A 121,896-nucleotide genomic window follows, 5' to 3' on the forward strand; every position below is an offset into this window, starting at 1 on the left:
TTTGCCTTTACATATAAAAACCAGCAGTACACTTATACACGTCTTGTGCAAGGCTACATGGACAGCCCATCAATTTTTAACAGAGTTCTAGCCAATGATTTGCAACATCTAAACGTCACTAGCACAGTGCTACAGTATGTAGATGATCTGCTGGTTTGTAGTCTAACAAAAGAGCAATGTGCACAGGACTCACTCTCAGTTCTACAGGCTCTAGCAAGAGGGGGACATAAGGTAAGCAAAGACAAATTGCAGTTTTGCCAAACACAGGTAGAGTATTTAGGAAGACAGTTATGTGGCAATAAACGAGCAATCGCTCCCTCACAAATCGAGGCAGTATCAAAAGCTCCAAAACCTCAGACAGTGGGCCACATGGTGTCATTCCTGGGAATGACTGGATTTAGTCGACCATGGATCTGTGATTATGCTATAAAAACAGCCCCACTACGTGGCCTAATCCGTGCTGCAGGACAAACAAATGGCTCAGCTGAGTTGCAATGGACTGCTGAAGCTGAGGGCGCATTTTTGGCTTTAAAACATGACCTGCAACAAGCACCAGTGTTAGGTAATCCTAACTATGCTAATGTTTTTCATTTATATGTTGCAGAAAAAGCAGGCTATGCATGTGCGGTACTAATGCAGGATACGCCAACAGGTAAGCAACCATTAGCATACTATAGTACCAAATTGGACAACATTGAAACAGGTCTGCCACCCTGCTATCAGGGGCTAGCAGCAGCTGCCTTTGCCTTTCAGAAGGCATCAGCAATCACAATGGGCCATCCAACCATTTTGTACACATCTCATCAGCTGCACGCTTTGATCACGAGCCCCAGATTTGTGTTAACACAAGCAAGACGAACAGGCTATGAAGTAATCCTCTCAGCCCCTGAACTCACAGTTCAACGATGCACTATAGTTAACCCAGCCACACGCATGATGCTGCCTATAGAAGGCACACCACATGATTGCGTCCGGTCTACAGATGTGTTCCTACGTCCTCGTCAGGACCTACATAACCAGCCTATAATTGCAGAACTTACACTTTTTGTAGACGGTTCTTGTTTCAGGGATGCTACAGGAAACCACGCTGGATATGCTATAATACAGTTGCATCCCGATGATACCTTTACGGAAGTACAAACATTGAAATTGCCTCAGCCTTGTTCAGCACAATTGGCAGAAATTAAGGCTTTGACTGCGGCATGTCATTTGGCTGCAGACAAAACGCTGAATGTTTATACAGACTCACAGTATGCATACGCAGTATGCCATGTTCATGGAGTTATTTGGAAACAAAGAGGTTTTTTGAGAGCAGATGGCTCCCCAGTAACCCATGGGGAGGCTATATCAGCTCCATTGGAAGCTATACATCTACCTAAGGCACTAGCCATCATCAAATGTGCAGCACACCAAAAAACAAACTCATTGATTGCCAAGGGTAACAACTTGGCAGACGAGGCTGCAAAACGTATAGCTACATCCACATGTATGGGACCACAGCTAGTGGCAGAAGATTGTGAACCCTTAACAAACTTAGCATCCCTTATTGCAGCACAACAGCAGTCAGGTCCATATGCACACTCTGCATGGCTTCAAAGGGGGGCGGTTAAAATAACAGAAGAGGGTCCCTCACAGGGGCTATGGCGCAGTGCACAAGGCCACTTTGTTCTCCCCACATCACTGATACAAATCGCAATTCGTGATGCTCACGGCCGGGACCATTGTGCAAGGGGAGAGGTATTGAGAAGGCTTCAGAAGGTATGGTGGTCGCCATATTTAGCGGCTATGGTGGATAGAACATTGCATGAATGTGAGGTGTGTGCACAGCATAATGTAAGGAAAGCATTTTCAGCACCAATAGCACACATCCCACCACCAGAAGGACCGTTTCGCCACTTAATGTTAGATTTCATAGATATGACAGAACGAGTAAAAGGGTTCAGATACATCCTGGTGGTAATCGACAGATTCAGCAGATGGATAGAAGCGATCCCAACGAAAGGTCCAGACTGTAGATCTGTAGCTAAGTTCTTGTGCAAAGAGGTTTTTCCGAGATTTGGAATACCAGACACTATCAGTTCTGATAATGGGCCGTCATTTGTAGCAGAGACACTCAAAATAGCCTTAAAGATGTTAGGGATCAAACAAAAGTTTGGGTGTGTGTACCATCCACAGTCTCAGGGGGCTGTGGAAAGGGCAAATGGTACCTTAAAGACGAAGCTTAGGAAAATTATGGCAGATAGCCAGTACAAGGTTAACTGGGTGGATGCTTTGCCATTGGCATTAATGTCTATGCGAATACAAGCTAACAGACTAACGCATCTAACACCGCATGAAGCGCTTACAGGGAGACCGATGCCGGTTCCCTATCGTAGGGGGCCATATGAAGGGCCACCCCTTGAACAATGTGAAAGAGAACTAACATGTTATCTGCAACATCTAACCCAAATACACAAGGTTGTGTTTCAACAGATAAAAACTGTGGCTGAGAGCAAGGACGTGGAAATCCCAGAACAACTGAAGACAGTCGAGCCTGGTGATTGGGTCTACGTAAAAGTACTCAAACGAAAGTGGGATCAGCCAAGGCGAGAAGGACCTTTTAAGGTGATCCTAGCCACCCCAACTGCACTAAAAGTAGAGGGTAAGGGATTTTGGTTTCATCTCAACCATTGCTGCAGAGCACGAAGCCGACAAGAACCAGAACGGGACGGCAACGCCTCCCGACAAGAGGAGAGACAGCAGTGCGGGCCTCAAGGAGAAAGAAGATCACAAAGATTAGCTGCTAGACGTAGAGAGTCAGTAAGCAGTGGGAGGAGAGACAGTTAGAGGGTCAACGAGTGGTGAGCCACAGAGTAGTAGCTCAACCCCAGTCAGACAGAGTCATGAGTATCCAACAGAAGTCAGGGAAACTTCAGGTGTCTCATCAGGAGAGAAAGTATCAGCCGGAGCCATTCCCATTCAATGTAACCTACAGAGTTACTATAATCGGAAGACAAAAGCATGAGAGAAGTCCAGGGAGTGACAGACGGAAAGCGTTGCTACTAGTAATTTTGGGGATGGGTTTAATACTCACTAGGTATAGTAGCACAGAAAGACAGAGCAAAGTCAGAAGAAGAGCAGTTGGAAGAATGCGCCCTAGCCACAGGCCTAGTAGCAGCAATTAGAGGGAAAGATATGGAAGGAAGAAGTAATTGCACTCACATACATAAGATCAGCCCAGTACAATCAAACCCTAACATTAGGACCTGGAGACGTGAAAATAGACACATATGCAGTCCACAAACAATGCCTGGCAGAGGGGATAGTACAAATACGGGTGCAATGCTATTACAATCAGTGTACGAACATAAGGTCCAAACGCATAATGAATGCCGAAGAAGCGATCAAATTGACTCGGGTGTATGTGAACGATAGTAAAGTTAGAAGCCTGCAGGAAACAGTGCACCAAAGTGATGAAGAGGAGGTATTAGGATGGGAGAGCAATGTGTTTTATCAATTGGTAAAATATTCTGCTAGACAGGTCAGCCAACGCGCTTGTATTACATGCTATAACTCAAAAAGACTGCCAGAAATAAAACCAATTCCAGGGATAAAAGAAGAAACATGTTCAAATAAATCCACTTGCTTTGCTTACTGTGCAACGGTAATGGCAAGTTGGGAGAGTATAACAAATATGGATTGGACAAAAAATACATCTATATGCCCTCAACGAGTAGATAATGAACTAAACACCTGGACACCATCCTTAACTAAAATAACTAAAAAGATAAAACATCCCTTCTGTATAACAATTGGACAAGAAATGAAAAAGAAAATGGTAGCGCTCAATGGTAAGCTGCAGCAACAAACTGAAAAGGTAGCATTGAAACAAAAGGGGACAACGATGAATAATGTTAGCAACTTGGGAATAGTGCTAAGTGTAGAATCAGAAGATGGTCTACGGCTAGATTATAGGTGGCTGCGTATGCCAGAACAGGGGAGAGTTAAACACCTACCAAGCAGCATGCCTTACTTTGTATATAGTACTACAAACACTGCAGCAATACAATGTGAACAAGTTATAATAGATCAAGGGCTACCACTGATTGTTATGAACAATAATAGGTACTACAGTCAGTTCATCTTACCATCCTTAGACAACGGCACAAGACCACTAGCAGACATATTTTGGCTGTGTGACGACAACCAACAAGTAAAAGTAACGTTAATGGAATGTAATGGAAGTGGACAGGGATATGCGCACCAGTTATGGTAACGGGACAAGGTACTGTAATTAGTGAGCAGGTAGTAAAAAATAGAACAACCAAAAGAATTAGGCGAACGGCTCAGACTCCATGGAAATTGGAGGATAACATATACATAGCATGGAACCAGGAGCCCATTGGAGTACCAAAAAGACCATCAGGTGGTAGGGGAGGACTGTGCTAAAATCTCATTAACATATGAATACGATTTAGTAACAGCAGGATATAATCAGGCAACAGCAAGATATTACGGCTATCCTGATTTTCCCTACTTTCCCCTTACCACTAAATATACAGTCAACATGATCAGGACTAGAACGACTATCAACTAGATACGAGCAGAAGTATAAAAGAATGCTTGAGTTATGGCAGCTTGGCAGGGAGATGGATGCTGAAGCAGAGGAGGAAAAGGAGTAATAACTGGCAGAAGTCTGTGTCAATCCTCATTATGTGATGTTCCACCCTAGGTAGACATGGCTGAACAGTGGCTGTACTATTACGGCATGGATGGGCAATCCAATGCAGATTACCAGAATGGCCTACACATGCCAGCAGGACCAACACCAGGGGGAAATGCAGCTCCAGGTTGGGCCGGTGTGTATACCTGGACATTCCAGCCATCATCAGCAGAACCCACCTGGACCGAGGGCCGGCCACCTCAACCCACCACATCATACGAGCCACCTTCGACAGGACCCACCTGGACTGAGAGCAGACCACCACCACCCCACAAGCCACCATCAACTCCATGGCTCTTGAGGAGCAGGACCCGCCAGGAACAGCAACCACAACCGCCGTAACCCATGCAGTACTTATACACTGAATCAGAAGGCATCAAAGGGGGGAAGGGCGCCAGCTCCACTACTAAACGAAAATTGACGACAACTCAGTGGAGACTGACCTGCTGCCCGCTCCACCCTCATTATGGGAAGGACCGAAATCTAGTCCTACAATCAGCTAACTACTGTATTGTCCAATGATTGTTTTTAATTTGTTTTCTTGCTACCTAAGACTACTACTAATACTTATGATACTGAAACAAAATGAATGTGCCTGAACCCCTATGACTTAGATGTATTTGTCACCCATTCCCCATATTGCAGGATCCCTGTTATTAAGAGATGACATGGTTTGTGAACCTAAATACAGTGTACATAAATATCGATTGGCAATGGGACCTGATCATCACCAAGCATTATCGATGGGACTTTTAGTCCCAAAGGGGGGAAATGTGGTGTAGTTTCATTAAAAGTCATTGGTGTGCTTAAAGACAATATTAAGCTATGCAGATTGATTTTACAAGTTTATAAGCAATAAGGGCTAGTGGGATACAATTTGTATTGGTGTAGTTATAATCTCACGAACCATATTTAATCACACTGTACATATAGAGGCACAGTAGAAGAATCATAATCATACACTGGAGAAATTTGAGTGTGTTTGTATTACATGTCATGTTGCTTGGGTCTGCATTAAAGTCTTCACCTTTTAGAAAAAATACCCTCTGGAAGAGATCAAGAAATAAGGGTGTAAAATGACTAAGAATAACTAGAATAAAATAAGAGGCCAGAAGACAACTGGGCAATAATGGTATAAAGTGATTCCCAATACTTATATATAAAAAATTGGACACAATCAGGAAGAATTATGTGGGCCGAGATATGCCCACAAACAGCTCAAAACATGGTCTGAAGAGTTTTTGCCAGCAACGAGTGACGAGGAAAAAAGTAACATAATAATTGGTCAAAAATTAGGGAGGCTGGATGATAAGGTGTGGCCTAAGCTGACCCAAGGACATAAAAACAATGCCCCAGAGAAAAACCTTTGGAGCGATTTGATACTTTGTAAAAGGTGCTACTCGTTCCCCTTTTTTGCCGGCATTAAAGAACACTTTGCTACTTGGACCTCTGACTCCCTTTTTATTAAGAGAGAGGTTTTTTTGCTCTGATACATTTTTCTGCAACAATTCGACACAACAGAATGAGTAAAGAAACGAGAGAAAGGCCAGAAAGATAAAGGAGGAATAATGAAGGATAGGAAGGGTTGAGGGGAGAAGGAGGAAGATGAAAGACAGGAACATAAAGAATGAATTAAAGAGATGGTGTGTTTGAGAAATAGAGATAGACGGAGAAAAGAGGTGGATGGGAGAGGGAAGAAGAAGGAGGAGAGGAAAAGTTGATGAGACAGGGAGATGAAGAAATGAAGGAAAAAAGGACAAGAAGGTGGAGATGTAAATAATGAGATAAAAAATAGGAAGGGTAGATGGTTAAATAGAAGATAAGAAGATGAAGGATAGAAAGGTGGAGAGGCAGAGGAAGGAAGTGGAAGGAACATTTAAGAGAAAGAAAGAAAAAAGACAGGAAGAGTCGAGGTGTAAAGGAGAGAGAGAGAGAGAGAGAAACTAAGTTAAAAGATAAAACGGTGGAAGATGATAGAATATGAAGGAAAGGAAAAGTGGATGGGTGAAACAGAGGGATTAAGGAGAGAAAGAATAGAGAGGAAGGTAAAGGAGCAGGATAGGTAGAGGGTGAAAAGGTATCGGAAACAAGATTAAGGATAAGAAGCATGGAGATGTAAAGGATAGGAAATAAAAGAAAGGGTGAAGAGGGAAAAGAAATAATGAGGATGGAAGGAGTATGAGGGAAAGTGGAGAGGAAGAGTGGAGATGTTAAGGGTGGAGGATGAAGGAGAGAAAGGGTGGACCGGAGAAGGAGATGAAAGATGGAAAGGGTTGAAAATCATAGAATAAGAGATGAAGGATAGAAAAAGTGGAGAGGAAAATGAAGGAAGATGGGATGGGAGAGGTAGGAAGAAGACAGACAGGAACATGAAGGATTTAAAGTGTCAGGCTCGGGGAAGCAGGAGTGGACCCAAACGCAGAGGCCGGAATGCAGATATGATGAAAAACTCTTTTAATTGTGGATGGTCACGGACAGGTAAACAGGGCTGAACAGAACTAGCAGAAGGAACACAGAACGATCCAACAAAGACTGAACAGAAATCCCGAACTTAAAGAAACTGAACTAACAAGGAGATGAGGTGCAGGTGGGGAGATGGGTGGAGAACTGGAGAGGGGAATGAACATACAGGGAGCTGATTGGCTGAGGACACACAGGGAGCGGGGCAGGGCTGACGAGGCTAACACAGGGCAGGTGTGGGGAAGACAGCAGGGCAGGGCTAACGAGTCCAAATGCAGGGCAGGTGTGGAGGAGCACATGAACACAAGGGAAACAGAAGAAAAACCCAGAAAACAAACTCAATGCCATCTATACTAACCCATCCAAAACCAAGCACAAACACAAACCCAAGCACACAACCCAACAAACTAATGATTCAATCCTCTAAAACCCACCACCCAAATCATACAAGAAAACCCTATGAACTGAGGGACTAAACAGACGTGCAAAACCAGGAGAGCCCACAGAACACAACATAAGACCAAAAAAACACCCAAAGTCCAGGCAAGATGTGACAGAACCCCCCCCTTAAGGGACAGATCCCAGACGTCCCACAAACACCACCAAGGGACACAGGATGGACGGCCGATGCAAGACGGGGGGAGGAGGAGGCCAAAAGTGACAGTCCATAGGCCATGAAAGAGCAGGTAGCTAGGGAAGTGGCGCAGGGGTAGGTAGCCAGCATGCAGGGAGCAAAGGAGGTGGTGCTCAGGAAGGGCCAGGACATGGGGAACCAGGAAGATGGTGCACAGGCAGATGGCCAGGACACTGGGAGCCAGGGAGATGGCACTCAGGTGGAAAGTCTGAGGCCAGACAGGGGCAGAGCATAAGAGTCCAGGTGGACGGCCAGGGGGCTGGACAGAGGCAGAGCCATAAAGTTGAGGGGGACGGCCTGGAGGCAAGACAGGCAGACTCTGGCGGCGACGCCACAGGGGATGCTGCACACTCGGGCGGCGACGCCACAGGGGATGCTGCACACTCGGGCGGCGACGCCACAGGGGATGCTGCAGACTCTGGAACGGGGGGCTGGCGCAGCTCCGGAACAAGGGATAGCTGCGCTGGCCCAGCAGGGACGGAGGGTTGCTGCACGCCAGCAGGGACGGAGGGTTGCTGCACGCCAGCAGGGACGGAGGGTTGCTGCACGCCAGCAGGGACGGAGGGTTGCTGCACGCCAGCAGGGACGCTGGGGAGCAGAGACTCTGAGGCACTGGAGAGGACAGGCCAGGTGGCAAGGTGACCCAAGGAACGGTGTGGTCCTCTGCGTTGACGACCGGACCTCTGGTTGGCGCTCTGAGGGCCTCCCAGAGCCAACCGGGTGCCCAGGTAGGGGTTTTGGGTTGGTGCTGGCTTAGGAGTGGCAGGCTGCTGGCTAGCTGGCTCCTTGCTAGCAGTCTTAGATAACTGATAATAAAAGTACTTCAGCAAAGTCATCTGAGCTGGAATGTCCGGGGTGGAAGCCGAATGGCAGTGCTGGTGGTTGGCAAGCTTGGAGGCCCGTCTGGCTGATCGAGGTCCCCCCAGTGCCAGACGGGTTCCTTGAAAACAGTTTGTCTCTGCTGGGTCCATTACTGGTTGGATCGTTCTGTCAGGCTCGGGGAAGCAGGAGTGGACCCAAACGCAGAGGCCGGAATGCAGATATGATGAAAAACTCTTTTAATTGTGGATGGTCACGGACAGGTAAACAGGGCTGAACAGAACTAGCAGAAGGAACAACACAAAACGATCCAACAAAGACTGAACAGAAATCCCGAACTTAAAGAAACTGAACTAACAAGGAGATGAGGTGCAGGTGGGGAGATGGGTGGAGAACTGGAGAGGGGAATGAACATACAGGGAGCTGATTGGCTGAGGACACACAGGGAGCGGGGCAGGGCTGACGAGGCTAACACAGGGCAGGTGTGGGGAAGACAGCAGGGCAGGGCTAACGAGTCCAAATGCAGGGCAGGTGTGGAGGAGCACATGAACACACAAGGGAAACAGAAGAAAAACCCAGAAAACAAACTCAATGCCATCTATACTAACCCATCCAAAACCAAGCACAAACACAAACCCAAGCACACAACCCAACAAACTAATGATTCAATCCTCTAAAACCCACCACCCAAATCATACAAGAAAACCCTATGAACTGAGGGACTAAACAGACGTGCATAACCAGGAGACCCCACAGAACACAACATAAGACCAAAAAAACACCCAAAGTCCAGGCAAGATGTGACATTAAAGGGTAGAGAGGAAAGAAGATGAAGCTTGGATGGGAGAGGGAGGAAGATTTAAGTAAAAAAAAAAAAGTTGACAGGAGAAAGAGAGATGAGAGGAAGGGTGGAAATGAAGGCGAATTAGAGACAGAAAGGAGGGATGGTTAAAGGAAGATAGAAATGCTCTTATCCATGAATGATAGTAAGGTTAGAGAGTGACAAGAAAAAACAATGGATGGATAGCAGAAGAAGGAAGAAGAAAGAAAGAAAAATCAAGTGAAGAAGGATGGGAGAGAACCCTACTTCCCATCCATGAAGGATAGAAAGGATGGAGAGAAGTTGAAAGAAACAAAAGTTGGATAGGAGAGAGAAAAACTAAGTTTAAAGATACAACAGTGGAGGATGATAGAACAAACAGAGGGATTAAGGAGAGAAAGGATAGAGGGGAAGATGGAGGAGGCGGATAGGTAGAGGGTGGAATGGTATAGGAAACAAGATTAAAGATAAGAAGCATGGAGATGTAAAGGATAGAAAATAAAAGAAAGGGTGAAGAGAAAAAGGAAGGAATGTGGAGGATGAAAGGAGTATGAAAGGGAAAGTAAGAAGAATGAAGGACAGGAAGAAAGGAGATGTTAAGGGTGGAGGATGAAGGAGAGAAAGATGGAAAGGCTTGAGAATCTAAGAATAAGAGATGAAGGATAGAAAAAGTGGAGGAAAATGAAGGAAGATGAAGAGAAAGGGTGGATGGTTCAAGAATCACAAAAAGAATAGTGTAAAGGTAGGAGATGAAGGACAGGAGGAATGGAAAACAAAGAATGAGTTGAAGGAGATGGAGGGTGGAGAGGTGAAAGAGAAAACATTAATGAGAGGAAGAGTAGATGAATTAAGGAGCGAGATGGAGAGTGAATAGGTAAAGAAATGAGAGAAAGGCCAGAGAGATACAGGAAGAACGATGAAGAACAGGAAGGGTTGAGGGGAGAAGAAGGAAGATGAAAGACAGGAACATAAAGAATGAATTAAAGAGATGATGTTGAGAAATAGAGAAAGGAATATGAAGAAGCAAAAGAAAGGGAAATGAATAAGAGGACAGGGGGAAATGTAAAGGATAGAAGATGACAGAAGAGAGGTGGATGAGAGAGAGAGGAAGATGTAGGAGAGGAAAAGTTGAGACAGGGAGATGAAGAAATGAAGGAAAAAAGTACAGGAAGGTGGAGATGTAAATAATGATAAAAGAAGGGTGGATGGTTAAATGAAAGAAGATTATAAAAAATCCCTTCCATCCATGAAGAACTGAAAGGATGAGAGAAAATTAAGGAAGATTAAAGATACAAACAGTAGAAGATAGAATATGAAGGAAAGGAAAAATAGATGGGTGAAACAGGGGGATTAAGGAGAGAAAGAATAGAGAGGAAAATGAAGGAGCAGGATAGGTAGAGGGTGGAATGGTATAGGAAATAAGATATAAGATAGGACGGATGGAGATGTAAAGGATAGAAAATAAAAGAAATGCTGAAGAGGAAAAAGGAAAGAATGTGGAGGATGGAAGGTGGAGAGGTGAAAGAAAACATGAAAGAGAGGAAGAGTAGATGAGATGGAGAGAGTGACTGAATAAAGAAATGAGAGAAAAGGATGATGTCTAAAGGAAAAGTAGAAGAGTGAGAAAGATGTGGGAGACGAACAGTTGAGGGGAGTGAGAGGGAGAAGGACCTGAAAGGTGGAGAGGTAAAGGAAAGGGAGGAAAATTACAGATACAGTTGAAAGAAGGTAAAGGAGAGAAAGGATGGAGAGGAAGAAAAGATGAAGGAGCTGGATGATAGAAGGTAGAGCGATATAGGAAACAAGATTAAAGTTAGGAAGTGTGGAGATGTAAAAGAGGAAAAAGGATAGAAAGGGTAGAGAGATAAATGAAGGAAATTGGAAAGACACAGGAGAGGTTGGGTGGAAGAAAGGAAGATGAAGGAGTAGGATAGGTAAGAGAAAAGAGTGAAAGGTTCAAGAGGAAAAGGAAACAATGTGGAGGATGAAAGGAGTATGAAAGGGAAAATAAGAAGAATGAAGGACAGGAAGAGAGGAGATGTTAAGGGTGGAGGATGAAGGAGAGAAAGATGGAAAGGCTTGAGAATCTAAGGATAAGAAATGAAGGATAGAAAAAGTGCAGAGGAAAATGAAGAGAAAGGGTGAATGGTTAAAGAAAAGTGTGAAGGTAAAAGTAGGAGATGAAGGAGGGGAAGGGTGGATGACTAAAACCAGAAAGATGAAGGACAGGAGGAATGGAAAACAAAGAAAATGAGTTGGAAGAGATGGAGGGTAGAGAGGTGAAAGAGAAAACATGAATGAAAGGAAGAGTAGATGAATTAGGGAGCGAGATGGAGAGTGTGAATGAGTAAAGAAATGAGAGAAAGGCCAGAAAGATACAGGAAGAACGATGAAGGATAGGAAGAGTTGAGGGGAGAAGAAGGAAGATGAAAGACAGGAACATAAAGAATGAATTAAAGAGATGATGTTGAGAAATAGAGAAAGGAATATGAAGAAGAAAGAAAAGGGAGGGAAATGAATAAGAGGACAAGGATAGAAGGTGACGGAAGAGAGGTGCATAGGAGAGGGAGGAAATTTAGGAGAGGAAAAGTTGACAGCAGAAAAGGAGATGAGAGGAAGGGCTGAAAGGAAGGAAAGACAATTAGGGACAGAAAGGAAGGATGGTTAAACAAAGGAAGATAAAAATTCCTCCCATCCATGAAGGATAGAAGGGATGGAGAGAAGTTGAAAGACAGAAGTTGGATAGGAGAGAGAGGGAGACGGAGGGGAAAGAAGTAAGATCAAGCAGAAGAGTGGAGGGGAAAGGAAGGAAGGTGAAAGAAAGGGAGAACATCCAAGAAGATCTTCCTCCAATCAATGAAGGATAGAAAGGCTCAGAGAAAAACTAAGTTTAAAGATACAACAGTGGAAGATGACAGAATAAAAATGAAAGGAAAAGTGGATGGATGAAACAGGGGGATTAAGGAGAGAAAGAATAGAGAGAAAGAAAGGAAGATGGAGGAGCAGGATAGGTAGAGGATGGAATGGTATAGGAAACAAGAATAAGGATAGGAAGCATGGAGATGTAAAGGATAGAAAATAAAAGAAAGGGTGAAGAGGAAAAGGGAAGAATGTGGATAGAAGGAGTATGAAAGGGAAAGTAAGAAGAATGAAGGAGAGAAAGATGGAAAGGGTTGAAAATCAAAGAATGAGAGATGAAGGATAGAAAAAGTGGAGGAAAATGAAGGAAGATGATGAAGAGACAGGGTGGATGTTAAAGAGATGAAGGACAGGAGGAATGGAAAACAAAGAATAAGAGTTGGAGGAGATGGAGGGTGGAGAGGTGAAAGAGAAAACATGAATGTGAAGAAGAGTAGATGAATTACAGAGCGAGATGGAGAGAGTGAATGAGTAAAGAAATGAGAGAAAGGCCAGAGAGATACAGGAAGAATAATGAAGGATAGGAAGGGTTGAGGGGAGAAGGAGGAAGATGAAAGACAGGAACATAAAGAATGAATTAAAGAAATGGTGTGTTGGAGAAATAAAGAAAGGAATATGAAGGACGGGGAAATGTAAAGGATAGAAGATGACAGAAGAGAGGTGGATGGGAGAGGGAGGAAGAAGCAGGACAGGAAAAGTTGACAGGAGAAAGGGAGATGAAGAAATGAAGGAAAAAAGTACAGGAAGGTGGAGATGTAAATAATGATGAAAAGAAGGGTGGATGGTTAAATGAAAGAAGATAAAAAAAATCCATTCCATCCATGAAGAACTGAAAGGATGAAGAGATAAATGAAAAAAGATGTAAGGAAAGGAAGGAAAATGGACAGGAAGGATGGTAGAGCAAGAAAGAGAAAAAATAGAAAGGGTGAAGAGGTAAAAGAAAAGGGAAGGAAAAGATAGGAGAGGATGGGTGGATGGATAGAGGAAGGAAGAAGAAAGGAAAATCAAGTGAAGAAGGACGGGAGAGATCCCTACCTCCCATCCATGAAGGACAGAAAGGCTGGGAGAAAATTAAGGAAGATTAAAAGATACAAACAGAAGATGATAGAATATAAAGGAAAGGAAAAGTGGATGAGTGAAACAGGGGGATTAAGGAGAGAAAGAATAGAGAGGAAAATGAAGGAGCAGGATAGGTAGAGGGTGGAAAGGTATAGGAAATAAGATATAAGATAGGAAGCATGGAGATGTAAAGGATAGAAAATAAAAGAAAGGGTGAAGAGGAAAAGGAAGGAATGTGGAGGATGGAAGGAGTATGAAAGGAAAAGTAAGAAGAATGAAGGAGAGAAAGAGTGGAGGTGTTAAGGGTGGAGGATGAAGGATAGAAAAAGTGGAGGAAAATGAAGGAAGACAGGGTGGATGGTTCAAGAATCAAGAAAAAAAATAGTGTAAAGGTAGGAGATAAAGGACAGGAGGAATGGAAAATAAAGAATGAGTTGGAGGAGATGGAGGGTGGAGAGGTGAAAGAGAAAACATGAATGAGAGGAAGAGTAGATGAATTAAGGAGCGAGATGGAGAGTGAATAGGTAAAGAAATGAGAGAAAGGCCAGAGAGATACAGGAAGAACGATGAAGGATAGGAAGAGTTGAAGGGAGAAGAAGGAAGATGAAAGACAGGAAAATAAAGAATGAATTAAAGAGATGATGAGAAATAGAGAAAGGAATATGAAGAAGGAAAAGGAAGGAAATGTATAAGAGGACAGGGGGAAATGTAAAGGATAGAAGATGATGGAAATGAGAGGTGGATGGGAGAGGGAGGTGTTCAAAGAGATGAAATGTACATGGATAAATGAAGGAAGATAAAGATTTTGCAGTAGAAGGATAGAAGATGAAGGTAAATAAAAGATAGAAAAGAGAAGAGGGAAGGGTGGAGAGGTATTTCAACAAAAATGCAAAAACATGACATCAAGCCTTTACATTCAGATACATATACAGAGACCCTCCTCCCCCTCACTACAAACAGCCCCGTCTATACACCAACAATATCATTTAGCAGACTGTAATAAACATATTCAGCCCCAAGATAGAAAGGATAGAAAGATGAAGGAAGCTGAAAGAGAAAACTTGGATGGAGTAAGATGTAGGAGAGGAACAGTTGAGGGGTAAAGGAAAGGGAGGAAAATTACAGATACAGTTGAAAGAAGGTAAAGGAGAGAAAGGATGGAGAAGAATAAGAGAAGAGGAAGGAGCTGGGTGATAGCAGGTGGAGTGATATTGGAAACAAGATTAAAGTTAGTAAGCGTGGAGATATAAAGGATAGAAAATAAAAGAAAGGGTGAAGAGGAAAAGGGAAGAATGTGGAGGATGGAAGGAGTATGAAAGGGAAAATAAGAATGGAGGAGAGAAAGAGAGGAGGTGTTAAGGGTGGAGGATGAAGGAGAGAAAGATGGAAAGGCTTGAGAATCTAAGGATAAGAGATGAAGGATAGAAAAAGTGCAGAGGAAAATGAAGGAAGATGATGAAGAGAAAGGGTGGATGGTTAAAGAATCAAGAAAAAGAATAGTGTAAAAGTAGGAGATAAAGGACAGGAAGGATGGATAGGTAAAATGAGAAAGATGAGGGACAAGAGGAATGGAAAATAAAGGGTGGAGAGGTGAAAGAGAAGACAAGTTACAGAGTGAGATCGAGATGGAGAGAGTGAGTTGGTGAAGAAATGAGAGAAAGACCAGAGAGATGGATAGGAAGGGTTGAGAAGAAAAGAAGAAAGATGAAAGACAGGAACATAAAGAATGAATTAAAGAAATGGTTTTAAGAAAGAGATAGGAATATGAAGAAGAGGGAGGAAGAAGCAGGACAGGAAAAGTTGATGAGAGACAGGGAGATGAAGAAGTGAAGGAAAAAAGGACAAGAAGGTGGAGATGTAAATAATGATAAAAAAGAAGGGTGGATGGTTAAATGAAAGAAGATTACAAAATCCCTTCCATCCATGAAGAATTGAAAGGATGAAGAGATAAATGAAAAAAAGATGTAAGGAAAGGAAGGAAAATGGACAGGAAGGATGGTAGGGCAAGTATGAGAAAAAAATAGAAAGGGTGAAGAGGTAAAAAAGGGAAGGAAAAGAAAGGAGAGGATGGGTAGATGGATAGCAGAGGAAGGAAGAAGAAAGGAAAATCAAGTGAAGAAGGATGGGAGAGAGCCCTACCTCCCATCCATGAAGGAAAAATGATGGAGATGAAGATGGAGAGGAAAAGTAGTGGAAGAAGAGATGAGGGATAGAAAGGTACAGAGTTAGACAAAAGGAGGATGGAAGGATCATTTAAAGGGAAAGAAAGAGGGTGGGTAGGAGAGGAAGGATAAATATGATGAAAGATAAAGCAGGTGGAACAGTAAAGGAAGAAGATGAGGGATAGAAAGGTGGAGAGGCAGAGGAAGGAAGTGGAAGGAACATTTAGGAAAGAGAAGGACAGGAAGAGTAGAGGTGTAAAGGAGAGAGGGTGAGAGAAAAAGTAAGTTTAAAGATACAACAGTGGAAGATGATAGAATATAAAGGAAAGGAAAAGTGGATGGGTGAAACAGAGGGATTAAGGAGAGAAAGAATAGAGAGGAAGATGAAGGAGCAGGATAGGTAGAGGGTGGAAAGGTATAGGAAACAAGATTAAAGACAGGAAGCATGGAGATGTAGATAGGAAATAAAAGAAAGGGTGAAGAGTGAAAGGAAATATGTGGAGGGTGGAAGGAGTATGAAAAGGAAAGTAAGAAGAATGAAGGAGAGAAAGAGTGGAGATGTTAAGGGTGGAGGATGAAGGAGAGAAAGATGGAAAGGCTTGAGAATCTAAGGATAAGAGATGAAGGATAGAAAAGTGGAGAGGAAAATGAAGGAAGATGATGAAGAGGAAAGGGTGGATGGTTAAAGAATAGTGTGAAGGTAAAAGTAGGAGATGAAGGAGGGGAAGGGTGGATGAGTAAAACCAGAGAGATGAAGGACAGAAGGAATGGAAAACAAAGAATATGAGTTGGAGGAGATGGAGGGTGGAGAGGTGAAAGAGTAGATGAGTTAGGGAGTGAGATGAGATGGAGAGAGTGAGTGGGTGAAGAAATGAGAGAAAGACCGGAGGGATGGATAGGAAGGGTTGAGGAGAAAAGAAGAAAGACAGGAACATAAAGAAAGAATTATAGAAATGAAGTAGTTGAGAAACAGAGGAAAGAATATGAAGAATGAAATGAATAAGAGGACAGGGGGAAATGTAAAGATAGACGGAGAAGAGAGGTGGATGGGAGAGGGAGGAAGAAGTGGGAGAGGAAAAGTTGATGAGAGACAGGGAGATGAAGAAATGAAGGAAAATTAAAGACATGAAGGTGGAGATGTAAATAATTAGATAAAGAGGAAGGGTGACTGGTTAAATGAAGATTTTTTAAAAAAATATCCCTTCCATCCATGAAGGATGGAAAGGAAAGAGGTAAAGGAAAAAAGATGTAAGGAAAGGAAGGAAAATGGACAGGAAATAAGAAGGAAAGGAAAAGTAGATGGGTGAAACAGGGGGATTAAAGAGAGAAAGAATAGAGAGGAAGATGAAGGAGCAGGATAGGTAGAGGGTGGAAAGGTATAGGATTTAAGATTACATGGAGATGTAAAGGATAGAAAATAAAAGAAAGGGTGAAGAGGAAAAGGGAAGAATGTGGAGGATGGAAGGAGTATGAAAGGGAAAGTAAGAAGAAAGAAGGAGAGAAAGAGAGGAGATGTTAAGGGTGGAGGATGGATAGAAATTGGAGAAGGAGATGAAAGATGGAAAGGGTTGAAAATTGAAGAATGAGAGATGAAGGATAGAAGAAGTGGAGGAAAATGAAGGAAGATGAAGAAAAAGGGTGAATATTAATGAATAGCATAAAAGTAAAGTTAGGAGTGTATACGGAGTATTTATACGAATCAATCTATACATATATACATTAATATAGACACAAATATATACATTGTGTATATATTAAATATATACATTAATATATACGGATCAATCTATACATATATACATTAATATATACATTAATATACACATTATGCATATACCGAATGTATACATTAATATATACATAAATATATACATTAATATATAATTATGTATATATTAAATATATACATTAATATATACATAAATATATACACACACATATATATATACATATATATATATGTATATATGTATACATTAATATATACATATATACATATTAATATATACACAATGTATATACATAATGTATATATCAAATATATACATTAATATATATGGATTAATCTGTACATATATACATTAATATATACATAAATATATACGTTATGCATATATTAAATATATACATTAATATATACGGATCAATCTACACATATATACATTATTTTATACATCAATATATACATTATGCACATATCGAATATATACATTAATATATACATAAATATATACATTGTGTGTATATTAAATATATACATCAATATATACGGATCAATCTATACATATATACATTAATATATACATTATGCATATATTGAATATATACATTAATATATACATTAATATATATACATTATGCATATATTGAATATATACATAAATATATACATTATGTATATATTAAATATATACATTAATATATATATTGAATATATACACATACATATACACATATACATAAATATATACATAAATATACACATATATACACATTAATATATACATAAACATACATATAAACACATATATATATACATATACATATACATATATACATATACATATATATATACACATACATATACATAAATATATACATATATACATTAATATATACATTATGCATATATTAAATATATACATAAATATATACATTGATATATACATTATGTATATATTAAATATATACATTGATATATATATACGGATTAATCTATACATATATACATAAATATATACATTTATATATACATAAATATACACATTATGCATATATTAAATATATACATTGATATATACATAAATATATACATTAATATATATGCATTATGTATACATTAAATATATACATTAACATATATGCATTATGTATACATTAAATATATACATTAATATATATACATATATACACAAATATATACATCAATATATACATTATGCATATATTTAATATATACATTAATATATACATTATGTATACATTAAATATATACATTAATATATACATTAATATATACATATATACATAAATATACACATTGATACATATACACATAAATATATACATTATGCATATATTAAATATATACATTAATATATACATTAATATACACATATATACATAAATATACACATTGATACATATACACATAAATATATACATTATGCATATATTAAATATATACATTAATATATACATTAATATATACATATATACATAAATAAATATATACATTGATATATACATAAATATATACATTGTGCATATATTAAATATATATTAATATATACATTATGTATACATTAAATATATACATTAATATATATATACATTAATATATACATAAATAAATATATACATTGATATACATATACATAAATATATACATTGTGCATATATTAAATATATACATTAATATACGGATCAATCTATACATATATACATTAATGCATATACATAAATATATACATAAATATATACATATATACATTAATATATACATTATGTATATATATTAAATATGTACATTAATATATACGAATCAACATATACATATACACATTAATATATACATTGTGTATATATTAAATATATACATTAATATATACATAAATATAGATACATTATGTATATATTTATGTATATACATAAATATATACACACATATACATACATTAATATACACATATATACACATTAATGAATGAGAAGAAGAGTAGATGAATTAAGGAGCGAGATGGAGATGGAGAGAGTGAATGAGTAAAGAAATGAGAGAAAGGCCAGAAAGATACAGGAAGAATGATGAAGGACAGGAAGAGTTGAGGGGAGAAGGAGGAAGATGAAAGACAGGAACATAAAGAATGAATTATAGAAATGGTGTGTTTGAGAAACAGAGAAAGGAATATGAAGAAGTAAAAGGAAGGAAACGAATAAGAGGACAGAGGGAAATGTAAAGGTTAGAAGATGATGGAGAAGAGAGGTGGATGGGAGAGGGAGGAAGAAGGAAGAGAGAAAAAGTTGATGAGATACAGGGAGATGAAGAAATGAAGGAAAAAAGTACAGGAAGGTGGAGATGTAAATAATGATAATAAAAAAAGGGTGGATGGTTAAATTAAAGAAGATTATAAAAAACCCCTTCCATTCATGAAGAACTGAAAGGATGAAGAGGTAAAGGAAAAAAAGATGTAAAGAAAGGAAGGAAAATGGACAGGAAGGATGGTAGAGCAAGGAAGAGAAAAATAGAAAGGGTGAAGAGGTAAAAGAAAAGGGAAGGAAAAGAAAGGAGAGGATGGGTGGATGGATAGCAGACGAAGGAAGAAGAAAAGAAAATAAAGTGAAGGAGGACAGGAGAGAGCCCTACCTCCCATCCATGAAGGATAGAAAAGTCAATGATAGTGGAGGAGAAAGAGGAAAGATCATTAGGTAAAGGAAGCAAGGTGGAAGAAAAGGAAAGAAAGTGATGATGAGAGGGTGGATGGTAGAAGTAGGAAGGTGAAGGATAGAAATTTTGGAGATGTGAAGGGAGGAAGATGGAAGATGAAGGATGACTAAGAAGGATGCAATACAAAGGAAAAGGAAGGAAAGGGAAGGTGGAGAGGCAAAGGAAGGAGAGGAGAGACAGTAAGATCAAAAGGATGAGAGAGGAAGAACGAATGAGGAAGATGGACAGAAAACAAAGTAGAGGGAGGGTGGGTAGGAGAGGGAGGATAAATAAGAAAGATAAATGAAAGATAAAGCAGGTGGAGCAGTAAAGGACAAAGATGAGGGATAGACAAGTGGAGAGGTAGAGGAAGGAAGTTGGAAAGAGCATTTAAGGGAAAGAAAGAAAAGGACAGGAAGAGTGGAGGTGTAAAGGAGAGAGGGTGAAGGAGAGAAAGGGTGGACTGGAGATGAAGATGAATGATGAAAGATGGAAAGGGTTGAGAAGGAAAGGATAGGAGATAAGGAAAGAAACATGAAAGAGGACGAAGAAAAGGAAGGGTGGATGTTAAAGAAAGTAGATCAAGAAACAGAATAGCATAAAGGTAAAGAAAGAAGATGGATGGATGGGTAAAACAAGAAAGATGAAGGAGAGGAGGAATGTAGAATGGAGAGGTGAAAGAAAACATGAAAGCGAGGAAGAGTAGACAAGTTAGGGAGTGAGATGAGATGGAGAGAGTGGGAGTAAAGATACAAGAGAAAAGGATGATGGCTAAAGGAAGAGAGGAAGAGTGAGAAAGATGCAGGAGAGGAACAGTTGAGGGGAGTGAGAGAGAGAAAGAAGTGAAAGGTGGAGAGGTAAAGGAAAGGGAGGAAAATTACAGATACAGTTGAAAGAAGGTAAAGGAAAGAGAGGATGGAGAGGAAGAAAAGATGAAGGAGCTGGATGATAGAAGGTAGAGTGGTATAGGAAACAAGATTAAAGTTAGGAAGTGTGGAGATGTAAAAGAGGAAAAAGGATAGAAAGGGTGGAGAGATAAATGAAGGAATGTAGGAGGAGGCTGAGAGGAGCATGGAAGGGAAAAAAATGAAGGAGGGGAAGAGTGGAGGGGAGATGAAGGGATGGATGGATAAGAGAGGAAAGAAGACGACAGACAGGAACATGAAGGATTTAAAGGGTAGAGAGGAAAGAAGAAAGATGAAGCTTGGATGGGAGGGAGGAAGATTGAGGAAATAAAAGGTTGACAGGAGAAAGGGAGATGAGAAGTGCGGAAAGGAAGGAAGAATTAGGGACAGAAAGGAGGGATGGTTAAAGGAAGATAAAAATTGCTCTTATCCATGAAGGATAGAAAGGTTCAGAGAAAAACTAAGTTTAAAGATACAGCGGAAGATGATAGAATATAACTGAAAGGAAAAGTGGATGGATGAAGCAGGGGGATTAAGGAAAGAAAGAATAGAGAAGAAGAAAGGAAGATGGAGAGGCAGGATAGGTAGAGGGTGGAAAGGTATAGGAAACAAGATTAAGGATAGGAAGCATGGAGATGTAAAGGACAAGAAATAAAAGAAATGCTGAAGAGGAAAAAGGAAAGAATGTGGAGGATGAAAGGAGTATGAAAGGGAAAATAAGAATGAAGGACAGGAAGAGTGGAGATGTTAAGGGTGGAGGATGAAGGAGAGAAAGGGTGGATTGGAGAAGGAGATGAAAGATGGAAAGGGCTGAAAAATCGAAGAATGAGAGATGAAGGATAGAAAAAGTGGAGAGGAAAATGAAGGAAGATGAAGAGAAAGGGTGGATGGTTAAAGAATCAAGAAAACGAATAGTGTAAAAGTAGGAGATAAAGGACAGGAAGGATGGATAGGTAAAATGAGAAAGATGAGGAACAAGAGGAATGAAAAATAAAGAATATGAGTTGAAGGAGGTGAAGAGTGGAAAGATGAAAGAGAAAATATGAAAGTGAGGAAGAGTAGACAAGTTAGGGAGTGAGATCGAGATGGAGAGAGTGAGTTGGTGAAGAAATGAGAGAAAGACCGGAGAGATGGATAGGAAGGGTTGAGCAGAAAAGAAGAAGATGAAAGACAGGAACATAAAGAATGAATTAAAGAGATGGTGTTAAGAAATAGAGAAAGGAATATGACGAAGGGAAAGGGAGGAAATGAATAAGAGGACGAGATGTAAAGAATAGATAGAAGGAGAAGAGAGGTGGATGGGAGAGGGAGGAAGAAGCAGGACAGGAAGAGTTGATGAGAGACAGGGAGATGAAGAAATGAAGGAAAATGAAGGACAGGAAAGTAGATCAATAAACAGAAAAACAGTAAAGACAGAAGATTAAGGAGGGGAAGGATGGACGGGTAAAACAAGAAAGATGAAGGAGAGGAGGAATGTAGAATAAAGGTTAGGAGTTAAAGGAGATGGAAGGTGGAGAGGTGAAAGAAAACATGAAAGAGAGGAAGAGTAGATGAGTTAGGGAGTGAGATGAGATGGAGAGAGTGAGTGAATAAAGAAATGAGAGAAAAGGATGATGTCTAAAGGAAAAAAGAAGAGTGAGAAAGATGTAGGAGAGGAACAGTTGAGGGGAGTGAGAGGGAGAAGGAAGTGAAGGGTGGAGAGGTAAAGGAAAAAGAAAATTACAGATACAGTTGAAAGAAGGTAAAAGAGAGAAAGGATGGAGAGGAAGAAAAGATGAAGGAGCTGGATGATAGAAGGTGGAGTGATATAGGAAACAAGATTAAAGTTAGGAAGTGTGGAGATGTAAAAGGAAAAAGGATAGAAAGGCTGGAGAGGTAAATGTAGGATTGAAGGAGGAGGATGAGAGGAACATGGAAGAGGAAAAACATGAAGGAGAGAAAAGTGGAAGAGAGATGAAGGGATGGATGGATGGGAGAGGAAGGAAGAAGGACCAGAACATGAAGGATTTAAAGGATAGAGTGGAAAGAAGAAAGATGAAGCTTGGATGAGAGGGAGAGGAAGATTGAGGAAAGATGGTTGACAGGAGAAAGGAAGACGAGAGGAAGTGTGGAAAGGAAGGAAGGAAGAATTAGGGACAGAAAGGAGGGATGGTTAAATAAAGGAAGATAAAAATTCCTCCCATCCATGAAGGATAGAAAGGCTCAGAGAAAAACTGAGTTTAAAGATACAACAGTGGAAGATGATAGAATATAAATGAAAGGAAAAGTGGATGGGTGAAACAGGGGGATTAAGGAGAGAAAGGATAGAGAGGAAGATGAAGGAGCAAGATAGGTAGAGGGTGGAATGCTAGAGTTGGAGGAGATGGAGGGTGGAGAGGTGAAAGAGAAAACATGAATGAGAGGAAGAGTAGATGAATTAGGGAGCGAGATGAGATGGAGAGAGTGAATGAGTAAAGAAATGAGAGAAAGGCCGGAGAGATACAGGAAGAATGATGAAGGATAGGAAGAGTTGAGGGGAGAAGAAGGAAGATGAAAGACAGGAACATAAAGAATGAATTAAAGAGATGATGAGAAATAGAGAAAGGAATATGAAGAAGAAAGAAAAGGGAGGGAAATGAATAAGAGGACAGGGGGAAATGTAAAGGACAGAAGATGATGGAGAAGAGAGGAAGAAGGAAGAGAAGAAAAGTTGAGACAGGGAGATGAAGAAATGAAGGGAAAAAGGACAGGAAGGTGGAGATGTAAATAATGATGAAAAGAAGGGTGGATGGTTAAATGAAAGAAGATTGTAAAAAAAATCCCTTCCATTCATGAAGAATTGAAAGGATGAAGAGGTAAAAGAAAAGGGAAGGAAAAGAAAGGAAAGAGTGGATAGTAGAAGTAGAAAGGCAAAGGATAGAATTTTTGGAGATGTGAAGGGAGGAAGATGGAAGATGAAGGATGACTAAGAAGGATGCAATACAAAGGAAAAGGAAAGAAAGGGAAGGTGGAGAGGCAAAGGAAGGAGAGGAGAGACAGTAAGATCAAAAGGATGAGAGAGGAAGAACAAACGAGGAAGATGGACAGAAAACAAAGTAGAGGGAGGGTAAATAAAGATAAAGCAGGTGGAGCAGTGAAGAAAAAAGATGAGGGATAGAAAAGTGGAGAGGTAGAGGAAGGAAGTTGGAAAGAGCATTTAAGGGAAAGAAAGAAAAGGACAGGAAGAGTGGAGGTGTAAAGGAGAGAGGGTGAAGGAGAGAAAGGGTGGACTGGAGATGAAGATGAAAGATGGAAAGGGTTGAGAAGGAAAGGATATGAGATGAAGGAAAGAAACATGGAGGACGAAGAAAAGAAAGGGTGGATGTTAAAGAAAGTTGATCAAGAAACAGAATAGCATAAAGGTAAAGACAGAAGATGGATAGACAGGTAAAACAAAAAAGATGAAGGAGAGGAGGAATGTAGAATAAAAGGATAGTTGGAGAAGGAGGGTGGAGAGGTGAAAGAAAACATGAAAGCGAGGAAGAGTAGACAAGTTAGGGAGTGAGATGAGATGGAGAGAGTGATGGAGTAAAGAAACGAGAGAAAAGGATGATGTCTAAAGGAAAAAAGTAGAAGAGTGAGAAAGATGCAGGAGAGGAACAGTTGAGGAGAGTGAGAGGGAGAAGGAAGTGAAGGTTGGAGAGGTAAAGGAAAGGGAGGAAAATTACAGATACAGTTGAAAGAAGGTAAAGGAAAGAAAGGATGGAGAGGAAGAAAAGATGAAGGAGCTGGATGATAGAAGGTAGAGTGATATAGGAAACAAGATTAAAGTTAGGAAGTGTGGAGATGTAAAAGAGGAAATAGGATAGAAAGGTGGAGAGATAAATGAAGGAATGTAGGAGGAGGATGAGAGGAGCATGGAAGAGGAAAAAAATGAAGGAGAGGAAGAGTGGAGGGGAGATGAAGGGACAGATGGATAAGAGAGGAAAGAAGAAGATAGACAGGAACATGAAAGATTTAAAGAGTAGAGAGGAAAGAAGAAAGATGAAGCTTGGATGGGAGAGGGAGGAAGATTGAGGAAAGAAAAGGATGACAGGAGAAAGGGAGATAAGAGGATGTGTGGAAAGGAAGGAAGGAATAACAGAACAGAAAGGAGGGATAGTTAAACAAAGGAAGATAAAAATTTAAAGATACAACAGTGGAAGATGAAAGAATATAACTGAAAGGAAAAGTGGATGGATGAAACAGGGGGATTAAGGAAAGAAAGAATAGAGAGGAAGAAAGGAAGATGGAGGAGCAGGATAGGTAGAGGGTAGAATGGTATAGGAAACAAGAATAAGGATAGGAAGCATGGGGATGTAAAGGATAGAAAATAAAAGAAAGAGTGAAGAGGGAAAGGGAAGAATGTGGAGGATGAAAGGAGTATGAAAGGGAAAGTAATTAGAATGAAGGACAGGAAGAGTGGAGGTGTTAAGGGTGGAGGATGAAGGAGAGAAGGTGTGGATTGGAGAAGGAGATGAAAGATGGAAAGAGTTGGTAAAGGAAAAAAAGAAGATGTAAGGAAAGGTATGAAAATGGACAGGAAGGATGGTAGAGCAAGTAAGAGAAAAATAGAAAGGGTGAAGAGGAAAAAGAAAAGGGAAGGAAAAGAAATAAGAGGATGGGTGGATAGAGATGAAGATGGAAAGGATAAGTAGTGGAAGAAGAGATGAGGGATAGAAAGGTGAAGAGGCAGAGGAAGGAAGTGGAAGGAACATTTAAGAGAAAGAAAGAAAAAGACAGGAAGAGTAGAGGTGTAAAGGAGAGAGGGTGAGAGAAAAACTAAGTTTAAAGATAAAATGGTGGAAGATGATAGAAGATAAAGGAAAGGAAAAGTGGATGGGTGAAACAGGGGGATTAAGGAGAGAAAGGATAGAGAGAAAGATGAAGGAGCAGGATGGGTAGAGAGTGGAATGGTGTAAGAAACAAGATTAAAGGTAGGAAGCATGGAGATAAGATAGGAAATAAAAGAGAGAAAGGGTGAAGAGGGAAAGAATGAGGAATAAGCATGAAAGGGAAAATAAGAATGAAGGACAGGAAGAGAGGAGATGTTAAGGGTGGAGGATGAAGGAGAGAAAGATGGAAAGGCTTGAGAATCTAAGGATAAGAGATGACGGATAGAAAAAGTGGAGAGGAAATGTTAAAGAATAGTGTAAAGGTAAAGTTAGGAGATGAAGGAGGGGAAGAGTGGATGGGTAAAATGAGAAAGATGAAGGGCAGGAGGAATGGAGAACAAAGAATGAGTTGAAGCAGATGGAAGGTGGAGAGGTGAAAGACGAAAGGATGAAGGATGGGATAGAGCCCTACCTCCCATCTATGAAGGATAGAAAGGATGGAGAGAAGTTGAAAGAGACAAAAGGTGGATAAGCGACAGAGGGCGACGGAGAGGAAAGAAGTAAGATCAAGCAGAAGAAGGGTGGAGGGGAAAGGAAGGATGGTGAAAGAAAGGAAGAAGATCCAAGAAGATCTTCCTCCCATCCATGAAGGATAGAAAAGTCAATTAGTTGAGGAGGAAGAGCAAAGGTCATTAGACAAAGGAAGCAAGGTGGAAGGAAAAGGAAAGAAAGTGATGGTGAGAGGGTGGATGGTAGAAGTAGGAAGGTGAAGGATAGAAATTTTGGAGATGTGAAGGGAGGATGATGGAAGACAAAATGTGATTAAGAAAATAAAGGGTAAATGAGAAAGATAAATGGAAGATAAAGCAGGTGGAGCAGTAAAGGAAAGAGATGAGGGATAGAAAAGTGGAGAGGTAGAGGAAAGGGAGGGAGATTAATAAGAGGACAGGGGGAAATGTGAAGGATAGAAAATGACAGAAGAGAGGTGGATGGGAGAAGGAGGAAGATGTAGGAGAGGAAAAGTTGATGAGAGACAGGCAGATGAAATGAAGGAAAAAAGGACAGGAAAGTAGATCAATAAACAGTTAAGACAGAAGATTAAGGAGGGGAGGGATGGATGGGTAAAACAAGAAAGATGAAGGAGAGGAGGAATGTAGAATAAAAGGATAGGAGTTGGAGATGGAGAGGTGAAAAAACATGAAAGACGAAGAGTAGATGAGTTAGGGAGCAAGATGTTGATGGAGAGAGTGACTGAATAAAGAAATGAGAGAAAAGGATGATGTCTGAAGGAAGAAAGTGGAAGAGTGAGAAAGATGCAGGAGAGGGACAGTTGAGGGGAGTGAGAGGGAGAAGGAAGTGAAGGGTGGAGAGGTAAAGGAAAAAGAAAATTACAGATACAGTTGAAAGAAGGTAAAGGAGAGAAAGGATGGAGAGGAAAAGGGAGGAGAGAAAGAGTTGGTGGGAAAGAAAGGGAGACGGAGAGGTAAAAGAATATCAAGGACAGGAAGTGGAGAGTAAATAATGAGATGAGAAAGAAGAAGAACAGAGAGGAAAGGAGGGAGAATGAAGGAGAGGAAGGGTGGATGGCGAGGAATGGAGATGAAAGAGCAATGGTGGAGAGACAACTGATATAAAGGCTGAAGAGATACAAGAAGAATGATGAAGGATTGGAAGGGTTGAGGGGAGAAGAAGGAAGATGAAAGACAGGAACATAAAGAATGAATTAAAGAAATGGTGTGTTGGAGAAATAGAGAAAGGAATATGAAGAAGGAAAAGGAAGAAAATGAATAAGAGGACAGGGGGAAATGTAAAGGATAGAAGATGACAGAGGAGAGGAGTGAGTGGGTGAAGAAATGAGAGAAAAGGATGATGTCTAAAGGAAAAAAGTAGAAGAGTGAGAAAGATGTAGGAGAGGAACAGTTGAGGGGAGTGAGAGGGAGAAGGAAGTGAAGGGTGGAGGGGTAAAGGAAAGGGAGGAAAATTACAGATACAGTTGAAAGAAGGTAAAGGAAAGAAAGGATGAAGAGGAATAAGAGAAAAGGAAGGAGCTGGATGATAGAAGGTAGAGTGATATAGGAAACAAGATTAAGGATAGGAAGCATGGAGATGTAAAGGACAGAAAATAAAAGAAAGGGTGAAGAGGAAAAGGAAGGAATGTGGAGGATGGAAGGAGTATGAAAGGGCAAGTAAGAAGAATGAAGGACAGGAAGAGTGGAGATGTTAAGGGTGGAGGATGAAGGAGAGAAAGGGTGGATTGGAGAAGGAGATGAAAGATGGAAAGGGTTGAAAATCGAAGAATAAGAGATGAAGGATAGAAAAAGTGGAGGAAAAAGGAAGATGAAGAGAAAGGATGGATGTTAAAGAATAGCGTAAAAGTAAAGTTAGGAGATGAAAGAGGGGAAGGGTGGATGGGTAAAACCAGAAAGATGAAGGACAGGAGGAATGGAAAACAAAGAATATGAGTTGAAGGAGGTGAAGAGTGGAAAGATGAAAGAGAAAATATGAAAGTGAGGAAGAGTAGACAAGTTAGGGAGTGAGATCGAGATGGAGAGAGTGAGTTGGTGAAGAAATGAGAGAAAGACCGGAGAGATGGATAGGAAGGGTTGAGCAGAAAAGAAAACAGATGAAAGACAGGAACATAAAGAATGAATTAAAGAGAAAGGAGAAATAGAGAAAGGAATATGAAGAAGGACAGGGGGAGATGTAAAAGATAGAAGATGACAGAAGAGAGGTGGATGGGAGAGGGAGGAAGAAGCAGGACAGGAACAGTTGATGAGAGACAGGGAGATGAAGAAATGGAGGAAAATTAAGGACATGAAAGTAGATCAATAAACAGAAAAACAGTAAAGACAGAAGATTAAGGAGGGGAAGGATGGACGGGTAAAACAAGAAAGATGAAGGAGAGGAGGAATGTAGAATAAAGGTTAGGAGTTGGAGATGGAGGGTGGAGAGGTGAAAGAAAACATGAAAGAGAGGAAGAGTAGATGAGTTAGGGAGTGAGATGAGATGGAGAGAGTGACTGAATAAAGAAATGAGAGAAAAGGATGATGTCTAAAGGAAAAAGTAGAAGAGTGAGAAAGATGCAGGGGAGGAACAGTTGAGGGTGGAGTGGTATAGGAAACAAGATTGAAGTTAGGAAGTGTGGAGATGTAAAAGAGGAAAAAGGATAGAAAGGGTAGAGAGATAAATGAAGGAAATGGAAAGACACAGGAGAGGTTGGGTGGAAGAAAGGAAGATGAAGGAGTAGGATAGGTAAGAGAAAAGAGTGAAATGTTGAAGAGGAAAAGGAAACAATGTGGAGGATGAAAGGAGTATGAAAGGGAAAATAAGAAGAATGAAGGACAGGAAGAGAGGAGATGTTAAGGGTGGAGGATGAAGGAGAGAAAGGGTAATTTTCAACCCTTTCCATCTTTCATCTCCTTCTCCAATCCAAAGAACAAGAGACGAAGGATAGAAAAGTGGAGAGGAAATGAAGGATGATGAAGAGAAAGGGTGGATGGTTAAAGAATCAAGAAAAAGAAAAGTGTAAAGGTAGGAGATAAAAGGACGGGAAGGTTGAAAGGGTTAAAAGAGAAAGATGAAGCACAGGAGGAATGGAAAATAAAGAATATGAGTTGAAGGAGGTGAAGAGTGGAAATAGGTAGAGGGTGGAAAGGTATAGGAAACAAGATTAAAGATAGGAAGCGTGGAGATGTAAAGGATAGGAAATAAAAGAAAGGGTGAAGAGTGAAAGGAAATAATGTGGAGGATGAAAGGAGTATGAAAGGGAAAATAAGAAGAAGAATGAAGGACAGGAAGAGAGGAGATGTTAAGGGTGGAGGATGAAGGAGAGAAAGATGGAAAGGGTTGAGAATCTAAGGATAAGAGATGAAGGATAGAAAAAGTGCAGAGGAAAATGAAGGAAGATGAAGAGAAAGGGTGGATGGTTAAAGAAAAGTGTGAAGGTAAAAGTAGGAGATGAAGGAGGGGAAGGGTGGATGAGTAAAACCAGAAAGATGAAGGACAGGAGGAATGGAAAACAAAGAATAAGAGTTGGAGGAGATGGAGGGTGGAGAGGTGAAAGAGAAAACATGAATGAGAAGAAGAGTAGATGAATTAAGGAGCGAGATGGAGAGTGAAAAGGTGAAGAAATGAGAGAAAGGCCAGAAAGATATAAGAATAATGAAGGACAGGAAGGGTTGAGGGAAGAAATGAATAAGAGGACAGAGGGAAATGTAAAGGATAGAAGATGAAAGGTGGATGGGAGGTGTTGAAAGAGATGAAATGTACATGGACAAATGAAGGAAGATAAAGATTTTGCAGTAAAAGGATAGAAGATGAAGGTAAATAAAAGATAGAAAAGAGAAGAGGGAAGGGTGGAGAGGCATTTCAACAAAAATGCAAAAACATGACATCAAGCCTTTACATTCAGATACATATACAGAGACCCTCCTCCCCCTCACTACAAACAGCCCCGTCTATACACCAACAATATCATTTAGCAGACTGTAATAAACATATTCAGCCCCAAGATAGAAAGGATAGAAAGATGAAGGAAGCTGAAAGAGAAAACTTGGAGGAAGATGTAAGAGATGAACAGTTGACAGGAGAAAGGGAGATGAGGGGAAGGGTGGAAAGGAAGGAAGGAGAATTAGGGACGTAAAGGAGGGATGGTTAAAGAATCAAGAAAAAGAGTAGTGTAAAGGTAAAGTTAGGAGATGAAGGAGGGGAAGAGTGGATGGGTAAAATGAGAAAAATGAAGGGCAGGAGGAATGGAGAACAAAGCATATGAGTCGAAGCAGATGGAAGGTGGAGAGGTGAAAGACAAAGAGGCAGAGGAAGGAGAGGAGAAACAGGAAGATCAAAAGGATGAGAGAGGAAGAACAAATGAGGAAGATCAACAGAAAAAGTTGAGGGAGGATGGGTAGGAGAGGGAGGATAAATAAGATGAAAGATAAAGCAGGTGGAGCAGTAAAGGAAGAAGATGAGGGATAGAAAAGTGGAGAGGTAGAGGAAAGAAGTTGGAAGTAGCATTTAAGGGAAAGACAGAAAAGGACAGGAAGTGTGGAGGTGAAAAAGGTGGAGGATGAATGAGAGAAAGGGTGGATTGGACAAGGAGATGAAGGATGGAAAGGGTTGAAAAAAGGATAAGAGATGAAGGATACGAAGAAAGAGAGAAAGACCGGAGAGATACAGGAAGAATGATGAAGGATAGGAAGGGTTGAGGGGAGAAGAAGGAAGATGAAAGACAGGAACATAAAGAATGAATTAAAGAAATGATGTTGAGAAATAGAGAAAGGAATATGAAGAAGAAGGAAAAGGGAGGGAAATGAATAAGAAGACAGGGGGAAATGTAAAGGATAGAAAATGACAGAAGAGAGGTGGATGGGAGAGGGAGGAAGATGTAGTGGAAAGGAAGAGAGGAAAGTAAGAAAAATGAAGGAGGAAGAGTGGAGGTGTTAAGGGGTGGAGGATGAAGGAGAGAAAGGGTGGATGGTTAAAGAATAAAGAAAAAGAATAGTGTAAAGGTAGGAGATAAAGGACGGGAAGGTTGGATGGGTAAAACGAGAAAGGTGAAGGACAGGAGGAATGGAAAATAAAGAATGAGGTGAAGATGAATGATGAAAGACTGAAAGGGTTGAGAAGGAAAGGATATGAGATGAAGGAAAGAAACAGTGGAGAGAAAAATGAGGGAGGATGAAGAAAAGGAAGACGTAAAGACGTAAGGTAAAGATAGGAGATAAAAGAGGGGAAGGGTGGATGGGTAGGAGGAATGTAGAATAAAGGATAGGAGTTAAAGGAGATGGAGGGTAAAAGAAGTGAAAGACAAAACATGAAAGGAAAGAGAGGAACAGTAGATGAGTTATGGAGCAAAATCAAGGTGGACAGGTGATTGAAGGAGATGGAAGGTGGAAAGAATGAACAGGTAAAGAAACAAGAGGAAAGGTAGATGTTTAAAAGGGAGGAAGTTGAAGACTGAGGAGAGATAGGTCACAGAGAGAAGAAGAAGGACAGCAAGGGTAGATGAGTGAAGGAGGGAAATGAAGGAGAAGAACAGTATAAGGTAAGCGAACGATGCTTCCCTGCCTGTTGGAGCCAGTCAGACGGTAGCGTTGTTGTCTTTGCCGTCACCGTCTGCCTTCGTCTTCTTTGTGAGGCTTTTTTTCTCCAAGGCAAGCTTCTGAAAAGGTTGTGTCCACTTTTCTGATGCAAGCCCTCTATCTCATCTCTCCTCCTTCTTCAGCTGACAGAAAGTTTGAAGGTGCCTCCACTTCCATTTCTGCAAGCAGCATCACCACCCTGGACTCTCCTATAAATGCCAAAAAGACAGAAATATACAGGACGTGTTAAAAAATGAAAAAAAACAGAGAGACAGAGCCAGGAATCGATATGAGATTTAGACCCTGCACCTCCACACAGGTGTTTTCACTTATTCTTGAAATGATTAGGTGTAGAGGGAGATTTCGGTCAAACAAGCTCTATACACATTCAGAGTCCAGAGAAAAAAATGATATCGTAGTAGGAAAAGCACAGGTGTAATGTGGCTGAATTAAATTTAGCTGATTTGGTTTCAGGGTCCCAGTATTGTGTGTGCTGGCTACGATGACAAGTCAAAATGTCTGCTGTGAAAACGGCCTATCAGGAAAAAATCATTAAAATCTCCTGCCAACATTTTACTAAGGCACAGGCATCTCTTTACTTCACTGATTATTATCTTAATTCACATAACTTTTGAATTTTGTGTGAATGTGAAGAAACAAACATTGTATTGTCATGTTTGAGTAACGTGTTTCAGTCCATTCACTTGTGGAGGAAGTATTTCCTGATCCTTTACTCAAGTAAAAGTAGCAATACTGCAATAAAATAAGAATACTGTACACCAGTACAAGTAAAAGTCCTGTATTAATTAGTAAGTCATATTAGAAAAATATAGGCTACTTTAAGTATGAAAAGTAAAAGTACTCATACATGTAACATGCAGCATTTTAATGTTGCTGGTCAAGGTGGATCTAATTTTAACTATTTTATATACTGTTGGGTGGTTTAATGTATTGTACATAATATAATATTTTATATAGTGGAGTAAGAATATAACATTTTCTATTATAGTGGAGTGGAAGTATAAAGTAGCATAAAATAGAAATGCTGAAGTACAGTACTTCACTACAGTACTTCAGTGTGTGATCTCCACCACTGAACTCATCTAGCAAACTAAAACATATGTTTAGTCCACTGCATTTCATAAATAACCTACTAAAATCTTCCATAGATTTATAGTATATGTAACATTATTGCATTTTGTGTGTGTGTGTTTTTATTTAAATACTGCAAACCATCGCACCTATTCCTGTCAGTGGTAAATGAGTTTGTTGGAAAATCTAGATCAATTAGGCCTACAGTCCAGTTTTTATATGGTTGAGATGAAAGAATATACATGTGAAATAAAAAAATAATAGAAAATAAATAGGAATAGAAATAAGATGAGTAAATTACATGATTTAAACTAATATGAATTAGGCTTTTCACACAAACATTGGTGGTTACGCAGAGTAGCCTACTTTCAGTCAATGGGTCAACAGCAGCAGAAAAAAAAATCTGTTTTAGGATCTTGAGATTTAATTAAATGTACACACCATAAACATATGTCACAAACTGGAGAGAAACCCTGTTTCAATCATGAAATCAATCCTGTATTTATTGCATATCAATTAAAATATGCAATAAAGTGTATTTTGGGGTATTTGGGGGTTGGTTGGGAGCAGATTCTTACACAGACTGACATTATTTTTTTAAGTGAGGCATTAACTTTAGTTATCAAACTGTATGAAAATCTAATTGCTTTCCAGAAAAAGACAACATTTAATTAATTTGTTGAAACCTGAGGCAAATACAAAGACATGAGAGAAAAAGTAAGCTATCCCAGATAAGTGCAATCCTAAATTACAGTCAATGTTTGCCCAAAGGTTTGCCATCTTCAAATAAGAAAATCTTACCATGCTTCTCCCGCTGTGTCTACTCTCCATGTGTATCAACTGAACAAAGATCCCATCGAATATGAAGAAACAGATGACTGAAGATTTGAAGATATATTCCCACTGAAAAAAAACTGCCTTTCAGTTCAAGATCTGAGTGAGACTGAGTGGACAGTGTAGAATTTTTACATTATGATAATGTGCTGGTAGTTCTAGAATTCGCATATATTAGAATGCTCATTATGATATTCTGGTGACACACATTCCGTCTTACAGCACAGAAAATGCTGCTTTTAAAACATTTTACTGTCAGAAAACAAATAAAACTCTTGTGCTGCTGTTTGAAGCAGAAGTGGGAACATGACAGTTGTACAAGTCACAAGTAGTCAAGTCTTGACTCTAAAGTCGAGACAGACATGTTCAAGCCCCAGAAAACAAAAGCCACATAATGAGCTCATGTGTTTGTGTGACATTTTAGGCTCAAGACACATTTCTGTCCAGTCTGTTTGACTGCAACATGCATAAAAATGCTTCTTTTTACATAAAATCATTAAAAAAAAATCTTTATATTATCATTTGACATTTTTCTCTGTTGCTGGTTTAAAAAACCCTACACACCTGTCATTTTTGGTTTGTGTACACAAAAAAAAGAAAATTAAGACTATGCACAGTAAACTATTTTTAGTTGAAACACCAAACTATTGCTGACACACTGCATAACTTTCAAATGCACTATAATACACTCTAGTCTTCTTGCTTATGGGCAGTAAGTGGTTGACAAAACCATGCTGTACATAAGATTATTATCAACTATCCTGAATAAAAGACTCAGGCTGTTGATTCTACAGTTCATCATTTTACACTCATGCAGTCCACGTTGTTATGTTTGCATAAAGCATCACCTGAAAGCCACTGTATTATGTTTATATTTGACATTTCAGATGCTGTAGACTTGATTCTTGGCCAAACCTAAGTATTGTTTATATAAATCTGCTGTATTACATGCCATCAGGAATTTAGAAACTACTGGGATATAAATTCGATCAAATTCATGTTTGTTATACAATATACAAATAAGAAGTTCATAGAAAAGTGTCAATAATTATTCAAATGAAATGTCTCTGTAATCCTTTAGAGCAAGAAATAGTCACAAAAACAGAGAAAAGCATAAGGCACTGTGGAATAAAAATGGATTCTATCATAATCATTAAAAGTAGTACAGAAAACAATGTAGATATGCCAATATGATTATTTATTGTAGAATCAAACAATCATCATTTTTTATAATTTCTGTGTTCATTCTCCCTGTTGGTCACACTGCCCTAAAAGAGAAAAAGAATAACATTAAATATGTGAAAATACAATCAACATTTAATAGAAATATCTGGTAAAGCATCTTGACATTATTGACTGATCGATTGACTGAACACAGAATCACAAATGAGCGAAACTTACAAGAAATCCTTTCATTCTGTAGATTTTGGCAAAAGGCGATTCCTCCACACAACCCAAAACACTGCAAGGTGTGTCCACATGTGGAAACCCCTCAACTACCTGAAGGGGGGGAGGGAAACATCACCATGAATATGTAGAGAATAAAATGCTGAAGATGAAGTGTGAGGAGCCATGCTTACATTGTCCAGTGTGTCTGAAAGGCTGTCCAGTTCCCTTTTCCCTCCTGGGCTCAGTCCATATGACCAGTGCTGACAGCAGACCTGTGGCACCACTGAGCCCAGAAGCAGCAACCACAGTGCCAGGGTTTGCATAGCCATTCTGAGGGGGGGAGAGCTTTATATTACACATATAAGCAGGTCAGTAATCTTCTTATTTTTCCTAATCTAACCCCAAATACTGTCATAGTCCTCAATTTTAGATTACACCTGCCCAGATTTATGCATCACATCAGTGAAGTTTTTACCTTCTGTGCATAAGGCAAGCTGCTTCTCTGATTTGTTCTTGGCTGCTGTCCTTTGTGGATGCTGCTGCTGCTGCTGCTGAGCATTTTCCAAGGTTTATATGCTGCTTCCTTTCTTGTCAAAAGCCCAACACTTCACTGCAGGGGGTCACAAAGTGGGATTAAGCAACATTTACTGGTAACCCGCAGAGCTATTAAAAAGATTACAGTGTGTGATTTTTGTCCTTCCACAAAAAGAACAAGTGTCATCATCAGACCAGCTTTGTGTATGGCCGTGAAGTATCTCCAGTCATTTTCCAATACTTGCTGATAAACCAAAGATTCACAAATTAATGACAGAGAAAAAGACGAGGTGATAAAGACTTACTCTTCTTCATAGCAGTTTATTTATAACAGTCATTTATGGAAATATATTTCCACGGTCGAGTGCAATAATCATACTCAGGGAGAACTACACCGCCCCCTGTCTCAAACAAAAAAAAAAAAACAACCTCTGCCCCATATTGCATTCAGAGAGATGTATTAAAATAAATAACCATAGCTCTTTGTGATTTTCACACTCATGGTGAAATACACAACATGATTGCCTTCATCATTCATTCTCACAGGCTGGGTACCTACGATTGAACTGAGTGAATAGTATTGCATCGGAGCAGCTTTGAGCTACAGCTAAAGAAACTTCACCAGTCAAAGGCGAGGATAGCTCTTCACACATGCAAACAGACAATGTCCAGTAAGAACTGAAGTGAGATTGTTCCTTAACAAAACATCTGCCCAATCTATTAATAGTGATTTTTTTTTTTTTTGGAAGCACTGGATTTGATTTACATAAGATAACAAGCATTAAACATTTTTGGTGAAAAGATATAACATGTTACAAATCAAATATATACTTGTGCAAATACGTTCAAAAGCATGATTAAGTGATATACGTCATGTAAATGGAACATGTTTTCAGGCAAGTCCACAACATGTGAACACGGCCTTCTGTTAAAGCACACCAAGTTGGATTATTTTCTCACAATGGGATATGAGGAATAATGAATGTCGTACATAAACATTACAATAAGTAGTGACCACAGTCAAACGCATGCAACTGTGGATCTCTCACACACCGGATTACAAAAAAAACAAAACAAAAGAGGTAGATTCACAGAGCGCAAAACGAGGGAGAGCTTTTTAAGAACACAATATTCAAAAGTAGGAAAAGAGAAACCTCACAGCTGTAAATCATGTATTGCATACCCAAGCTGTGTTTGAAAACTAGCCTGTCGCATAGTTTTATGGTGCATTAACAGCACGTCTGGCCTTTGAGACTGTGCTGTTGTATGGCTTTGGCTTGCATTGCTTCCTTTATAGTGTGTTGTATCCAGCAAAAGTAAGTTACATACTTAAAGAGGAACGTACAGCGTGACAGTTATTGGTAAATGACCCCTTCAGTTTCTGCTACAGCAGCATTCAGTGAAGCTCAGTACTCTGAACTTTACTGCAAAAGTCTGGTTTTTGACTCCCATTAACATGTCAAGTAATATGAAATGAATATAAGTTATGCAAAAACATTAAATGAGTATAGTTGTTGGATCGCATCCAGACACATCTACATACACTAGGAACATTATTTTGTTTTGGTGATATATGTAGCTGAACATTTTAAAACATCCTACCATACAAACATACATGGACAACCCTGGATAAATTCTAGTGCAAGATATTTAAAGCTAATGTAACATAGGTGGAATGCCAGGGATGTGCATACAACTACCTGTGCTGTACACAGGTATAGAGAGATTGATAGTAGGGGAATATACTGTAAGAGGAACTGAGTAATAAAGAAGCCATCTGTGTCCAGACCGGACTTGTAGGCGTGTAACCGAGTTATCTGACACTCTGGGACATGTGCAGCGGGGTCAGCATCTCTTCAAAAATGGCTCCTTTCACGTTGGATCCTCTCAGGTTTGCTTCTTGTAGATCACAGCCAGACAGGTCGCAGTTCTGCAAAGACGCAGCAGGGACGTAACAGTAAGACAGGAAGATTACATGAACTAGTGAAAAGCTTGTAATGTAAGTGGAGAACTGTAATGTATTATGAATGTCGTACAAAAGCCTGTTGAAAAATGTTCACACACTTGCTGGCAATTTCATACAAGTGCCATGATGAAGTGTGTTGCCTTATGGAAGCTTTCAGTTGCTTGTGTAAAGCTTGACATTAAGGGTTAAAATGTCAATGTCATTTTATCAAAGAAAGAATGAATGTCATTTGTTTCATAACAAACAGTTAACATTTAGTTCAAAAAGTTTTTTCTTCAAGAAAAAATGGTTTGGCAGAAAATTAAAGGAATAGTTCAACATTTTGGGGAATACACAAAAGCAATTTAATTCCAATACAAATATAAAGATCAACTTCATTGTACTCATCATATTAATTGGTTATTTACTTATTCAACTCTATGCAACTTTAGCTTAAATTTTGGGGATCCTGCTACTGGGCTATCAGTAGGGAAATTGTTTGGGGGGAAAAAAAAAAGAAAAAAAAGAGGGATTCAGTTCAGGCTGACTATTATGTTCAGAGTCAAGTAATCTATCAATTATTTTTACAAATAATTGTTTAGTCTACAAAATGTTAGAGCACTAGTTCCCCAGAGCCCATGTTTGCACATTGCTCGTTTTTTTTTCCAAACAGTCCAATCCCCCCAAAAATTCTTCATCTTACACTGATATAAAACAAAGGAAATCTTTGAGGGGCTGGAAACAGAGAATGTTTGGTATTATTTCTTGATAAATGACTTAAACAATTGATTTATCATCAAAATACTTGCAGATGAATTTTCTTTCAGTGGTGTAGTGGATTCGTCGACTCATTGTTTAAGCTCTAGGTGCTACACAAACATATCTTAAAAACATCTGTAGGACAATTATTCAGATCTGCTTTGTTGCCCCATGATAAATACTAACTGTCATCTGCGTCAACATGTCTGTTTAAATGAACATTTTTAGAGATAATCCTTCTGATAGCCTTGACTTACCTCGAGATCAGTCCCTGCTAAAGTGGCGCCCCGCAGGTTACAGTTCTTCAGCTTTGCATTTTTGAGAGTGGCCACACGCAGGTTGATACCAGTCATTTGACTTCCTTCCATGTCAACTCCTTTCAGGTTGGCTCCTAATTTACAAAAACACTTGCTGAAAACATGACAACAAATGTGGGACCGCAACTTAATTGAGTAAGATTTGTGATGGATTACCTTCTAGGTTGGCCTTCAGTCCGGATGGATCTTCAAAATTGCATCCTTTGAGAGAAGCTCCTTCAGCATTGGAACAGAGCATCTTCACTCCTTGTAAGTTGGCGCCCTTCAAGAAACAAACATCAACAGTATTCATAATGTTTTATTGAAAATTTTACATCACACCCCACAAGACATTGGTGTTAAGTCCCCAAACAGAGAAGCAAACAGTCTGCTTGTTATTTTTTTTTAAAGGGGTGAATAAGAGTGTAGGTGTGGACTATGGGCAAACATGTTCAAGAACAGAATGGCCTTTACTTCACAAAACTGAGGAGGCAGGAGGTCTGACGTGGCCAAATACCAAAATCACAGCCCATTGTTCACCAGCAGGAAGGCCAACAATTAAAAATAACACAAAAATTACACACAACTCAGACAGACGTAGGAAATGTTCACTTCCCCACAGTGAAACACTTTTGTTGTTGGTGCTGTATGTCCACATGAATCATTGGCCCTGTTTACAGTTGGCATTAACATACGTCTCCGCATGCATCTTGAGTGACCACTTCGGATCGGATCTCACTTCCCTCCCCGCTATATATGCAAATAAACACATAGGCTACATAATTACATCCACTTGCAAAGACCAAATTCGTTGCTGTTTTTATTCGGCGTGGGGACCGGGGGTCCGTGTACTCTCCATCCAAAGAAAATCAAATACCTCATGAAAATCAAATACCCTTCTTATTGATTTGCTCTAGCGCCACATCTGAAGATATATATATATATATAACAAATATAGAATCATGCAGTGATCTCCCCATTGAGAGACGCTCTGCGCATTTACACACGAGGCACAGCAGCATAATTTCATTGATTATTTAAATCTCCAAAACACACTGACAGGATCAGTCAGGATCTAATGGTAATTAATGTCCTGCGTTCTTCTGCACATCTAAAAGGTCAGCTGTTACATACACACAGTCCAGGATCATACAGTACAGCCCAGAGTGCTGACAGGAACAGAGCTCTCAGACTTACATCCAGGTTGGCTCCAGATAGATCAGCCCGCTCCAGATTGGAACAGCACAGGTTGGCATGTGTCAGATTGCAGCGGCTGAGATTTGCCATCTTGAAATTGATGTAACGCAAATCAAGCCGGGAGAGATCGGCCCCACTGAAATTAAGACCCTGAAAGAAGAGTGTCATATATTATGTTGATATAGAGAAATGATGGGGTAAATTAATGAAAACTTTTTTCATTAGCTGTACCTGGCAGCGGAGCTCTGACTTGGTGGGCGTTGCCAGAAGAAAACGGACAAACTCTTTGCGGGAAATGGGGGAGTGGTCCTCAGGTGGCTGAGAGTTCTGGTTTGAAAGTAAAGCAAGTCAGTATACACTGAGGGGAGCCATCATATTAATAAATTGAAACAAGTATCTACCTTTCTCACTTCATATTACCTTGATTGCTACTTCCAGCTGTTCAGCAAGTTGCTCAATTCCAAAGAAACGAGCCTCCTCGAGGACACCTGGAAAACAAATTCCACAATTCTACCAAACTGTGCTTATTTTCTCATGTTATTAGGAAATGACTGTGAGGATTTTATTCTATAGACTTCACATTTTTGGACTGGTCAAAAAGCTTACCTCGTATATTGATGCCTTCATTGATAATGAGCTGACCGTGTCTCAAGTAGTTGAGAATAGGCTCAAAGTATTCGGGGCTGCGGTCGATAAGGTAAGCCCCATGCTCGTCCTGCTTGTTCCCCCACACATCTGGAACAAACACAGAGATTCATAAAATCCATTTGAAAGGAAGATTCACATTAAACAAAATTGAAATGTTTCTTGATTGGTTTCAGCTCTGTAGCCATAACTTACCTTTCTCCCTAAACATGTGAGCAAGCATACTCTCTGGTTCTTTGCTGACCAAGGTGCTCCTGTACAAAAAAAAACAAAACAGACATGTTCAGCCAAGAAGTGAATGAATAAAAATGTACGTAACACAGTAGATCCTATCAACAGAAAGATACTGTTTAATTTAGGGTGTTTTATAATGTGTTCATTACAATGAAAACAGCTAATAGGACGTCACATACCTGGTGGTGGTGAACAGACGACCACCAATATTAAGGGTCAACCAATCAGTGTGAGCTCCATGCTGATCAGTAACTTTGACTTCATTCTGAGGGTCTGAGATATAAAAGAGAGGAAGAAGACAAAAGTGTCTGAGTGAGACTTTATTCACTGGTCAGTGAACGGGACTCCTGCAGCAAACATGACAGCACTCACCAATGAATGGATCTCCCTCTGAGACATACAACACGTCATCATCTCTGTTAGCACAGATTAGACAGATAAGACACACAATGAGGTGATAGAAATTCATAATGAGCTCAGCAGCATACAGTAACTGTTAACATTTTGTTACCTTATAAGGGCGATGTCATCTATGAGACCACCTTTTCCATTGTATAAACAGGAGGCTTTGATTCCTAACTTATTGCTTGCTACGGATAGTAAGTCAGACAAGGCTCCATAAACTGCTACAACCTGGGAGATAGAGAAAGATAAGACATCACTGGGTCTTACGGTACTGTCTTAACAAAACAAACAGAACAGAAACAAAATCATCTAGTCCAGTGGTTCTCAAACTTTTTCACATCAATAACCCTAAACTGACACAAATTAGACCCCCACCCCCACATAAGATTTTTACTTTTGGATGTTTTATTACGTAAAGTGTATAAAGCCCATGACCAAAATAGTCATACATCCTGAAATTGTGTTACTTGTGGATGGCTTTTTGCTGGGGGCCCCCTGGAACCACCTCAAGGACCCCTGGGGGTCCCCATACCCCACTTTGAGAACCACTGATCTAGTCCAGTGGCTCCCAGACTGGGGGTCAGGACCCACAAGGAATTAATCAAAGTGGTCACGTCATGATAGGACAGGATAGGATAAACAAAATAGTGATTTTTTTCCCCAAGCTTTCTTCTTATTTTTGCTTTATTTCTTGTGGATTTCTGTATTTTACCTCCTCAAGCCTCTAAAAGTTGTTCAAATAAAACAAAATAAGTCATTTATCTAGAGCTGCGAGGTTAGTCAATAATTGATTAGTCGAATAATCAATTAGTCAGAGATTAATCAGCAACTATTTTGATAACCGAAGAACCATTTTAATATTTTTTTAAGCAAAAATGTAAGAAGAAAATCAGCTTGTTTCAGCTTCTCAGATGTGATGACTTAGCCTATTGCTTTTCTTTGTGAGTCATGATGATAAGCTGAATCTTTGGGTTTTGGGCAGTTAATCAGACAAAACCAGATTATTGAAGATGTAACTTTGAACTGTCGAGAACTTAAACCAATATTTTTCACTTTTTTTCTGACATTTAGTGGACAAAACGATTAACCGATGAATCAAAACAATAATCGGTAATTTAACTGGCAGACAATGCAACATGTGACGATGGTCCCACGTAGACTTTACTTTATTTTGAGGGTTCACAGACCAAAAAAGGTTGGAAAAACTGATCTAGTCTAATACGAGATTTATCAGTCGCATTTAGCAATATAAGCAGGGTGAGCTAAGTTCATGCCATATGTAGGAAATATCACATGGAGCTAACATTTACCTTTACTTGATATAGTTGATAATAAAAGTGTAATATTTTCTTTAGCTATAATTAAACACGTAAGTTATGTTCAGTAAAACGCCAGTCATTCTGCGGCCCTAGCTCCTTCACTCACAGTCTGCCCGGTCGTTACCCACCTTGCCATTTTTAGATGTCCCGTTAACAAATAACGTAACTCTTCTCATTCTTTAGGTGCTTTGGTTTTAAGTACTTTGTTGTAATTTTAACAATAGTAATTATGTGGCCTCTGCCAGCTAACACTCGCTTGCAGAATCAAGCTGGCTATAGCTAGCTGCATCAGACAACAACACGAGACAAAAGATGCCTTTAGGAACAATCGAAAAAATCAGAGATTATAAGACTGTACTATTATGTGTCGGAGAAGCTGAGATATTGGACTTTTAGCCATACCCGAGCATGATAGTACTGTATGTTGACATTAATATAATTATGTATTACATAATTATATTAAATAGTACATTTGCTAATGTAGGACATTAAAGAAAACAGAAAAGATGAGTCATATTAGAAATGATTACCAATAGTGATGCATATGTATAAAAAAAAAAAGTGCATCAGTGTAATAGCTCGCATTTCATCATCATTTCGCCGCCACAGAACGACATTATGTGCTGCCGTTTTTCCTAAACAAATAGGCTACAACAAACAACTTTATCAATAACAGAGAGCACTTGAAGAATGCCTTCTGGCTGCAGCTCTACGATTGGTCGGGGTCTCATACGTAGCTACGCTTGATTTAAATCTCGTATGTCCCTTACTAATATCCACCATCCGCTGTTCGCCATCCCTAAGCCCGTTTGTTTTGTATGACAGTAATTTCTTATTTTACCGCGTGTCTACATTAGTTCAAACATATTTTACAAATTCATTGTAATTCTTTATGAATTCATTTGCGTCTAACTTTATTTCTGGGCGTGTGTGTTGTGGGAAGCCGGTCCTGTTGGTGGTGCAATACACCACAAACTTGGTCGACCACTTGTAATAGAAGAAGAAACACACGGAACTGACTAACAGAAACATGTTTACTCCGTGTGTATAACTTCAAAACTAATGTCCAGCCTCAGGTCTGAATTAGACTGGGGCTATTTTCATCACCCTGTCTGTGCCCATTAACACGATGGCGTCTGATCGACAGCAATGTGCGTGCTGCTCCCATCCAGCCTCCTGTCCCAGTGTTCACCAGACGCTGAGTGAAATGGATTTTGAACGAGGTTTGCTTTTATACAGTATGTCAGGCATGTGTTTACACTCTGTTGGTGCCATACCAACAGAGTTTTACAACACACTGACTGAATATATCCTTTCATTAAGGTGGTTGACTTGACCTCCTCCAAAATTTAAAACACTTGCATATTTCACCTTTGTTGGCTTGTCTGCAACTAACATTGTTCTTTATTGATGAGTCTCATCTGTCATTGAAGTGCACTGCTGTGTTTTGTCATCATAAGTGTTATTCTTATATGCAGGTATCTGGTCTGCTGCGATGGATGGGGACTTGGAGAGGGTCAAGTCCTTGATCCAGAAAGGCACACATCCTAACCTGAGAGACTCAGCTGGATACACAGCTCTAGTGAGTCTGCTGGGAAGCTGTTCGGGGCATTAGCTGTTGTATTCCCTGTTCACATGTCATGGATCTAAATTTCTGTTTCATTATTGTATGTTTTGTCTCAGCATTATGCAAGTCGCAGTGGTCATCTTGCCGTATGCAAGTTTCTTCTTGAGAATGGTGCTTGTGCATCTCCTCAGACACCAGGCGGTGCCACACCGCTCCATCGGTCAGCTTACTGTGGTCATCTGGATGTGGTTAGACTCCTGCTGCACCACAGGGCAGATCCAATGCTGTGTGATGACGACGGTGCGTCTCCTTTACACAAGGTAGGCATGTCATAGCACATGTACTACAGCACTGCCATGATAAAAACATTCCAGAGTTACAAAGTATATTTATTATGATTAAACTTGTACCTGTGTGTGTTATTTTGTTACATGCATGAGCAGGCTGCAGAACGGGGTCATGAAGAGGTGTGTCAGCTGCTTCTTGAACACTGTCCAGCACTCTGCAGCCAGGAGAACAAGAGGCTCCAGCTACCCTACCAGCTGGCACCTCAGGGAGATCTGCAGCAGCTCTTAAAACCGCCTCAATGACAACGGACACACTGCACCTGCAGTACGCAGAGTCACTACTGACTATGAACAGACAAATTATACGAGCTCAAAACAGACTTTATAAATAGGTGAGGTCCACTTTAAGTCCGGATTACATTCACCTTGACCTCACTATATTTGTCTGCTTTTTTCTCAACTGAACCTCAACAAAGTACCACTGAATGTAGCCTATTGAACATTACATCACCATACTAACTATATATATCTATGAGCTATAACCTATCTATAACCTATCTAATCACACCAAGGTCCAGCATCTGTTTCTGCTGCACTCTTATCAAGTAGTGGTAAATAAATAATAATTCTGTTTTGATTGGTCAATGACAGCAGCCGTCTCCAGATTCTTTTTATCATTGACCATGACAAGAAAAAAACAATACATCAGCCTTTATGTTATGTTATGAAGAGATGGTTACAACTGAGGTGTTTCGTTGGGGTTTAAGAGCTGAGTAGTGATAAATACACATATGTGATTGATCAGTGGGAGGAATTAAGTGACTATTCCCACTTCACCATCTGATGTGGTGTTAGTGGTTGAATCTAAATGTTCAGACATTGTAGTCACACTGAACTGTACTGCACTTTTGTTAAATATTTTACTGCGGGGTCCTTTGGCCTTGTGCACTCAAATTTGTAAGTTCAATACAAAAGCATGCATGAAAATTCATCTGCCAACAGACAAACAGCAGCTCAGTTTAAGAGACTGAAGTTTCCATTTTAATATGAAAGAGCTGAAAGCAGCAGGCAAGCTGCATCAATTTTCAAAAGGAACACAAAAAAATTATTGGATTATCTTGAAAGGTGATAAAATTACATAAAACGTGAATTCGACACAGTGAGCCAGAAAGCACCCAAAGCTTAAGCATAGTTAGTGATGATTGGTTGGAGTCATTTGAATGTCAGTCACATGCTGAATTTGTTGAGTGCACAGCATCTGCTCTCTCTACAGTGTTTATGATTGTTTGCTTTGACCATGTGGCAAGTTTGAGAGTCAATCAGAGTGTATTAAAACTGGAGGCAAAAGCTGTGCATGTTTTTGGCTTATTTGTTTAATTTTGTCAGGCAAATTAATCTGAAGTGATCCTGGCTGGGTTTGGCACAGCAGATGCTGGGCAGCAGGGGGAGCCATTGGCTTAAAAGCAGCATGTGTTTTTTTCTACTAGACCATGAGAATTAGCTGGCAGTTTACACAGAGTGACCTCATTCGATCCTCCCAGCACACGGTTGGAAAACTAAACAGGGTAACTGTTAGAAAAAGAAAAAAGCATCAGTGTTACAGCTGATAGTAAGTCATTATGAGTGGCTACTCATCTCATGTATATGCCTCTGAAGTGGGCTGTTCAAAGTATCAAGTAAACCGCAACATTTTAAAAATGTTTCCTTTATCTGATGATGATTGCAGTTCATTTTGATGTATTTGCTCAATTAGACATTTTATACATTTGACTTGGTGTTCAGAAACACTCAACCCACATACTGTTTTTTGCCAGTGACAGCCACATGTCTGAACTGCTTCTATCAGGTTTTAAGTATTTTGGCAAATACTTCAGACCTAACCTACCACTGCAGATGTTGATGGTCTGTGTATTTTGGTGAAATGATGACCTCAAACCACACAAATGTCACACAACCTAGAAACCCAGGCTTCTTATTTACTATAAATGGTGTTTTTGATGCCTCTTTGACCTGTACTAAAGATAATGCATAATTACCACCAGGTTTTATGTGTATTTCTAAGGATAACTGTTTTTTTTTAGAATGGATAAATTAGTTCAACTGTTTCTGTAAAACATTTCAAAGTTATTAGCTTTTGTCTTTCCATTCTCATTGAGATGACTCAAGTTATCAAAGGCTGGTCACATCACTCAGATTACTGAGTGCTCTCTTAAACAGTATTTATACACAAAGGGAACAAAGAATGGAAGCCTGGGGGGCAAATAAAGGATGTTGATATTTCCATATCTACTGAAACAGATGGAACTACTTCTAACTATTGTCTCACATAAGCATGTTGAATAAGTAACACATGCACATATATAGAGACGGATACCTTTTCCTTCCCCAGATGTGCACTTCTGCACTTCTTCTGCGCTCCTGCAGTCCGCATAAATACAAACCCGCGACAGAAACCTCTCGCTGCAGTCTGAGGAACTTTCATTGGGTCCGCTGGTGGGTGGTGTTTCCAAACTACCTTCAAACCACATCCAGTGCGGTGACTGGAGGGGTGCCAGGCCACATCTGGAGCTCATTGCAGCTGACGCCACACAGCACAAGGAGAAGGGGCGTCGGGGGGGTAGATGGGGTGGGATGGGGGTATTTTAGCTCGCAGAACTAAGCCAAGAGAGCTGTTTAGGCTCAGTGACAAGTTCCTCCTTCCACACAGCTGAGGAGCTGTTACCAAGATCACCCAACTTGAATGCCACATGTCAATGATAGCAGCCTTTTTTTTCACTGGTCACTGAGGAGATTGGTCTGGAGATATCCCTGTTTGTTTTCTAAATGGCACTAAAAACACAGCTCATTATGCTATTTGACTTTGCAGAGTGATTTTGACTGGCACACAGACGATCACACCCGCCCTCAGCACCCACTGATTGTTCCCTTGCCAGGTTCTATGTAACATAATCAAAGTTGATGTCTTAGATTTGCAAGCAGTGAGCGAGGTAATGAAAACCCTCTGTGTCACTCGGTAAAACTGGAGGAATGTTGAAGGGCCTCATTCTTTTTTTGGATAATTTTTCATGAGCTGGTTTGAATTTTAGAGCCCCTTTATGTGGAAACAATCAAAAACTGGCTTGTGTTAGGTGAAAATGAGCAGCTCTCTCAGAAAAAAAGGCACTTTTTTTCAGTTTCTTTCAAACAACTGTGCTACTTTATTCGGTTTTGCCTGTGAAAATGTTACAATGAGTGATACCTCGAAGAATAAGGTGTGAGTTTTTATGCCTATAGCTTTTGAAAGCTTTCATGTAATGTGAGGACTTAGGGAGGACTCCACAAGATGAGGAATTTGGATTACAGCTCTGTTTAGTGAGATTTATTTGGAAAGCAATGAAACTTCCTGGCCCGGGAACCCACTTCCACCATAATGAGCACAAGTTAAACCAGGACTGGATGTTATTTTCCTCAGAAATAGAAGGTGGTCTGTGTGCCATGCTTGCGTGGAGGATTTGAAGTTAGTGCCTGGGATTTTATTTTAAATAGGCTCGCACTTTCGTCTGTAAGAACTTTAAGAAAGCGAAGATGACAAGAACAGCTTGTTCTCTGTTTATATTGCTCCATCTTGAAGATTATGTTTAAGTGGTAAAATTAGTAGTTTCTGTGGCTACAAAAATTGAGTTCAACACTATAAAATATTTCACCCTCATGTTTCAGTGTGCCAAATGTTAATTTCCTTCATTTTGTTAATTCATGGGTGCTTGTTTTGATTAATCAAAGGGTCGTCTGGTCCTTATCTTTTCTGTGTCCACCTGTACTAAACTGATGCCATTCTCTGGCCTCCCAGCTGCCCTGGCAGAGCCGGACCTGTTTGAGTTAAACTGAAGTAATCAGGTAAATGGCTGGCAGATGGGCACACATTAAGACTGGAGTATCAGAGTCTGGCATGGAAGACCGCCCCATGTCGTCTCATCTGCATTGGTGAAGCAGGAGTGTGGGTGTTGGGTGAGGGGGTGTATGTAATCAAATCTACGGGAGCTGCTCCTCAGAGATGCTGCATAATCCAATTTAGGTCCACTCCCACTTCAAAGCAGCATGTCGTCTGCCGGTTGAAGTGATGTTGCAGATCTTACGCTCCCCCTTTCCAGGTCAGCGGGTGATAAGAGCCACGAGTCCAGAGGCCACAGACCAGCTCTTGCAGGCAATCAGCACAGAGACTGTGGGAAATGTCAAGCTTATCAGGTGATCCAGCCAATCACAGAGTACCATGTGATGGATGACTTTGTTGTTCTGATCAACATACGTGCAGATTTATATTTTGATATTTTGATAAATGATAGGTCATTTCAACCACATTATAGATCATCCAGTCCTCTAAGTACTGGACCATGTTAGTGGAGTTTGGGTTCCTGCAGCCACACTTGGACTGAAATGTAACACATCTGGACAATGTCAAAGACGTCCCTAGTTGCACCAGCAACCATAATTATGAAAAAGTCTCCCCAGGAAATTATGTGCAGGGCTGCTGTGATTTTTGTGTTGTTGCGGCTATATTTGAGGAGGGAAAGTTTTTCTTTTTTGTCAAACTCTGGAATGGATGGCTAAGTTTCTTTGTATTGATTATGGAGATGTAATCTCCTCAAAAGCATGCCCAGACAAACAACCCATAAACTGTACCATATGAGTCAGAGGACAATTAATGAACCTTTTGGGATCATATATCTAGGTTTCACCATACCAGACTGTTGTTAGAAATCAGCTTATTGTGTATCTTCTGCCAAATCTGCAGATGAACTCTACAAATCCATGTGCTCCTTGTTCAATACACTTCAGCCTGCTGTTCATGTGATTCATGTGATCAAGCCCTGGCTTGAGAATTCATCAGGCAGCTGTTCATATACACACAAGTGTATTTCTTCGGCCCATATTCAATGATACTATTCTCGGGAACTTTGATTTTACATGAGGATGGAGCAGTATGATCCCAGCAGCACTACTTTCATAAACTACTTGCAGCATTACAACATATGTATACTATACTGTACATGTCACATAAAACTGAGAAACAATTTAAAATAGATATTTTTTAATCTAATTCCCTCTTCTTTGTCATCTCAGAGTGATATGGAGTCCGAGTGTCAGTGTTGAATATTCACCCTACATACAGTGTTTATATTTAGATGAATACAATGAAGTACATTGGGTTAGGGTTAGGGACATTTACTCAAGTACATTTGAGGTACTTGTACTTGAGGAGTTCCATTTCATGCTACTTTATACTTCTACTCCACCATGTTTCAGGATAAAATATTGTAACTTCTACTCCGCTACATTCATATGACAGGTATAGTTCTTACTTCTTTATAGATTACATGTTTATACACAAAATATATAATAAACTTTACAAAAGTTGCATTGTATTACAACTACCCAACAATATACAAAATGTTAAAATTCGCACCACCGACTACAACATTAAAATACTGCTTATACATGAATGTGTTATTAATATAAATCCAATATTTTAATATAATTTATAGTATGACACTCACACAAGGTCATTTTCTACATTAAGAGTACTTTACTTTTAATACTTAATATACATGCTGCTGAAGTAATAAGTGATTTACTTCAGTAATATTTTAAATGCAGAACTTTTACTTGTAATTGAGTATTTGGAATATATTTTTACAGAGTGTTATTGCTACTTTTACTTAAGTAAAGGAAGGGATCAAGGCAAAATGCTAAAAAAAATAGATCTTTAAAAGTTTTCAAATGCTATAATATTAAGATGAGAAAAAAAAACATTTCAGCTTTCAAAATTTCTTTTACATGGTCAAACAAAGACTTTGGGGAACTGGATAAGAGTTACACTTAAAGCTGAATCTTAAATATATCAGGTCATCTTTGATTCATTCATTGTCAGGTATTGAGCGTAAGAGAACGCAGAGACAAGACCCTGCAAGCCCTCTTTCTGTATGAATCAAATCAGATCAATCAGATTCCCCATTGCCAGAGTGCAACAGGAGGGCAGAGCTAAATAGCTGCATTTAGTGTTAATCATTTACACCTTGAACAATGCCGCTCCCACCACATTCATTAAGAGCTGCTCTGCAGCAGCAAACCGCAAAATATCCACAACTGCAGTGACAATACTCCCATTCAGTGTGAATGACCAGGGAACGCAACACCGTGCTGAACGTGTAATTGAACAAGATGGTTACGCTGATGAACTAAGACTCATAGAGGCACGCCGTCCCTCTGTCAGCAGGTGCCCGGCACACACTGGCCCATTCATATGCGCATTCCTGTCTCTCCACTCGCAGCCCAGCAGGTTCCTCCCGGCCACTCAGGACAGGGGCTGACGCACACAAAGGGTCTTCAATCTGCCTCAGACAACAGACAGCATAAAGGCCCGGAAAGCCACAACAGCGTTATGTCAAAGACCGGGCTGGGGGTGGTGAGCAGAGCTTGGGGGGCCCTGTGTGTAGGACTAGGGGCACCGCTGATGGATGGATGAGGGCTGGGCTCAGGCGATGTAGTGGAAGGCCCTGTCTGAGGTTTTTGTGCATGAAAAGAGGATATTTGTACTTGCCCAGTAACAATGGAATGCAAACACGAAGAGCGCGGACAATAAAACACCACCTTGGGGCGATGAAGAAGCTGCTAGGGAAATCATCATGCAAAGCAACTCTGGGGCAGATATTGTTCACTCTGGGCATTGCATGACTCTCTGTTTGTTCTCATGCTGATGTGCGGCTTAGCCTGCTTTCAGTTTGCTTTTGCATAAGGTATTCCTGGCTTTAACAGTGTCCGGCACATTTCCTTACGCTGAAAGGAATGAGGAGTGATCAGAAATGCCCCACCTCATCTTAAAACAGACTGTGTTTAGGCTAAGCTTTTGTTCAACTGACTTTAAATCCTACACAGTCTCGGCTCTATCTCTGACTATGTAAATGACTAATATAAATAGTCTTGTTAGGCAATAACTTCAGTATTACCTAACTGCACTGTGTAATTATTAATTAAAATCATAAACTTTAAGCTCTCATTTTATAGCATTGGATTAACCTCTCAGTTACGTCCTGACAGTAAACTTGCCTGTATGTTTCTTGAGTTACCGTGGCATGTAAACATCACAGATACAGGTTAATGATTAATCAGGGAAGCTTTTTCAAATTATCTCCACATAACACAAGTTCTTCTTTCATTCTCTTTCTTTTGCAAGTGATCTGGTGTAGAAGTATAGACAGTGTGTCTCCTGTGTTGCAATAAAAAACCCAAGAACATCTTTTATTGGTCTGCCGTTACTTTCATTAGTCTGCAATTCATCTGTCTTGTTGTCAGCCAAAATTGTCACAGTTCAAACCGGAGTGGAGGTTTCCAAAATTCCAGATATGTCACTCACCCCCTTTCAACAAAGGAAAATAATAAGTAACCAAAAGAAAAAACAAATATCCATCATCATATGTTATGAATTATGTCAAGGTTTTATGTCCTTTCATTCAGAACTTTTTTTCATTTTTATCTTTAACAGCTTGAACTCAGGAGAATCTCTGTCAGTGACACTGATGGCACAATAAATGTCTGTAAAATTTCAAACTGCTGTTGCATCAAAGATCCTCTCAGCCATGTTTTGATGCTTTGAAATCGTAAGATGTGGCTGACTGCAGCACATGCACATTTAACTCTCACTATTAGTTACCCTAATAAACATGTTTGGTTTTACTCTGGTATGTATGCGGTTGTCAGATTCACACTCCATCTGCTTCGTGAATAACAGCGCTCTCTGAAGTTTGAGGTTAATTTGAGCTCAAAGTACATTTGACAAAAAAGGCAGTTTAGAAATGTTAAAAGCAGAGATTCCAACCAAATTGCATCAATCTTACAATGTAACATAAACATCTTTTGGCATCACAAATTATTACAATTTACAGAAGTAGTTTGATATTTTGGGAAAACAACACTTATTCACTTTCTTGCCAAGAGTTAGATGAGAAGATGGATAACACTTTCATGTCTGTATGCTAAACATGGAGCTAAACCAGCAGCTGGTTAGCTTAGCTTAGCACAGAGACTGGAAACCTGAGGAAACCATTAGCCTGGCTCTGTTGAAAGGTGACAAAATTCACTTACTGACGCCTCTAAAACTCACTAATTAACATTTTATATCTTTTTTTTAAGTTCATGAAAAATTGAAGTGTAAAAACAACAGATTGCTGGTTGTTATGTACCAGACTATTTCATCGCTGCGTGCAGTGACTTCCTGGCAACCTCATGGTGATGAAAAGTCACTGTACCCAGCTGAGAAACAATCCAGTCCCCTGTTTCTATGTCTTTGTGCTAAGCTAAGCTAACCTGAGACATTGTTCATTTAAATAAAAGGTTTATGGTTTGAATCAGTGTGCAGGCATCTTTTCATCTATGCTGTTTTTCAATAGCCTTACACCCACATGTGATGTCCGTATCAGTGCGCTCCTTCTACCCTTCTTCTAGTGTTTGACTATGACAAAGTGAACAGCATTTAATAACAACAACAACAATAATGCATTTAGTTTGTACCAGACTTTTCATTCATAGTGAAACTCAAAGTGCTACAGTATTAATAACACAGAACACACAACATACAGAAAATAGTATTAAGAGTCAAGATGAAAAAAAGTATCTTGTCCTGTCAAGCCCCAAAACTCTACTGTAATGGACCCAAACACAATCTTTGCATTTTGATTCATATATGGGTCAGAATTACATTTTGAAAGCTTTATTTAGACTTTGTACTGTTCTGTGTGATTTCTCCTCAAACTTTCAGTTTAGACTCCAATATTTGACTTTTACAAGGACTGATTAGCAGCACAAAACATTTAATCTAACCTGGAGGAGTCAAAGCCACATGCAAAGTAATATCATGCCGAGGACCTCCTGTGTTTGCTGATAGGAGCTAATATTGAGGCCTGTGTTATTACTCTATGAGATACTATTTGTTGTATTCACCTGTAACTCTGTAATATTGATCTTCAAAATAAATGACATTACATCATTTCGTGGATAACATCATACATGGTTGATGCTGCACACATAACGAAAGGCTCACACATGTTGAAACCCAAATGTGTTTCTTTGTCATCCCATTCTTTTATCTAACTATCAAGCTGGGCTTCATGTGTCTCTGCAGCTTTAGTCATCAATCATTTGTCATATTGTGATATGAAATCAAAGACCATATGAGCTCCTCTGACATTAACTATGTGTTTGATCAGGCAGAACAAACCTATGTTTGTGCTGAGCTGGCAGATACATTTGAAATTCTGATGCTCTTTGAAATGCTGCCAAAGCATATGATCTTTTCGCTGGTACAATAAACCTATTTTATAGTTGCTTTGAGACGGAAGTTGATGAAAGTGCTTACTTTCTAGCATTAAATTAGTATTCATGTTGGTTATCTGAAATCCTGAAAAGAAAACACATTTCCTGTACTCATATTATTACACACACCCTCAGTCAGTGAACATCTGCTTCCATTGATAAACCTTTGTCTTCTCACATCAGCTTGTGCTACGGTGTTATCATAGATTTTTTTTTTTAGGTACAATATACTTTGAATTAGGAAAGTGTAATCCTCAAAGTTTTCACAAAGAGTTTCACTTCTTTGTAAAAATGTTATTGTCCCTTTATGTCTACATGGGACATATCTCAGGTATCCTAAAGTGTTCTTCTGTATAAAAGTGGTGTTCAGTAAAAATTAAGCCTATAGTGTGTCAAAATTAAATTAAATTACGTCATAGGTATCTTGCTGAACATTTAATCAATATTTCTTATGTGCTACCTTGTATGTTATTTCTCATAGTGTTTTGTGGGGATCAGGGTGGAATCTGTAGTGAGTTTATGTAATTTATATCCACTGTGTCATTTGAAATGTAATGCAGCAGTACTATAATTACAGTGCCACCAGTAGTCTGAGTGTTGTTCTCCATTCCCACAATGCAAAGAGCGCGGTGTGCAGGGCTGTTGAAGCTCTGCTGTAGAGGTGCTGTGGATGGCAGGGGGAGCCAGGTTTCTACCAGCCCGAGCAAACCTGCGTCAAGCTGGAAAATAACAGCCTAAATAATGTCGGACTTCCGGAAATGGGGTCTTCAAAATGATAGCCAAACTTTCGTCAAAGAGGAAAAAAGCTGCATTTTTGTGAAGCGAAACAGCAAAGATAACGTTGAAACAGGCGATGCATTAAATATAGAGTGAATTGATTCTGTAAAACTTAAACTTAATGCAATAGTGTCATTAATATTTCCAGATGATTTCCCTCACTCTGACAGATGAGGTTAAGAAACAAAACTGTTTTTTTTTCATTAGATAACTTGAATGGCAACTCAAAATAAAACAACTTTGACAAACATCATATGATTTCCAATGTAAACTCAATGAAAAGTGAGAAGTATGTAAAACAGACAAAACACCGTTATGTGGTAATATTTTGTCTGGAATAAAAAACCAACACTACTGTGTTCTCTCCATTTTGGTTGAATGGTGTGTTTCTATTATAACTAAACAAGAACCATTAATTACAGCATATCCTCAACAAATGCATCATCCACACATTAACACCTCCAAGCCCATGGCACAGGCCACATAAGCGGTCACCTGGGGCAACAAATAAGGGAGTTACCAACAGGTATGCTTGCTTCTATACAGCTTTTGGAAATACACACTCACATGGGTTTTCATCTGGTTTGATGTTCAAAGCCCTACTGGTCGGTCAGCCACCAAACACTCACTGAATGGCACCTCGACCCCCACTTGCCTTTTGTCCGGAGGACAGGGAGGATTTCTCTGGGATGGAGGTATCATTGCCACACTTCATTTCTTGGACTGAAGGAACTATTGTTGCACTTTTTGAGGCTATAATTCTTCCAAATTCCAAATCTTGCCTATGACATCAACATATTTCCTCTTTAATCTTGAAAAATATCTAATATCTAACTCATTTCACCTGTAGAATGTGAACAATTAAGTGCAATAGTATAGGAGATAAAGATGGATCTAATTATCTGAAAAACAGCAGCGACTGTAAATAAATCTTTTTAATGCAGCTCTGCATAAATTATCCAGCTAACCACTGCTTGAGAAGGCAGTTTGTGTCCCTGCAGTGTGCTCGGTGTTTTTCTCTCTGTGTTTTGCTTGTGAATGCCAGGCCGGATGTTGTGTGTGTCACTCTGTCTGTCTTGATCTCGGTCCGGAGGATGATGCGCATTTTCTCAGATTGAAGGGGGGAGGTTTGGAGCAGCCCGGACTCTCGTTGTTTAACAGAGTTATCCGCCAGGAATGGTCAAAATACTTTCTAGGATTCATTGTCGTGCCTCTCCTTTGAGAGAATATAACATCAAACGACACCTTGTTTTCGGATGTTTTGTTAGAGTGAGTTGAACAACTTTAGGACACAGTTTTCGGAGGTGCGAGGACTTGATTTCATCGTGAGCGAAACGATTTGGGATAAAGGGACTAACTTACCAAAAACCACCGCATAGGCTGCACTCAGCGTAGTGTTTGGACCAGTTTGCGTTAGCTAGGTAAGATAAGAGAAGAAAAGGAAATCACAGCACAGCTTTCAATTTAGAAAATTTATCAACTTAACTCTCAACTTAACTTAACGCTCCGTTGATTATTTGGGTTTTTCGGAGTGGGGGGACGCTCAGTCTTTTCTTCTGTCGCACAAGTTTGGCAAAAAATATGCGCCAACTTGTTAGCTAAACGTTGATAGTTTTGGAGCAAGTGAACGTCGATAAAAGGAGCCGCACATTTAAGTCTGGATATACTGTTTTTCGGAAAGTTTTTCTGCCTCCAATCTCGACCAACACTGGCTGTTTCACAGCCCCCCGCCAGTAAGGTGAGTTAGTATTTTATTATTCCTCCAGTCTTTGATTTAGCCTCACTTTACTGTAACATTTATGTTTACGTGTTACCGGTTAGCAAATGTTTCCCGCTGTAAGTTAATTAACTTTAGCTCTTTGATTTCACTGAGTAGCTAACCTTTAGTCCTTAAAAAGGGGCTAATTAAAGATTTGTGGCTCTCAAATTTACTATCAGATATTTTCATTACTGTCAGTCAACCACCTGTTTATTCTTAATATATGTGTTTGAGCTCTGGAAATTAGCTTAATGTTTATTTATATACATACAGTACGTTGAAAGCATAGTAACACCTCAGACTCCTCCATGCTGAGAATAACATGGTAAGTTACAAACATTAAGACACAAGGCCCAACTTCAAATATAGTCCTTCTAAAAATTGCTTTTCTTATTTAAGTCATAGCAGGCACCTTTTAATTGAGTTGGATACTTTACTTGAAAATAGACTACTTAAATTAAGGATAAAAAGCAGAAAGCAGAAATAAAATACAAACCTCAGCAATGCAGTTTGGCTTTTTGGATCTATAGTAACTTACTTATCTGAACTATTATCTTTGCAGACGTGCTTTCAGTTCTGTTTTATCTCTGCAGAAATGTTCCTGGTCTCTATCACCTCATCCATCCTTAGTTTTGTCTAACATTGTCCATCTCTGTCAAAGTCTCAGACAAAACTCTCTTAAACCTTCTCAGTTAAATTCAGCTCACAACATTTCTTTCTTTCAGACAACAGGAGAAATTACTTATTCAGAAATGCAGTGAAGTTCCATCTTTAAACTCTCAGGGGACAGCCATCATTACCAAGTTACATCTGTCATGAAGTCTGGGTCTGGAGGGGCAGCCTGATGTTATGTAAAGCTCTAAATGTTATGGTATAAAGGGAGAGGGAGAAGATGGATGGTTGAGAAAACTGGCATGTCCACAGGGAGTTCACCAGAAGGGAAAAAAATGTTCTCTCCTGAACCTTGTAATGGGAAGTGAGGAATAGTCCTGCCCTTTAATTTACTAGGCTGCTCCCCTGGCACAGAATTGTTGTCACTTGAGCTCTGTGATTGTATTTAATATAGCTAAAACCGTCAAGAGATTTGGTGTGAAATGAAACATTTCCTTGCTGCTTGTGTTTGAGAGTAAATTTTTCTAATAGATAGTATATAGATTGATATTTTAGATATTAAAGATGTTTAGATTTTGATTTGCTTGTGTGTGTTTGTGTGTTTTGGTTTCATTCAGGTACAGTTTATTCTGTGCATATTTTTAAAAAAAATGGCCTGGATTTTGTATCCTGCTTTAACCTCCCTGGGGGAAAACGTAAACACTTGATATGCACTGAGTGTACTAAAAGGCACTTTGGATCTAAGTGTCAACCAAATGGCATCGTGCCTGCCAGCTTAACATTAATTGTCTTTACATTTGAGTGTAATCTCATGACACCTGATCTCCCTCCATGGCACGCCGGTGGCGAGCCACTGATTCAGATTGTGTGGCTGCAAAGAAAAAAAAAACAGAAGTGTCTGTTTTTGTGGAAACAGTAGCCTTAGGGAAATGGTCTGATGCTCTTATGTCCGCTAAACTGCAGCCGTGTGCAGACTGGCCTGTTGCTGGCTGCGAGTGCACAGTTAACTGGGAACGGGCTACAGAATTTGGGAGCGGAGGAATTTTATGCATGGATGGCAGTGAACAGTAATTATGGTGCAGGCCATGTTACGGGTTAGGCCTGTAACCTTTGTCTTTGTATATTGAGAGAAGCTAAATGTGCCTTGCGTGTTCTAAATGGTTTACTTTAACCCCTTTTTATTTGGGAGATTTTCAGTAAAATGTTGTCATCTCTTAAGCGCTTGGAATAACAATTTGGGTTTTCCCAAACGTGAGATTTGTTTGGTGTTGAAATCCCTCTTAAAAACAACTACTTTAGTAATTCAGCAAAACGTCTTAATCTTTTTAACTGCGGGTATTTTTTAGTGCTCTCACAGTCACTGTCTGTTTGCCAAAGATCACTTTTCTTGGGTTTTCTTGTATATTTGAATCTATCTTGGTTTATACGTTTATAAGCAAAATGGTTTAAAAACTGAGCAACAAAACTCTGGCTGTGTTCCCTGCATCATCAACATTTGCTGGTGATGACTTTGTAAATTTGAAAAGAAGGATGTGCATTAAAAAGAAGCAATGTAACACCACATTTATAGACAGGTGTTGGTGTGTCAGTTTCAGCTGAGGGGTTTAGACTTGCTCTGATGTCCTACATAAGTTGGAAGTGAACAAGGAGCATTTTATCCAGCCAGTAGATGCAGCTCAGTGGCCACAGTGCAGGACTGAATGGTTGGACAGATCTGTTGGCTAATATGTCTTCATTGTATTCCCTTTATCTGACATAGCAGTAAAACAGAACGCATCCTAAATCATTCACCTGGCTTAAGAAAATAGGGAAAACTTGGTCTGAACATGTTTAATTTAGAATCATACTGGGTCTTAAAGATTTACTAGTCTTGCTGGAGTTTTAATAAACTGTGTAAGCAGTGCATTGCAAGTTGTCTTGATTTATGAAAAAGACTTGTAAACGCTCTCATTAAGTCCAAGTAATTACTTAAATGCCTAAACAATAAATCAGCTTATTTGTGTATTTTTACAGGACAGTACCTTCACTCATAAAAAAAGAAGAAAAAAACACATTAAACATGAAAAAAACTTTGGCAGACATCCCCTAAATTTGGTTATTGATGAGCTTTGAAGAGAATATATATATATATATATATATATATATATATATATATATATATATTTAAATGTCTAACAACAAACTATAAAAATGACAGTAGGTACAAGGTAATGGTAAACTTAATTATGGAAATTATTATACATAGTAGTTTGAACACATTAAGACCAGATGCAACATTTTTGTGTGTATAATAACACCAATACAATGAAATTAGATTGAACTTGAATTCAGCAAAAATAAATGTGGCCCATATCTGACCTATAATATCAGCCTGTGAAAGTGACCTCAAGATGAGTGTTCCATGTGTGTGGATAGTAAGAAATACTTGTATGTTTAACTCTTACTCTCATGGGAGTTGAAGATGACAAAGCTTTGTGTCATACTCTGAAGAAGCAACTTCCTCTTCTTTCAATTACGGACGCTTGTCGTAGTGACGAGGGCCTAGGGAACGTGGTCGGCTGCTCTCTGCGGTTCCTTCTGTCTGGCAGCAGAAGCTCTTTCTTGGAGCCTTCCCAAAGACTGACTCACTGCTTACAGAGCCGCGATGACCAAGCTTCTTTATCCCCCTCGGACCCCCCTGACCCAGCTCAGCTGCTGGAACACTAGACCATTCTTGGAAAGTGAAATTGAATTGGTTTTGAGGGGAACACAATGACTGTTTCAGTGATGAACACTCACACAAGCGATTACCTCTTAAAGGAAACCACAGCTGCATCTGAACATGACTTTGTGTGAAAGCGTAAACCGACTTGGGGTTTCTTTGACCCAGATGTGGCGCTGCTGTTGTTGTTGCTGTCTTATAGAATGGACTTTAATATTTTGGATCTATTTGCGACATTGATTTTAAGAGTCACCGTTGTGTTCTCAGGCTGGACTTGACTGGAGCACAAGACCCCTAAAAACAAGCATTTGTTTTACACTTATTGACAGCTCATGGGAGCAAATGGTTGCAGGGGTCATTTTAGGCTTGGGACCAAAACCAACTGTTAGGTGATAGATCTGTGAGTGTGGAAGTGATGGCCTGGCGGTCTCTCTGTAAGGGTGTCACATAACAGGCTGTAGTTTTTTTGGGTCTTTAACAAATTCCTCAAGGGGTTATGGGGGTTAGGGGCAAGTGTTAATATCTGTGGCCAGATGCTGCAGAGGTGATGATGCGAGCAGGTGTGCATGTTAGGGCCACTCACTGCACGGTGCCCCGTTTTGGAGGGCACTGTTCATCCTTCAAGTCTTAACAGAGGTCTAGCAGCAAAAAAAGAACACTTGATATTTTCTCTTCGTCATGACAGTCCAGGGTCCGACATAACTCTGGGTTCGACATGAACTTGTCCTTCAGACAAGTAAATTTACCTTTCACTTGTCCAGGTAAAAATGACACAGTACAGACTTCTGTTTCACTGGGACTTAAGTGCTATTGTTCAACATCTGTGATGTGAAAACATTAGATTTCCACACAGTTAGAGAAATAAAAAGTGTGTGTCCTGGTATTAGTTCAGTTATAAAATCTAAGTGCAGCATTTCTCCTGCCCAGCTGCTGACAGCACTGTCAGCCAAAGAGTCAAACACACTGGGCAGAAGAGGGGCTCTGTTTTATTGTTATATTATATTATTGTTAGTCATTTACATTAACATTGATCAAGGTCAAACATGACATAAATATAATGTTATAGTGAGCTTCTGCGTGAGTGAGTTTCTTATGTCCTAGGCCCAAAAAAATGTCAAATGTGCATTTACAGTACTTATTGACTGTCAGGTTTTGAAAGTGAATCTGTCTGGTTGCATGACGGTTCTGTTCCTAGACTTACTCACACTGACAGTGACTAGAGGAATAAATACAGTGTAGAGGTGCTGAGCAAAACTCAGGGGAAACTAGGCAGACACACATTTCTCCGTGTTCTTGTTTAGGAGCAACTGAGATTGTGACTAAAATGAGAATAGCTGGTTCACCTGAAGTGAGCCTAGTCAGGTTAGACTAACCCATTGTCACTAACTGCCTTCATTTTAATCAGCAGGTAGCAAGCAAGAGTTGTAGCATTTATTCACTGACAAAAAGCCTAAACTGTACACACACTGCACTGCTATATTCACAGCTACACTTCAAACTTCATACTCTGCCTCACTGTCACACACACACTCTGTTTCTGTCTCTCTCAACCACACGCTTATTACACACACAACCTACACACTGAGCTGTGAGTTGAACATATTGTGGGTAAAAATGCATTTGTTTCAAATCAATATTCTGAATGTGGTCATTTAACTAAATATCTGAGTAATGAGTGGTACATAACGTGAAGACACACTGGATTTTTTTGTTATTTTTTTATTTTATGACTTAACTTGTCCGGTAGGGCAAGTCAATTTCTCTTCCATTTGTCCTACAAACCTTAATGTTGAGCCCTGTAACTGATGGCCAGGGGCCAGTTAAAGTTTATGCAGGGCAAAATGATTGGCCAGTCAGAGTCATGGGTAAACCTTTAAACTGGTTCTTTCCTGCCCTAGTGTCATTCATCCATCATACTCATTGTTCATACTTAACGCTACTTGAAAAAAATGTCTGAGAAAAAAACATTTGAGACTATGAAAATAAAGAGGAAGCAACAATACTCCTGGGTGGAAAACAGCAACTGGAGCATGTTTTGTACAGTTTTCTGGTGATTCCCCGCAAAGGCCGATGGAGGGGGTTTGTTTTTTAAAGGGACTGACAAATTATCCAAAACATGCTCTCAACTCACTGAAATGTTATTATCATAAATTCTCTTCTCTTCTCCCTATGCATACCATACTCTCTGGCTCTACACAAAATATGGAGAAACCTACATTTATACACCATTAATTTACTGATCCAATATGTGACTAACTTTATATTTGTGTTATATATCGTTACATATCTATAACTGAAGGAAAACAACCAAATCTAAAGGGAACTTCTCTGTTGTACATATTATGTATATAATAAATAAATTATGGAAAAAAGAGTTATTTTCATGAGGAAATAAACAAGGGACCAGTAAAACTCTGATCTACTGGCCAAGTGGGCCAGTGGGGAAAAACTGCAGTCTTCATGAGATCAAACCTCAGCGGTTACTCTAAAGCTTTGAAAACAAAACATTTTATTCCTTCAAACTGTGCAAGATGTATCCACTGTTTGTTTGCTTGAGCAGAGGAAGTCTGGTATTTGTTATCAGTGTTTTTGTACAAGATGGCCTAAATGCTGAAGTATCTACCTTGAACCTCGTTGACTAACCCTTTTTTTTTTGGTTTGTTTTTTGATTTGTCAACAAAATTATAGATTGCCAAGTGTAGCCTTCATTCTACTGGTTTGTTTTAGTTTGGAGGAGCCACAGAGCAGCCATTTCAACATTGTTCTTGGTCTTGTGTAATTCTTGCATATAAAATTGCAGGATTTATTTCTGGCATAGTCCAAACAAACATTTCTTTTTCTTTTACAAACTTGTACCCTGAATTGACTTTGACGTAATGATTTTTTTTTTCCTCCTGATAAAATAGTTCATGAGTCTTGCTCACGTGGTTATACATTTATTTTCTTTTGTTTTTCACAGTTTAGCACTGTGAATGACCCGCCGCTGATGCCCCAAAGGTCTGAATGGAGTTCCAGTCGCAGAAAAGCCAACAGTTGTAGCTCCCTCAGCAGGATGCTGATGAGGCCAAGTATACTTCTGTTTCTGGCTTTATTCGCCCAAGTTTTAAGGACCCAGTGCCGGCCTGCCAACACTGATGAAGGTAAGACGCTTTGATTACTTAAAGCTCATCAGACTTCATTTATACACTTCTTTTTCCTTGCTCTGGTTGCTGTATTATTAAGTAACATGCAACTTATTGAACTTATAAACTTATTAAGTTTGACTTATCTTGACTCCTGCCTTGAGAAGCAGCCCACTGATAATCAAAGCTTTGTTCTTTGTACAGGAATGTAATCCTAACACACTCCAGGCTCGGTGAAGTCTGTCCTTTGTAGCGTCAGTCTTTCCCCCACCACCCCCATTTGCCCGAGTCTGATGTTGTTTGAGTGTACTTCACTGTGTCAGATGTAGCTGAACTCTGTTTCTGACTATTAGTAACATATTTTCTGTCTTTCCTTGCCAGCCAGTTCAATGTATATGTATGAGCTTATCAGAAATGGGTTCCCAACAAATCTAACAGACAAAACTTTTGGTTTAATGAGTTTATTTAGTTCTTAAACCGGACTGTACAACTTTAGGACTTTCTATAAAGAATTCGGCCTGATCTGGCTGTTACACAAGTTCAGTTCTGGAAAGGGGAAAGAAGCACTGAAACTGAATCCTTAAAAATGTGTCTCTTGGATACAGTCCAACAGTGTAATAGCTGCCTGGACTTGTGGGTAGATGGGTTTGGATGTTTACACTCCGCAGTCGGAAGTGGAGAGCAGCAAAAGAATATGATAAAGCTCAGCATTATAATTAGAGTAATTAAGCAAGAGGGTCTCTCTTGGGCAGTAAGCCCTAAAATAAACTTGGTGCGGCTGTGTTTAAGCCAGCAGTGGGACAGGGAGGAGTAAATGACTCCCATGTGTAGCCCAGGGGCAGCCCCACTACCTAGAAGTCCCTGCTTCTCTCCTCCTTTGTAATGAAAAGGTATTTGTTGTCACTGAGAGAGGAGTTAACTGCCAGGGAAACTATAAACTAGCCAGTTTCTTGAAAAAAAAGGGAAAGAAGATGCTGCTTTGAGCCCTCCCTTATCCTCAAGGATAGGGTTTCTGAGGAGAATGTTTGTCTTCTAAGGTGAGCCATAAATTTCCTCAGGGGTGGGGGAGTCTGATGCATTTACACCCCACCCAGTTCTTAATCACCAAATGGCCAGGTACTATCTATGCGCCTCTGTGCTTTTCCTCCTGCTCCCCCCACCAACTTTTGCTTGGGAATGCTTCACTTTCCCCCCGCTTCCCTGCTGGGTGACGGATGGCTTCAGCTGTCGACAAACAATCACAGCAGAAGCATTTGGTTGCATTCCTTTTGTCTTGGGTGGGGAAACAAAATAGTTATATGGAAGTGGTCATGTTTTATGCGTGCTTCTTTGTTTGTCTTGGGGCTTTTTGTTGTGTGTTGTTCACATACGAAAAGAATATTCCCCAAACAAATTCACTTCATTGAATTTCTTCAGCGGCCACGTGAACAAGCATTCGAATGACTGTAGCCCCTTTAGAAATGTCCTCGGTGTGAACGTTCAGACGCTGTGATTTTATCTTGAAAATGATTTCAAAGTTGGGTTTTATTCCCCCCTTGTGACAGTGAAATGTCAGAAGTTATTTATATGGTGTTCCCTGTGGATTTCTGTGACTTGACTCTCTACTGTCAGTCACAGTAGAAGAACCTCTGACCCTCTGGTGGAGGGCTCCTCAGATCTGGAGCTGCCACAGTCATGAGAAAGACTCTTTTAAGACAGTGATGGGGGCCCAGAGAAACACAGCTCAAAACAAGACATAGGGATACTATGGATAATAATTTTACTTGTGTGTCAGAAAATATCCGTGCTCAAGGATAAACAACCGGGTTCTGTTATGTGTCAGTGGAATTATATTGTGATGGAGATAATTAATATAGTAAATCAACATTGTTATGCTGCACAGCACCACAGGGTTCATCTTTTAATATAAACCCTGTGTTGGTGGTGGGCAGCATTAAAATTTGGGGTTGGAAAAATACTTCTTGCATGCATTATGTTTCTCTCTTGAAATGTTCAACATTGATGCACAAATCTCCTTCATTAAAATTTAAAAACGTCACTTTATGAATGAAACCTTTTACACCGTTTGAAAAAGAAGCTGTAATTTTAAAGAGGATAATGAGAAAAAAGCATTAGACAAATAGTTACATTCATATAGTAGGCCAGCTATGTATTTTGGCAGTATAACATTACATATTTCCACTTGAAGATAGAAGAACAATAAAGGAAAGTGGTTTAGACTTTCTGGAAGATGCAGTCCACCACAATGTGACTCTTGAAATTAAACTTTCTATTGCAATCTAAAGACTGCTGTCCCTGAAACGTTTAGGAATATTTCCTGCATGGGGTCATGTGGGGATGGGAGCAAGGATCGATATTCAGTTGAATCTGTACTGCCAATTTCCCATCTCAAGAACTAGTAACATTTCTGGGAAAATGCCAGTACAGCTGTGTTGTGAATGAAAGCAGTAACATCGCAGGGACGATTGTGTAGAGGGTTCCATCCGTCTGACGAAAGACACTTTCACACGAAGCAAGCAAATCAATCACAAGACTCTGCTTGATAGAGGAGACATTTCTATTTTTTTTGGAATGTTTAAATATTTTAAATAAAATGTTCACACTCTTTTTGTAAATGTTTATTCATGTAACTTTAACGGTATTGCTTTCATAAAGCCATATCGATTATTCAAAGCTCCGTCAGACGCTGAGCCACGCTCAAGCTGATTATTCACAATCTCCAACCTGACGGAGCTTTGAATAATGGATATGGCTTTATGAAAGCATTACAGTTAGTTACGTGAATAAACATTCACAAAAGAGTGTGAACATTACAGTTAAAATACTGAAGCACAATGCAAAAAAAATAATAATGTCTCCTCTATTCAAGCAACGGCTCCCTTTTTAAAAGTCTGTGTTTGCTTGGTGCAACAATATCACAGCATCATGTTACATTTAATATTCTTATCTTTAATATCACAATCGAAATCATATCCATAACGTTTACTACTCTTATGGAGGGCAGAGCAGAGTTTGGGTGAGCAGGCATATGAAGAATTGAGACGTGGGGTGTCAGATCCGTGGAAAAGAGACGGCAAACTGGTTTGTAATTAAGGATTTAAAATTCACTTGTCACTCCTGCCGATAAATGGGGCTCAGCGGGTGGACATGCCGCTCTACCAGAAACATCTTTAAAAGTAGCTGCAGTTGGAGCATTTATTCACTGACAAATAGCCTAAACTGTACACACACTGTACTGACATTCACAGCTAACATTACACTGTTAACTTCATACTCTCTTCTCCAGTCTGGCAGCCACCGTCACACACACATGCTCTCTCTCTCTCTCTCTCTCTCTCGACCACACTCGCTACGCACACAACCTAACCTAACCCCCTACCCCCACCCCTCCCTTAGTGGTGCCTGAAAGGTTATCCCAGTAATTTACTGGGAACTATGTGTGAAAGAGGCTTAAGTGGCACAAAGTTTACAGTACAAAGCATCTTTAACCAGCAATGGAAACAGTAAAAATAGTCCACTTTACTGTAACCTGGTAATTAGTTTGACAGAATTAGCTTAAAAAAACCAGCAATTGTGTTTGAGTGTATTTTTAAAGTGTAGGAGACTGTGACTTCCTGGTTGAGAAGACAAACCAGATAGTAGTAATTACATGAATAATAGAACAAGAATTGCATGGATTTTCACCTTTTAACAGATCCTGGTCTCCCTGTGTTTGGCCATTAAAGCTGTAATGTAAGACTAAATGTAGCTGAACTCATTTGAATAACACTGGAGAAACTGGGATGGTTAACTATCCACTGCACAGTAATCCTTGTAGCTCCCAAGTGTTAATCCATGCTGATTGTCAGCAGCTCATTTAGGAGTGAAAAGGTCCTCCACTGGAGTGCTTTCAGGAAGGACACTCACTCAGTGAATTTTTCGGGGCTTGCTTATAGGCATTGTCCTATTCGTTTGCTTCCTGCCAGTCCTGCCTTTTGTCTCTTGTCAATCCCCTCTGCACGTCACCCACCCCTTCACTCTGTAGTGGTCACATCAGCAGAGGAGACTTGCCATGGCAGTTTTCTGTGTGTGCCACCGCAGAGCCTCAACCAGCCTGACTTTACTGCATTCAGCCATCACTCCAGAGAGAGCAGGAAATCCCAGAAGTCATTCACGCGGCATATTGCTTCCTATCTTGTAGCCAGAGAAGGTTCCATAGACTGGCGCCAACTCTTCCTTTTAGTTGGTCTTGAATTTACAGACTAGTGAGCTTTTTTCCCCCCCTCGTTCAAAACCTCTCGGTGCTTTCTTCTTCACCAAAATTCCTTTCATGATTTATGTAATTAGGCTGATTTTAAATCATGTCAATCAATGTTTCCAAATAGTTGGAGGAACACATGAGAGACCATTCCAGATGGGTTGCTTTCTGAAAATATGGTCCTTAATCCGCTTTAATCCAATCATAGCATCAGGAGGATTAACTGAGATGAAACATCCTCAAATTCAAAGGAAATGCTGGAAAGCTGGTACTTACCTCAGCGTAGAGAAAAAATAATAAATAAGATAAATACGAGCGATACAAGTGTGTAACTGTTTTTCATCATGATGTTTCTACACGGAAGTAGTCAGAAAAATGTTATCTCTGTCTGTAGATGGCGGTTGGGTTGCTTTGACTACATTGTGTTATGTCTTACTCTAATTTTAAGTAGGTTGTCACAGAAGCACAAATGGTCCTGACTGTGGCCTACAATAAAGCAACAAGTAAATTTTACAGCTTTTACGGGCGTTTTATGATGTCTGCAGCCAGATTAACAGCTGGGATGTTGACACAGCTTTATCAGTGGCATCTCCATTTAGAGGGCAAGGACAGAAACATAGTGGAAGGCCCCCACACACAGCGCAGAGACCTTGTGTTTAAGGCTGCGTACAGGTTGGATAGTTGTAGCCCATCACTGTGCCTCTTCTGCTTCCCCCCTTTGGTTTTGTTTTTGAGGAGAAAGTTGATCCTACCCCCTGGCCCCTTTTCCTGCTGGGATTAAGGGCCTGTCAGACATATGTGATCCAGGAAATACCTTTACTAGGCCCAAGTGGGGTCACCATAGCAACTGGCACTAGAACCTGCCGCTGCAGGCCCTCTCTCACTCGCTCCTGTGCACATGCTCACTGGCTCGCTCTCCCTCGCTCCCTCTTCCCCTTTATTGTTCGGAGGCCTTTGTTGTGATGGTAGGAGGGATTAGTCAGGTTTGCTGATGTTGTCCTGAGGTTATGCCATATAGATGTACGTCCTGTTGGGAGGAAATGCGTTTGCAAACACACTGGGTGCTTTGAAAAAAAGTTCAGAATATTCTCATGTTGAGGGATTGCTCACCAGCCACTATGGCATTTGATTATCTAGTCCATTTTGTCTTGTTACAGTACAGAAGAGACTATGAAGAAAATGGGAAAGCGGGATGAGTAAAATGACTGATTTCACATTATTGTGCTGCCAGAGGGGATTACTTTGGTGACGCTACTTGGCTAAAACATCATGCATGTCAGCTAACGTGTGTATATAGTTGTTTAGTCGATCGACAGGAAGTTAATCAGCAACTAAAATTAGTCATAAATACATTTTCAAGTAAAAACTCAAAACACTCTGCTTCCAGTTTCTCAAATGGGAGGATTGCCTTTGTTTTATATCATTGCAAAGTGAGTTTCTTTGGGTTTTGGACTGTTGGTCGGGCAAAACAAAACATCTGAAGACGTCATCTTGGGCTCTGGGAAATTGTGATTGTTATTATTCATTATTTTCTGACATTTTATAGTCTAAACATACTGAGAATTATCATTAGTGGCAGACCCAATGTCCACAAAATCTGGATGCTATTTCGGTTAATTAGAACAGCGTACCTCGTGGGCCTTTTTGGCATGGAAGTGTGATCCAAGAGCAAGAATGTCAAGCAAGTTGGCCAGTGACGATCTTTACCTTTGTAACTAGACAAACAACACCATTGTGATGGACAACGTGTCAGCATAATTAGGTTACCCCCTCCCCCTTGTTGACTATGTAGTCATTTAGAACAGGGGGGCTCAGGTGTCTCGCTCCGTGACGCCTCCCCTCTCTTCATTCCTCTAATTGAATTTCACCTTCCTCTCCCAAGTAGCTCCTTGCCTGCCTGACGATAGGGCCTTGACTCATTTGGGATGCGATTTAATTTGAGGGAGAGGTTAGGCAGGCGGTGTGCCAGGAAGAAATCAAGGAGGGACTTTTTTACTGTCTCTTGGACCCTTTTTTAAGATTGAAGTACTTTTTGATGTGTTTACACTACAGATACAGCCCCGTTTTGTGTGAGCTCTCTAAACATTTTAAACACTCTGTAACCTGTCAGTTACTATTTATTCAGTCCAAGATATTGTGCAGTTTATTTGAGTAGGACTAATCCTGCTAGTTATCCTGTTATGAATGACTTATGTATGACACGGTTAGTTTGGGCCAATTATATTGACTTTCTTATGTGTTCATGAAGCCATATGATTGTGTTTGTAATTGTATTCTAGTTACTCAGTGTCATATAACCCAGCTGTTAAAGATAAAACTATGTCCTATGTTTCCTTTGTAGTCTCCGAGGAAAGGCAAGCAGAGCTGTTCACCCTCTATCTCGGGGATCGTCTGGATCTGAGTTGCTCTGCCAAGGACTCCCTCCATGCTGTCAACTGGACCAAAGACCATGTGGCCGTAGTGGATGGAGAACACACACGCATCCGCAACGGACAGCTGGAGATTGAGACTGTGGAGCTGGCAGACTCTGGCCTGTACGCATGCACCACCTTTGGCAACCATAGCGTCTACTTCAACGTCACAGGTAAAGTCATAAATAGATCAGAGCACACCTTTAGTTTTTATTTACTTTTTCGTCACCGAATAGTTACATCCTTTAACTGAGCAGTTAAGAGCCATTAAGTACCTTAATGTAACATACTATACCTGTCTTCAGTAAGTACATTTCTTTAAGATTGTGGCCTTACATGGAGAAATAAACCTACATGATACAAAAATTCAAATGCATCTGTTTTTTTTTCACATCTGTTAAAATTGTTGTATCACTAACAAAATACTTTGTTGATCAGTGTACCAATTGTTTGGCATACCTGACAAATGAGTCTCTGTTTCACCAGTCGATACCCTGGCCTCGTCTGAGGATGACGATGACGATGAAAAGTCTTCATCTGAGGAAGCCAAACTGTTAGGCAGTCAAAAGCTGCTGCGTAAGTGTGCCGATCCCTTCACGTTACTAATGCTGCTGCAACAAATGGTTATTACTCATTCGCCTCGAGTGCGGGGGTTTTTAGTAACTGTCATGAATGGTCAGTGATTTGAGAGCTTTATGATTCAGTTATGAGTCGACCATGTGTGTGGGTCACATTTGGGTGAATGATTTCACTCTGAATCAGAGGGTTTTTACTCCCTCAATGACCGCTTTTACATGCGGTGACTAACATTGGTTAACCTTAGATGTCACATAATTTGTCTGTGGCACAATTAAGTCACTCAGACTTCATCATCGGGCTAATACTGGCCGCTCTGCCCACAAAGAATCCAGGAGCTGACAAGTGCAGCAGGCATGCTGACCTTGATTTGAGTTGTGACTCTCAGAGCTTTAGCTACCCCTGAAATTTACACAACATGACTTTACTTAACTGAACCGATTTTGAAGACACCGCATCTAAAAAGTGACTTTTCTATTTGGAGAAACTTGAACCTTTCCAGTCACAGACTGCCAAGCCCTATGACTATAATTTAGCAATCTTTTTTTGGGTGAGCATGTATTACGTAATGTCTCTTATACAGTAAAAGACACACAAGGTTTAGGGTGCATAAAATGAGTTTTGAGCTTTAGTTTGATATATTTTGTTTTAGAAAATACACTTGACCTAATTAGCTAATTATTTCTCTTTCTTATTCTTCTATAGCAATGCCCCCACAATGGGCTCATCCAGAGAAAATGGAGAAAAAGCTTCATGCCGTCCCAGCCAGTAAGACTGTCAAGTTCCGCTGCCAGGCCAGTGGCAACCCAACGCCCACACTGAAATGGTACAAGAATGGCAAGGAGTTCAAGAGAGACCATCGCATTGGAGGCTTCAAGGTTAGTAACAAATATTTTTGGAAATTTGTTTCTTCATAGTGACCCTACGCCCTCCTTAGCATTTCTTATTGAATTACACCAAACTCTTTCACATTGAGTGGAGATGTGTCAGTGATCTCATCTCCACATTAGATCACCGCCCCCTTCCCTGGAGTAAGGAACACTTTCTGCAAGTGAAAGGCAGAGACAAAACAATGCAAGATGAAATCCTATGCCATAAAAAGGAACGTTGTGCCATAGTAATAATACCTCCAGGTGGGCAATCCTAGCCATCCGTTTAGATGAAGGATACCATTGGCTGTCCTCATTTTCGTCTCAGCGCATCGTCTTCTCTGTAATTACATCCACGCTGCAGTAAATTTACCATGATACGTACTGTTTGTGACTGTGATATATGATGTGTGCTGTGATCACTCCTTTTGCAAATGTCTTCCCGTTTCCAGGTAGGCTGTATTCAAATGTGACACTAACTGCTGATAAACTGCGAGTTTATAGCATTGATAAGACATTATATTCCAGTCTCTGAGTTGTAGGCAGGTTTACTTAGCAGAGGTGTGGCACGGGAATGATATTGACCGGATTTGTCATTTGCCAGCTTCCCTTCACCATATGAAAAGTGTTTATGACTGCCAGAGATTCATTAACGTTCTGTTTTTAAGATTTGGTCTAAGCATTAATGTCATCTGTTATTTCCTATTGAGCACAAGGGGATTATAAAACCCAGTTATTGTAATATTCCACAACCTTATCAGCCAACACATGATACATTCATTTTGTAATAGGAGGCTGCTAATATGGTGCTTTTTGTACCTTTTACATTGACTTCCCATTGCTGTATTCAGTAGCAGTTGCCTCACAGGTGTGGGATGCATGTGCATGTTCACAGAGACCAAGAAACAACCCTCCTCCTCCTCCTCCTCCTCTGCATCTGCTCTTCCCATCAAGGTGTAGGCTAGTCCAGCTTTGTCTCGTGCTTCCCCAGCCTTTCTCCCTCCCCAGCTGGGAAACATTTAGGAGTTTCCTCTCAGCTGCCTGCTCCCCTCTCACCCCCCACCCGGCCCAGCCAGGCAGCACACTTAACCATCTGGCTGCTGTTTTTTCAGTCAAGGTGCAAAGGTCTGAAGCAGCGGCCGGGGACGTCTCTCATCCCTCCCACACTCTTGCTTTTATGGCCAGGCTTCTATTGTTCATATATATCGTCTGCACGTAGACATGTGCAGGAGGGAGGGAATAATGTAGACCACATGTATGAAGCCAAGCACAACACATCTGGCAGCAGGCAGCTGGACTCCCTCATCACGTTTTAGCTAAATGAGGGAAACCGTATGGCTCCGTCTCTGTATATTCATGTTTGATGTTGCCATTGCCTTAGAGGTTTGTTGGTTAATCACACACTGCCGGTCTTGGCAGATTTATGGAAGAAAAATTATAACATGTCTTGGAAAAAAAAGAGCCAGACATCAGTCGGTGCTAATAAGACAGGTCGGGGCAGATGTATATAAAACATGTACCCAATTTTCCAGTGGTCTTTGTTAGTAGGACAAAGATCCAGTGCTTAAAACATTGGACCTGTATCCTGTTATCATCACATCACACATCATTGAGCTTGTTAGCTGTTTCTTTAAAATGAACAAAATTTGATCTATGGGCATTCATATTGGGAGAAAGCAGACGGAGAAGAATTCACATGGGTTCTTTCATTTGCTGTTGAATGATCAAATGCAGAACTGCAGTCTAGCTCCGTCTCTGTTGCCATGATTGTCTCACTACTGGCTTTATTTTAGCTAATTAAATTTAGTGGAAACATTTTTTAAGTTTTGAAATCAAGAACTTAAAGTACAATTCTTATAGCTATATTTTTGTTATGTTCCTTATTTTAACCATTTCTACAGTGGACGGGAATTAAATTGACTCGCAGTGGGAGTTGATTTTTTATTTTATTTTATTTGTCACAAACACATTAAAGAATCTGTGTGCATGCTACCTGCTCTGTCACATAATTAATGTATGCTGAGTGAATATTTCACTATGAACAGATGTTCTATCTGGACTTGATGATAAATATTTATGTTTTTGGCTATCAAACCCATGTTGTATACCAGCCAATGTTCCCTTTTTTCCCCCCAATGTTTAGGTCCGTGATAATGTGTGGACCATCATCATGGAATCTGTAGTGCCCTCTGACAAGGGAAACTACACCTGTGTGGTGGAAAACCAGTATGGCAGCATCAATCACACCTACCAGCTAGACGTTGTCGGTAAGTGTTGTCTTGTTTCCAAGTGTTTCATGTTGCTGGTATGAACCTTTCCAAGCAATCTTGATCATGGTTTAATTACCTCGTGGAGGCTCTTGCGTCATGTTGGATCACTTTCACTGTAATGTTTATGCATCAACAGATCAAATGTGATCATTGACCAAAAAGTACATGTATTATATACATTGTATTGTTCATGAAGGATTAGCTGGGTTTTCTCTCCCGTCAACCATTTGATAAATTAAGCCTGTTTACTCGCGGCATGAGTAATGGATCCATCAGTCAAGCCTGGACCTGCCCTGTGACTCGCTCTCACACCATTGGTCCTATAAATCACAGTTCCACTTCCTCAATCACTGTTGTCCCCTGGGCTTGGCCCGACCTCAGTAGAGGCTGAAACCCTGATGAGCAGTGATACTGCTGCAGTGACGGGAGAGTTTTGTCACAAGTGCTTACTTAGTCCCTCTGGATGTCTTGTTCAGAAAAGCCCAGACATGCCGCCAGATTCTTGGCTCGTAAGTTTACTTTGGAGAGTTATCAGTCATCAAAATGGAGCTGCAAGAACATTTTATTTCACAGTAACAGCTCAAGATGAGACATTTTACTTGCTTGATATTATCTATTGTGGCCAACTCTTCATCATTACATGAGTAGCATGTAGTTGGGAAATAGCTGCTTTAATTCTCCATATGAAAAATTCTAGTTTGTGACCTGTGAAACTTCACAGTATCAGATCAAATGAAGCTGGTGACCTTGTCTGCAATCAACCCCTTCCAGTAACAGAGCTGTGACATGGCGGAGCTTTTATTAGGCTTGTGTTTGAAAATAACTCAGGCATGTGTACTTTTTTTAGTTACTGCAGATGTTTGTCTTAAATGTTGCGTGTTTGCTTCACTGCCCACCAAACATCTAAACCAACATTCATGTGTGTTTTTGGTTGTGTGTTGCAGAGCGCTCTCCCCATAGGCCAATTCTTCAGGCTGGCCTGCCAGCTAATCGCACCGCCGTGGTGGGCAGCGATGTGGAGTTTGAGTGCAAAGTGTTCAGCGACCCTCAGCCTCATATCCAGTGGCTGAAACACATCGAGGTTAATGGGAGCCGTGTCGGCCCTGATGGCTTACCGTACGTCCGTGTCCTCAAGGTAAGAGCTTAATCTGATCAATCGAGTCGCAACAAGCCAGGCAGTTGAAATGTTTTCTGTACTGCTAAATGAGGAGTATTTTGATATTGATATTTTCCTGTACTGCTATTACTGCTCTTTTCTTATATACTCAGTACTGTTTGTATAATGGATCCTTTCATAAATTTGAACTTCATTTGCTAGTGTAATTGAAGTGAAAAGTGCTTTTGCTGAATTCTTTACTCAAGTTTGATCCTGTGTCTGCTACTTTTTTTGTCTGTGCTCCACCTGACATTTCTTTATTTCCAGCATTCTGGGGTCAATAGCTCGGACGCTCAGGTGCTGACCCTCTACAATGTGACTGAGGAGGAGAGCGGAGAGTATATATGTAAAGTGTCCAATTATATAGGAGATGCCAATCAGTCGGCCTGGCTGACTGTCACCACATATGAGCCCACAGGTAACCACTACACAGCAGAGCGGGACATCACGGTGGAGGCGCTTCTCTAAGACCACCTGGAAAAACTAGGGCCGTATAACTCGAGACAACCTCAGCTGTTTCTCTCCTCCCTCCCTCCGTTTCTCCCTCCCTCTCTCCTGCCTCAGTGCTCCTGACTGTAAATGACGCTATGGAAAATTCCCAGCAGAACAGTTGAAAGTGTTTAGTCTCAGGTTTATGTTGGACCCTTTCTCATTCCTGCCCCCATGCCTGTGCTGTGCCCTCCTAATAAGGGCCTCTCTGCCATCTTCTTCTATTACTCTCGCTCCCTTGCCCTTCAAAGTCCTCCGTGCACAGCTCACAGACTCTCCCTCTCAGTCTGGACTGCCTCTGTTTTTTCCAGCTGTCTTCCTCTGCTTACCTATCTTTCACAGACCTCCTGTTGGTTGTCTAATCTCACATGATCTACAGAAGTGAGAGTGTAAGATGTGTTGAGGTGCGAGTGTGCCCTGTTCTGCTTTGGAGTTTTCCATGTTGCCCATCTCTTGCATGTAGAGATGAGACTGAGGTATTTGATGTGGTGATGGGATGGCCCAATGTTGGGTTCAGCAGTGCAGATTCAACCTAACCAGCTCCTCCACTAACAGAGACTGGAGGGCTCTTCCTGACAGGGGTGCTCTCAGTGGTACATTTTGGGCAGATGGTGTTGGATCGAGGAGGAGAATGCTCCTCCATCCCTTTTCTCTTTCACAATCCTTTACTCATGGTCCTCTTTCCCTCTTGGGCCTCTTGTTGGGTCTGCTTCCTTTGTTATCTTCTAGACTGCTGGCCTTAACACCACGGACAAGGAAATGGAAGTCCTGCAACTGAGAAATGTGTCTTTTGATGACGCTGGGGAGTATACCTGCTTGGCGGGCAATTCTATCGGGTTCTCTCATCACTCTGCATGGTTGACTGTTTTTGAAGGTATCAGTGGTTCTTTCTCTCGCTCCTGAATTTCTTTTCTTTCCCTTTCCTCCAGCCTGGCTATCCACCCTCACATTTGTCAGAATGAGGTCTTTTTTGACTTAAATTCTGTTGAAAATGTGAGAGGAAGCCAGGGCAAGTTACCAGTACTAAAACTCCCTCCCCTCTCTCTCTGTCCTCAGCATGGCTCCTGCTCCATCTAAACTCTCTAGATGGGAGAATGTGGGCCATGCTCTGCTGTATCTTAAATGAAATCAAAGAATGCCAAACAACCCATGAACTGTCTCCTACCTGGTCAACCATGAAGTAAATCAACAAATAAAAATAGGCCAGAATTGTTTTAAAAAACAAAGGTCACATGAGTATATTTAATGGTCTCAGCCAGGTAGAACTTCACCTTTTATAGAAGGATTGTTTGGCAGCGCAGATCAGATTTCACTTTGAACTGTCTCTACCATTCTGCTCTTTAATTGGTGTTTGCATTGGATTTGGTGTAAAGCTGATTTCCTTTGACAAGCGCTACAAATGACATGTATTCCTGATGTCATTTCCTGCTGTGAGCACAGCGGCTGGCTTTGATAATTGGCTCGCTGTAGTGGATGTGTCTCATTCCTGAGGGTTGGAATGGGCATTTGTCCAATTATCAAGCTGCTTGTCAGTCAGCCTCTTCACACAAGTGCAGCTCACTTGTGTTGCTGGTGTTGGTTAGGGGTGTAACAATATATCTCAGTCGGTATGGCACCCTTGGTTTGGGATGTATTGCAGATCAAATAGTTGGAAAGAGTCCAACATGTAGTACTTCCAGCACAAATGAGTTGTAAGCGATAATCTTGTGCTAACATAAGGCAGCAGATTGCAGTGTGTAATATTGCTCATTGTTTCCTGTTGCAACTGTGTACAAAACCTGACTATTTATTAAAAAGTTCTGAAAAGGCATATGGGCAGCTTGACTAACCCTTGGAACAATTTCCATCTTTTCCTGGGCAAGTAAAACTGCCTTGTCAAATAAATAAAAAGTTGTATTGAAATAAGTTAAAACAAGTTAGAAAATAAGTTACAACCTGATATTGTATTTGATTTTGTGTGGGTGTTTCAAGAAGAAAGAAAAGGACTAGTCAAGTCTAGGGGATTCAGTATTAAGAACCAATACTAGTCCTAACCTGGAGGGTGTAGAAAAGGAGAAAATGTGGAAGAACACAGAGGAAGACGGACTGGTTTCCAATATTAGAGAGACAATCTGGAGGTGGGTTACCTTATCGAGGTTCCAAGCCGACTAGCATTTCAAGTCCCTCCGACTCGGCCTCGCCAACGCTGGGCGTTGCTCTCGTGGGCCGTTAGCTCCTTCTGGCGGTTCAGTTCAGTTTTTGGTGGTTGGGGGATGGGTCTCCGAAGAACAAAGCTGGTTTTTCACAAGGGTCCGGGCGCAGGAAAGGTGTGAAGTTGTAAGGTCTCGAAAACGCTTCTAAAAGGACGTCTCTGGGCTTTATCTCAACTCGTACCACTTATTCAATTGTCGCGCTTTCCCAGCTGAGCCTCATCACGTTACTCCAGTGGCTGCGCGCGCACCTCACCGTGACGTCCTTTTTATCAACCCGCAGCTTAACCACACCACCTTGTTATCCTCTCAATGAAAACCAGTCCAGTTTAGGAAAGGGAAAGGAAGAAAGAGGAACTATAAACCCCGCCCCCTTTACTCCTAACACCTGTTACAATCTAATTTAATCAATAATGACCTCAACAGGATTTAAAATCCATAATTGTTTTTTTTTTTTCTTTAAACACACCCTCAGAGCAGGTACTTTTAACATCTTAACTCCTGTGCACAAAGCCACATCCCAAGCCAAGGTATGCACCGAACTGTTTCCATAAAAGTGGAATCCATTACACCCCGAATATTGGTATGAATAAACGTTGGTGTTTTTAACTGAACGGGAGGAAAAAAACAAGATCTGAATTTGACAGGTGTTAGCAATTTTATAAATTCAATTTAGCACGTAAATCTATTGGCTTTTTTTTACCAAGCAGGTTGTCGCTTGTATTACCAGCACCAACACACAGCTCACTACTCTTTTAAAAAAACGCATTACAAAATTATAAATGAAGTTAGAATTGGACATAACAATTTAATTGATCATGTCAGACAGTTAAACTACTGTATTGTGCTCATGTTTTGTAGCATGCCGTTTTAGACCTACAGATAGACATGCAATGTGAACTAGAACATTTGATAAAGTAGAAATGACGTGCAGTGTTGAAAGTTTGTGTGTGAAGTGTCAGTGCTGTGTATAAAAGTCAGAACCTTTGCACACTCATTGTAATACAGAATGTGGGTTGTTTGGGTTTTTCCCAACTATTTCCTAGTAATTCAAGAGACTAGAGTCACTTCTCATGTTGGCAAAGACAGAGGAATTGAAACTCTGTGCTTGAAAGAAGTGATTATTGTTGTGGTCAAGTTTGTACCCATGTCTGTCAAAGGCTCTGGTTTTTAGACATGGCAACAGTGTGTTTGAGTGGGCATGTGTTTTATTGGTGTTGCTGTGTGTTTGAAAGCATGAGTATGGTTAGTGTGCTTGGGTATGTATAGTCAGTTCATTCATGATAGCTGACCCCAACCCCCCCCCCGCCTCCTGTCACCCTGCGTCCCCCCCTCCTCCATCTAGCTGTCCCTCACTATCCACCAGCCAATCACACCTACCTGGAGGTGGTCATCTACTGCGTGGGCTTCTTTTTCATCGCTGTCATGATCGCCATCGCAGTTATCGTCAAGATTCGTACCTCCTCCAAGAAGAGTGACTTCAACAGTCAGCTGGCCGTCCACAAGTTGGCCAAAAGCATCCCCTTGCGCAGACAGGTAACAGAAAGTAGATAGGGGGTTTGGAATATTTATATCATTTCTTCTCTTCTTTCTCAAACGCCGTGCCATTGGCTCAGATTTGTATGAATTCAAAGCTTTTATATTTATGTTGATGCAATCACCCTACTAAAAGCATGAGTTCATAGAGCTTTCAGGTTCATTGTAGATCCTTGAGGTCTTGTACATCAGGTAGGTGTGAGCACTCAAGAAGTGTTTCTGCTCCATGTGCATGGTACTCCTGAGTGGTTTGGGTGGTTTTTTTTTTACACAGTTCTTACAATAAACATGCTTAAGAAATTCAGTATTCTGTAGTTTCCATTTTCTTTTGATCACTTTACTAAATAAGTTCCTGCTGCTGGTGTCTGTTTCACTATGAGGGGAGTAATGTCAGGCGTCTTTACCTCAGGTGTCTGTGGACTCGAGCTCCTCCATCCACTCTGGAGTGATGCTGGTTCGACCCTCCCGTCTTTCCTCCAGTGGCTCTCCAATGCTGTCAGGGGTGTCTGAGTATGAACTTCCCCAGGATCCCCGCTGGGAGCTTCCCCGGGACAGGTATGTATGTCCTGGACAAAAGCTTCAGGCAGGGCAGCATCTACCTTACAGTTAGAAAAGCGATTTTCGCACCAGAAAGTTAGTGGTTTAAAATACTAAAACAGACGCACAAGAAAAGTTTCTCTTACACTTGAAGTACAGTAGAACACTGTAGTTGTAAGCACACATATACAGATGGTGTTAGACTCCATAAAATATTTTCTCTTGCATCTTCTCTCCCTTGCAGACTTGTTCTTGGGAAGCCCCTTGGTGAAGGCTGCTTTGGTCAGGTGGTGATGGGAGAAGCACTGGGTCTCGACAAAGAGAAGCCAAACCGTGTGACAAAGGTTGCAGTCAAAATGTTGAAATGTAAGTAAGCGGTCTTATTTTAAAGTTGTCAGACAGTCTTGTGTGTATACAGTCAATGTGGGTGGAAAACTCTTCACTGCATAGTAATATATTTAACAGAAGCCTCAAGTCCATCCTTCAGGGACGAGAAAACTTCTGACACCAAAGCTGTGATGAACAGATACTGAGAGACATCTGCCATTGGATCCCAGCCACCGTACAAATGGGAGAGCAGAGTAAAAATTTATGAGAACCCTTGACATCCCATATAAAACAGTGTTCATTAAACTGTACAGGGAAGTGAGGATGGAGGGAAAGTAGCATTTATTGTCTCGTACTTGAAGTACCTTTCCCCGGGGAATGTTCTCCAAGACAAACCTAACTATGTAAGAGCTACAGTGCGAATGCTGGGTCAAGGTGATTACTGCGAGGCATTTTTTAGCCTTTTCATCAACAGAACATCGACTAATTACCCTAATATGATTTATTTCCCTTCCCCTCCAGCTGATGCCACAGAGAAAGACCTGTCAGACCTGATTTCAGAGATGGAGATGATGAAGATCATTGGGAAGCACAAGAACATCATTAATCTGCTGGGAGCCTGTACACAGGATGGTAGGACCAGACAGACAGACTGACCCGCTCAGGCCAACACATACACACACATACTATTGTCCCTCAGACAACAGCTCTGGTGTGAACCTTACTTTGAGAGATGTGTAGAACAGCATGAATAAACGATTCTGACACCGGCTTCCGAGCTCACAGTTTGAATTGACCACAGCCGCTGCCATTTCTCTCCAATCATCCCTGATGAAAAACTAAAGGAAAACTGACCTCTAATGACCCTCTAATGTTGCTTCTACACTGGAATACAAATCTCTTCTTTCACTCCACTTTATTTACCAGCTGTTCTGACACTGAAATGTACCTTAGAGTAAATTATTTGCATGTATCCTTGATCTCAAAGAATTTATTACCTCTGCCAAAGAGATAGTTTGCTTTGGAGACGTTATGACCCTTTCCTTAGTGCTTTGACTGTTTTATGTAATAAAATTTGTGTCTCGACTTAAAATTGTCTTTTATATGGCATCTTTTTATGACGATTAAATAATTCTCATATTTTTTTCCGATTGTTTATAGGTCCTCTGTATGTGATTGTTGAGTATGCATCCAAGGGGAACTTGAGGGAGTACTTGCGAGCTCGGCGTCCACCGGGCATGGAGTACTGCTACAACCCTGATCAGGTCCCTGTGGAGAACATGTCAATCAAAGACCTGGTGTCCTGTGCCTACCAAGTGGCCCGAGGCATGGAGTATCTGGCTTCCAAGAAGGTATCAAGCACAAGCAGCCATTCTCACTCTTCCATATTAAATTTGCAGAATCAAGTAAAGCAACATCTTTCTATTGTATTACTTTCCTCGGTATTGAAAGGCACCACAAACTGCCTTATATAAGCACAATTCTTGTGGTTTTACACAAGGGGAAAGCATTAATTAGCATTAGCATGAATTCAGTTCTAATAATGTCTGTTTTCATTTGTGCAGTGCATCCACAGAGATCTTGCTGCTCGCAATGTTTTGGTAACAGAGGACAACGTGATGAAAATAGCTGACTTTGGCCTGGCAAGAGATATCCATCACATTGATTACTACAAGAAGACCACCAATGTGAGCTCTCTTCTCATTTGTTTCATGTTATTCACAACTTTGGGAACATAAATAGTTGTAACACGCATACCTTCTCCCACAGGGTCGTTTACCAGTCAAGTGGATGGCTCCTGAGGCGCTGTTTGACCGGATATACACACACCAAAGTGATGTGTGAGTATCACGTGTCATAGCTTTTTTTTTCCCGATTCAGTCTTGATGGAATGTGAGGGAAAACATTTATTCATGCAGAAAACTGAAGACCTTCCTATCTGTTTCTGTCTCCAGCTGGTCATTCGGGGTGCTGCTTTGGGAGATCTTCACCCTGGGAGGCTCCCCGTACCCAGGCGTCCCTGTGGAAGAGCTGTTCAAGCTGCTTAAGGAAGGCCACCGCATGGACAAGCCCTCCACGTGCACTCATGAGCTGTAAGGAAACACTATGCATCATAAGTCAAACATGCTGCATTTTTCTCTGTCTGTTCAGTTACTGTTTGAACTCTTATCCAGCATTTCCTTATTTGGTATTTAATGGCACAGCAAGGCCAAAATGTCTTGAAATTTATGAGTGTTTTTATTTATTTATTTATTTTTCCAGGGAGTCAAATTTAAAATTTTGCTTGAAGAGCAACAAACCAATATTCAACAATTGCCCCAAGTCAACTAAAACCAGCTGAAGCATCCTTATACTGGTATTTGGAAAGTTGTAAACTGCATCCAGATTCTTTCATGCATGAATGCAAATGGTATTGAAATTGTAATAATCATACTGGAGAATCAGATCAGAATCAGATCATATTGGATAAATAAAGTTTTTTTTCAGTAACTGATGGTTAAAGAGTTACACTGAGAATGTGTCCAAACTGAGTGTCCTAATTTGATGCACATTAATTGCACATGTTCTGGCACATTAACTGAATAAGTCTTTTCTCTGAGTTTGTCCCCAACTAAACTCTAAACCAGATGCTGCCTACTTCAATAGCAAAAGTGACTGGAGAACTTTTTTCCAATTTGACTTCTTGTTTCAGAGAGTATCAGACGTTGCCAGCGTTTAGTTTGTTTTAGTCCGTAAAGGTTTATGTAGCCTGCACAAACAAAACCTGAAAATTAACGGCACTGTAAAAAAAAAATTGTTTTGAAAGTAACTAACTGGCTTTTAAATCAAAGCAAACCTTGGTTACTGCTGTGTGGCACGCTTGGCCCAAACAGAGTTGGCATTAACATTTACATTAGCCATGCTGTTGTATATTAGAAAAATTCCAGGTGCTTAGCAACGTAATAATGTTCCCTACCATTGTTTGTGTGACGACCAATAAAATGAAAAGCTCACAGACTGCAGGAGCTCTGAATGTACCATATTATTCAAGTCAAATTTTATTTGTATGGTCCAATATCACAAATCACAGATTTGCCTTTACAATCTGCACAGCAATACAACATCTCCTGTCCTTACACCCTCGATTTAAATAAGGAAGAACTTCTCCCAAAAGAAAAACCCTTTTAACATGGAAAAAACTGGAAGAAGCCTCAGGAAGAGCAACAGAGGAGGGATCCCTCCCCCAGGACAGACAGACATGCAACAGATGTTGTGTGTACACAATAGACCAGATAACAAAATTACAGAAATACAACATTGACAAACAGGATGACAACAGGATAGATAGATTCAACTGTATTTACTGTCACTCTTCAGCTACAGCTGGATGTCCTCAGAACAATGTAACATTCTTTAATGTAAAACCTGGTGTTGGAGATTAATGCTGCGAAACAAAAAGCAAGTTGATTGATTCTTAACCTCTTCTGTCATGCAGGTATATGATGATGAGGGACTGCTGGCATGCTGTACCCTCTCAGAGACCCACATTCAAACAGCTGGTAGAGGACCTAGACCGCTGCCTGGCCATGACATCCAACCAGGTCAGTCCTCCTCTCCTCACCTTGCAGAGAAACAGCAGATACGTCTTTTTTGAAAGTCAACTGTTTCATTCTTTCTCCCTTTGTGCATACAGGAGTATTTGGAGCTGTCTGTGCCTCTGGACCAATACTCCCCCAGCTACCCCGACACCCGCAGCTCCACCTGTTCCTCCGGCGAGGACTCCGTTTTCTCCCACGACGCTGGAGCCGAGGAGCCCTGCCTGCCAAAGTTCCCCCCCCACTCCAACGGGGCAGCCATTAAGAAACGCTGATACCTCATCTCCATTCAGACAAACATTGACATTTCCTCCGCTCCCTGCCTCATGGGGTTGGACTCTTCCCCACATTCCCAGAGATGAAGCTAAAAAACACTGGTGCTCTGTGAGAAAGTGAGCTCGGAGAGGCCTTGTAGAACGTGTTGGATCACATGGACTGAAGAGAGCAGCCGTTTCCCGGTTCTCGGTGGTGACGATGTTTATGGGGCACTTTGTATTATCCAGAGTGGCAGTTTGTCACCATGTCAGAAGAGAGCAGACTCCCACTCTTCTCTCCTCTTTGGGCATTCCACGGGTCAGGAGAATCGAAAGAACTGACTACGATTGTCAGGGTTTTTGTTTGTTTGCTTTCTGCCCTCCGTGGTCGTTTCATCAACAGTGAAGGACAGCATTCTGCTTTCCCGACCAAATCTAGAGAATATACAACCAAGGGACATGCAGCACCGTGGTCCACTGCATTATTCATTATCTTCTTGTAAATACAGTTAGAAAATTATAAATATGAATATATATTTACACTGTACTCTTATTTTTATTACCATAATTGATTTATTTTCTTTTGTACAAGGACGCTTTTGTTTGATCCATTTTTGAATATAGTCTGTAGGGGCAGTTGTTACATGAGAATTTCTTAAATTGCTGAGGATTACATGGCCAGTTGTTTTTTTTTTTTGTTTGGTTTTTTTTTTCCTGTATCACAACTTTGATTCCCCTAAATTTATTGCATAATCATCAATGGAAAAATATATATTGGTTTTTCTATTTTTTAACTTCTAAGTGCTTTTCATGACACAAACGGCAATACAGTGTAACTCAGTGTTTGGGGTTTCTCTCCAGCAGAAGTGCTAGATTTATGAATTTTTGATGCGTCTGTGTGTGTGCGTGACTGTGTCTGTGTCTGTGTCTGTGTGTGTGTCTGTGTGTGCATGTATGTGCGTATGCCAGAGAGAGTGTGTGCGAGTGATTGAAAACAGCAGGATGTGTGGATAATTTTATCTGGTCTCGTTCAAGATTGTTCATTCACTTCAAGGATGGTCACAACTTTTAATGTTCCTGGTTGTACACCATTCTTGTTTTAAAACCCAGAGTAGTTTGATTCAGTCAACGTCATGCACTTCCACTGTGCATGCCTTCCGTGTGATGAACTTATCTTCTACTGTAAATGCTTTAACAGGAGTTACATCTGCTACCATATAATTTCTGATGAAGGGTTGCAGAACACGTATGTCATCGTAAAAGGATTACATTAAATAAAATGCTATCGAAAAACAAACCGCCCAAGCTTTCAGAGTTTGAACTGAACTCCATAAACGGGTCTATAAATATCCACATTTTCATGTTTGTGATGTAAATCATGTTTACAGAGATGGAACGATGGCCACTTCAATCTCCCACCCATTTAACACGGGTTGCTGGGGGCTGATTAGATATGATAATGCGCTGCTGACATCAGAAGAAATGTTGGCGAGCGCAGAGAGCCACAGCCGGCAGTAAACATGTAATTTATGGCCGTGTGAATGGCTTGGCAAGTGCTGGTGCTACACTTCCATCCATCAGCTCCACCAACCTTGATGCCCGTGTCTGGCTCTGGCTTCCTGCCATTGGCTGATGCATCACCTGGATTGCAGTCTCCATGCAACAGGCTAAACTCAGCCGCACAGTGCGACTGGCTCTTGACCTTTTTTAAAAGCCAGCTCTTACAGCTCGGGTCATACGCAGTTAGCCTTACAGTATTTCAGCAGAGGAGGAGAGCAGTGTATCTGTGAATGCTGTTAAATAGAGGACGCTGGGATTTGTAAGGTAACACCATTATACTGTCTGCTCAACACCACGTCATGGCCTCCAAGGCTGCAAGGTCACTTATTACGATTTCCACACACACTTCCTGGATTCAAACAAACATATGACCTTATTGTTTTTGGGAAAAATATCATCCACTCCTGGAAACGGGGAGCAATAAAAGTCTCATCTGTGTGCCGTGGTTGAGGTGATGATGAAGAGGTCTATTTAAGAACAGAAAGGAGAGGAGAAGCCTTGCTTTATAACCTGCTAATGGTGCAGAGCGAGGAGCAGAGGTGCCATTAGGTGGAGGGTATTATCACTTTGGACAGATGGCACAGGAAGAGTTTGGTGGATCAAAGTTCATCAGATATCCTCCAGTATAGCAACAGTTAAATTGCCAGTTCTCTGTTGATAGCTGTTGATTTATGAAGCTAAAAGTGTCTCTGGGGGGAGGTGTCAGTATGATTATTGTTAGCAGTAATGATTAGGGAATGTGACAGTGTCTCATTAAATGGTTTCTAATCACTGAGATGAAAGAAGAAGGCGCTGCTATGTCCTGTTTTTGTCTTCTCAGAGAAATTACTATCTGATGACTGACTGGGGAATGTAAATTGATTTGGGAATACTGGAATTTCTGCCATCCAAGCATATTACCCGGCTATAATTGGTACGTTAAAGCACCAGCAACACCCTTCCTCACTTCTGGTCATACTCTGTCCCTTTGTGCAAGCTATTGTCCTTAACTACATTCTATGCAGGATACACATAGAGATGAATATAATAAAAATGATCCATGCGCTCAGTATAGAGTTACTATGACAAGAGATTGTGTTAAACAAAATGATATCAGTGATAAAGGTTAGCTGTAACAACTAAAAGATATCTTTTTGTTCTTTACTTAATATTCATGGAGAATATTTATGACTACAAAAGCTGTGTTCTGGCTTTTCCAGTTCAACCAAACATACATTTAAAATATTGTGTGCCTTCTTGTTTGTTTTAAATATGTGTGTCATTACACCTTCTGTGGGAATGGCACAGAATTACAGAACTGTGGTTGGGAATTTCAAAACAGGTGTTATCTTACAGCAAAATAGACAAACTATTAACAACCCAAACATTTAGTGTTGGAGATCTTACAGATCAATCTGTAATCTATATTTTGCCCACAAATTAATTAGACCAGACTGATTTGAGTTTGATAGATAAGGTGGATGAGTGTAACCACCCATCATATAAGAACAGCATTAAAAACCCTACATTTGCCAAATATTCTTTATTCTTTTTACAATGCCTTGAAGGTGAAACAAAGTTTTGATACTTACTGTATACTTGTCATAAAATTAAAGTGAATCTCCACCTGTTTTTACACATCCAGATCACTTTACTCATCTTGTGCACTACTACTCAGCTTGTGAAAACAGCTGATGACAGTGAGGTCCTCTGTTGCATGTGGAGAAGTTTTGTCAAGTCTGAGAAAACAACTCTGATCATCAAGGTTTTCTCAGTTTGAGTTTGAGATTCCTCATTTTTAACAGAAAGTCTCAGTTTCATATTCCCAGTTAAAAACTGGGAATTCCCAGTTAAAAACAAGTACAAAAGATTTGCAGTGTTTACCAGGAAAGGAATAGATGTTAATGAGCTGCATTATGGGAACTGTAGGGGTTTTTTGGTCTGTTTTGTTTCTGTCTGTCACATGTAATTAATTTGACAATATTTGTATTTTCAGACAGACGGTCACATTGTAAACAGATTGTTTACATGTCACTATTAGCTATATTTCTTCTTTGGCAGATGTATCCTCTTTTTTATTGAAGTTAGTAATTTAGATTTTTCAGCTAACTGCAGTTACAAGATTTTGTTGCCTTGTAAATGCTCTTATTAAGCACATACTGTGGGCATGAACACACCCTCATCTTGAAAACATAAATCAAAAAAAATGTCCATATTATTTGCAAATAACACATCTTTTATTAAAGCCAGTAATTAGAACAAGATGAGACCCCTGCATGTTTCCCTGGTGGCCTGTTAGATGAATTGCTGTGTGTTCTTGTTTACCAGAGATGGTTTGATTTATTCCAGTTTGGGATGATCATCTCCAGGTCTAGAGAAAAGCCTGAGCCTCTCCATTAATCTCTCCACCCTGTGTGTTTCCTGTCAGCGCTGACAGATGACCTGCCCTTCAACTCTCTGCCACCCTGTGGAGGAGACACGTCGTCAATCAGAGATCATTTCTCAGCTGCAGTTAGGAGAGAGGGTCTTTGGAGGATGACGTTGGTGGTGATGATAGCACTGGCGATGAGGGTGTGTGTGTATCTGGTGTGTGTGTGTGTGTGTCTGCTTATTTCAGCCTCCAGGAAACAGGAGTGGTGACATCAGCCTGTTGTTGTGCACCTCTGTCTCCTCACAAATGAAGCGATTATTTATGAGAAAGAAGGAGGGGAGTTGAGTGGTGGGGAGCAGTCAATGCACATGAGGGGACAGAGAGAAAGGTTAGCGGAGTACAATACTGGAACTCATGAATATCATTCTGGCCAGCGTCCATACGCAAGGTGAAGGAGACAAACATCTCTAGTCCTGGCATTCCTCCCTATTCCCGAGCACATGAAAAAAAGAGACCTCAGACGGTTCAGACATGAAGTGTATGTGCGTAACTGCAGCAGACGGGCTTAACTCTGGTGCACCATAGATTGTCGATTTCAAAACAGAAGAGGAATTTCAATTTTGTGTTGTTTGCTCACTGTGACAGATTCCCCACCCTCATTTCCAATACTTAAGATGATGAACAGCTAGCTGTTTTGTGTCTTAAATGTGGCTGCTGCGGTTTTGGGTGTAGTTCAGTCCTAATAACATACTGTACAGCAAACAAAATATGTAATGTCTTTAATGGTGTAAATATTTTGTCACAGAATGTTGAAATCTTGGCAATGAACCCAATGTTGGCCTCCTGAGGTAGAAATGACAGAGAAGGCAGTGGGTGCCCTCGCCTCGTCTGTGCTGTTTGGCTGTTGATGTGTCTGTCTGCACTGAGGGCCCAGGCCCCTGTTTGTGAGATAGCTGTCTGTATGACAGGTCCCCGATGCCCTGCCTGCTCTGTGGGACAGATATGACAGAAAGGGTGAGCCTGGGGCACGGCCTGTCACTCACTGCATGTCTCACTGTTGTCTGTGAGTCACTGCCCCTTTCCTTCCTTTCCCCACATCACAAAAACCATAAACAGATAAGTTTATGAAGAAGTATCTGATCCCTGCACTACATGTCTAATGTTAAAGTTGGATTTAACACTTTAGATTACAACCTGCAAATTACAGTGTAACTTTTTAGTAAATATAAGGTATGATTAAAATACTTACTGGGACAAATATGTAATTACAGGGGAAGAAGATAAGTGGGTAACACATTTTGTTTACAAAAGACTTCATAATTTGTACATAAGACTTTCATAATTTAGTAACTGGATAACAATGCACAACAATTAGGGAAAACAGGGTAACTGTAACTGAAAAAATATTTACCAAAAAACAATCAAAAAGACACACAATCAATCCAATGTGACACATGGACAATTACAGTTATAATGGGCTTATTATAGGGTGGGCTGTAGAGTAAAGTGGTCTCTTGTTCACCCCTTTTTCAAAGTAATTACAATATAAATATTGGGTATACAGGCTATAGCATTACTAATAAAAACCCAAAACTTGGTTATTATATTAGGTCATTTAAAATGTATTGTAATTGTACTGTACAGCCTTATTTCCTGTACTTTTTTTCTTTTGTAACTACAGATAAGAACCCACTAAGTATTTCACTGATACCCTGTAGGTACTAAATATTTCCAGTGTAGTATTTGTTTGTAAAATATTTGTCTGAAAAAGTGACAGACAAGACTGAAGTTAAGAACATTTGTGGCAAGTTTCAGCACATTGACTGATAGTAAAATACATAGCTGGCATGATTTTTGGAGAGAGTACTTATAGCGTCTGGAGGCACGGGTGTGGTCAGGTAAATGAGATGGGTGAGGGTGTTCGTTTGGTGTGGAGCTAGCAGGGGGGTGGAGAAGGGGCAGCAGTAGTGGTGTCTGCGCGACAAGGTGTGTGTTGGCGCCCGTACAAAAACTGATGCCTACAGGCATGGCCCCGCCTCTTTCCCACCAGATCGACTTTCTTCAGCGCAGGAATGAGACACAGACACCTCCTCCAGGCTGAGACATATAATCTGGGCCTGTCAGGGCCTTTATCAAGCAAGATCAACTAGTGCGTTGGGCCTTTCTCCACAGTCCCCACAGGCAGCAGGATACCTGCACACGCATTCCTTCGACACATCCCTGTCCCAAGAGGCGTATCACCTGTCTTTTATGGCAGCCTGGCTCGAGGGTGTGGGGAGGGGAGAGCTGTGAGGTACAGTTGCTCCTTTGCATTGTCCTGATGGAGAAGTAAGAGAGCAGCATGGCCTTCAGTTTGGAGGATTTTTATGATCCCCTGAGAATCAAAATGCAGAATGCTGATTAACAGAAACAGATTTTGCGTTTTCTTGCTAGTTTTGTGACTGCAGTTTATTTCCGCTGCAAAGATAATGAAGATACGAGTCGTTGATTGTGACAGATGAGTGCAGGAGGCTTTTTATAGCCCCTTGAGGATACTGCAGCCCACCTTTAGGAGTCCTCCTCAGCTCAGTTGTCTCAACTCCTTCTGAGCTGGAAGGCCCTTGTGCTGTGAGTGACCAGATAAGAGAGGGTATGAATCAAAGCGGCAGCGTCGTTGTGCACAGGACTCTAATCATATCACTCGCCCCTGAGCCATGTCTTTGTACTCTCTTTAATTGAATTGAGCCTGGGATGAGATTGGCTGACATACCTTCCAGTGAGTGAGCCGCACTTAGAGAGCGAAGCAAAGAACAAGAGCAATTTGGGATGGATGTTTTTCCCTAAAATCGCCTACAGCTCAACGTTGCATCTTCCCTTTTGTCTTGCAGTTTCACTTCCACAGGTTTCATCGCTGTTAACAGAGTTAACCTCAGCCTTTATTGCCTTATATGAAATAATTGAGGATTTAATTGGCGTGTTTGCGACGCTGCAATTGCTTATTAAAGACAGATTCATCCAACATGACAGATTTGTGCTTTACGATGCTTGCTGTGACAAACACTTACCTTATTAAATTTCTTGGTCATGTGTTAATGCATTATTTGCTCTGGACTCATCAGTGAGGACATCTGACGTCAACTTGTCCTCAGTCTTGGCCAACTAAATCACTGGTATCTATCAGCTGGCCTCATGAAGGCACATGAAGATTAAGTTAATGATTTAATACCTCAGAATCACTTTTATATGTGCCCTTTTCCACCTCTGTTAATCACTTTGTGCAAAGAACTGCCTCCATTCAGATTACATTCATGTGTCCAACAGTATCTACAGTATAGAAACACCATGACGTGTAGGTACATGTCTGACTGAAGTCTCAACACCTTTGTGACTCCTGTATGAAGCACGTTTGCCTGGAGCGGCTGGGATTTTCCCTAAGAAGAACTGAAGTGAAACAAATTTGGTCTTTCTTCCTATTTTGTTTTTTGTGCTTCCCGTGCAGCCAGGAGGCCAAACCGTGAAACCCAAAAAGAAATGGAAACAGACAGACATAGAGGTCTTTTCAGGCTCCTTGGCCCACAATAGGATGTGGGTTTGAAAACTAAAGAGAGAGCAGTCGGTGTTAAATGTGGCTGTGACGTTGAGTTTAAGTTATCCAAACAGGCTTGATTCCCAGTGAGGCAGGGCTGACCGATGAAGAGGTGAAAAGATGTGGTTTTAGAATATGTTCTGTACGTGCCAGGCAGCAGTGGATATAATGAGAGGGTGAGAGTTTGGCACAGGAGACAGGAACACTTTGTGATGTTTGATGACTAATTTTTGCCAAACACAGCGTGGCCAAGTGCTCCTTCCAATGTTGAGCTCTCAGGGTGAGTGGTAACTTGGCTGAACTTTCCTTTATTACTTGAGAAGTTGATATGAAACAAGGCCATGAGGCACAGCTGTTAATGCTATACAAGACTGAGGGATGTGCTGAGGCTGCATCGCTTGTTGAAACACACTGAATCCTCAAAGATCATTGACCATCACGTACTGACAAAATCTGGAAATCTATGTACAGTATTTTCTGTCATAATTCAAGGCATTTCATTCCTAAATAAAATGATACATTGTTGTCAGAAATACAAGTTGTCAGAAATGCAAAATATAAAATAGTTGTGATGTGATAACAAATTTATTTCACACAGCACATAGTTCAAAATAGTGTTTTAGAATGAAACCTGTAATTTGCGTGTTTGTGTATGGAGTTTTGTGGATTAATATCTCTGCAGCATTTCAGATTCCTCTGCTTCACAGCGGGCATGTTCGAGTTTCCAGCTGCTGTTTCATGCTCCGTTCTCTATGCCATGCAATTATGCTGGTTCCCACCCGAGGTTTGGATCTGGGTGGAGCTCTGCGAGGAGTAAGCTCAGGCATTAACTGCTCCTCACTGAGCCTAACTTACATAAATCCACATGTACAGTTTGAACAAAACAACTCAAGACACACACAGACAGACTGCACCAAAGCACAAAAGAAAATAAACCATAAAAATTGCTGCCGTACAGGAAATGGCTCTCCTTAACTGGATAAGGCACAAACAGGCACCACCCATAATTTAGTAACTGATTCACATTTGTATTCACTCTCTTTGTAAATGTTCGTTACAGTGTGGCATCACAGGTTTGTGGGAGGGATGCTTTTGTTCAAAAACATCTGATATTTTAGAATTTGCTCTCTGATTAATATCAAACTGCCCCAAAGCAAAGAAAACATCTAACATTCTGGGCTCTTGTTTTTTTTATTCATCAAGTTTATGCTCTTTATTTCATTTCATAGCTTACAGTAGGCATACACAAGAGGACATGAGAAGAGAGAAAGAAAGAAAGAAAGAAAGAAAGAAAGAAAGAAAGAAAGAAAGAAAGAAAGAAAGAAAGAAAGAAAAAGAAAGGAAGTAAATTTGTTGCCAGTAAATTTATAATTTGATTTAACAATGATACATAAAATTGCTGCTTTGGATCAGATGTTGAGTACCACATGCTGTATTTCTGCTGCCTGTCTGGACAGGGAACAATGTGCAGAGGCCTGGACAGTGTGTTGATGGCAGACAGTATGCTGCAGGGCCTCTTTGCTTGTGACAACAGAGTCGTTGTGAGGTAAGGCTGGCAATGCCTGGCACTGAGGCTGCAGCCCTGCCAGTGGCCTTTCAGCCACTCTCTGCACAGCCGCCTGTCCAGACAGACTTTATTTTATGGACCACATCTCCCTCTTGTGGCAGGAGTCAGTACTGAGAATCATCAAGCAGTTGAACAAGTCTTTTCAGAAAAACTAAAAGATTGCATGCAGCTGTGTTGAAAACAAATATTCCTACATGTATGGGTATTAAAACCCTTTACAAACCTTTATTGGATTATCTTAATACGGATTATCATTGGTTCATGAAAGTTGACATTTTGGAGATTAATGATTTTTACAAACAAACATTTTTCAACAAATGTACTTTTAATCATGTTGCCCTTTAAATGCATGTACACATTTTGTATTTTGAAAAAGGATACATGTATTATTTAATATAAGGTAGTTTTTTATGCACACAGAACACATTAGGATGGTCAGAAAAGGTTTCCAACTAAGCTGCCTTTTTTGCCTTTTTTGACCTAAATAAGTATTTTTCAACTTTGCATTTTGTCATTTTGTCTTTTGGCAGACACTTTTATCCAAAGCAACTTACAGGCAAGGCAAGACAATCAAGCCTTATTTAAAATATATATATATATAAAGTAAAAAACAACAGGAAGTAGACAAGTGCAACAAGAAATACCATACGCAACATTTAAGCAGTGCAACAATCAACAAAGCTCTAAAAGGGTTAAGAGGCTCAAGCGTTGAGGTGTTCATGGAAGAGCTGAGTTTTCAGGTGTTTCTTGAATGCACCAAGAGGGTCAGCAGAACTTTGAACTGTATCTGCCAAAAGTCATAAAACACAGAAAGATTGGTTAAGTTGTTACATCTAATTCTTTAGGCTAAAGATAAGCTGTGTGCCATTTACACAGAAGCACATTGCATTTACCAAATAAAAAAAAATTAGAGACCTTATTTCATAAACATGAGACAGTTTTCATGTAATTATGAGATAGTCAGTCATACTTAGGAGATATGGAGGTCATAATTATGAAATACAGCCTCTAATCCTTTTTTCTTTGGTGACTGCAGTGAGCTACTGCTGAAACAAATTTCAAAAAGGTTTCACTTAATCTAAAACTGAATAAGCTATAGTTCACAGATAGTGGTTCTGATGGCATCAAAGCAAAAAAGCAGACATTTCCTTTATCTAAAATGAGAGTAAATGTGTTTTCCATCTTCTGTTTCATCATTGTAATTAGAGCTGAAATGATTCGTCAATTAATTAATTAGTCAGAAGGCAGAAAATTAATCTGGAATGGTTTTGATGACCACTTAATTATTTGAGTAATTTTTTTAAACAAAAGAGGCAAAAATATATTTTTAATATCAAAAATATTTGAAAATGTCACCTGATCACCATCTGATCATATTTTATAAACCAAACAATTAGTCAGTTAATCGAGAAAATAATTGGTTGATTAGTTAATAATAATGAAGTGAATTGTTAGTTGTAGCCCTAGAAGTCATATTGAAATACAGATGTTATTAAACTACCAGATCTTGCACTTTTTTCTGGTATAACACTATTCTTTATTGTGCTACATAAGAGATTCATATCATATATGGGTGCTGTATCTTTTTCTTCTTCTTTGGGTGTGTGTACGTGCATGCCTCTTGAAAATCTCAGCACTGGTTGCAGTTGAGAATATAAACACCCTCCCACACACACACAGCCACTGCCACCTGAATGCATGCACAGAGATTTCCTCCTGCATGCTTAATACCTCCTTGCTTGCTCTCATGACTGCAGCAGCTTGACATAGTTTCACACCTGATAAGAAGTCCACAGAACAGACTCCTGGCAGTCTATTCAACAACCTCCCTACCACCAACCCCCCCTTACTGCTGTTGTTTTAAAGGTTTCCTGCATGTGTGATACTAAATAATTCAGTGTCAGCGACGCTGCCTACAGGTCCTAGTGCAGAGAAAACAGCCTTGCTCGTCATTCCTGCAGTATGCACTCACACAGCAGCTCCTGAGAGAGGCAGAGAGAGATAGCACACATCCAGGGAAGCTGCAGAGCACCCACGCCCACCGGGGATACACAGGACTCCCCTTACTCCCTCCCTCCCTCCCTCCCTCTCTCTCACCCATCCCCTCTCTCTCAACTCTGTGCTCAGCATTATCAAATCTGCTGGGGTTGTAGGCAGTGTGACCATCGGCTCTCAACAAGCCACTTGCCACTGACTGAAACTTCAAGAAGCTCAGTCACACAGATTCCCCTGTCTGCCTGCCGAAGGATGCTGGAGCTCGGACCGAGATGGCTGAGGCTGATCTGCTTGTCGGTTGTGTGCCTGTTTCTCTGTCTGCCAAAGGAATCAAATGCCAGGAGAGCCCCCAAGATACCCCGCTGTCCTGCGACTTGCTCCTGCACCAAAGACAGCGCCTTCTGTGTGGATACCAAGGCTATACCAAAGAGCTTCCCCCCTGGAATCATCTCTCTGTGAGTGGAAAATATATTTATGTGTCTTTCACTCACCAAAAGCATCTTTTCATAACCTGTATGAAGTCGCAGCAGTATGCAGGCTGGTACAGATGGCTACATCACTGATGTCACCCCTCATTATGTAATGATGCATGAAATCCCTACTTGTTTTTTAAATACCTAACATTCAATAAAGGCATTTTTTTTCTTCTGTTGTATTCTCGATGCTATGTGTCTTTGCATTGACATAGAGATGTACACCAGACAGCATTGCGTAATAATATTAATAATGTCCCTCTGCCATATGCTGAACTTAGTTAAGGGAACACAGCAGTAAAATCCTGTAGAGCTCCAGGGAGAAATACTAACAATAGATTCCCTATCTGACTGCAGGAGACCTGCTTCTCCTCTGAGAGATTCAATCTTGAAGAGAGATTCACTCAGTATAATGAAATGGAAAGCTTAACACTTGATGGAGGAAGGTTATGTTTTGCTGAGAAGGTTACAACATGCTCCCTTTCATCTGATATTGACCCCTATCACCCCGTTGATTGAGTATTGAGTTGAAACAGTCCAGGGAATTCAAGAGCACAGGCTGCTGGAGGTGTCCTCATTTTTCAATAGAGAAGAAGTGAAGAAGGGAAGTTATGTGGCCTAGTTTTGAGGAGATTTGATTTACAAACCGCAAGGACAGATGTGTCCTGAGAAAAGAAGGGCCTCAGAGGGAATAAAAATGATCAAATGGTCAATGTTGTGGGAAATTTTCCACCATCAACCACATGACGTCACATTTGTGAGCTCTGTAACATCTGCATCCTGCCATCTAGAAGCCTGGCTGATGAGCTTGTTTGTCTGGACAGGACGATGGTGAACGCAGCCTTTACAACAATCCCAGAGGGAGCTTTCTCACACCTTCACCTGCTGCAGTTCCTGTGAGTGCTCCAACCTTCAGTACAACAGATTATTAAGTTTAACACATCACAAACCTTCAGTATCTCTCTCACGACCAGTTAAACTCATGGTAACACTTTATTTCACAGGTAACGTTTTCACACAGTCGATGTTGTTGAACACGCAGACATCTTTTGTTTTGCAGTGACAATGAGAGGACTTCAGCTACTAGAAATGAATGGCGATTGAAAACAGTGGTGACATAGCAGTAATAAGAGTAAAGTGGCTCTGTATCAGTGTCATTGCCAATGACTGAGTCCCTTCAGTTCTGCTCTGCCACACAAAGGGCTATTTATCTGCTCAGATGCAATCATGAGTGTGTATGTGCAAATGTGTGTGTGTGACTTTTGTGTGTAGGTCTGCATGTGTTTATGAGTATAAATCGCCTGATATATTTATGTTGTTGTTTTGAACTTTTGCCTCGCATTGAATCTTTGTTTCCTTCTTTCTTTAGGCTCTTGAACTCCAACACATTCACCACAATTGCTGACGATGCCTTTGCTGGTCTTTCCAACCTACAGTACCTGTAAGTGTCTAACTTTATGTCTCTAAGTGCAAATATATTACGACTGCAAAATGATTTTGACTGAATTAAGCCTTTTAGACAGTAACTTGCTAATGAAATATGAATAAAATTATCTTATATGATTTTTATATGTACTGACAAAAAAGAGACCTTTTGCTCAAGGCACAGTTTTAAAGTAAGATTATTACTTTTGAATAAGAGTTTTCTTCTTACAAGTGGAAATTTAAAAAATCTGCAAGAAATAGAAGTTAAATACACTTAGGGGCTTTGCTGCTATAGCTTTACTTGGTCTGGTATGACCAGTGGTCATGTTAGCTAATGTTAGCTAATGTTAGCTAACTTAAGCTATATAGCTGACATTAATTAGTCTGGTTTCTGACTTTGACTCTTCTCTTCTTGTGCTATTGTTAAATTATATTTTTAACAATTATCATTATGCTGTTGTAATTATGTATTGTAACTGTTAAAGTGACACAGCCTCACTTTAAAGCAGGATTATGAGCTATTTTCAGTGTTGCACTGTTTGTCTCCAGTAAATCTTGGTTGGTTTATTTCTCTTGGTTGATGAATAAAATCAACTTGACCTAATGCTGCAGTATAAGATTTCAGGTGTGGACTCTGCAGTATGGCAAAGAATGCCAAAAGTAAAACTGAAAAATCCTCTTATGACAGAGAGCACACTGCCTCTGTAGTGAAATAAAGCTGAATATGCCATTTTGTGAATTGATGGGCTTTAGAAAGTAGTTAGCTGATGGGCTTGGAGTGTGCAGCTTTCTGGCTCTGGCTGCAGCCCAGCCATCAGGCCTCTCTGCATCACCACCACTACCGCCGCTACCCGCTGTGAATGCTAATAAAGCCATATTTTCATATCCAGCCACCTCTACAGAGTCTGCACATGCTGTATGTCCTCGACAATCAATAGACAAAACAAAGACAGGATGGACTCAAATGATGCTGACACGTAGACCTTTGTAATAAACGCTGCACTCACATTCACTGTCTTATTTTTATCACATTGACCACAAGCATTAAAAGAGCTTTTAGCATAAAAGTCATTGATTTTTTTTTCTGTGCAGTTAGTACACTTAATGTATCAATCAGTTGGGCAAAACAAATCACAAACAAACAAACAAAACACAAATAAGGAATATTGATCTGTATTTTCACAGCCTCGTTTGTGGCCAACCCAAACGTATTCCTAAAGATAGACAGGCTGTTACCTTTTGTAAACCCATCCTGCTGTTACTGGATATAATTGCTGCTTACTGTCAGACTCCTTTTGTAGCCAGCACTGACAACACAAGCTCCTTTCCAAACATGGATGACATTCTATCACACTGGCTGAATGTCACAGTTTGTCATCACTGTGTGACATATGAGTGATTTGTTCTTTCTCAGGTTCATTGAAAATAATGACATCCAGACTCTCTCAAAGTATACCTTCAGAGGACTCAAATCCCTGACTCATCTGTGAGTATTTTGTTGATCTAATAAGATGAAGAAAACATGAACACATGCTAAAGCACATACCATACTAAAGAATTCAATCCTGGCGTGATATCACTTTGCACCATATACCAACTGAGAAGCTAACGCTTTCTTTATAAACATGATATTTTCACCACATTGGAGATTATGTCTGCTGTCAACCTGAGCAGAGACACACAGATTATTCATAAAAACATAGTAATAACAATTCCTTCTTATGGGCTTTTTCAGATCTCTCTCAAACAACAACCTGCAGCAGATGCCTAGAGATCTCTTCAAACATCTAGACATCCTCACAGATTTGTAAGTGTCCCTACTCTGAAATCAAAACAGTGTCTGGACATCCCGAGAGGTTTGACCTTGCAATCTGTCACTATAAAACACTGGTTTTCCGTGGTTCCCTGAGGGTTTAGTGGAGCACCACACTCATCCGCAAAACTGTCTGGCTCAAGTGTGTGGTTTGTTTCTGATTCAGACCATGCTAGTGCACTTTTTTGTCTGTTTTTCCTTCCTGTTTAGACTCTTTACTGAGAGGAGGCTTGGAAGACCTATATTAGAGAATCTGAGAGTTTCTCTTTTCCCTTAATGTTATTCAGAGACCTCCGAGGGAACTCTTTCCACTGTGACTGTAAAATCAAGTGGCTGGTGGACTGGATGGAAAAGACAAACACTTCTGTTCCTGCCATCTACTGCGCCAGCCCCTTTGAATTCCAGGGACGCAGAATCCATGATCTCGCACCACGAGATTTCAACTGCATCAGCGCAGGTTTCACCTTAATCCTTGACTTTTTTTGAACATTTTGCTAAAAACACGTCATTTCATGGTTTATAAATATTGTCATTCTGTATTTTCCTCCTATAGATTTCGCTGTTTATGAAACCTTCCCCTTCCACTCTGTGTCAGTGGAGTCTTATGAGTTCAATGGAGATCAGTTTGTGGCCTTTGCTCAGCCTGATTCAGGTTTCTGCACCCTGTATGTATGGGATCATGTGGAGATGGTCTTCAGGAGGTTTCATAACATTACCTGTAAGTTGCTGACTATGAATGTATAAAATTGCACCATGCTATTTTTTCTAAATAAAATCTAATGGCTTTTTAACTTCCATGTGTCCCCCCTGCAGCTCGTTCTGCTGTGTACTGCAAACCAGTGGTGATAAACAACACACTTTACATGGTTGTGGCTCAACTTTTCGGTGGATCTCATATATACAAGTAAGGCTTGAAATTTGATCCATTGTATTAAAAAACATGACCTTAAAGGAGTAGCTTGACATTTTAGGAAATACACTTTAAGACTCAACTTTAACTTTATTTCTGAGAGTTAGCTGAGAAAATTGATACCACTCTCTTGTCTGTGCGGTAAATATGTAGATGGAGCTGGAGCAAGAAAGCGAATAAGCAAATTTCCCAAGACGATTGCTTGAATTGTAAAAAGCTCTTGGAATACTATGACACGTTTTTTTTAATGTTAAATAACAGGTGGGAAGAGGACCCACAGCGCTTTGTAAAGATCCAAGACATTGACACCACTCGGGTAAGGAAGCCCAACTTTGTGGAGACCTTCCAGCTGGATGGAGAATGGTACTTTGTAGTAGCAGACAGTTCCAAGGCCGGCTCAACCAGTATTTATCGATGGAACAGCAATGGTTTTTACTCCCATCAATCTCTCCATCCCTGGCATCGGGACACCCATGTGGAGTTCCTTGACGTTGGGGGAAAGCCTCACCTCATCCTCTCCAGCGCCTCTCAGCCACCGGTGGTTTACCAGTGGAACCGAAGCCAGAAGCAGTTTGCTTTCTACTCCCAAATCACTGAGTTAGCCGACGTACAGATGGTTAAGCACTTTTGGGTGAGGAAAGTTCTTTACCTTTGCCTCACACGCTTCATTGGCGACTCCAAGATCCTCCGCTGGGAAGGGCAGCGTTTCGTGGAGATCCAGACTCTTCCCTCTCGGGGCTCAATGGCAGTGTATCCCTTCACGGTGGGCCTCCGCCAGTACCTCCTCCTTGGAAGTGATTTCTCCTTCTCCAGGGTTTACTTGTGGGATGATCTCACTCAGCGCTTTCAGCCCTTCCAGGAGCTCAACATGAGAGCCCCGCGGGCGTTCAGCTTGGTATCTGTTGACAACAAGGACATCCTGTTGGCTGCCAGCTTCAAAGGCAACACCCTGGCCTACCAGCACCTGGTGGTGGATCTGAGTGCCAAGTAGACATGTGAGAGTCAAAGAGAAAGGAGGTGTTTCTGAGCATTTATCAACACGTGCCAAATAAATGAAAGACTGCAAAATGTTTAAGCCATGTAACTAAAGGTCTGCTGATGTTTTAAGCAAGGTAACTAATTAAATGATTGTTTAATCTATTTTATGCACTATCCCTTAACATCTGAATGAAATCATGTTATAATTCACAGTATCAGTAACAGGCCAACATAAATGTCATGTCACTGCCTCTGTTCAGCTAACCATATCCCTTGGCCAATGTCTTTCTTTTTTGGTATTATGTTGTATATTGTACTTTACTAATGTGAAAATGAAGTGCATGTGCATCTACTGAATTATTCACTGGATGAGACTGGATATTGCAAGTGAGTGTAAAACTATGGCGGTTAAGTTACAAGGTGTAATTTATCTGTGTAGCATTTTGCATGACACTGTACAAATGATATAACTATGTAAAACAAGCAATATTTATCATTGCAATACCTTAAATCCTTGATTATGTTTATATGAGAGATACCCTTATATGCCTGTTTTGCATATAATGTTTTACTGCATTAATGACATGGGGTCAGAGCTGGCCTGAGGCATAAGCAAACTTAAGCAGCCACTTATGGGCCCTCAAATGAAATGAAAATGCAAACTAATTTAAATGTTGTTCTGTTCATTTTCTCGCCATAATTTAAGTTTTCATAATTTCCTGATTTTGTTATTGTGTCCTCCCAGTTCAACAGTGGCATTTTGGGAGAGAGAGGGCGCCATGGGAGTACTAAAGCAAATTTGGGGAGTGGGGACTATAACAAATAAACCATTTAGGGGACATAACACAAATTATAGAGTGTATATTAAAGCTATTAATCATAACCCTATTCTGTGTTTTTAAATGTACAGTCACAACCTGTATTCAATTGTTGCTGTGTATTTTTGCACATGGGCTGGGAAGTGGGCAGGGGGTATTATTAAATCCTGCTTTACGGCCCCTGAGAGAGCCTGTGTCTTTCTATGTCTTCAAAGCCTCTACTAATTTATCTTTTATTACAGTACAAATCAGCCTAAAAGAAGTAGGAAACAAACCACATTAGTCTGTTTTTGTAAATCTGGATGATGGTGTATGATAAAAATAATGAAATGGTGTCTGTCTCTGTGCCGTAATCAGAAAAAGGTGAAGTAGCGAAAAATTAAATGAAAAATAACGAAATTACTTCTGGAGAGAAGACTGATGCGCAGAAACGGTGCAAGCGTGATGTTTGTGAGTGAAATTCTTGGTGCGCTTGTTTTGTTTTTCAGTGTGTCTGCGTGGGTGGAATTTTCGTATTTGCACGTTGAGACCGTTAGCTCCGCTTTTGCGCACTGTTCTGAATTGTAAAACACGCGCAACGATATGTTGTTGATATCCGAAACGCTAGTTTGCGTGTCAGACACATTTCAATGCTTCATGGCGAAGTAATAGTTTTATTTGACGGCTGGCAGTGACATGTGAGTTACTGCTCTGGTTTTCCCTCAACATACAATATTTGAGCTCACTAGTTATTTCTCTCTGACGTTAGGTGGTGATATTTTTGTCTCTGGCTGATGTGACAGCTCGTATTGAACATTGCTTGCTAACTATCAACGTCTAAACTAGCTAACGTTGTCGTTAGCTGCCTGACAGCTTGACATAACAAGTCGATTAACAGATTTATTGTAGCTGAAGTTTCGACCTACATATTACAAATGTCGAAGTCCACTGAAACGACCCTGCCACCGGAGTGGGACGACGACGAGCGGATGAATTTTATGTTCTCCGACTTCAAGGAGAATCGGGATGTGAACACGACGGACTGGGACAGTAAAATGGACTTCTGGACGGCTGTGGTGACACAGAGCTGCAGGGACCGCGGCACCGTGTGTGTCAACCTGCAGGACCTGAACAAGAGCTTCAGGAGGAAAGAGAAATCACCGCTGGGCTTGCCGACTGTCATCCAGTCCATGGCCAGGTAACTGCTGCTGTGTCAGCTGTGTCACTGCTCACTGCTGTCCGTCTGAGTCAAATCCTGCATCAGTGGTTTTATTTTAATTTCTTCCAGATGTGGGAAGATTCAGAGGGAGTCAGAGTTTGCTGCTAATGTGGACTGTGGCTGGCTGTCCTGGGGAGTTGGCCTGCTGCTGGTGAAGCCTCTGAAATGGACCTTCTCCACTCTTCTAGGAAGCAGCCGTGTGCCTTTGGAGGAGTCCTTTGTTGTCATCGAATTAGTGAAGGTTTGTCAAACTTGTGTCATGAGGTTGACATTAATGTGCACCACACTACACAGTTATTAATGTACTTAAGCCACCATTATTGCATTTTTTAGCTATACTTTCACTGAATACAGTAAGATGCAGTACAATATATTCATCTGGATTCTACTTGTGTTAATGTCCCCTCAGGTTTTTTTTATTGAAGCAGATCTCCTGCACAACTGTGATATAAATTAATGAACTAAATAACATTTTGTGTGCATTGAAACAAAAACTGAAATAGTGCATGCAAACTAGTGTTTGCAACAATGCTGACTGGTTTCTATTTCCCTATTTCCACTTGATGGCAACTGCTAAACACAAAGCTTGTTTTATACTTTCCAGGAGAAAGCAGCAGAATTACTCAGGGTCTACCGGAGCAGTGAATTTGCAAGCCGCTCCATACTTTCATTTCAAGAGCTTTGTACACTCTCCTCTGATGTCTGTGCTGATGAGAGCACCCTTTGCATGGCTCTCCTGCAGCTGCAGAGGGACAAACAAGTGATGGTTTCGTTGCACGAAGGCGAGAAGGTAAACTATAACCTACCATTCCACAAGCTGTTCATGTCATTAAAGGCATTTTTTTCATTTGTCCTTCTTCATCTGTCTTCTTTACAGATTGTTAAGTTTTGTCAGCCAGGGCAGGATCGCGTCTGTCCTGTCAGTGATGTGGATATAGGCATCTACCAGTTACAGCGCAGTGAGAAACTGCTGGGAGAGCGGGTAGAGAAACTGGGCCTTGAAGCTGACAAGTACATCAACTCAAATATGAACTTAAAGCAGAATGTTTAGTACTAATTAATTGGTTGATTGTGTATTTGATCCATCAGGAACTTTTTGAGCAAGCCTGTGGTGCTGTGATCATAAGATTTTAAATCAATCATCAGGGAATTCATTATTATTTTAGAAAATGACTTTTTGGGTTTGTTATTTAATCAGAATTAAATTGTTTCAGCTCCTAAATAACAAGTGTTTTGGCTACAATTATGCAACAACAATGCTGGATTATTAGTCCGGTCAGATGGACTGCATTGAATTGAAATGGTTCATAAAGTCAGACTTTGTGATTATTATTAAAGCTTTGTGTGTGTGTTCTCTCTGCATAGGTGCAAAGAGGAAGCAAGGGTTCTGCTTCGGGAAGGCAAGAAATCACAGGTGACTGCTGATGTCTAACTATAATAATACGTTTTATTATGTGCCAATACATATTCTACAGAACTTGGTTCAGTGCTCACATTCACTGTCTATCCAACAGGCACTGAGGTGTTTGAAAGGCCGAAAGAGGGTAGAAAAGAGAGCAGACAACTTGTTTGCCAAGCTGGAGTCTATCAGAGGAATCCTGGACAGAATAGCCCAATCACAGACTGATAAGATGGTAAGAGATAGAATGAACTTCATCACTCCACTTCACTACATCCACTCTCAGCTTTACTGAGCAACTGTGACCAAGTTTGTCTGTCAGTACTGTAAGTGTGTGTTTTAAACTCATCTGTAGGTTATGCAAGCATATCAGGCTGGAGTGGCTGCACTTAGACTTTCTCTTAAGGATGTGACAGTGGAACGTGCTGAGAGCCTTGTGGATCAAATCCAGGAGGTAAGAATTTAATTTAAAGCCATTTATTGAGTTTTTATTGAATCTGACACTTGTTATCCCTAATTTATCTTTTCTCTCATTTGAACAGTTATGTGACACTCAAGATGAGGTGAACCAAACTATATCTGGCGGTGTGACCGGCGCAGGTATGCCATTCTGTTGAGTACAGTGTCTTTAATTACTATGCAGTATGTTTAAGCATCAAGAAGATCTAAGTTTGTCGAATTTATTTGTAGATGAAGACATAGATGAGTTGGAGGAAGAACTGAAATCATTGTTGGATGAGTCCAAGCCGGATATAGGTTTACCTGAAATTCCAACAAATCGCCTTGGACCCGTCTGGGAGCCGAGCGTCACAGGTGACAACCTGCTTAATTCTCTGCCTGCTGTACCTCAGAAGCAGCTGAATATTACCACTGAACAGCTGGAGGAAGAATTGAATCAGTTAACTCTAATGGATTCAGGTTTGCTTTCTTCTTTCCCTGTTTTTTAATTTAACAAATGTAAAATAATTGTTGTAACATATGGTTATATTTTTGTTTTAGGCTTACAGCAGAAGAAATCGCCAACCAAGAGATTAGAGCCTGCACAGTGATGACACAGTCAAAACATGGCAAGTGTGAAGCTCTGCATCAACACATCAACATAAACTGTATCTCAACATTTTCTCTCAGCTAGAGTTCATAGAAATAAAAATAAAGCACTAAAGTGGCAATTGCAAACTAGTAATTGCAGGTGTTGTTATACTGTGTATCAGGATGAAAGCAAGTCACTTTCATCACTTTCCTTCAGTTAATAGAAATAAAGAATGCCTTTGCTGTGGACGCATGCCAAAAAGGATTTTAAATTAACACTCTATTCAACTTGAAAGCTTTCAGATCTACTTTGTCATCAGAATCAGAGAGAATATTAAAGTGAATATTTTAAGATGTCTGAAATATTCTCTGTGGTATGCCACCACTAGGAATGCTTTTAATTTTGTGATATTTTTTTGACAAAGTGTAAGAGAACAACTGTATTTGTCTGTTATTGTGTGTTTATTGACGTGTGTAAATGTCCCTCATTGAGAGTCCTGTGGAGTGTATTAAGTGGCCTTCTGAACTGTAAATATTAAACTAAAGTAAATTTAGTTTGCCAAACGAGGACTGAAAAGCTTACCTTAAGTGAGTTTAACCAAATATGTTTCTCAAAATAAAATTTATTTTAATCACATCTGCAGTGGTATTTTTATTGTACATAATGATTAATGTCTGTGTCGGCATTTGCTATTCAGAGGCTGAGCTGAGGACAAACTGCACTCTTTCTGCATGAATGAACTGAATGTACATTGTTCCATTCATCAGTTAATGTTTGGTTTGCATGTTTGCTTGAAATGAATCTTATTTTACCATTTATTTACTCCAGGGTAGCACAGGGACCTGTGGGGCAAAATCTGGGTGATTCAAAGGTCTTAAAAATAATAAAAGGATGAGATGTTCAAATTTTCAGTCTGGTAAGGAGGTTCACATAGTTAGGCAATTATGCTAATGAAGACACTGGCAAATCAGGTGTTGACTACAACATACAGAAGAGATCAACATACATCCTCTGTCTTGGTGCATCCTGGCATGATGCAGAAATCTTCCTCTAGAGAGGAATGTTTGTAATATGTGGGTTCAGATCGTTTTCAATGGCTTAAACATACTGTTACATAACTTTAATAACTAGTCATGGCCAACAGTTAAACAGAAGTGAACTGTTTAAATTTACTGTAGAATATATTGAATAAAAGTAGCGTATTTTTAATGACCTGGAGAATAAGCAGTTAGTAGGAGTAGTAGTACAGAACATTGGCCACCAGGGGTCACTGTCAAGTTTTAAAGCCAACAGGGAAAATAAACACATCTGCTACTAAAATGTGTCAATGTGTGTATGTGACCCAAATACCAAAGTGTGAGTTGGTCAAGTTAAACCATGCATATTTCACATGAATGTTGTATAACACAGCAGAAGATCAGAAGGCTGCAAAATAAATCTAATATGTTATTGAAAAAACTTTGATCAAAAAAGATCATCCAAACCAACAGTTCTCTTTTAAATATCTGAAATATAGTTGGAAGCATTCTGGAAATGGTATATGTGTTGCTTCTCCACAAAATAGTATGTATGTAAATACATAGTAAATTGAAAACCCCACTTTGGAATGATGCAGGTAAAAATCATAGATGAAGCCTCCTTTATGCCAGGTGAGAAGGTGGCTGCTGGATAATATCATGATCCTTATTTTACGGCGTGCAAAATGTTAGTATCAATGTAAATGATCTTTTCCTTCAGTTTGATGTTCAAACCTGTTTCTCAATCGTTTTAATATGTTGACATGAAGGACAAGAGGCTTTCATGAGCGACAGATCTTACATTTTGTTTGAGTTTGTGCTGAATAAGAAAATGCACTGTTACTCTGCTCTTCACAGTTTTTGTACTGATACCAACAGTCTCACCACACATGTGATCTGAGGAGGACACCTAGTGGCTGAATGCATGAACTACAAACACACTGAACGTGATTCACATCCCTTTTCAACACAGTACAGTTGTTCACAAGTTGTTATTGTGCATAATATATTGTTTTGTATTGTGAAATACAGTAAATATATGAATGTGATACTGCACAGCTGTTGAACTTCAGAGCAGAAGTGCACTTGAGCAAGGCACAGCACCACCAGCTGATCCAATGCTGCAGATCAGCAGGGTTTGGTTCTCATATAATTTCTGTTTTTTTTACACCCCAGGATAAGTAAAAGATTACACCACTTGTTATGATGTCACTGATCACCCGTGCTACAGGTCAAGGCCATCCTGTAGCAGTTGAACACTTTGCACGACGTCAGGCAGAGCTTTTCACCATCATCAAAACACCACATGAGGGGAATATCTTTGAAAGAATGGTGTTCATCCCTTCTGTAAATGTATAAACTTGTAAAATCTATGTCAAGTAGCATTGAAGCTGATCTTGAGGATCACGGTAGCAACACTTTAATAAGACATTTCATGTTGTCTTTTCCTTTAATTTGTCACCCATATATAGAGAAACCAAGTAGCCAAACCAAAAAAAAGCATTGCTTTATTGTATTGATTTATATACTTCAAGGACAAGTGATGTTAATGTGAAAAGCAGGTTATTAAGTGATAATAATTACTGTCATGTTGGTGCTGTGCTAACTACTTTCAATATCTGAGGTGCTGTTGTGTTCTCTATTAAACAATAAATTAAAAAAAAGGATTCAATACAAATGTACAGGCTTTATAAAGTACTGTTAATTATATCACAAAATCCTATTACAGCACTGTTTTCAAAAATGCCCTTGTATCACAAATAACAACAGTGAATATTGTTCAAGCCAAAACTTAACTCTCTCAGTTGGCCTTCGTCATCTCTCTCCGAAACACAAACACACACTCTCTCTCTCTTGCACACGCGCACACACAAACAAACACCTGTTCATCATTTCACACTGCATTTAAACATATACACCTCTGCGGTTTTTGCCAGTCAGCAAAAGAAAAGTAAAATTACAGTTCTTTCAACGTGAGAACCAGCAAATTTCAATTGCACATTATGCAGCTCATACCTATAGTAACATTATTATACTCATATCGCAAGAAGATGAAAGACATTCGAGGAGTATTTGTTTAATAATTTAATTTCTAGCCTATGCAGCTGCAGATATCTTGTTATATACTGTAGTTTGTTGATATGCCCAGACTATTGTTGAAAAGACAGAGATATGTAGAGTTAACTATTAGCCATGACTACACTACACAGCTTGTGTATGGTTGAACCGAGCAGGCACTGATGCAGATATTTGGCTGAGAATTTGTTGTATGCACCACATATAACAGAATGACGTGAAAGTCGAAGCAAAAAATCAAGATGTGTATAATACAAGATCTCCTTAGGTTGAAAATAAGAAACATTTGGCATGCTGTATAGTAGTCCTTTTCAACTGTACATTAAGAAAAACAAGTTTTTATGGAACACCATAAACAAAATGATCATTTTGTAAATTCTTTTTCTTTTCACATTGCAGTGTTGCGTAAAAAGCAGGCTACACAGTGGGTCAGGCTTCTTCCTGCTCTTGCGGTGTAGTGTATGTTTTGTGTATACAGTAGATATGTGTGTGCATTCATGTGCGTGTTTGCAGTGTTAAACTGTCCTGTCGGCTCCAGAACGCTTCCTCACGACCTTCTCCTCGTTGACCTGGTCCACTGCCAGTGTCTCCAGCTCTGCCTGCGGTGGGGCCAGGGGAGGGGTGCCATGTGGGATGCGGTGTGCCACGCCTACATGAGCCCTGTGCTGACGGTCCCGAGCAGGGCTGTGGCGAGGGCTGGCCGTAGCACCCAGGGGAGGGACAGGGGAGCGCTCAGAGGAAATAGGAGGGATAACAGCAGGCCGCTCTCGCACCACCTGCGGTTCAGGAGACTCTTTCCCAGCTTGCAGGAAGGGTGTTGGGTCGGGCATGGCATCCACTGTCTCCCTCAGGACCAGCCGCCTACCGTCTGAGCCGAGCCGGTACACCTCTGTCAGCTCAGGGTGAAGAGGCTGGGAGAGGCTCTTCTTCATGCGGCGCCGTGGGGTTTCAGGCTGCCTGTCCTTAGGTGGAGGCGTGGGCTTGTACGAGGTGACTGGGCTGACGTTGGGGCTGGCCTCAGAGGAGCTGCCGGCTAACAGCTTCTTCTTGGTGGCGTGAAGCTGTGAGGTAAGGTAAGCAATGGTACTCGCTCTCTGCTCAAGCTCCCCGGACAAAACAGCCAGCTTATGGCTCTTCATCTTAAGCTCCTCCAGGTACTTCTTCTCCCTCTCTTTGATGGTGTTTTCTAGGACAGAGATCATGGCGTTCTTCTGCTCCAGGTCTCTAAGCAGCTCTGTGTTCTCCTCCTCCTTCTTCTTCAGCTCGGCCTCCAGCTCCTCACACCTCCTCTGCAGCTCCCTGCATCGGACCTCGCTGCTGTCTGTACACACAATAAAAAGTAGTAAAAACGTGTGTATTAGAAAATGCATGTAGTAAAGAGGTGTTCAACATGTTTCTCTTTACAAAAGGTGCACACATTCAGAAATACACACCCACATAAACGCATACCAGACCAATTATTAGTACATTAAATTCAGACACTGACTATGGACAGTGTGTCAGCAGCGAGAGACAGTTTGATCCTATGAAGACTCATCTGCAGTGGGCAGAGAGCTCCAGTCTCACATTACATCTCTGATGGACAGCAAGGGCACTGCTCTGCTCTGACCTTCATCTCTGCCTGCTTAATGCTGCCCCCACCCTGCCCCACCCCACTCAGTTGCAGCCTATACAGCCATCACTGTATATGTGCAAATTCCTGGAATAAAATACAATTATGTATATTATTATATATGTATATGTTAGAAAGGTGCAAGTTTTCAATGTCCCGTTTACACTTACATTTCCCAAACACCACCTACCATAAAATACAGGGATAACTAGAGAGATGACTTTCCCTTAATATTTTTGAAGTGGTCTGGTGCATTTTCACCCCAGTAAGAGCAGCTGAGCCCTGCTGTGCTAAGCAGGTTGCAGGCTGTGCATTAGTGCTGTGACAGATAATCTCATTTCCTGCACTCCAATCTCTGAGATGTCCCACACTAACATGATAGTGCCTCTCACTGGCGTCTCTAACAATACTGCACAGATCTAGGCCAGCCATGTTAGAGAGCCTGCAACATGCTGTGACTGTGGTGAGATGCAACATGCTTCCTGATCAGTTATACAGAAGAGCAGGGGGTCATTAAAGCCTCTAAATAAATTAAACTAGAGTTGTATGCAGCCAGTCAGGGGCCTCCCTGCCTGTACTGTACAGTATTTCAAGCCAGTATAGAACAGTGGAGCTGAGTCTAAACAGACCAGTGTCGTGACTCCATGTCATGGCCATGGTAACGCTGGGGGGAGGGGCAGTAGGCAATGAGCAGTGGGAGCCCTAATGAACAGCAGGGTGTCCCACAATGCAATGCTTCCTGGGTGGGACTTTGTTACCGGGAAACAGGCGGAGGCCGTCCTGTCCAATGATAAACCTCTTTATTTCAGCAGAAAACACAGATTTACAGTCTTAACTGTTACAGAGTTTAGTGGACTGCTGTGCACTTTCACTATTTTAGTCTGCTTGTGTAAAAATAAAGTTGCATTTTGTGTTGTTACAAATCTGAATATCATTAACAAACCAAGTGGAAAATAATAGTTTTTAAAAGTAACTCTCTTTTAAAAGTTTTGTCCCTTCTGCAGCAGCACTGAACAAACTGCCTCGCTGACACAGTGTATTGATCCAGAATCATCTGTGGCGCTCTGTGCAGATACATATAAATGTGTTGGGTGGAATTTATTGTGAAAACAAATTTCCTGCAGGACAATAAAGACTTTGTCTATATACTACTTTAATTTATGTCATACAACAGTCATTGTAGATGAAACCACAGACAGAGGGACCACACTGACAAACCAGAAAACCAGAACATTGACAGTAATTCAATTTCTGCATCATCAGTTTTAACTCTACATATTGCGTGCCAATGGTAAAATGGATGTGTACAGTATGATGGAAGCTTACCTGAGGGGTCAGAGCTTCTAACAGTGAGCTCGTATGTCAAGTCTGTGAAAAAAGCAGAGGGTTACTCACATGTCTGCGTCAAATGAGATTACTTCAGGTCAGCTATGAAACAGCACGCTCCTCACACAGCCTAACTAGCAGCAATGCTTGTTTGGTGAAAACATCTCAGTGCTTTCCATATGGTGGACTATACATTTAACAAGATTAGTGAGAGTTGAGAGGCAGCTTTAGTGACAGGTTAGGATCCGGGAAATCGGGGCTCTGGCATACGGTGTCTTGTTTTTCTTTGAACAGGGTAACCATCTTTATATGCCTCCCTTTGTGGAGGATTATATTTATTACTGGCGGTACGATCAATACAGGTTTCATTGTATTGCATCAGGGTGTACTCATTAATGCTTGAGTGCATTTCCTGTAAGTCATCATATTCTCTCTAAAAGGTTTAATAGCGAGCAGCATTACAGCATCTTTTGGTCCCAAATATCCCTTCAGTTTGTACATTTGTCGTTGTTATGAACTCTACATTCAAATAACGTTACTGACAATATTTGTTGTTTGCTCTGCTGTTATAAGATTCATACGTTCTCATGAGACATCCTGTAAGCGTTTCTTTAATTTTCCAAAGCAGCATGAACAGAAGAGAGTTACAGTAGCTACTTGTGCTCACCTGTGCATTGCTGTTGTAGTCTGCGGATCTCTGCATGTAGCCCCTTCAACGTGTTGGCATGGTCCTGCTGGAGGAAGAGCAGGTTTTTCTGCGCACTGTGCAGCTGATTTTCCAACGCAACGTTTGCTGATGCCATGGCTGATTATGTTCAGACACACACCAGCCCTGCAACCCCCAGACAGACAGATGACAGAAAAGAAGGAGACAGAGGAAAAAGAGGAGGGGAAGACTATAAACAAGAGTCAACCCATTTGGCAAACAAGCCATTACTTCTCGCTCTGTCGCCCATAAACATCTTGGTTTTGGGATGTGGTCCAACTTTGTTCTGTCTGCGAACTGGCCAAGACAATCTGCCTTAGATGACATATCGAACTAAGCACTATTAGATGACTCCCATGAAATCCATGGAGGCCGTTCAACAAACCCACTAAATATAGAAATTGTAACACTTTCTGTTGATAAAAAGAGCAGCAAACATAATGAAGATACAGTTAATATGTACACTTATTAATGTGCAGGAAGGTATGTAAGCTATCATGATTAATCAAGCTGGGTCAATTATACAGTAAGACTATAGCAGAAAAACGCAAAAAGATCATAAATAGGTGGCTTAGTTTTTGCTTACTGTAATTAGCAACCAATCACTGGTGTGAATTTATTGATTTAGAACAATAGTGAGCAATGTAAGCTTTCAAAAACAGACATCTCAAAGATAACACTAATGTAATATAGATTAATCCAATCTACGTATTAGTAATTTTATTAGAACTTACAAAGACGTCAGATAAGAAAATACAGGTCAATTCTTACACTGGCATTAAAATGGCAAATTAAAGAAAGTCTAAAAAATGAAATTATGTATGTAGATTAGCCAAACACATCGATAAATGTAACAGTGACACTGGGTGTGGCATGAAGGCTGCCAGTCTTGAGCAGGCTTCTCCCTTGCCTGCCTTGCCCCACCTCCCTCCTCCCTCCCTTCACTGGACGTCCTTGTCCCCAGAGCCAAGCCAGAGAGAGAGAGAGAGAAACAATCACTCAGTCCCAACATCTCCACCCTCTGCCAGACAACTGTACCGGGCTGAGAGTTGAAGCACATTGATCCCTGCAACACCCCTCCTGAGTGCAGAGAAAGCCTCTCCCTGCATACATAAGCGTGCTTCAATAAAACATCCCAGAGCTTCTCACTCTTACATCATCAGCTCACTAACATAAATAATAAATCCCATAACACCTCACTGGACACACTGTCTGTTGGATTTTTTTTTGTACATTGCTAACAGAGGAAAAAGAAAACATGTGATAACCAAAACACAGACTGATAATCACAAATATTGCTGGCAGTGTGTCATAAAGGCTGAAGAGATAATCTATTATTGATGAGTAATGTGGAGTCCTTCCGGTAAACCCTGCACTGCAAGCACATCTCTCATCCCAGCCCTTTCCTAGAATAGCTTAGATGGCTTTCCATTTGCAAAGTTATGACCTCAGCCAAGTTGACAACATGCTTCATGCCACAGGGTGGAGGTGACAGCGGAACAAAGGAGAATTTAGAGGCCTCTAGTGAATTAAAGAGAGACAATAAAGTTTCTCTCCCTGTTTAAGAGGCAACGTAGGGGGTTAATGCAAGAGAGATTCATTTCAAATCAGCATGACTTGTCTCCCTACTTTTCAAAACATGCAAATGCTGTCCATATTTTTCTTCTCCTAATACACAAACCAACATTTCCCCATACATAAATAATCAATGAACTGCAGCAGCATGAAACATTAGCTAGTAGCTACCATCCTCAGCCACAACAAGAGCTTGGCAGTCATAGTTCTTCCTGTAATAAAGCGGTTTCTTTACACACAGATGTCCATGATTCACCTATTGAGTTGACAATGTGGACTACATCTTCTCTTTGCAAGTCTTCACTAATATTATAACTACTAATGTGCGGCCAAGTGCGTTTGGGACATTCGTTTCTGCACTAATCAATCTGCTCCTCGCCAACATTTAAACGCCTGTCTTGTCAATAATAATCATAATAATAGGCAAATCTAACTAATTAAATCAAATCAAACTAAAACAAATAACCAGTATAAACATTACAAATACTAACCTGTAGTTACAATGGAGTAGTAAGCTACGTATTAGCCGGCAGGGATGCTTAATACTTTCCACGGCACTTTCAATTTCAGCACCTGCATTGCGGACAGCACCCCAAACCCACACATCGCACATTAAACCTCTGCTGGTCCTGGCAGGAGCTGCCAGAGGATAATTACTTTCACACAAAATGATATTGTTAAGCTTCAACCAGCGATATCTTACTGGATATGACCTTCTTTATCATGATCAATCCAAACGCTAATGCTCGTAAAACTGGGGCCTGCCGAGCGGTGCTTCATACAGCCTAACTTTAAGTCTTCAAAACAGACCACTTTCCTTGTTATTTTATGAGTTAATGTACTGTGGGCTGCCATCACTGTATTTCTCTGGTCATCACAAAGGCTGCCCTTACAGCTAATGTTATTGTATTTCTGCTGTCCAGTTTCAGGAACTGCAAACAAGCTAGCCCTGACGCGAGCTACTCTGGTAAAACGTCACACCAAACTCCCTTTACAAGCCGACACCCAAATACTACACAACTATACACAAAAGGAAACGTACCGAACCTACAAGATGAAAAAGGTTTGTGGGCATTGTGGAGGTTTTATGATAAATTCGGCATACGATGAATCCATCAAACGGCGCTCACTTTCAATAAAAGTCCTGGTTTTAGCAACATTGGGCGCATACAACTGCCACCTTGTTATTCAACGATTTGAGATTTTTCTGACGAAGAAACAACAGCAATAACAGGCAAACCCATCAGGAATATCACTGAAGTCAACCTGCTTGGATGAATGCCGAATTGAACAAGTATCCGTAAAAATACGTAAAAATAAACTGTATTTACGTTTTAAGATAAGATCAACACACCGGAATTTGAATGAAACAATCTATCAATACAAGGGCTTTAATTGTGCTAGCTAGCTGGGCAGCTAGCGAGGATATAACAGCTCATTATCTTCTTGCGGGGGGCTTACCTTATGGCTAAAATGCACAGCCGTCGAATATTTGAAAACAAAAAGACTGTAAATATGTCGCTGAACCGACTATAGCCACACCGGCTAACCTAAGTGCGTTCTGCCTTGCCGGGCATGTCGGTGATGCCTTGGTCGGGTGAGAGAGGAGGGCGGCTGTGTCAGTCTGCTCTCATCTCCCTGAGATACTAGACAAAATAAAGCGATGCATCATGGGAAACCAGGGGAAATTATCTGCCCCACAGAGACTCAACCTGCGTCATTTTTTATTAATTTCATTTTTAAAAATAGCAACACGAGCGAATTAATTAATTCCAAAACGTACAATGTGAGCTGTGATTCAGATTTTACTTACGTTTCATGAAAAGAAATGTTGAAGTAGCGGTTGTCAGGGAAGTGCTTACGGTTTTCAGTGACTAGCGTCGTCACCATAGCAACAGAATCTGACACCTGTTCAGTGGTGATGCATTCACGCCATCTAGTGACAGCATCGGAATATTGTAGACTTACTGCAATAAGTGAGATATCTAGAAAAAATGTCTTCTTAACGCTTACTATACTGTATTTAAATATCCCCTCGAGACATGTTTTAAGATGTATATAAAATACTCTGATTCATATATACTTGGATTAATAATTTCTGTCTGATATGTTTTTTCCCCCCACAAAAGCATTTAAATTATCTTGTTAAGATCCCTAAAATAGTATCTACTCCTTCTCCCTCATTTAAATTCCAGTATCTATAAATATGTGAATATATTTCATTTCAAAAGTTTAACTGTGGGACACAAGACGTCCTCTACTGTAAAGTCTATCCTCAGTGTTTGTGCAGTGGAGGCTTCAAGTTTCCACATTGAACTTGTCTAAGTTGAATATTGGACCAGAATTGGCTCCAAACTATTTGTTATGTCACAAATCATGCTCGTAGGCCCGTATCTTAAAAGTGGATTTTCAAAGAGCACAGAGAAACTTTCCACTTTCAGCAGATGAATGTGAAAACACACTCTGCACATACATCATTCTGCACAGTGAAGCTCAAACATCCAACTGTAGGAACAAGAAGAAAAACATATTTATGAGTGGAGGGGGACTTCAGGTGTCATGTTTAACGTTCATTATGTGCCAAACTGCTGGTGAAATAATGAAAGTGGATGTCAGCTATTGGGCAGAGAACAGCTGATGGACAGCAGAGGGGAGTGTTGCTCTTCGGTTGGATACTACAACAGCATACTGTGATCTCTTTCATTCAACATTCACACATTCAAACGCTACACTACCCTCTTTCTTGAAACACACGCACAAACTCAAATATGCATAACTGCCAATAACTGAAAAACAGTCCAACTATAAGAGTTTGCACTTAAACTATTACTTTAACGTTTTTTTAATCAATCTAGCCTATTTTCTCATAGTCTCACTGTGTTTGGTCTTAATAGTTTTACTGCTTTAATTTTCCATTTTAATCCCTAATTTTTCACATTTTCCATAAACTGATGCATTTTAAAAGTGTATCTAAACTCAAGTTTTGTATTCTCTAGTGGTCTTTTGTCCAGAATTTCAGGATAACAATCAAACAGTTAAGTATGTGGCAATACATGCTAAGAGATGTCTGAGTTCTATAATAGCCAAAAATAAATGGACAATTTGTCATATAAAAGCTTTACTAATTTGTTTGTAGGGTATACCCATTCTCATGTATGCTGCTACAGTGTGGGGCTTCAAAAGCTGCTCCTGTCTTAAAGCTGTTTGGAAAACTATGCACATAGATATTATCTACATAAATAGGTTAGTTATTACACAGCCAATGTGGCTATTCAAGTGTATATGCGCTCGTAAAGAACTGACAAAAAATGTGTTGAATGTCGGATGCTGGACTGCAAACAAGTGTTTGTGTGGACTTGTATGGGCTGTCAAATGTAAAAAGAATATGCACAGTATCATGTAAAATTCCTTTTTACTACTTTCAGTTTCACCCCGCCTGTCAGTGGGGAACAGAAGTGGTTGCTGTTAATAAATAAACCAGAGAGTGATAAATTTCGAACCTTATCAAACAAAACCTATTGTGTCGGGACAGCATCAAAGTCCATTAGATAAAATTAGGTGTGGTGTTGCTCCCTTAGTGAGAGAAATATGTAGTAACAGGTAGATAAAGCCCAGTGGAAAGATGTTTCTGTTATCTATCCTGTAATAATGAATCCATTCATTGTGTGTGTGTGTGTGTGTGTGTGTGTGTGTGTGTGTGTGTGTGTGTGTGTGTGTGTGTGTGTTCACACAGTAAGTAGTCCTCTTCAACGTTGTTTTTGTTTGTGTGGTCTGTGCACTGAGGGCACGTTAATAAAGCTTATTCTAATCTACATTCTAAATATTTCCATAGATTTAATTCATTCACTTTATTGCAGTATTTAAATTCTGAGTTATATGTTTATTACTGTATATGTGTACCATTTGTTCTGTGCAAAATGTATTATAATAAATATTACTATTGGCTGCTTTCCATGCAGTTAGTCACACAACAGCAGAAACTTAATCTAAAGTGATATCAGCATTCTTGATGCTGAGTTTCCTCATCTGAGGTATGAAAACTCAGAAAACAGTAGCCTTTTCATACTGACCCAAAATATCACCTTAAATTATGTCTGGCAAGAGAAATTCCTCAGTGGAATAGCTACTGCGTAAAATGATACCAACCAAAAACAAAAGAATCAATTTTCATTTGCGACCTAAGAAAGAGTCACATGTAAAAAGAAAATAACTTGTGGAATAAATGGAATTATTGTCTACCTCCAGAAATGTTATTTTTTGGAAGCAGCCTTTAATCTCTCCCTGGCTTTGGCGTGTTTGTGATAGGGATTAAATTCTTCTCATTTCTTTATTTTTAGTGTTTCTGGCACGCTTCCCAGCTGCCTGCAGAAAGCAACCAACCGACCAGTTGAGGAGACTGTAAGTTATCCTCTCCACAGCATAAGAGAGGTGAAAAATAATTCCCCAACAGAGACCTCTGCCTTACTTGTGATTTGTTTTACTTACAGACTGCTAGTAGAGATTTCCATATATCATAACAGGTAGTAAAGCATCTCTATGTGAGAAACTAACCAAAACCATAAAACAAGCAGGATTGACTCTGGACTCCTCCTGTGACTCTAACCAGTTTACAGATGTTGTTTTTTTGGCCTTTACGTGCGGGTGATCCAGTGCTGGTGTCCAGCTGAGAAATGTCCTTCCCCCATGCTGACCAATGCTTCTCTCCCACCTGAGGAGTCCGCAGTGAGATTTCCTTTAACAAGCTGGCAGGCCTCATAAATATGCCTGTGATTTACTGCCAGGTGCGTCTGTAGGGTTGATATTGTATTTTTTATGAAGAAGGCGAGGAAATACATTCTTTTAAACACTGGCAAATTCAGCCACACACTCAGACATGCTCCAAGTGATGCAGTACAGAGGGTGGTGAGGGTGCTGGACACAAGCCCAAAACGTCATATGTTGTACTGCTGGAAAAGTAATAAGAGTGAACTGTTAAGTTTTTGTTACAAATTCTGGGCATCCATCACACATCACTGAGTATCCGAAAACTAATTTATATCTCTCTTGCATGTGCCTTATTGGTGTAGTTGCTGGATTATGAACAGATACCACAGGTCCTTGTCAAATTCATAGAATTGAAAATGAAACCTAAGCATATAGGAGCCTGTCTCAAATGGCACTGTTTTACTGCCTCTGCTCTGACAAGCTGCCAATACCAACACTTCTCAGGTTGTAATAGTTTTACAGTTATTATATTGAGGTTGGCACGGCAAAATGCCTCTAAAACTCTGAAAACCCAATTTAATTTTCCAAGACCTTTTTTTTTATTTGTCTGTCCAAAGAAAGTCATAATCACTCGACTGTTGAACTGAATGTGTCATTTATATGTGAACTTCAAAGTAAGTCACTGACAGTGCGATGGAATTAAGTTATTTCAACTTTATAATGATATATTTAATACTGGATATACTGTATCATACTGTAAAATACATTTGGGTAACATTTTAACTGTAGCTGAATTTCAATAATTTGCCATCATGAGAGACCTTATGGTCTCTGGGCAGTTTAGGACGTAAGTATACATACTTACCATCATCACCCTCTCATCACACAGGATACAGTCCTTTGATTCAGGCTGCTAATCATGTTTTAACCAGATGTTGAGTCTATAAAAGACATTTGAATCTTCACTCTGTAAAAAGGCTAAATGGACCCAGAGACTTTCATATTTTGATTTGCTCTTTGCTTGTGTGGTATGGAAAGTATTGTCCTTTCAAGTCCTTACACAATACCTACAGTATGAATACCAGTAGCATCTGGACTTTATGTGGGACCATTTGAAAATAAGGAGTTCAGACTATGTGAAATGGGTGCTTAAAGTAAAGGTTATTTCAGCAGCACTCAGCTTCTCTGACACAGTTTTGTATCTCCCAATTAATTCATGACAAATTTACTAGCTGACAAAACATAGGTGAACACAGAAGGGAAATTACAGCCAACATGTTACATATAGCCCACATGGAAAGCCCTGCTATGGAATCATTACCCTGCCATTGCCAAATGTCTCTGCCTTTATTCTAGTAATGAGGGTGGACTGCAGGAAACCATGCTTTCTATGCAACTTTTTTTTCTTCTGCAGTTTTTACAGTCCAGGGAGAGCAGTGTGCTCAATGCCATTTAAAGTGACACTTTAATTACTAGTGGTTAATGGACCACTAACACCAGACTTTGAAGTGGCTGTAACTCAAGGTGCCCGCACAGCCGGCCTCAGCAGGAAAAATGTGTGCCACGGTATAATCCTTCCACACATACTGGTACAAGACATGCTGTGATAAGACACATAACTCAGTTGAAATGAGCTAATAAAATAGAAAACACGAGGATTCACAGGTCAGATCAAAGGAAAGCAATTATGGGAATAAGCTTTGAATAGTCTGTCTGAAAGTCTAGCAATTTTTCTAACTAAGATAATTTTGAGAATGAAACAAAAGGAGAAGTGAATGTAAAGCAAAAGCGCATATGTTAGAAAATTGTCTTTTCATTTCATAAATTAATGTAAGTGGTGTTTGTGAAGATGTGATGTGTTTGAAGTCGCAATCTGGTATGGCCATGAGACAATACAAAGAAATCAGGTGCACAGAGTACCAGAAGAAGTGTGTCTCTGTATAGCCTCAACTACACTATCTGAATAAAGTCATGCTTCAATTTGTGTGGTAAGGATATGTGCAAACCCCTCGTTTGTGGTGGACACACTCCTCTCGGATTATCAGTTTGGTACACAACTAGGAGGGAAGAAGAAGCAGACATGCCTTTCCTGGATTCAGAGCAGTCATAAAATCCTCAAGGCTCCTATTTCGACCACCTCAGCCATCCACTCTGCACCACCATAATCACCGCTCCGAGATAGAGCTCAAAGATCCTCTGTTTTTCCAGAGAAACAAGAGACTGGCTTTCCCTGTTTTCAATGGAAATATTTTATTCTTGTGTCTAGTCACAATAAGGATGAGAATTCTGCTGACTTCTCTATTTCACATGCCCACGTTTATCCATCCTAAAACCACTGCTGGAGTATGCAAAAAAGGGACCTTAGAACACTGGATTCTTAAAACCAGAGAGCAAGGACTTTTAGCTATCAGCAGTGCCAAATAATGCATGTCTAGACTACCTAACTTTCATTAGGTAGAAAACTCTCAAACACTTGCTGGTGCTTGGTCAGTGCTTGAAATATCTTTGTGTCTGATTGTATCCTTGCATAGAGGAATCCATACATATACATGAGATCTGTATGATATGGCGGTGACCCCTCTAACACTCTGGCAGAGTAACATCTTAAACCCCGCTGTGGGTGTCCTGCATAACTCTGTGTCTTTAAAACTGCTCTGAGAGTACTGGAATTTGGCAGTTTTTTCTGCTGGGGGTCTGAGAAGTCCCAGTTTAATCCTCAGAGTGATGGTAGCCTCTAGAACACACATTAACTCTCCCACTTGCCCTGCACAATGTGAGAAAGTCCAAATGCTCACAACTTACCACTCCCACCAGTATTTCACATTTAAAGGAATTGTTGGACATATTTATTTGCGCTCTTTTACCAAAAGTTAGATAGGATTGATGGAACTCTCATATCTGTCCGGAAAATAGGGTATAAGGTTACAGTTCCCATCCACTCATAAATTTGTTTTTCTTTTTGTTCCTACAGTTGAATGTTTGAGCTTCACTGTGCAGAATGATGTATGTGCAGAGTTTGTTTTCACATTCATCTGCTGAAAGTGGAAAGTTTGTCTGTGATCACTGAAAATCACATTTTAAAGGGTAGGCCTACAAGCATGATTGTGAAATCACAACTAGTTTGGAGCCAATCCTGGTTCAATATTCAACATACAGAAATGTGATGTGGAAACAAACAATAAACACTGAGAATAGACTTTTTGGTGAAGTAGGAGATATCTTGTGTCCGGGGGTTAATCTTTAGAGATGAACAATATTTGCATATTCATAGATTCTGGATTTTTAATGAGGGGGGAAGAGTAGGTGTACTTTTAAGGATTTTAACAAGATAATTAAACTTTTTTTGTGGAAAAACCATATCAGACACAAATTATTATTCAAAGTATATTATATTATTATATTTTATATACATCTTAAAACATGTCTGGAGGGGATCTTTAACATAAAGACTAGAAACTGTCTTAAGCTAACAAAATTGCAAGTTGACGCTTTTACACTTAAACATTTGTAGGGATTAAACAAATGAGATATGATGTGTGAATTTGTGAGCTTTAGGGGTGTTGGTAAGCGTACTGTATATTGTTTCCTTTGGAAAGAGCCAGGCAAGCTGTTTCCCTCTATTTCCATTATGCTAGGGTAGGCTAAGCTAACCTAACCGACTGCTAGCAGTAGCTTCATATTGAGAGGACACATATAAGAGTGGTGTTGATCGTTTCTTCTAACTCTCCGTATGAAATTGAATAAGCGTATTTTCCAAAACGTCAAACTATTCCATTAATCAACAGTGGGCACTCATTGGAGCTGCTCAGAGTCCTTGGTAGCTATGATCTACAAATCTGCAGCAAAATAAGAAGATACTGTTAATGAATATTTTTGTCCAGGATAATAAAATTACATTACATTGATGGTGACAGTGTTTGTAAAACTTGTTCAGTTTGTGGTTTACTGTATGTGCTCTTTACACTTACTCAACCCATGTATGTTAAACTTCAGCTCCTCTTGCCAGAGTGTGGGGCCCGTAAGCGTGGGGTACATGCTGTAGGATCAAATGCTGTAAATAAACACTGGCTGCTGTTTATATGTCTCACATATGGATTTTAGTGCCTGTGCGATCTCCAAAGGTCTTGGGCCTGCTCCAGTCAAGCTGGGCTACTCATCCTTTAGCGCAAGACTCCAAATAAAACAGAGCTGCCTGGCCAAGGAAAACCCACTACAGAGCTATTTTCCACCATCTGTGTGGCCAGGCAAAATACAAGGAAACCATTTCAACTCCGAAGCCTTCCCAGATCGAGAAACACTAGATCAGTCAGATTGACGAAAAGGCCCAATCAACAAACTGTCAAGGCCCTTCCTAAACTTGTCCACTTCCTCTGTGGGGGTAAGTGAAAAGCTTCACCTAACTTGGTGCCTCTCCTAGTAGGAGATCTGATTCACAAGCTCTGTGCACCCCACCCTGTTTGAGCAACCTTCCTGAACTGAAAACACTTGCTTTTTAACTAGTGTCTTTTATTTCTTCCCGCCGTTTGAGTCAGACATGCTTCACCCATATTGACAACATCCTGAGTTCCCACATTGGTTCAAGACCTTCCAAGTCACTTGCCAGATATTCTCCTTCACACGGGTGCTCTGTTCACCTGTTGCCAGAATCTTCCAGCTGCTCTCTGCCGGACTGTTGTCTTTTAGGCGTCTGCAAGAGGGACGCCTCTCCACAGTGTGGCTGAAGTGGCAGGGTCCTCAGGGCCT

General features: G+C 40.3%; 7 protein-coding genes and 1 long non-coding RNA gene across 13 annotated transcripts in view; 5 read left to right on the forward strand and 3 right to left on the reverse strand.

Moving 5' to 3' along the window:
* The window catches only part of LOC137193124 (uncharacterized), a 12,675-nt gene extending 7,216 nt beyond the window's left edge, over window positions 1-5,459 (forward strand). Inside the window, exon 2 of one of the 2 annotated variants that reach the window (XR_010930682.1) lies at window positions 2,458-5,459. This is a non-coding gene — a long non-coding RNA (uncharacterized lncRNA). The remainder of the gene's footprint in view (window positions 1-2,457) is intronic. The other variant, XR_010930683.1, reaches the window with a different exon arrangement.
* A 29,459-nt stretch (window positions 5,460-34,918) lies between these two features.
* On the reverse strand, window positions 34,919-35,892 carry LOC137193138 (progonadoliberin-1-like). Its single transcript, XM_067604371.1, has 4 exons — window positions 35,606-35,892; window positions 35,322-35,460; window positions 35,143-35,241; window positions 34,919-35,009 (listed from the first exon to the last, which is right to left on the reverse strand). The coding sequence occupies exons 1-4, from the start codon at window positions 35,614-35,616 to the stop codon at window positions 34,962-34,964; spliced, it is 297 nt and encodes a 98-aa protein (XP_067460472.1). The 5' UTR covers window positions 35,617-35,892; the 3' UTR covers window positions 34,919-34,961.
* Window positions 35,893-35,965: 73 nt separating this feature from the next.
* On the reverse strand, window positions 35,966-42,785 carry kctd9a (potassium channel tetramerization domain containing 9a). Its single transcript, XM_067604358.1, has 12 exons — window positions 42,593-42,785; window positions 41,252-41,373; window positions 41,113-41,156; window positions 40,920-41,013; window positions 40,702-40,760; window positions 40,468-40,596; window positions 40,282-40,349; window positions 40,093-40,188; window positions 39,862-40,011; window positions 38,842-38,947; window positions 38,626-38,759; window positions 35,966-37,594 (listed from the first exon to the last, which is right to left on the reverse strand). The coding sequence occupies exons 1-12, from the start codon at window positions 42,638-42,640 to the stop codon at window positions 37,478-37,480; spliced, it is 1,167 nt and encodes a 388-aa protein (XP_067460459.1). The 5' UTR covers window positions 42,641-42,785; the 3' UTR covers window positions 35,966-37,477.
* Window positions 42,786-43,209: 424 nt separating this feature from the next.
* On the forward strand, window positions 43,210-45,669 carry ankrd39 (ankyrin repeat domain 39). Of its 2 annotated transcripts, none has more exons than XM_067604391.1 (4): window positions 43,210-43,687; window positions 43,943-44,046; window positions 44,223-44,351; window positions 44,475-45,669. In XM_067604391.1, the coding sequence occupies exons 1-4, from the start codon at window positions 43,594-43,596 to the stop codon at window positions 44,619-44,621; spliced, it is 474 nt and encodes a 157-aa protein (XP_067460492.1). In that variant the 5' UTR covers window positions 43,210-43,593; the 3' UTR covers window positions 44,622-45,669. The 2 variants fall into 2 exon arrangements, with proteins under 2 accessions (XP_067460492.1, XP_067460483.1); XM_067604382.1 differs by having other exon boundaries at window positions 43,212-43,687; window positions 44,148-44,351.
* A 9,862-nt stretch (window positions 45,670-55,531) lies between these two features.
* fgfr1a (fibroblast growth factor receptor 1a) lies at window positions 55,532-84,354 on the forward strand. Of its 3 annotated transcripts, XM_067604425.1 has the most exons (19): window positions 55,532-56,175; window positions 62,469-62,649; window positions 69,210-69,452; window positions 69,766-69,855; window positions 70,561-70,733; window positions 72,868-72,991; window positions 73,939-74,129; window positions 74,418-74,600; window position 76,131; window positions 78,195-78,364; window positions 78,774-78,919; window positions 79,146-79,267; window positions 79,751-79,861; window positions 80,390-80,580; window positions 80,794-80,916; window positions 80,999-81,069; window positions 81,184-81,321; window positions 82,704-82,809; window positions 82,902-84,354. In XM_067604425.1, the coding sequence occupies exons 2-19, from the start codon at window positions 62,496-62,498 to the stop codon at window positions 83,076-83,078; spliced, it is 2,514 nt and encodes an 837-aa protein (XP_067460526.1). In that variant the 5' UTR covers window positions 55,532-56,175; window positions 62,469-62,495; the 3' UTR covers window positions 83,079-84,354. The 3 variants fall into 3 exon arrangements, with proteins under 3 accessions (XP_067460526.1, XP_067460506.1, XP_067460517.1); XM_067604405.1 differs by lacking the exons at window positions 74,418-74,600; window position 76,131 and adding an exon at window positions 75,369-75,513 and having other exon boundaries at window positions 78,174-78,370; XM_067604416.1 differs by lacking the exons at window positions 74,418-74,600; window position 76,131 and adding an exon at window positions 75,369-75,513 and having other exon boundaries at window positions 78,174-78,364.
* A 9,861-nt stretch (window positions 84,355-94,215) lies between these two features.
* On the forward strand, window positions 94,216-100,698 carry lgi3 (leucine-rich repeat LGI family, member 3). Its single transcript, XM_067604436.1, has 9 exons — window positions 94,216-94,549; window positions 95,392-95,463; window positions 95,937-96,008; window positions 97,407-97,478; window positions 97,728-97,799; window positions 98,093-98,262; window positions 98,359-98,523; window positions 98,619-98,709; window positions 98,977-100,698. Exons 1-9 carry the CDS (start codon window positions 94,347-94,349, stop codon window positions 99,704-99,706), a joined length of 1,647 nt encoding a protein of 548 aa, XP_067460537.1. The 5' UTR covers window positions 94,216-94,346; the 3' UTR covers window positions 99,707-100,698.
* Window positions 100,699-101,090: 392 nt separating this feature from the next.
* On the forward strand, window positions 101,091-104,774 carry chmp7 (charged multivesicular body protein 7). The gene is made up of 10 exons (XM_067604449.1): window positions 101,091-101,688; window positions 101,779-101,950; window positions 102,314-102,499; window positions 102,587-102,720; window positions 103,075-103,123; window positions 103,224-103,343; window positions 103,464-103,562; window positions 103,651-103,708; window positions 103,799-104,026; window positions 104,108-104,774. The coding sequence occupies exons 1-10, from the start codon at window positions 101,426-101,428 to the stop codon at window positions 104,155-104,157; spliced, it is 1,359 nt and encodes a 452-aa protein (XP_067460550.1). The 5' UTR covers window positions 101,091-101,425; the 3' UTR covers window positions 104,158-104,774.
* Window positions 104,775-106,636: 1,862 nt separating this feature from the next.
* On the reverse strand, window positions 106,637-114,336 carry ccdc92 (coiled-coil domain containing 92). 2 transcript variants are annotated; one of them, XM_067604462.1, is made up of 5 exons: window positions 114,263-114,301; window positions 113,911-114,095; window positions 110,836-111,000; window positions 110,169-110,210; window positions 106,637-108,551 (listed from the first exon to the last, which is right to left on the reverse strand). In XM_067604462.1, the coding sequence occupies exons 3-5, from the start codon at window positions 110,969-110,971 to the stop codon at window positions 107,746-107,748; spliced, it is 984 nt and encodes a 327-aa protein (XP_067460563.1). In that variant the 5' UTR covers window positions 110,972-111,000; window positions 113,911-114,095; window positions 114,263-114,301; the 3' UTR covers window positions 106,637-107,745. The 2 variants fall into 2 exon arrangements, with proteins under 2 accessions (XP_067460563.1, XP_067460571.1); XM_067604470.1 differs by lacking the exon at window positions 113,911-114,095 and having other exon boundaries at window positions 114,263-114,336.
* Between the last annotated feature and the right edge of the window lie 7,560 nt (window positions 114,337-121,896).

This window comes from Thunnus thynnus, chromosome 2, assembly GCF_963924715.1.
Source record: "Thunnus thynnus chromosome 2, fThuThy2.1, whole genome shotgun sequence".
NCBI lineage: Eukaryota > Metazoa > Chordata > Actinopteri > Scombriformes > Scombridae > Thunnus > Thunnus thynnus.

Bases quoted from the DNA above. Each gene is read 5' to 3' on its own strand.
- chmp7 (XM_067604449.1), top strand. From the start codon at position 101,426: ATGTCGAAGTCCACTGAAACGACCCTGCCACCGGAGTGGGACGACGAC. The intron at 103,709-103,798 runs GTATGCCATTCT...ATTTATTTGTAG, and splicing joins TGGCGGTGTGACCGGCGCAG to ATGAAGACATAGATGAGTTG. The intron at 104,027-104,107 runs GTTTGCTTTCTT...TTTTTGTTTTAG, and splicing joins GTTAACTCTAATGGATTCAG to GCTTACAGCAGAAGAAATCG.
- ccdc92 (XM_067604470.1), bottom strand. From the start codon at position 110,971: ATGGCATCAGCAAACGTTGCGTTGGAAAATCAGCTGCACAGTGCGCAG. The intron at 110,211-110,835 runs GTGAGCACAAGT...CTTTTTTCACAG, and splicing joins ACTACAACAGCAATGCACAG to ACTTGACATACGAGCTCACT. The intron at 108,552-110,168 runs GTAAGCTTCCAT...TTGTGTGTACAG, and splicing joins TAGAAGCTCTGACCCCTCAG to ACAGCAGCGAGGTCCGATGC.
- ankrd39 (XM_067604382.1), top strand. From the start codon at position 43,594: ATGGCGTCTGATCGACAGCAATGTGCGTGCTGCTCCCATCCAGCCTCC. The intron at 43,688-43,942 runs GTTTGCTTTTAT...TCTTATATGCAG, and splicing joins TGAAATGGATTTTGAACGAG to GTATCTGGTCTGCTGCGATG. The intron at 44,352-44,474 runs GTAGGCATGTCA...ATGCATGAGCAG, and splicing joins GTGCGTCTCCTTTACACAAG to GCTGCAGAACGGGGTCATGA.
- lgi3 (XM_067604436.1), top strand. From the start codon at position 94,347: ATGCTGGAGCTCGGACCGAGATGGCTGAGGCTGATCTGCTTGTCGGTT. The intron at 95,464-95,936 runs GTGAGTGCTCCA...TTCTTTCTTTAG, and splicing joins CTTCACCTGCTGCAGTTCCT to GCTCTTGAACTCCAACACAT. The intron at 97,800-98,092 runs GTAAGTGTCCCT...AATGTTATTCAG, and splicing joins CTAGACATCCTCACAGATTT to AGACCTCCGAGGGAACTCTT.
- fgfr1a (XM_067604425.1), top strand. From the start codon at position 62,496: ATGCCCCAAAGGTCTGAATGGAGTTCCAGTCGCAGAAAAGCCAACAGT. The intron at 79,862-80,389 runs GTAGGACCAGAC...GATTGTTTATAG, and splicing joins GGGAGCCTGTACACAGGATG to GTCCTCTGTATGTGATTGTT. The intron at 81,322-82,703 runs GTAAGGAAACAC...TCTGTCATGCAG, and splicing joins TCCACGTGCACTCATGAGCT to GTATATGATGATGAGGGACT.
- kctd9a (XM_067604358.1), bottom strand. From the start codon at position 42,640: ATGAGAAGAGTTACGTTATTTGTTAACGGGACATCTAAAAATGGCAAG. The intron at 41,157-41,251 runs GTAACAAAATGT...CTGTGCTAACAG, and splicing joins GATGACATCGCCCTTATAAG to AGATGATGACGTGTTGTATG. The intron at 40,012-40,092 runs GTACAGCTAATG...CTCTTCTTTCAG, and splicing joins AGTCAGAGCTCCGCTGCCAG to GGTCTTAATTTCAGTGGGGC.
- LOC137193138 (XM_067604371.1), bottom strand. The intron at 35,242-35,321 runs GTAAGCATGGCT...CCCCCCCTTCAG, and splicing joins TTTCAGACACACTGGACAAT to GTAGTTGAGGGGTTTCCACA. The intron at 35,010-35,142 runs GTAAGTTTCGCT...TTTCTCTTTTAG, and splicing joins ACAGAATGAAAGGATTTCTT to GGCAGTGTGACCAACAGGGA.